At 55.1% G+C, this 139,207-nt stretch overlaps 3 protein-coding genes across 5 annotated transcripts; 2 read left to right on the forward strand and 1 right to left on the reverse strand.

Annotated features, from left to right (window-relative positions):
* Window positions 1-1,065: 1,065 nt before the first annotated feature.
* PDXK (pyridoxal kinase) lies at window positions 1,066-27,302 on the forward strand. 3 transcript variants are annotated; one of them, XM_032629578.1, is made up of 11 exons: window positions 1,066-1,340; window positions 15,565-15,619; window positions 18,704-18,808; window positions 19,357-19,440; window positions 19,858-19,904; window positions 20,533-20,618; window positions 21,787-21,832; window positions 24,604-24,715; window positions 25,636-25,772; window positions 26,718-26,784; window positions 27,034-27,302. In XM_032629578.1, the coding sequence occupies exons 1-11, from the start codon at window positions 1,254-1,256 to the stop codon at window positions 27,144-27,146; spliced, it is 939 nt and encodes a 312-aa protein (XP_032485469.1). In that variant the 5' UTR covers window positions 1,066-1,253; the 3' UTR covers window positions 27,147-27,302. The 3 variants fall into 3 exon arrangements, with proteins under 3 accessions (XP_032485469.1, XP_032485470.1, XP_032485468.1); XM_032629579.1 differs by lacking the exon at window positions 1,066-1,340 and adding an exon at window positions 11,992-12,048 and having other exon boundaries at window positions 27,034-27,243; XM_032629577.1 differs by lacking the exon at window positions 1,066-1,340 and adding an exon at window positions 12,666-12,920 and having other exon boundaries at window positions 27,034-27,243.
* A 7,858-nt stretch (window positions 27,303-35,160) lies between these two features.
* On the reverse strand, window positions 35,161-39,294 carry CSTB (cystatin B). The gene is made up of 3 exons (XM_032631461.1): window positions 38,920-39,294; window positions 35,906-36,004; window positions 35,161-35,477 (listed from the first exon to the last, which is right to left on the reverse strand). Exons 1-3 carry the CDS (start codon window positions 38,983-38,985, stop codon window positions 35,361-35,363), a joined length of 282 nt encoding a protein of 93 aa, XP_032487352.1. The 5' UTR covers window positions 38,986-39,294; the 3' UTR covers window positions 35,161-35,360.
* Window positions 39,295-50,747: 11,453 nt separating this feature from the next.
* On the forward strand, window positions 50,748-66,463 carry RRP1 (ribosomal RNA processing 1). Its single transcript, XM_032631498.1, has 13 exons — window positions 50,748-50,962; window positions 52,167-52,249; window positions 53,445-53,502; window positions 55,205-55,290; window positions 56,760-56,821; window positions 59,206-59,335; window positions 59,424-59,488; window positions 59,697-59,833; window positions 62,610-62,695; window positions 63,335-63,432; window positions 63,598-63,617; window positions 64,515-64,625; window positions 65,926-66,463. The coding sequence occupies exons 1-13, from the start codon at window positions 50,830-50,832 to the stop codon at window positions 66,150-66,152; spliced, it is 1,296 nt and encodes a 431-aa protein (XP_032487389.1). The 5' UTR covers window positions 50,748-50,829; the 3' UTR covers window positions 66,153-66,463.
* The last annotated feature ends 72,744 nt before the right edge of the window (window positions 66,464-139,207 follow it).

The raw sequence follows: 139,207 nt of genomic DNA on the forward strand, positions 1-139,207 counted from the left end.
TTTGCCTGTAAAACTTCTCCTTGAAAACCAGGGGGGAGTTCTGAGTTTGAGCACCAGCCACTGTTCTCCTTGTCGGGCTCTGCAGTAAACCTTTCTCTGCGCCAAACTCCAACTTTGCCGTTTGTTTGGCCTCACTGTGCATAGGGCACAGGAACTTGCCTTCAGTAACGGGCTGGGCTCCCACCACGTGGGTTTGCCCTTGCCTGCAGGCTCTGAAAGGACATTGCACAGGGCTGGTGCAGCGCACACTGGCCAGGTGGCCAGGCCCGGAACACCCTGAGGTAGCAGGCCAGGCACGTGTCAGGGGTTGGGGAACTGGGCTCCTGGGGGTCCCCAAGGGTCTCATGGCACCGTGGAGGTGTCCGCCCCCCAGGCCTCTGCGGGGTCGTTTGGGTCCCCGCTAGCTGGGTAACTCCGCGTGGATCAGGTCTGCGTGCCCTAGGCGGGGGCGCACCCGTGGACAAGGTGGGCCTGGATCCTTGGTCCTGCGGGGCGGTCGCGGGGCTCGTGCGTCCTAGCGCTGGTCTGCGCGGTGGCCGCAGGGGCCATGGACCGCGCGGGGGTTCCAGGACCCGCAGGCCCTGGAGTGGGGACCCGGCACTGCGCGCCAAGGGGCCCTAGGGAGGGCTCTCCCGGTAACTCCCAGCCCGGCCGCCCCTCTGCTGGCACCCCTGCCCGTGCCCACTCTCTGGGAGCCGCACCAGTGCGTTTCCTCCGTGGGAGTCCTTGTCTGACCGCCTCGTACTTCAGCGGCGCCGGGAAGTGTGGGTTAGAGGCGTGGCGCAGGGCCAGGGGGCGGACCTCAGTGGAGTGAATGAATGGCCCGAGGAACCGAAGGATGAAGGCCGGACGGCGCTGCAGTGCCCTACGGGGTAAAACTGAAAGTGCACGCCGGGTTTTGGAGGGTGGCCGCCCACGTGCCAGGGGCGCTGAGTGACGTGGCTGGGTCGCCCGCGCCGGGGGTGCGGTCTGCATTTTCCCTGTCCCCCGGCAGGGGCGGGGGGGGCGGGCCCCGCACGGATGCCCCACCTCGGCCCCGCCCCCTTCCCGCCCCGGCGCAGCGCCGGACCCGCGGGTTCCCAGGCGCGCTGAGGTCAGAGGGAGGCGGCCTGTAGCCCAAGCGGAGCGCCTGCGCCGAGCGGGACGGTAGCGGAGCAGAGCCGGAGCGTGGTCCGAGCCGAGCGGAGCGCAACGCCAGCGCGCGGCGGAGACGCTGACCTCGCCCGGCCCCGCGCCGCCGCGGCAGGCCCGGCATGGAGGAGGAGTGCCGGGTGCTCTCCATTCAGAGCCACGTCGTCCGCGGCTACGTGGGCAACCGGGCGGCCACGTTCCCGCTGCAGGTACGCTTACGTAACCCGGCGGTGTCCCCGCGCCCGGCCGTGCGGGCCCGCGAAGGGGTGGCCGCAGCCGGGCCGCGTGACCTTGGCCGGGCAGCCCCAAGGGTCTGGAGCGCGGGGTGCCCAACGCGGGCTGGGGAGGCAGGCGCTTTGCGGGGGCGGGGCTTGGGGCAGGCACTTGGACCCTTGCGGGTGGGATAGGGCAGGGATGCGGGCCTTTGGTTAGATTGAAGCCCCCGGCGCGAGCGGTGCTCACCCACCGGCCCGACCCTGGGGACGAGAAAATGCGGCGTCGCGGCCGGAGACCCTGCGAAGGAGGGCGCTGGGTAGGCAGGTGTAGGCACTGCTCACCTGGTGGGCTCCCCATGCCGTCCCCGCCCCCTGTGGGTCAGGATGCTGGCCGAGAGGAGGAGGAGGAACCCCGCAGTGAGGCCCCGGGCGGCAAGGGTGGGCTCCATCCTGCGAGTGGCCGTGCCGGGGACGTGGTCCCGGGCAGGGGACGGGGCAGAGAAGGCCTACCTGCCGGTGTTGGCTCTGGAAAAGAAGAGCCCAGCGGCCAGTTCGGGCCCGTGCAGGGTCTGGCTTTAGAAGCCGCTTGTTACATGTGTCGGCCTTTCCTTACTGGGGTGCCCGCGGGCTTCCTCCTGCCTCCCCTTCCTGTCCTCGGTCAGGGGCTCACCGTCTCTCTGGCTCGTCAGCCGGCACCTGCTGCTTCCTGTCGCAGCCCTGAGGGTACGGTTGGGCGTCCCTTGGAGCGGCAGGGAGAGGCCTGGGTGCAGTGGGGTGTCATGCTGGGGTGTCAGCATTGGGGTCCCTGGCACTCCCTTGCCCTGTGGGCTCAGGAGGACGCTGGGCGTCCGGGCAAGGTGGTGGCTCTCTTGGACCACTCACCTTTGGTCCATTGTCCCTGGGCCCCATCCCAGAGTAAGGAGCCGGTGTCGGGCCCCTGCTGTGTGTGCCAGGTCCCTGTTCTGGGCCCTCAAGGATGTGAAGGGCCACCCATTCACAATGGCCTGTGGGCTGTCGGCTGGCTGGGGGGACCCTGGGGAGGGTTGGAACCACCTCAGTAGAGATTGAGGGCCGACCCGAGGCAAGCAGGAGGAAGCAGTGGAATGAAGACTGAAGGTGGAAAGGTGCAGGGGTTCAAGTCCAAGGGACCTGCCCAGCTGCCACTGATCTGTGAGCACCTGTGGAGATCATGTGAGGTCCTTGGCCCTCCCGTTCTGACCAGTGGGGCTGCAGACCGCGGGGGCAATCAAGGTGCGCGCTTGCACCTGTCCGGAGGCCCCATCTCTTCTTGGTCACTGATTGCTTGGGCAGGGCCAGTGCGGTGGGACGATGCTGGGGGGAAAGCGCAGGGCCCCTGAAGCAGGGGCAGACGGGAAGGTGGAACCAGGCAGTTCCCCGGCAGATACCGGTGGCAACCGCCCCCCACTGGGAGGGAGCCTGGGGAGCCGCCCTTCCCAGAGGTGTGCAGAGGTGCGCAGGCCTCTGCTGGCTTCCCTGAGCCTCTGCCTCTCCCTCCTCTCCACCCGCCTGCGGCCACTCCCTTCTTTCTCTTTCCCTGGGGGAAACTCTTTCTCTGCTCTCCTTGTTCCTGAATTTCCCAGCACTTAGCCTCAACTTCCACACCAAAATGCCCTTTTCCAGTTACTTGACGGGGTGCTCCCCCGGACCACCCACTTGGGGAAGCGTCTCTTAAGGACTGAACCTCGGTTCTTACCTGGGGTCTCCCCAGTGCCCAGCCTCCAGCATCTTTACCTGTGGGCTTGAGGGACATAGGTCGGAGGTTGTCATCTCCCTCCTGTCATCCCTGGGGTGGGGGTGACACCTCTGCCTCTGATTTAATCCATCCCTGCACTTCCTTCTGTCTACTTAAAGAAAAACACACAACATGAGGCTTGTGAGTTTAAGGTTGTTTTCCCCCGCGGACTTACTGAGGATCTAGCCCGGGAGATGCCGCTCTGAAGAGGTTGGGGAGAAGCCAGTTTATATGTGATGTCTCTTTAGCTGGGAAATACGTGCAGTCAAGCATACATCTTGGTAGAAGGTTACTGCTAATCAGGAAGAACAGATATCTTAAGTTAATGATTTTAGTGCTTTTCTAAGTATAGGAAGATGCGGGAATTTGGCGTCATTGAAATTCTTTCTGAGATACGCATCTAAGTCTCTTAGGGCCTGTTTACCCAAAGCACAGAGTGCCTCCCAGGTTTTTTTTTTTTTTTGCGGTACGCGGGCCTCTCACTGCTGTGGCCTCTCCCGTTGCGGAGCACAGGCTCCGGACGCGCAGGCTCAGCGGCCATGGCTCACGGGCCCAGCCGCTCCGCGGCATGCGTGACCCTCCCGGACCAGGGCACGAACCCGTGTCCCCTGCATCGGCAGGCGGACTCTCAACCACTGCGCCACCAGGGAAGCCCTCCCAGGTTTTTTTTTTATTTTGAATTCTTCAGGTGGGCGACTGAAGTGGGTTAGACTTAGGCTTGTATCAGTTGAACCGGAAGTGAGCCCGGCTTTGTTCACACTCCCCTGGAGGCTTATGAGGCCCAGGAAGAGGGGCAGTTTTTAGCCCGTGACCTTGAAGAAGCTCCCTTCCGCCTTGAGTCCTGGTGCTTAGTTGCCTCATCTGTAGAACGGACACGACGCCCGCCTCACGTCATTTTGGGGCCAGGGAACATGGGGAGGGTGAACGTCTCTGGCAGATGCCTGGGAGGTGCTGGCTGCTGGATGAGGTGGCCCCAGTGCCCGAGGGTGCTTTTCGTACCCCTCACTGTGCAGAAAGACCAGACAGGAAGGTGGTAGGGCTGGTGGCAGCAAGCCTGCCTGGGGCATCTCGGGGAGGCCAGGACCCCCTCAGGACTGGATGTGGGCTAGGGTTCCTTACGCATGTCCTTTGCCCTCATTACCTCCTCCTCCTAATTACAGAAATAAAACGTAGCCTTGGAGGATGGAAAGAGCTGAGGAGAGGGAGAAAGTCGGAGAGGGTGGCCCTCAAAACATGTTCCGGTGGACTTCCAGCCTCTAGATTTGTGAGACAGTAAACTTTACTTTGCGGCTTGAGCGCTAACACGGTCCCAGTGTGAGGTCCAGCTTGGGGCACACAGTTCAGCCCATAACAAGCACAATTTCCAGAGATTCCTTAGCTTGCTAACCACTTCGTGCCCCCTTACCTGGAGTCCAGATTTCTCATGGGTCTCCCTCTTGCTTGGGCCCAGGCTGCGGAGCCCTTGTAAGTACTGCAGGACACTCCGTGGGGTCCCACGTAGGCATTTTCCTCCCCTCCCCATGTGTGAGCTGGATCAGGGAGAGGCAGGGAGATGGGTGGCGCTGGCCCGCAGACCCGGCTTGCACCCAGCAGCCTTAGCCCAGGATGGGCTGGGGGTCAGTGGAGCCTGGAAGTGGCCTCTCCCTGCACAATTCCAGCCAGCCGTCCCTTAACTCCCAGAGCTGTGTGACCGGGGAATATATCCTGAATACAGCTGGAGACTCCAAAGGCGTGGTTATCCGCAGAGCTGAGTATGGGACGAGAACTTGGAAATGGCAGGAGAAGGAGGGGTCTGGCTGGGCCCCGCAGACGTGGGGAGATGGGAAGATGCACTTAGGGGGGCTGGAGAGGCTGCCTGGGGGGCTACCCTCTGCCCCTGGTGTTGGAGATCTGACTCGGGGACCGTCAGTGCCTCCTGAGACTTTCTAAGCCTCGTATGCACAGCGAGAACAGTCCTCTTGGCAATTAGATGGTGCCAGGCTCCCAGGACACTGCCCGGGTGTAGATGGTGAAAATCCAGCAGGTACACGAAGTAAGGCTTATGTATGCGTTTCCGGGGCAGCCTCAACAAAGTGCCACAAACTGGGGGCTTAAAACCACAGATTTCTTCTCCCGCAGCTCTAGGGGCCAGAAGCCTGAAATCAAGATGTTGGCGGGCCTGCATCCCCTCCAGAGGCTGGAGCGGAGGGTCCTTCCTGCCTCCTCCAGCTTCTGGGGGCTCCGGGCACTCCTTGGCTCGTGGCAGCATCACTCCAATCCCTGCCTCCTGTCACATGTCCCCCTCCTGTGTGTCTCTTATAAGGACCTCTGTCATTGGGTGTATCTGGGTCCACCCAGATAATCCAGGATGGTCTTATCTCGAGATGTTTAACTTAATTATGTCTTAAAGGACCGTATTTCCAATTTGGTATGTGCGTGAGTCCCCAGCCAACATGTATTTTAAGGGCCACAGTTCAATCCACTGTAGGTTAGAAGGAGCCTGTTCGGAGAACTTTAGAAGTGGCACAAATTGGAGGTTTAATTAAAGGCCCAGAAGTTGACACAACATCTAAAAACTGTCCTTTTTGGGAAGGATGGCACCGGCGGCATCAGGCTGCCTCTTCAGCTGTGGCTCCTGTGTCTCCCTCCCAGCCCTGTGGCCAGGTGCTTTTCCTGCCAGCAGCCGCTCTGCTGGGCGGACAAGCCCGTCTGAAGGTGTGCAGCCGGCTAGGTAGCTGGCTTCGGGCCGGCTCTGTGGTGCACCCCTCCTTCTGAGGCTGTGTCTGGAGTTTGGCACTGCTGCTTTAGGCACGTGTGACCTCTGTGGTAGGGGTCACCAGAGGCTCACGGTGCCTCCTTGAAGGGCCATGCTGGGGGCAGGGACATTAAATTACGGAATTCTGTGGCCTTGAGATTCTGACTTGGGACCTTAGCTCAGAACCCATTTAAACACCACGTCGCCAGGATGGGAAGGCAAGACCACAGGCGGCCCCGGAAGATGGTTTAGGGGGACATCTCAGTTTGGGGCCTGCAGAAATCCACTTCATCCTCTGAGTTTCCTGGCCCCTCGGTACAGAAGCGGAACTGAGACGTCTAAGAGGGCTGGGTGGAGACTCTGTTTCTTTGTACAGGGACCCCAAAGCCAGGCCTGATGGCCAGAGGGCTGGCTCAGACACCCCGCAGGAAGAGGCAGGCTGGTGGCAGTGGGTGTGCTGAGAGGCCCCTGGCCTGGAACCCTGGATACAGGCCCCTCCCTTGCCTAGTGACATGGCCACAGGAGCTGAGCAGAGGTGGCCGGTCCTGGGGTGTTAGAAGCACATGTGCACGTGTGGATGACTCACCCAGCGTCTCCTAGAGGCTCGTGACTGGGTCCCAAGGAGACGCTTCAGACCATAAGGAGTTTATTTCAAGCCTCTCGCATTGAAGAACCCTCTGAACCACAAGGTGGTCTTCTCCGGAGGTGTCTTGATTTGTGGTCAAAATATCTGGTCCTTTGGAAAGTCTTTACATTTTTTCCTTGGAATTCCTGGGATAAAAATGACCTTTGCAGCAGAACTGCATTTGGAAGACACTGGAAGAATGTCACCTGCCCTTTAAAAGACACAGTTTTTGCCTTCGCATTTTTCACGGTGACGCTTGCCTTGGCAAACAGTGCAAGGGAGCCGACGCCCCAAAGCGCACCTCCCTCTGGCCCCACTCCGGCCACCCAGCACTTCCCGGGGCGGGACGCACTGGGGCTGGAACCCTGTTCTGTGCTCTGCAGGCCACATGGATCTGCTTGCTCCCCTCTGGCCTGTGGAAGCCCCCATCTCATCCACAGTGTGTCCCAATCCTGGAACTTGGGTGTTGCTTCATTATTTCTCCAGCCTTTATTTTCCCAAGAAGGTCCCAGATTGCTTAATATCTTGATTTTCTGACTCGTAGTTTGGGACTGAGATTTCTGTAATTCTTCTCTGCCTCTCATGCAGAAAAGCACGAACTTGATTGTCTGTGGTGTGTGTGGGTGTAGCATGTACGTGTGCGTGCTCAGGTGTGGGTGTTTACGTGTGTGGACACCTGTGCAGTCGTGTTGTGTGGCATTGCTGTACGCTTGGTGGCACCCTGTGTTGTGCTGCAGTGACCGCCCCTCACAGGGACCTCTCTGGAAGCGTCTGCCAGCAGGTGGCTTCCGGGACTGCACACAGCAGGGACTGTTGGCTGTGGGGCTCAGGGGCTTGGATGTCCCCTGGTGCTCAGCCACTCGGAGCTTTTGAAATAAGATCACAGAGTGATCCGGAAGAGTGATGCCGAGGAGTAGAACAAATGGAGTTTCTCAAGAAGAAGGGAAGGAGGTGTCCGGCCACGGGCCTTGGGCTAGAATCGGACGGTCAGCCGCGGAGGGGCAGCTTCTCCCTCCCCTGCTGACCCAGAGCTGCTTTCCTGTCCCCCGTCTGATGCCAGTGCCACTGGGAACTTGGGGCGAAACCACTTCTTTTATTTAGGGCTTTGTAGTGCAGCCCAGCTGAACATGACCGGCTGGTGTGCAGGGCCTGGGAGCCGGGGCGGGTGCGCTGTGCTGGGAGCGGGGCTGGGGCTGGGGTGATGGGGTCCGGGGCTGTGATGCTGAGGTGACAGTGCCCGTGGGGCACAGGTGGCCTTGGGACTTAAGGCTGCTTCGGGGGACACAGGGCTGTTTCCAGTAGGAGTTCCCATTGGAGACGAGAGGTTGGGGCTTGAGCTGAGTGGTAGGGCTGACCAGGGATGGGTGGAGTGAGGGACGCCAGGCACCCAGCCCTGAGGCTAATCAGGCCGATCACAGGCATGGGGCTTTCTTGTGTCCCCTCTTTCCTAAAGCTGATTTCCTAGGAAAGTGACTAAAGGTCTTGCAAAACAAGCCACAGTGAGGGTTTCTGAAGATGGTGAAGTGACCCCTCTCGCTGCCCAGCACTGACCCTGGAGGAACCAGGGTGGTCTGAGCTTCCCCGCTCCTGCCGTCTGCGTGCTCTGCTGAGTTAACGACCGGGTCTCACTGTGTCCGCCTGGCTGTCAGCAGTGAGTTGATGACGCAGCAGCCGGGCGGGCAGCCGGGAGCACATAACCCCCCCACCCCAGGCCGCGGGATCAGAGCATGGCTCCCAGCCCCCCAGCACGTGTAGCTGCCCTCGGGGAGGGATGCTCTGCCCGCAGAGGTGGGCAGGGGTCTGCGTGGGGCGAGAGGCGGGGGCCTCGGTGGACGGCGTCTTTGGCGTCCCTGCTCTTTGTGGCCGGACGCCTCTGGCGCATCTCGCCGCCCTCCCCCGCTGTCCCCAGGTGCGCCTGCGCATCAGTCGTTGGGGTCTCCCCTGCCCCGGGAGAGGGGTGGGAAGCTGGAACGTGGGGTTGCGGAGCAGCGCCTGACGCCGGGACCTCGCCCAAGTGCCTCGGTTTTGCCTGTGCATCTCGGTGGGCCTCCCGGCTCTGAGACCGCGTCCCCGGTGTTAGCTGTGCTCACGTGGTCACGTGCGGACCTGCACGAGCCCAGTGGGCAGCAGGCTGGCTGGGTGTGGTGCTTTTCGGCTGAGGCTCTAGTTCTTTCTGCTCTCGGAGCCTGAGGCCTGGCTTTGGCCCCCGGCCTGCATCCCGAGGCCCACGGGCCACAGATGGCGGGGAGTTCAAACTCCTAAAATCCCCGCAAGTCCAGGTGCTCCAGCAGAGGCAGAGAAGGCAAGGTTTCCAGCAGGGGCTTGGGGCCAAGAGACCTTTTTCTACACTGAGGAGAGGAGCTCACAGAGGCCAGAGGCGACAGAGCTTTTGGGGCTTCAGAAAGCGGCGTGGAATTCACAGGCAGTGGGACGTGCAGCCTGCGGTCTAGGCTTCATCCCATGGCAGCCCCAGAAGGTTGGGGGTCAGTGAGGTGCATCTGGGGCCCCGGGGCCAGGGGAATATGGCGGCACAGAGGCTCCCACGATGGGAGTGAGGACTTGAAACAGGCCCTCTTGGGCCATCTCCACAGAGAATTCCAGGAGCATCTGCCCCTGGCTGGCGCGGGGCTGGGGACGGTGGAGGAGGGGGATACACCGGAGGGGGGAAGGGGGGAGGGGAGAGGCCAGAGGGGGTGTTTCTCCTTATCTCCTGAGGCCTCACTTCCCCTCCCCTCTTTCTCTTTTTTCTTAAAATGAGCCTTGTTGCTGGTAAATGGTGAAAATAGCAGGGGTGGGGCAGGGCCAGTTTCCCCGGCGTGAGTAATTCCACCGGCCCGGCCGACCACCAGCTGCCAAGCTGCGTGGGAAGACAGGCTTGTTGGTTCCCGAGCCTAGGATGCGGCCACAGCAGTGAGTGAGCCTTGCCGTGAAATGCAGTAACTAGTGGAGGAGTGTGTGCTGGGGTCGTCACAGACCTGCTGATGTAAATGTAACTGACATCAGCGTGGGCATTATGGCTGCACAGCTGCCTCGCTCCTCGAGGGGCCTCCGAGTTCAGGGCCGGCAGCGCACGATGTCTTCTCCTTCAGAGCACGCTGACTGCCTCGTCCACCCCAGCCAGAGAACTCTGCTTTGCTTTTTGATAATTGAAGCGTAGTTGATTTACGAAGTTGTGATAACTGAAGCATAGTTGATCTACGATAGTGTGTTAGTTTCAGGTGTACAGCACAGGGACTCGGTTATACATATATATTTCAGATTATTTTCCATTATAGTCTATTATAAGATATAGGATATAATTACCTGTGTTATGCAGTAAATCCTTGTGGTTTCTCTGTTTTATATGTAGTGACGTGCTCCCATATTCCTAATTTATCCCTTCCCTGCCTTCCTTTCCCCTTCTCTAACCACACACGTGTTTCCTGTGTCCGTGAGTCTATTTCTGGTTTCGTATTATTTTTTAGTATCCACATATATGTGATATTGTCTAATATTTGTCTTTCTCTGTCTGATTTCACTTAGTATGATAATCTCTGGAGCCATCCCCATTGCTGCAAATGGCCACATTCATTCTTTTTTATGTCTGAGTAATATTCCAGTGTGTGTGTGTGTGTGTGTGTGTGTGTGTGTGTGTGCACACGCATAAATAAGCTCTAAGAGAACAAAAAACTTAACTTTGTTCAACTCTATTTCCCAAGACCTAGGAAAGTGCCCAGCACTGGGTAGGCTCCTAATAAATCTGAGTTAAGTAGAAGAATGAATGAATGTATATACACACGCCACATCTTCTTAAACCAGTCGTCTCTTGATGGACACTTAGGTTGCTTCTGTTGACGAAAAATTAATCCGTCAATCTAAGAAAGAAATGGAAAATTTTATTCAAGCCAAATTTGAGGATTATAACCCAGGAAGAGCATCTCAGGAAGCTCTGAGAACTGTTAGGCCTGTTAGAAGTCAAGACACAGTTACATAAATTTTTGGAGACAGCTGGGCATCAAATGTCATGTTATTGACAGTTTACATAATCCATGTGACCCCTTACAAGATCAAGAAGGAATGTTATCTTTAAGGAATTGTCTTGTAGATGCTGGGAGAATGTTACTCTTTATGGCTGAGCAGGTATTTCTGCCGACGGGGAGGTTTGTAGATGCAGATATATGATACAAAGTTGGGGGAGAGAGGAGGCCAAAGGGCAGAGAACATTTTTTTATGTTTAAATTTTTCTTGTCTTGCCATAAAATAGGAATTTTATTTCATACTTCCATATCTTGGCTATTGTAAATAGTGCTGCTGTAAACATTGGGGTGCATGTATCTTTTCGGATTAGAGTTTTCGTCTATTCTGGCTTTATACCCAGGACTGGAATTGCTGGATCATATGGCAACTCTAGTTTTAGTTCTTTAAGGACCCTTCATACTGTTCTCCATAGTTACTGCACCAATATACATTCCCACCAACAGTGTAGGAGGGTTCCCTTTTCTCCACACCCTCTCCAGCATTTGTTATTTGTAGACTTTTTTTTTTTTTTTTTTTTCCGTGCCGTACGAGGGCCTCTCACTGCTGCGGCCTCTCCCGTTGCGGAGCACAGGCTCTGGACACGCAGGCTCAGCGGCCATGGCTCACGGGCCCAGCCGCTCCGCGGCATGTGGGATCTTCCCGGACCGGGGCACGAACCCGTGTCCCCTGCATCGGCAGGCAGACTCTCAACCACTGCGCCACCAGGGAAGCCCATTTGTAGACTTTTTGATGATGGCCATTCTGACCCATGTGAGGTGGTACCTCATTGTACTTTTGATTTGCGTTTCTCTAATAATTTGTGATGTTGAGCATCTTTTCATGTGCTTGTTGGCCATTTGTACGTTTTCTTTGGAGAAATGGCTATTTAGGTCTCCTGCTCATTTTTTGTTTGGTTTGTTTGGTTGTTTTTTTTTTCTATTGAGCTGTGTGTGCTGTTTGTGTATTTTGGAAGTTAAGCCCTTGTTGGTCACATCGTTTGCAAATGTTTTTTCCCATTCTGTAGCTTGTCTTCTTGGTTTGTTGATGCTTTCCGTTGCTGTGCAAAAGCATTTAAGTTTGATTATGGCCCGTTCGTTTATTTTTGCTTTTATTTTTTTTTGTCTCGGGAGAAGAGAACTCTGCTCCTAGGGGGTGCGTGTGAGTAGGCTGGACTCTCCTGGGGCTTCCACCCACACTCGATGGGGTTGTGCAAGGGTGAGCCAGGGGTAAGCTAAGAGGAAACGGAACGGGGAGTCTTCACAGTTGGTTGATTTCCTTTGCTGTTGTCACCGCTCTTGCTTAATAACTGTTTGCTCCTGCATTCTTTGGTTCCCTTAAGATCGTTAATCGCTGAGAGCTGTTCAGGGGCAAGCACTGTAACCAGGCTTAGGTCACACATGGCTTAGACCACAAGTGGCTTCTCTTGTGTCAAGAAAGCCATGCCTGGTCCTCTTCCTCCGGGGACCCCCCCCGACCCTGTCTGTCTACGGTTGGGACTTAAAGCTGAGGGGTGAGGGATGTGTAGGGCTGTGTAGTGCGGGTGCTGGGAGCAATGGAAAGACCACAGCTGCTTCTGGGGGCCCCCCTTCTGCAGGTGAAGAGCGGTGCTGGGGTAGAGTGACCAGCAGGGGCAGGACCCTCCCCATCTCCCAGTCTCTTCCCCTCAGTGCTCAGTCGGGAGCCCCTGCCTGAGCAGGGATGTGATGTCCGGGGTCGCAGTCCCAGATCCCAGAGCTGAGTACGAAAGGTGTGGGGGGGGTGTTGAGCTGAAGACTAGGTTTTAACAGCAGGCACCTCTTTCTTCTGGGGTCCAGGGGCTCCCATGTTGGAGCCTGGCCCTGTGCCCTGTCTTCCTGCTGCGTCCCCCGGCCCTGCCCTCACACTAGCCTCTGATGCCAATTCATAAACTGCTGGTAGGTGAAATGGATGCCAGCCCAGGGGCTTAGCGCTATCGTTTAGAAGCAGAGAACAGTGGCTTCCAATGTGGCGGCTCTAAAGGATTAATTATCTGTGCATGCAGAAGCAGTGGAGCAGGCTATTTTGAAAGGATTTCCAGGATGTGTGTCATCGTTGCTTCAGATCTTGTTTCTTTGAAGTCGATTAGAATTTAGGGACCTGGAATACCGCGAGCTCTGTCTAGGAGGCCGTGAAATCTGGCAAGTAAAGTTGCAAAGTGCCAATTTTAAGTTTCTAGTTTAAGAAGACTTGATTTTTGCTTTATTACTTTAAGTCCTCATAATCATGGCTTGAAATTTTTAGAAAGACGTTGAAATACACGTCATAAGCGTGTAGCTCCATATGTGTTCACAAAGGGAGCGCGCCTGGGTAACCACCGCCCCCGTGGAGAGCTGGGGTGTGGTCCTCGTCTGCACCCAGGCCCCCCCCAACACCCCGAGTCACTACCCTCACCGCCCGGAGAGACCCTATCCTGGTGGCCAGGGAGCTTTGCCTGTTTGTGATATTGAGGTGAGACCTGAAGGTTGGTTGGTGTTGTTCAGGTGAAGAGGGAGGGAGGGTTTGGGAAGTTACTGGTGCACAGGAAGGCACGCACAGCCAGGGCACAGTGGCCGACGATGGGGCCCCTGGGGCAGGCACGGCCCGGGGTTTCCATGCTCTCTCCCCGACCTCCGTCTCTCCGAGAGGTTCTGCGGGTGGGGGCCCCGCTCTCACCTGCGTCCCCCCTCCGCAGGTGCTGAGATTCTCAGTTACCTGGGCTGTGCAGTGTCTGTTTCCAGAGTTGGTGGAATTGCTCACCTGCTGCGTCTCCTCCCTTTCTCTGTCCTTGAGGATCAGTTATAAAAGGGTCACTCGTTCTCATTTTTGTGGTTTCCAGGAGAGAGAGGGCCCGAAGGTCACGGTCCATGTCTCGCTGGGAGTCCCCGGTGGGCGGCATCTCCTCCTGCACCAGTGAGCTTAGCAGCTGAGCTCAGGGGCCGGCCCCACTTCCCACCCCGCAGGGCACTGTCTCCTGATTCCCCCGGTGGCTGCCGGCTTCCCCAGCTTGTGTGGCTCCTTTGGTGGGGTCTCTGGTGGCTCGTGTGGAAGTGAACTTCCCAGCTGAGACCCGGCTGGGGGTGGGGAGAGGACGGAGGGGACTGGGCACCGGGGCCAGGGTGTAGAGCGGGGCGCGCGTGAGACCGATGTGTGTGTCAAATGAGCGAATACTCATCAGGCCCTGCTCTGTGCCTCGTCCCAAAGAACAGGGTCGCAGCTTCCCTGGGGGGTAGGGCAGGAGCGCCGTAGAGGGGGGAGGGGCGCGTCCAGGAGAGGAGGAGGGACCCTTCCGGGCAGGTGCCAGGGTGGCTCAGCGCCAGCCCCTGGGGCACCGTGTGCGAGGCGGGGAGGGGCCGGCGGGGGTGGGAAATGGTGGGTCTCGTGGGAGGTTCCGAGAGGCCGCGCTGGTGGCCTGGGGTGGGGGGTAGGGGCGGGAGCAGACGCACCAGGAGGCAGAGGTGCCGGCCCACCGCCTGGTGGATGACGTGGCCTTCAGCTCAGCCCCCTCCCTAGAACCCGTGGGTGGGAAGACCCTCCCCCAGCGGTGGCGCCCACGAAGGCTCAGCTCCCGGCAGGCAGCGAATCCGGTGTCGGTCGGGGGTGGTGGCTCCAGAGGCGGGCTGGCCCTGAGCTTGTTTGGACTGAGTGTGGGAAGGCGGCCGTGGTCAGAGTCCACGCATGAGCCCCTTGCCTCCCCAGGGGTGGGGGGACACGAAAGAAGGCCTGAGTTGGTCACCTGTGCTCTGCCTCTCGGGGGTGGCCACCTGGTGCCGCAGGACACGGCCGGGCCCTGGGTGCCGCTCACGCTGGGTGGACTCCTGGGTGTCCGGCCTCGCCCGGGTGGGTGGTGCCTCCCGGCTGTACCCTGAGCACAGGGCCCTGCACGGGGGTCTTGGTGCCGTGCTGGCCGCGTTCCTTGGGCAGCTGGGGTGGCTGGCCGTGTGGAGCGATGCAGTGGGTGCTCTGAGAGGCCGGGAGGGGACCACACTGCGGGGCCCTTGTCCCGGGTCTGCGCACGGCGATGGCGGTGAGGCCAGCCTGGAAGAGGCCGGTGGGGCCTGGCGGGGATCCTGGGCCCTGATGCCCACCACCTCTGAGGGCCGAGGGGGCCCACCGGGAATGTGACTTCTCCCACCGAGGGATCTGCCGTGTCCTGTACCTCAGTTCACCCGAAGGAACCAAGACCGAGTCAATGCAGAAAACTAGGAAAGTAGAGATACGCACGAGGAAAAACCGCTGTGGGACTTTGCGTCACGAGTGCACGCTGTCAGACGTGTGGAGACGTCCGGCCGTTTTAGGCACAACCTCTTGTCCCCGTCATTAAGCAGGGGGGCTTCCACTTCATAAACCTGACTTTAGCTCCGCGCTGGCTTTACCTTTTCTCCAGTCACCTGCTCTGACTGCTGGAAGTGAACTTTCTAGACCTTGTGTTCGGGCTCTCTCGGCACCAGAGCGCCACCCCTCCCCTCCCTTAACCGCCCTGCCCCCCGGCGCCTCTGGAGAGGCTGGTGGCCCAGGTGAGGGGGCCGAGCCCCGGCGGCCAGGTGACCTGAGCCGGGACCGCGTGAGGCTGGCCTTGTGGGGTGGGGTCCCTCTCTCGTCTGGGAGCGGGTCTGTGGCTGCGATCGCTTAGGAACTTTGGCTCCGGGCTGGGTACCTTCTTTCTCCCCGGCTGGCACGTGACGATGCAGGGGCTACAAGCCAGGCTCCCAGGGAGGGATTGGGAGCCCTTGGCCTTGCCCCCGCGTTGGGCTGGGGGCCGGAACACAGACGACCTCACTGCCCTGTGTCCTGACAGATGGATGCCTTGCTGGTCTCTGTGAGCACTTCCATTTGGTGGCATTTCCGGAAGTGATGTGCTGAGTTCCAGCGGGCAGGCAGTGGCCTCTGAGCCCTGGCCCTTCAGGGGTGCCTGCTCCCCGACATGTTTCCCGTCACCTCCACGCACGTCACCGGAAGTGCGGGTGCTGAGGCTGACCTGGGGAGACCTCCCCCGCTTCCTGTCCTCCACGTCTGGGACCCTCCAGCCAGCCCCAGGCTGGGTCAGGCACCTGCCGTGGGTCCCTGGAAGCCCACCAGCTCTCTTACACCCGCTCCTTCTCTGTCCGTCTTGCAGGTTTTGGGGTTTGAGGTCGACGCAGTGAACTCTGTCCAGTTTTCAAACCACACAGGTAAGGCGTCAGCCTCAGCGGTCCTCGCAGAGCTGAGTGTGGGCGTAGGACGCGGTCGCTCACCTTCCAGACGGGAAATGGAGCCGGGGGTGTGGTCCTGGACGAGGCTGCGCAGCACGTGCACACGGGGCTCAGGGGGCCTGGGTTTGCCGGCTGCGTGTTTAAATCAGTGTGGCTGCTTTGGAACTGGATGGCCTGGCGGGTGACGTGACCTCTCGGCCCCCCGCTTTCCTCCGTGAACCAAGGACGGTGATCCTCGTACCTGCTCTGGGCCCCCCAACCTGGGTGGCACCGTGGACTGGGTGGGGAGCAGATCCCAACTTTCTCGTGAAAGCCAGAGCTTCGGGGAGCTCGTGTGTGCATCTCTTCATGCACGGGGACCCCAAGGATTTCTGTGCACAGAAAGCTGTGCGATCGCTGCCGCCTCCCGTTCGTGAGGGTCACAGCCCTTGGAAAGCCCCCAAGGTGTCAGGCGAGGGCCCCGGGCTCCCCATCCCCATGGCCTCAGAGACGCCCTGACCTGGGATCCCTGAGCTGGTGCTGGCAGGGGAACAAAGCCTCTCAGTTCTTGGAAACATTCCCACATCGCTTCTTTGAAATTACTCTGAACCCTGACGGAATCTCAGAGCACAGAAGGTCCCAGAAACTGCTGGCCGAGTGCCGACCAGATACGCGGAAGGGTGCTTCCCCTTGGCCCGATTCTTCCGGGTGGGGTTCTTGGAAGGGAGGGGGTGTCACAAGTCACCAGTTGAGGAGGAACAGCACACTGGGTTCAGATGAAAAGGCTACAGTTCCCACTAAGAGTCCTTTCCTGCCTTTGCTTTCAGAGTGCTGGGCACAGTGACATTTGGACACGTCCCCAAAAGTTGTCAACCCAGTGAACCCCTTCAGAGCTTACGGGTTTTACTTTTTTTTTTTTTAAGTGAAAGAGCCAAGTTGGCTTAGACATTAGATGATGATGCCCGCCCCACCCCGCCGCCCCCCACCGTCCCCACCCCCCCGCCGCCCCGCTCCAGGGCAGCGCTGGGCTCTGAAGCAGCAGCCGGTGTTCTGTGGTTGTTCCTTTAGCAAGAGTTTCCTGTTACCCAAGAGCCGAGCCCTTGGACGAGCGGCTGGAAGAAACTGGACAGGGCTGGGGGTTGGCGGGTGGGGCAGGGCCAGCCTTCCAGGCACGTAGGGTTTGGGGCGTGACCTGCTGCCAGGCCTGATGGTGACCCCCTGGGGGCGCAGGACCAGGTGCCTGCAGCAGACGTGCAGGGAGGAGCTGGGTCCCTCGGGGTCACCGGCTCGGCCTCTGCGGAGTTTGTTTTTTCATCTGTAAACTGTAAATTGGGTGGGTTGGACAGAGGACCGGAGTGCCCCTGTGTTTCAGAAGGGTCTCCTGAGTTTGGAGAGGAGAGGCTGGGTTGGTGGGGGGGCAGTAAAAGGAGTGGGCCCGAACCTTCTCATCATGTTAGGAAGCTGGCTCGCCGGGCGGGGGGCGACCCATGCTTGAGACCTGGCGGGGGCTGACTGCACATCACGGGCTGCACTGTGTCCCTTTAATTCACGTGTCAGAGTCCTAACTCCCAGGACCTCAGATGTGATAAGGTCTTTAAAGAGGCAGTTAAAAGGTACATGGGGTCATTGGGGTGCCCCTGCTCCAACCTGATTGGTGCCCACGGAGGAGATTAGGACACAGACACATGCCCAGAGGGGCAACCACGTGGGGACGCAGGAGAAGCCCGCCGTGGGGCTCTCAGAGCAACCAGCCCTGCAACACCGTGATCCCGGACTCTGGCCTCCAGAACTGTGGGAGCCCCTGTGGTTCTTGGTCACAGCAGCCCTAGGACAAGAGAAGTACATGTGCTACGGAGTCAAACCGCACGGTGTTGGGAATTCGGGAATTGAGATCCTAAACCACGCAGCGCAGCCAAAAAAAAAAGAAAAGAAGAAACCACCGTGTCTGGAATGATGTTCGGAAAACCAAGGGGCAGGAAGGGCTGTTGCTCCTCCCGCCTGGGCCGGTGGGATTTTGTGGCAGCAACACCTGCGGGGACACAGCCAGAGGCTGCGAGCTCTTAGCAGACACCTGAGCCTTGGGGGACAGCCCTGCAAGAGATGGGTCACCTCGCCTTGGTGGACCCTCCTTGCCTCTGGCCCTCCCGACTGGTTAATGGGCGTCCACCAGAGGCCACGCCGTCCTGGAGAACTGCTGACAGGTGTTGTCGGGTGTTGGCCCCTCCGCGGCAGGAGAGCCCTCGCCCCACGGGCACAGAGGGCGCCGCAGCCCCTTCTCCAGGCCCACAGCCCAGCCGGTGCGGGACCTGCAGGACAACACCCGAGACGGCAGGGAGGGTCTGGGGCTGTGGCCGGGATCTGCTTCCCGTGGTCTGTACTCGACTTTGCTGTCATAGAAATCAGCCCTCCCCGAGGCTTTTACTCATGTGCTTAGGAACCCATCCGTTTGAGTGGTCCCTCTTGGCGTAAGGGCTGCCAGGATGGACTTGCCGTGGGCAGACTGCGGGGTGTCCCTGGTGGGGTGCGCCCGCCCCGAGGGACCTCGAGAGGGCCTCCTGCCTGCCCTGTGGGCGCTTCACCCGGGTGTCTGTCGGGTCAGGAACCCGGGCCACAGCCTCTTTCTGGTTCACATTCGGCTCTTGGTCAGGATTTGAACCGAGACTTGGATCAGTTGCAGCTTATCTTGGATGGAGGTGGGGGTGCAAGGAGCCCCTACCTGCCAGGGTGCGCAGGTAACAGTCTTCAAGCAACTCAGCCTGGATGGGGGACGTGCACAGGAGAGGCTGGCAAAGCCAGGGACCGTGACACGATGGGGACGCTCCCGGGTGCCCCGCCAAGGACAGGGAGAAGTTTCGCAGCCCTGCGTCCTGTCTGTTGGTGCAGTGCAGGCTGCACGGGCGTCCTCAGGCGGCCTGCAGAGCTGGGCCGTCGCTGCACCGGGTGGGAGGGTGGACCCCGGACTCAGTAATAACAACCCCAGGACGTGTCGGAGCCAGATGCGCTTTCGGGGGGGACCCGCCGAGGGCCGTGTCGCCCGCGTGCCCCACGCGTCAGGGCCTGCGTGTTCTGCTCTCCCCCCACCAGGCTACTCACACTGGAAGGGCCAAGTGCTGAACTCAGATGAGCTCCACGAGCTGTACGACGGGCTGAAGCTGAACGACGTGAACAAGTATGACTACGTGCTCACGGGTGAGGCCCAGGGGACGGGGTGCCGGGAGCGGGGGCGCCCCTGCCTCCCTTGAGGAGGGATGGTCCTGCCATCAGGAACTCAGTGGGGCCCTAGTGACCGCATGACCTTGGGGGTCCTGGCTGTGCCACGTCTGCATACTGGGGTTTCCACGCTCATGGCGGGGGACAGGTGGGGTGTTGGGAAGGGGTCTGAGACAAAACCACCCAGATAAGCAACACGCTGACACCTGGTGTGTTGGTCTCATTTACAAGCCCACATGGTTGCATTTGTTTATATACGTGGTTATATAAACACATATATGCTGATTCTGGAAAACGGAAAAGAGGAAGGAGAACGATCCTCGTACACCCGCGGCTTCTTCCTTTCCTGTAAAAGTTAACGTTTCTTTTGGGAAATGCCCGGTGTCCCCTGGTGCCTACGGTTGTGGGGGGCACCTGTCTTGGCCCCGGCTGCAGGGTCTGGGCACTGCCTGCCCTTCTCTGGGCAGATGGGCTTGATGGCGCCATTGCCGTGGTTGGGTGACGAGAGTTCTCTGTCCCTCCCGAAGGTTACACGCGAGACAAGTCCTTCCTGGCCATGGTGGTGGACATCGTGCGGGAGCTGAAGCAGCAGAACCCCAGGCTCGTGTACGGTAGGTGCTGGGAGCCCCAGGAGCGGGCGGCTCAGCCTCCTTCCTTCTGGGCTCCCCGTCTTCACGTTCTGCCCCTCCCAGCACACGGGCTCTGTCTGGGGACGAGAGCCTCACAGGCGACCTCACGGTGAACCTGGCGTCTGTCTGGGGCGGGTGAGAGAAACCGGTGGCCACACAGGGCTGTGATCAGTGTCAGGGTGGGGTGTGTGACCACCCGGTCCCTGGGTGGGGTGAGGGACTCCCCAGGTGGGGCCCGGACAGCAAAATGCAAAATGCCAGGTAAGGAGGTAAATGAGGACGGGAGGCCGTGCTTTTCCCATTTTAGTTGCGCGTGTGAAGCTTAACAACAAGTCAGATGTGGGGCGCGCCTCTCAGCGCCGCCGCTTTAGCTGACAAGATGCCCTTTGTCTCCCGCAGTGTGCGACCCTGTGATGGGAGACAAGTGGAACGGAGAAGGCTCCATGGTTAGTGCTTCCCCGCGTTGGGGTGCGCGCCGTGGGGCTGTTGGCGGCACTCTGAAAGCGTCTGCCTGGGCGAGACACTGCTCTCGGGCCAGAGACACGTCCTTGTCCCTTGTCGGGGAGGAGGGGCCGGGGCTGGCAGAAGAGGTTTCCACGAAGGGCCCCAGAGGAGGTATTTCAGGGCCGTGCATCCCTGTTGTGGCTCGAGCAGCCGCAGATGATTTGCAGAAGAACAAACATGCCTGTTTTCTAATCGAATTTCAGGTGTGGACACTGAGCTTTGAATTTCCTCTAATTGCCACGTGTCACAGAATATACTGTTTTTCTTTGGACTTCCCCCCAACCATTTAAAAACATAAAAGGCACCCTCAGCCCACCAGCCGCACACCAACAGACTGTGGGCCTGGGTTCCCGGCGCTGACGCGGGTTGAGCGGGCGGTGTCGTCACACGGATACGGTGGAAAGTCACTAGTGGGGACCTGACCCGGATCGTCAGGGTGGATCGTCAGGGCTGGCTGCCCCAGCCCTGCCTCGGGACCCCTTGGAGCCTTGGGGTCCCCACAGCACGAGCCGCCCTGGCCTCCCTCCCTCACCCCTCACACGTCAGCCTGTTCCTGTCTTTTTCCCGCAGTACGTCCCTGAGGACCTCCTTCCAGTTTACAGAGAGAAGGTCGTGCCGGTTGCAGACATCATCACCCCCAACCAGTTTGAGGCTGAGTAAGTCATTTGAGTCGGCTGGAGCCGTCAGACCCACCCCCCATCCCCGTGGGGAGAGTGACAGGGACCCTGCTGGAGAGTCCCAGTCTGCGGGGCAGGGAGCTGCCAGCCCACCTGAGCGCCAGGGCGGGCACTGGTCGTCAGCAGCAGTGGGCAGTCGTTTCCCCCCGACTCCCTGTGGTCATGCTGGTCCCCGAGCAGCGAGAGCCTCTGGGGACAGAAGTGGGCAGAGGCGCTGTGGCAAAGCCGGGGGTGCACGTGGCTGACACGGGCGATGGGACGGGGAGCCCACGCCAGCTGACGCGGGCCACCGCCCCGGAGCTCTGAAACCCACATCCCAAATCTCTGCACGAGGTTTAAAGGACCATGCCGGCCCCGCTGCCCAGCGCCATGTTTCCAGGGGCCTTTCTTGGATGCCCGGCCCCCCCGATGGACAGGAGAGCTGGGCACTCAGGGGGTCGAGGAGTGGCTCCTGGGGCCTTGGGGCGTGAGCACTGCAGTGGGTGTGTCCCCATCGCGTTCGGCTCTGTTAGGCCAGCAGCGATATCCCCTCTGGCCCCGAGGCCGCCCTATAAAGTAGGGATGGGAGCCTGGGGTTCCCTCACCTGGGCCTGTCAGTGCTGGGGGATGGCGGCTCACCCCGAGGTCCCTGATGGTTGGCATCTCAGGAACGTAGTGCACTGAGATTTGCAGCTGTTTGCGAGGACGCTGGCTGCCCTCAGTGGCACCGTGTGCTGTGACCGTGCACGGCCGTCCTTCCCTGTTGTTATGTGTAAACGTTAACCACGGTCTGGAACTTCAACCCGCTCCCATGATGTGTGAGTCCCTTTTTACTTTTTAAATTTATTTTTATTTATTTTATTATTTATTTGGTTACGCCGGGTGTTGGTTGCGGCACCCATGTGGGATCTGGTTCCCTGATCAGGGATCGAACCCGGGCCCCCTGCGTTGGGAGTGCGGAGTCTTACCCACTGTGCCACCAGGGAAGTCCCGTGAGTCCCCTTTCAAACTGACTCTTGACTGGTCCCCAAACACGGTGGCCGCCTGGTCCGCGACGGCGGGCAGGTGCCAGCCAGTTCCCTGTGGGGCAGGAGGGGTCACCAGTGCACCGTAGGTAGCCCTGGGGCTCTTCCAGGCGATGGCTCAGCTGTGCTTGTCTGCCTCCCAGGTTGCTGAGCGGGAGAAAGATCCACAGCGAGGAAGAAGCCTTAGCGGTAAGGAGGCCTTCCTGTACCTGGCGTGGGACAGGCAGCCCGGCTCACGGTGGGAAGGGACAGCCGCACGGCCTCCGGCAGAGGAGACGGGCACCTGTGTGGCCAGCGTTGGCTTCCCATCAGCCAGCCACCCGAGGCCCTGGGAACCTTTGCAAGTTCCGTTTCGGCCCCTTGGTTGGTCACCTGCAGCCTAGTGCCTGCTGGGTCTGGGTTCGCCCGCTGCCCGTCCCAGCTGTCTCTGGATGAGCGTCCGGGGCCGTCGCAAAGCGCCGCAGACGGGGTGGCTGAGCGGCAGGGCTTTGCTCTCATAGTTTCGGAGGCCAGGAGCCCAGGCTGGCCGGCTGGCCCGTGCTGTCAGCAGCCTGTAGGGAGAGTCCTTTCCTGCCCCAGCCTCTGGAGGCGGCTGGCAGTCCTCGGTGTTCCCGGGCTTGTGGGCACATCACCCCGGGCTCTGTGTGTGTATGCGGGGTGTGTCTGCACGCACGTGTGAGAGCACATGTGGGGTGTGTGCGTGTACGTGCATGTGTGTGAATGGGAGGATTCCTTGCACGTAGTGGACCCCTATCTTTGGGGGCTGGCTGGGCATTTCTGGAGTCCACAAGGCAGGATTCCGAAAGGGAAGGGCGGGCTGGGCCTCTCAGGCAGGAGCTGACACCGCAGCCCTGGGCGAGATTTCTTCAAAGCTCTTTTCAACCTTCCCTCGGTACTTGCCGAGGGTCCATAGGTCTATTGCTGGGATTTATCCTCAGGTGGGGTCTGCCACCCCTGCGCTGCATGCCCAGAGCGCCAGGGGCTGCCAGGGCCTCACACCTTCCGCGTCTGGGCCTCTTCAGAGGCCGAGCTCACTTCACGGTCCAGGAAACGCACACTTGGAGGAGCCAGGTCCCTGGGTCAGAGCTGGCGGCGGCCAGTCGTGGTCACCCCTGGGCCCGTGGGGCTGTGTGTCTGTTTCCCCGATAGGCGGAGGGCTCACTGGGGCAGGAGAGCAGGCTGGGAGGACCCCCCTTCCCTGCTCTGAGGGCCTTGCTCTGAGCTGGCACAGCGGTTGGGGGGTCTCAGAGCCAGGTGACCCTGGGGCAGGAAAGAAGCAGGGCCGTGGGCACAGTGACCCCATCTCTAACGCACCTGGCCAGCTTGGGAACCAGAGGAAACTCACGGTACCCAGTGCAGGGTGGGTGCTGGGCTGGTGTCACACCTCGTGTGTGCGTGTGGTGGAGGGGGTGTGTGTGCTTGCACTTGGGGCATGTGGCGTGTGGGAGTACACATACGTGCATCTGTGTGCTGGGGGAATATGCGTGCATGCAGTGTGTGCGCGTGTGTGTGCACACGTGTGTGTGCGTGTGGCCGGGGACAGCCTGTGCTCGCAGGGCGTGTGTGTGCACACGTGTGTGCGTGTGGCCGGGGACAGCCTGTGCTCGCAGGGCGTGTGTGTGCACACGTGTGTGCGTGTGGCCGGGGACAGCCTGTGCTCGCAGGGCGTGTGTGTGCACACGTGTGTGCGTGTGGCCGGGGACAGCCTGTGCTCGCAGGGCGTGTGTGTGCACACGTGTGTGTGCGTGTGGCCGGGGACAGCCTGTGCTCGCAGGGCGTGTGTGTGCACACGTGTGTGCGTGTGGCCGGGGACAGCCTGTGCTCGCAGGGCGTGTGTGTGCACACGTGTGTGCGTGTGGCCGGGGACAGCCTGTGCTCGCAGGGCGTGTGTGTGCACACGTGTGTGCGTGTGGCCGGGGACAGCCTGTGCTCGCAGGGCGTGTGTGTGCACACGTGTGTGTGCGTGTGGCCGGGGACAGCCTGTGCTCGCAGGGCGTGTGTGTGCACACGTGTGTGCGTGTGGCCGGGGACAGCCTGTGCTCGCAGGGCGTGTGTGTGCACACGTGTGTGCGTGTGGCCGGGGACAGCCTGTGCTCGCAGGGCGTGTGTGTGCACACGTGTGTGCGTGTGGCCGGGGACAGCCTGTGCTCGCAGGGCGTGTGTGTGCACACGTGTGTGCGTGTGGCCGGGGACAGCCTGTGCTCGCAGGGCGTGTGTGTGCACACGTGTGTGCGTGTGGCCGGGGACAGCCTGTGCTCGCAGGGCGTGTTCACAGGCACTTCTCTGAGGCTTTTGCACAAGGAAAACGGGACCACCTACAGCTGTTTAAAAAAAAGCCACCCAAAGTGACGTCTGTTCCTCATTACCCGGTGACCCTCTGGCCGGTTACCTCCCCAGCCCGCAGGCCCCGGGCCAGTGAGGGGAGGGTTAGTGGTGGCATAGCCTCCTGCCTGATACGAGGCCTCCCACCTCCCACCCCTCCTGAGCCCCAGTTCACTCCAGTGAGCATTTTGCCCCGGCGTGCTGCTGGGGAGGGGGCGGTAGACGTTTGTTGAATGGATAAAGGAGTGCATAGTTTCCCAGGATGGACAGCGTGGAAGCGCTCATCGCTTGATGGTTGCCGGGCACGGCTCTTGCCACCCCGGAGCCCAGGCAAGAGAAGATGGTGGCCTGGCTGGTTGGTTCCTTCCTCCAGGGTTCGGGCACAGACGGGGTGCAGGTTGGGACCGATAGACATGCACCCTTGGACTTGAGGCTGGAGGGAACTGGGACGGCTGGGACCTGGCAGAGCTGTCACTGCTGGGCAGGGGCGGGGCCCACGGCGTGGCCCCTGTTAGCTGTCTCTGTCCCATCCAGGCAGATTGTAAGAAGCTGAGGGGCCGTGGGAGACGGGGTGAGGGCCGCCAGGGCCCCGACTCGGGTGGCCACGGAGCGGCTGATGCACTCCCCGTGTCCGGCAGGTGATGGATGTGCTGCACTCGATGGGCCCCGACACAGTGGTCATCACCAGCTCGGACCTGCTGTCCGCGAGGGGCAGCAGCTACTTGATCGCGCTGGGCAGCCAGAGGACTCGTAAGTCCCCGCCCGGCACTGGGCTCCCTCCCGCCTTCCTGCCGCGTCCCTCGAGGCTTCCGAGGTTTGGGTTCAGTGGAAAGAAAATCGAGCCTGACTCGGCAGGTGGCCAATCTCCCCAACTCCCGACAGCTCCAAGAAAGATCAGACTGAAAACAGAGCCAGGAGAGGTTTCCGTGAATCGGGGTGCGGGGAGCGTGGGGTGCTGACTGCCCCCCCCCCCACGGTTACCACGCAGGTGTCTGTGACCGTGCTGGCGGCACACAGATGACATCCCCTCTTACGGGCTTGGGGGTCACGTGGACCAGCCCAGCTGGAGCCCGGCTCCCGGGGAACCAGGTGTCCCCAGGCCTGCCTCCCCCCATGCCCCCCACCTCAGAGCTGATGCCGAGATCGCTGGGAGGACCGTTCGCGCTCTGCTGTGTCAGTCGCTCACTTACGCTGATGCCGCAGTGTAAAATGGCACAGGAGGCTGGGGTCCCACCAGCTGCCCCGAGCCGTGCCCGGTGTAGCTGTCACCACCCCCTCTGTGTCTGTGCAAAAGGGCACTTACACACCCAGATACACTCACAGATGCCCAGTGTGCATCCACACACACGCCCACGCACGCACCCCGACCTCAGTGAGTGAGCACGGTCCCTCCAGCTCTACCCCCACCCCCATGGCTCACACATCATCGCATGTTCCGGCCCCTCGTCTTCAGGCTGCATGGTGTCCCCCAGGCCGCCCTGACCCTGTGGCCCTCCGGGGCTCCAGTCTCTCACTTTCTCACTTGGGACGGGCAGCCACTGGGAGGCATGGGGGATCCCTGCAGGCTGGGCCCCCTGACGCTGTGCAGGGGAGGGCAAGCCAGTTCCCGGGCCGCGAGGCCTCTGCCGGCTGAGGGTCTGGGGGCCCAGCTGCCGGACGCTTCCCCCCAGGGACCCCCGACGGCTCCGTGGTGACACAGCGCATCCGCATGGAGATGCGCAAGGTGGACGCAGTCTTCGTGGGCACCGGGGACCTCTTTGCCGCCATGCTGTTGGCGTGGACGCACAGGCACCCGAACAACCTCAAGGTCAGTGGGGCGCAGACGGGAGGATGTGTCAAGAGCTGGAGTCCGCCGGGCCCGGGCCTGGAGGGTCCTGAGCCAGAGGAAAAGGGAGGGCTTCACTGAGGATGCCAGGGGAGCGGTAGCCTCAGCAGCTCGGGGTCTAGACGCGTCACGCAGGAGGGAAACCCAGTGACAGCTCGTCCTAAGATACAGCCGCTGCAGTCAGACTTGCTGGAGCACCCCTCTCTTCCTGGGGATTGTCCCCCATGCCCCCGCTTTGTGTGTGAATGTCCACGGTGCCCTCGCGTGCTCAGGCGCACCCATGCCCTTTGACCTCCTTCTGGGCAGCCGTCCTTCCCCCGGGGGGCAGGCTCACAGCCTCCCCAGCAGTCAGTTCCATGTTGTGAAATGCATGGCTGGGATGGGGCCCTTCCCCTCACCTACGGGCTCAGGGGCGAGCGCTGAAATGCTGTGGTTTCCCCACCCCCCTTCCCTCGAGGGCGGAGGGTGAGCACGGACCTGCTTCACGGCCAGCTGGTGCCCAGAGGAGGCCTCGCTGGTCGCCCTCAGCCAACCCCAGGTTCAGTTCTGCCCTGGGTCCCAGCGTTGGGGAGGGAGTCCACTTGCCTCCCCAGCACCTGAGAAGCCCTGAGTTTTTAACTTTGAGAGGCCAGCAAGCAATGACTTTGGCCAGCTCTGGGGCAGGAGCTCTTTCCCGTGTAGATCCTTTATAACTGATTCCTTCCAGAAATGCTTATTAAGCACCTACTACATGCCAGGCAGTATTGACAGAGCTGCCTGTGGTCCGTCTAGTACACAGGCCTCTCTGCTCAGCTCTCCTGGGATCTTTGCAGCGACTGCTCCGTGACGGGGGGAGCGTGTGATTGTGGATCCCCAGTGCCTTGTCAGTGGACAGTCCCATCCAGGCGGCCTGGGGGCGGGGGGCTCAGTGTACTCTCCTCCCTGCAGGTGGCCTGTGAGAAGACCGTGTCGGCCATGCACCATGTCCTGCAGCGGACCATCAAGTGTGCACGAGGTACCGCCTCACGGGCTGGCAGGGGTGCAGTGCTGCATTGTGAACAGGGCTGTGGCTCCCGCCATCTCCCTGGCGCTGGCCTTTAGGGCTGGGGCAGGGGGCAGCGTTGTGGAGCTCCCTGCTGAGACGGGAACTCAGGGGTGATCCAGAGCATCGGGGGCTCTCACAAGGGCGAGGGAAGGACGAGACAGATCCGGGGTAACTTCCGCTGGCTCTGTTCCCATCATTAATGCTCTGCCTGTTCTGCAGCCAGGGCTGGGGAAGGACTGAAGCCCAGCCCGGCCCAGCTGGAGCTGAGGATGGTCCAGAGCAAGAAGGACATCGAGAACCCGGAGATCGTCGTCCAAGCCACGGTGCTGTGAGGGCCGCGCGAACCCGCCTCCTTAACGCCCAGCGTTAGGTGTCTCTGTTTCCGTCCTTGTGAAAAATGTAATGTCTGCCTTAGAGCTGTGACCGAAACTTGATGTTTTTTTCTTCGTTCATGAGTGTCCAGCATCCACTGATCTTCGTTGTGAAAATGTGCTGGTCGTGGTTTTTTAAAATAACAGAGCGATCACAGAAATTTATAATTCGGGACCCCAGCTCCCCTCCCACAAGGCTCCTGGAAAGCCAGCTCCGTGTTCACGTCTCGAGGGCGTCCTCCCCAGGCTGGCTTGGGGTACATGGTGTACCCCCATCCTTCGTGCAAGACCCAGGGAGGCCCCTGTGTCTGCATCTCTGAGAGCGAGTCGGGGCTTAGTGTCCATGTCCAGAAAAATGATGCCAAATGTCTTTATTCTGGGTCCGACCGCACCTTCTGTGTTCCTGCTTCAGGACTTTTTGCCTCTTACTTTGCTGCAGGGTAGGCCCCTGGGGGTTTCAGATTCTCCCCTTCTGTTCACGGTGTGGACGGGCTCCCGCAGCTCACATGCACAGACGCTGCACAGTCACTTTGGCGGGGACCTTCCCAGGACCCCGAAAACCTGCCCGTCTCGCGCGTGTCGGGGGACTGCCTTGTAACTCGGAGCGTCTCTAGGGACCGCCTGGGCGACAGGACAGAAGCTGGTACGCGGCCGAGCGCGCCTGTGGGGAGATCCCTGTGTCGGGCTCCTTTTGGAGAAGTCACCCAGTTTAGGGCAGAACGGGTCAGGTGCTGTGTGTCTGCCACCTACAGCTGGTGACAACCGTGTCGTGTCACCGTGTCAGTGTGCAGGTACAGAGGGCAGGAGTGGGCTCCTGCCCCACCCCCCGTTGGTGTGCTTAACCGCACCGGCCAGTTATCTGACCCCCCTCCCCCATTCCCCCCGCAGCCCCGCAGTCCCGCGTCCTGTGCCAGCCAGGTGCCCGGAAGCGAGAGGCTTCCCGGGGCCCCCGCAGCTCCGCCCCTCCCCACAGCGGGCAGGGGCAGAGCTTCACAGCAGCGGCTGTCAGACACCTCGGGCTGGGGCAGCGCCGGCTGTGGCGCAGGCCCTGTCACCAGTCCAGCCGGCCGCTGCGGGGGTGACCTCCCTGGCCCCACTTTACCCAGAATTTTGAGGACCTCCAGGCATGGATGCAGGCGGGGTTGCCCATCCTCAGCATCCGCCCCGACTCTGGGGGCTGCAGAGGTTTGCATCTCTCAGGAGCCCACAGTCTGGAGGGGAGCAGGGAGGCTGCAGGATGTTGGGGCCTGGGGAAGCAGGCTCTCCTAGGGCAGCCCTTGTCCCTGACCCCCAGCCTCGCCCCACAGGCAGGCCCTCTCCTGGAGCCTGCACCCTCGTCCGGCTGTGCCCACGTCTCTAGGACTCTCGCCGCCTCGGTACCGCTTTCTGCCCTTTGTTGGAAATGCCCCCGGACGAAGGCTGGCCAGTCTCCACTGGACTCTCTGTACCCCCTTCTTTTCTTTCTTCCCCACTCTGCTCACATTCCAAATGTCGTCACTCTCAGGCGTTAGTGCCTGCGCGCAGGGTGGGGGGGCCTCAGCTCCCCTCAGCGGCCGGTGGGTCAGGGCATCTGTGTCCCTGTCATGTTTCCTGGTCCCTGCAGGGCCCGCTGGCCCAGGAGGAAGGGGAAGCCTGTGGCCTGGTGGGGGACAGCCCCCCAGCAGGGCAGCCCAGGGACCAGCCATAGTCCCCCAGGGTCCTGGGCCTCTGCAGAGCTTTTAATTAATGGAAAATACTGTCACTGCCAAATAGAGCTGGGGAGACGGCCACACGCCAGCCAGCGGGAAATCTCCATTTTCTTCTCTTTCCTTGTTCTTGTTTTTAAACCTTGCAGAACAAGTGTAAGACCAGGGAAGGAGCCAGAGTATCTCCTCTCTTCAATGAGACGGTGAAGACGCGCCCTGCAGACATGGTGCTGGGGGTCGTGGCTTGTTGTGTGTGCACCATGGACTTGAGGGAAATGCACTCTGGTTCTTTAAGTTCTATGTCAGAGTCCTGCCCGCAGTGGGTTTTACCCTCAATTCTTGATATCATACATAGAACGATGAGAATCGTTCCTCCCGTAAAATCATGAACTCTCCTACCTCCTCCAGCCATCTGGAGAGCTGTGGCCTGAACCCCCCTGTCCTGAGAGAAGGAGATCGAGGCTCCGGAACCTTAGATTCTGTGGGAAAGCGCATTCGACCTCCCCACCCGAGCGGAGCGTACTTTTTGTCGTGATGTTGCTGAACCTGTGTATCTCAGGCTCGTTTCTGCTGGGACCTAGTCCATCCGTCACGATGACAGCAGAGGCCCCCGGTTGTCTCTGTTCAGAATTTCCCATCTAGAAGTTATCCATGGCAGTCGCAGTGGGTTTTGATACAGTTTGGGTCCAAGTTAGAATTAACCTTTTTTTTAATATTCACTTTCCACAGTTTAGTAACATGGAAAATAATCATTTATTTTAAGATGAGAGATACATTGGCCCTGAACTGCTTGCTTATTACCAGAGTGTAGATTTCAGACCTTCTCCTGGAGACCTTAAAGATGGATTCCAAAATACGGTCCTTGTTTTTTTTTTTTTTTTTTTTTTTGCGATACGCGGAACTCTCACTGTTGTGGCCTCTCCCGTTGCGGAGCACAGGCTCCGGATGCGCAGGCTCAGCGGCCATGGCTCACGGGCCCAGCCGCTCCGCGGCATGTGGGATCTTCCCAGACCGGGGCACGAACCCATGTCCCCTGTATCGGCAGGCGGACTCTCAACCACTGCGCCACCAGCGAAGCCCCGGTCCTTGTTTTTTAACCAGTCTTGAATCATTGCCAAGTCCCGCAAAGGTAACCAGGTTAGTCTGCTCTGCTTTTGCCGTGCAGGCCAGTGGGGGTAGAGCAACGATGCTTTGCTTCTTGTCCTGTCCTCAAACTGTTAGGACCAGTCTTCAGAGTATGTTTCATTTTGCAGTGGCCGAGCCTGGCTTGGCGCTTCTGACCTCATCGCTTGAACCTCACGTTCACTCATCAGTTGAAAGGCAGAGAAGAGGGGGGACAGTGTTCCGTCTGGAGGCCGCTGGACCCCCAGTGTGCACACGCCCTCTCGGGACCACCTGCCCGCGGCGGCGGGGCCCGTGTCTGTGAATCAATACCCGTGACCACGGGGCTGGGCTGCGCTCCACTCTGGCGCCAGAATCACCTGGAATCCCTGCCTTGGCCACCTGCCTGGTCTCAGGCCTCATTCACACACGTCTCCCCATGGGGCAGGGGTTGGCTCAGCCCCCAGCACCTGCCTGGGCCGGAAGGAGGGCAATTGTAAGTGAGCGGAGTGGGTCATGTGCCAGCAGGGATGCGGTGAATGTGGTCCGTCCTGGCTTTCTGAGTGGGTGGGAGCCACGTGGCCCCCAGACTCACTTCTCAGATCCTCAGTTTCCATTCCATGCCAGGCTGCAGGGGGCTTTCCTTCGCATCACCTTGTGTGGTTCTTTGCGTCGGGACCCCCTGGAGAGCTGCTCCCGTGTCTACAGAGGGAGCACGTCAGTTGGTGGGCACTCGGGGGGAGGCGGCTCTGGGAGCCCAGGTCCACGGGGCCCTGGGCCGGGAAGCCTTGAACTTGGGCCTGTTGGTCAGGATGCACATCCACCCAGGAGACCCTTCCATGTTCTCCAGGTCGGCCCATGGGCGTCGGTCAGGCTGGGCCCCCGCAGAGCAGGGATCGGGCACCGCCCGCACAAGGGTGGCCTTGGAGCTGTGTGCGGAGCTGGTGTACCCTCGCGTGTGTTTGCTTCTGCAGCCGACAGTGTCATGAACTCCTGCCTGTTTTTACAGACAGCGCTGTGGTTTCAGAATCTAGTCACGCGCTTCCGGCCTCTGCCAGAAGGGGGCGACGAGGGCAGAGGTCCCTGCCCCCTCCCTGGTAGGTGACACACAGCAGCTGCCCTTCTAGGGGCTTTTTCTTTGGGGCATTAGTCTTTCCTGTCCGGTGACTGGAACCAGGCTTTGTAGTCTGTGCTGCACGGCACGGGGAGGAGGCCCGTGAACGTGTCCCGCTGCCATGTGGCCTGGGGCCCTAGTTCCTAAAACTGAGCTCTCCCGTAGCTGTCTTCCCGCGGACTCCCGCAGTTCATTCTTGGTTCAGACGTTTTCTGTTCTTAATGTGCAAAGACACCGATTAAGCAACGATGTCTTACAAACGACATTCCTGCCTTTAGTTAGAGGTTTGCGCTCCCGACGCGGTGTGTTCGGTCATTTGATGAGTAATCTTAGGTCTGACTTAGAGACTGTTTTACAACTTTGGAAAGTTCTTCCTAGAATTTTCTTTTTAACTTCTGGCAGAGTAAACAGGTGTGTTTAAAGCTTTCCACTGTCGGAGCTGAGCAGAGCCCTGTGCTCAGAGCGGGAGACCCTGTGTCCATCTCTGACCTTCAGGGAGGGGCCCCAAGCTCCAGGATTGCAGTGAAGGAAGCTCCCAGCCCCACATCAGCATGGGGCAGGTGCCCGGTCTTCTGCAGCAGGAAACCCGTTCTAGGAGGACATACCTTTGTGAGGCCACGGGCCACTCACCCTGGCCTGGGGCATCACTGCCCTGCAAGGGCCAGGACTGGGCAGACAGAGGGGAGGGCACGCCGCCCTAGGCCCCTGTGCTCGGGAAGCCCCCAGGCAGGCCTTACTCCTTGTGCGTCCGAGGACGCAGAGCTGGGCACCCTCCCTCGTGCTCTTCTGAGTCGGAGCCGGGTCAGTGGGTTTTGGACCACTAGTTGCTTTCTCACCGAGGACCCAGGTTCTGGCACAAGGAGGGTGGGTGTAGGGCATGGTGGGGGGTCGGGACAGAAAGGGGGAATCAGTAAGCCTGGCAGCAACCCCCCCAGTGTGCCCCAAAACTCCAGCCTTAGTGCATTCCTGCAAAATATCTGGGACTGTCATCTTGATGATGGGAGGTGTAGATGTTGATATATGGGGAAACGGAAGTGAAGTCTTAATTTACCCCATGCAGCCCCTGAAGGGTAAGAAGTATGTGGGTGGCGTTTTGAATGTTTTGAGATTTAGCTGCATACTTTCTGATTTAGAATTTTCGTTGGGATTTCCCCCAACAGTTGCAAAACTGGACCCCCTGGAGGACTGAGGCACTGACTCAGGCCAGTCGACGCCAACCCAGTCCCTCCCTGAGCTCAGATTCTGAGGGCTTCTCGGGGGAAGCGATGCAGCCTTGGGACACAGCTCGATCCCGGCTGCAAGTTGGCGGGGGGGCGGGGGTTCTCTGTTTCTGGCAGTGGTTTCACTAGCCCCGTGCTCTACCAGCCCCACCTGTGCGCGTGTCATGTGTTTTAAACGTAAAACTCGTTCCAGTGCTATAGAGGCCGTGTCTGTCTGTACTGGTCTTACTGACTTATAATTATCACAAATAAATATTTTCATGGTGATTGTGTTGAAGTGTGATTTCTTTTCTCCAGAGGAGCTCCCTTCTGTGAACTAGGACCTAAAGCTGTGTTAAACAGCCAACTAAGCAGTGGTTACTGCTGGGGACGGAGGGCAGCCGATTCCTTCGGGGAAGGACCTAACATCCGTCTTTCGGGAAAGGACCTGCACTGTCCTGCCCGCCATGGCCAGATGCCCTCACCTGCTCTGTTCTCTGCCCTGGGAGGGCTGGTTTGGATGCTCTGGGCAGGGGGCTCCAGGTGGGCTTCCCGCAGGATTGGGCTCCCTTTCCCGGCCCCTCCCTGCCCGGTTCTGAGGACCAGCTTCAGTCACTGACCAGCTGCTTCCGGCTTCCTTCACACCTGGGTGGTGACAGCGCTGGTCCTGTGAGCCCGGCAGGTACCTGCTCTCCCCAGGATCAGCCCACATCTCTGTAAATAAGTCCTCAGGTCGCCTCCGGGCAGCACCTGGCCCTGCTGGACAGGCAGGGAGGGGTGGGGGAGGATGCGGGATCCTGTCCCAAGTGCCTCTGACTCGACCTCTCAGATCCGCTTCTGCCAACCCCGTGCTGTTCTGCTCGCCAGCAAGGCCCTCCTGGCCCGGACTCCGCCTCCTGGTGACAGTCTCCTGTGGCTGCTGTGACACGTTCCCACTAGTCGAGGAGCTTCAAGCAACACAGATGTATTCTTTCACCGTCTGGAGGTCAGATGTCTGAAAATGGTGGGCAGAGCTGGCTCCTGCCGCAGGCTCCGGAGAGACTCTTCCCTGCCTGCCTTTTCCAGCTCTGGAGGCACCCGTGTTCCTTGGCTCGTGGCCCCTCCTCCACCTTCAGTCTCTCTGACACTGACCCTCCTGCCTCCCTCTCACGGGGACCCTGTGATGACGCTGGGCCCACCCGGCTATGCCAAGACCATCTCCCCATCTTAAGACCCTTAGCTTAACCACATCTGCCAAGTCCCTTTTGCTGTACAAGGTAACATCCACAGGTTTCGGGCACTGGGACACGTGTTGTGTGGAACTTTCCAGGGGCCTCTGGGATCTCAGCCACACAGCGTCGTCCTATCTGTAACTCTGCCTAAGTTAGGACACTGAAGAGATTCCCCATGAGGTGCAGAGTTGGGCCGGCCCCCCGCGGCGGTCTGAACCTGCACAAGGCTGTCCCAGGCCCCTTTCCTCCCTCTTCCATCCATCCCTTCCCCCACTGCTAAAGATTTATTCAGATATAATTCACATTCCACGCAGTTTGCCCACTTTGAGTGTAGAATTCAGGGTCTCGTTATAAAGGTAGCATCCTTGAAAAGGATGGTGTCCCAAAAATCAATGGTGTCCCCCAATAAGTCAGGGCCACCAGAACCTCAGAATGTGACCTTATTTGGAAATAGGATCTTTGCAGATGTACTAGTTGAGGTCACACTGCATTAGGGTGGACCTAAGTCTGGTAACTGATGTCCTGATGGGATGAGGAGGGATACAGACACCCAGAGGCAGACGCGCGATGCAGCCACAAGCCCAGGGACGCCTGGGGCCTGGCAAACCAAGAAAATAGGTTGCGTTGAAAGTAGGGTCCTTAAAGGGGAGGAGTGGGCCCTGAGGCCTGGGATAGGGACGTTTGGAAGGACACGTCTGAGGATCTTGAAACCCTAATTCCTCCAGATGCCCAGCAGCTCACCACACTCGCCTTGGCTGAAAATCAGCTCCCGCACCTGGAGACCAAGCAACAGCCACACACCTGAGGCAGGTGCCTCACAGACCGACACTCTTCCCTTCCAGATGCACCTCTACCACCTCTGGAGCTCCAGGCCAGTCACCAGCCAGGTCTCAGCCAAGCGGAGAGGGAAGCATAGGCCTGAGCGGCCAGGAATGCCCTACATGCCCAGGAAGTGCAGGACTGGCTCCTGGGTGCCGGCGGCCATGGGGAGCGTCAGGTGGGCAGCGGTCTCGGGTGGGAGATGGTGCAGGCCACGTGCAGCCCAGAGGCTGAGCTCTCAACAGCCTTGCAGGCTGATGGCGCTCGGCAGTACCTGCAGGGTTACCACCTCTCCTGCCCACACCTGACCATTCTCTATACCAGAGCCAGAAATGTGCCAGTGTGTCTGAGGACATCTCGAGCTAATGCTCTAGAATCGGATTTGCTGAAAAAAATGTATTCGTGTATTTATGTATTTATTCATTTTTGGCCGCACCATGCAGCTTGTGAAATCTTAATTCCCCAACGGGGATTGACCCTCGCGCTCGGCAGCGAAGGCCCGGAGTCCTAACCACTGGACCGCCAGGGAATTCCCTCAAATCTTGTATTTTAGAGACAGGATAGAGTCACAGCAACGGAGGTGTGTGGAGCTGCGGTTAGAACACAGGCTCCTGGAATCCTGGGTCTACAGCCCGCCTGCTGTGACCTGGGCATCCCCCACCCCTGCTCGGCCGCTCAGGGGGAGGGGTCTCAGGCCGCACGAGGCCCAGCGGGGGCTCCACCCTGGACAGCTCTCACCTCATGACACCTCTCTACTGTGATTACAGCTTCAGATGAAGAAAAAACCCCAAAACAGAAAATTTGTGAACACTGAAAAAATACATACATTTAAAGATAACACAAGCCCTCCTTGAAAGTAATTTACTTAAGATCGTTGACTGGGAGAAAAAAATGAACACAATGAAAATGAGGAATAGAGACACCGGAGAGGTGCATCCCCCCCCCACCAAGTGGCACCGCGTGAGGTCCCAGACACAGGTTGGCAGTGGAGAGACCCACACCCACATGGGCGACGGGCTCTGTGCAAAATCGGGACTAGAAGTAGGTCAGCTCGTCGTGTCTGCCTTTGTGGTCTGGTAGCTGGCCAAGGCCAAGGGCTTGTTCTCATGTGGGAGGCTTTCAAATACTCGAATGTGCACAAAGTTGTCATCATCCACTTGAACCTGGAAAGAGAGTCCAGTGAGGGGCGGGTGTGGCCTCTGACCCCCTGCTCCACTGGCCTCGGCTGGACTGGGAGAAAGGCCCTGGGTGCCAGGAGGCCATGTCCCTTCAGGTGACCAGCGACTGGGCTGAGGACATTCCCACCTTCCTCCATCGAGTGCAGGGGACGCCCTCGTTGCCCCAGCCAGCACCCGGCACCCACACTCACTCCATCAGAGCCCCGAGCCCCCGAAAGGCTCGGTCCTCCCCTCCAGGAGGCTGTGTGCACACACACACACACACACACACACACACACACGCGCGTGCCCATCTTAGATGGCCAGCGACCCCTGAAGCTGGGGGCTGCCACTCGACCCTCTTAAGCACCCCTGCCCAGGCACCTAGGCGCCCCCAATTCAGGCCAGACCCTCCAAAGAGGCTGACATCCCACCTTGATGAAGAAGACCCTCCCGGCGACCACCTGGCTCTTGAACTCCACAGCCTTGAACATCGGGAACTTCTTCTCCTTCTCTTCCAGCTGGGCCCTCACCTGGGGGAGGAGAGAACGGAGAGACACGTGCACTTACTTGAATTAAGTGTCACGGCTGAATTCTGATGCCGGCCCTCTACAGACTTTCTATGACACGACTGTTCTTCACAACTGAGCAGACACATTAAATTGTCAGCTCTGATGATAAAGTATAGAAAACAGCTCTCTAATTCTGCCGAGTTTCAACAGTACTATTTCTCTGTATCATTTTCCCTTTCTTTTCCAGGCATGGAATAGTTTGATATTTTCATTGTCACAACAACGTATGTAAGTTCATACCCTGTTTTTCTCTTTTACTTAACACACAGTTCATTGCAAAGAGTATATATAGTTTTTTGATTACTCTTTTAAATTCTTTTTTTTAATTTTAAGTTTTGCTGCATCGGGTCTCAGTTGCCGAACGTGGGCTCTCCCTTGTGGCGTGCGGGCTCAGTAGTTGTGGCGCACAAGCTCAGTAGTTGTGGCATGTGGGCTTAGTTGCTCTGTGGCATGTGGGATCTTAGTTCCCTGACCAGGGCTCAAACCTGCGTCCCCTGCATTGGAAGCAGGATTCCTGACCACTGGACCACCAGGGAAGTTCCTAATTACACTTTTATTTGTTTATTTTTAAATAAATTATATTTATTTATTTATTAATTTATTTTTGGCTGCATTGGGTCTTCGTTGCTGCTTGCGGGCTTTCTCTAGTTGCAGCGAGTGGGGGCTAGTCTTCATTGCGGAGCACGGCCTCTAGGCACACGGGCTCAGTAGTTGTGGCGCACGGGCTCAGTAGCTGTGGCACACGGGCTCAGCAGTTGTGGCGCACGGGCTTAGTTGCTCTGCAGCATGTCGACCTTCCCAGACCAGGGATTGAACCTGTGTCCCCTGCATTGGCAGGAGGATTTTTAACCACTGCACCACCATGGAAGTCCCTAATTACTCTTTTAAAATCGAAAGCTAAAACAGTTAAAAACGTTAAACTAAATTTAATATTAAATTTAATCTTCCATCTTCTAGATGTGCCTTAATTCTCTTAAGAATTCCCAATTTCTTGTGTGACAGATAATGCAGGAGATAACACACTTTTGCAGGAAAAACGCTTTGCCGCATTTTTACATGAATTCTCTAGGATGCAGTGCCTTTGGGCGGAGGCTGTCCCTGATCCTTCGTGTCAGACAGTAATCACACTTTCCGATGAGTCCTGTTTTCCAGGGTCTTGGCCTTTTGGTAACCGAGCATTCTGATGGAGGAAGTGGGGAGCAGGTTGTTCTGTCTTGACTTTAAAACCTAATCTAGTTTCAAAGTGCTCCGGCTGCTCTCTGGATCACCGGCAGGCACGAGAGTGCGCTGACTCTGCACTGCCGTCACAGGACCAGTCCTAGAGGGTCGGAGGATTTCACTGAAGCCCGGAAGCATGCTGCTTTGGGAGCTGAGGGGGTCACCACCACGCATGCCAGCGAGTCCCTGTGGCAAAGGCCTTCAGGGAGGGGGGCTCCCTGTGGATAAGGTGGGCAGAAAGGACAGGAGGGAGGGTCAGGAAGTGAGAAGGCGGGCCGCCTTCTCTCCACGCAGCTGCCACGGCTCCCACGGCGGTGCGCGTGTCCCCAGGGGCTGGTGCCCACCTGCGTCTGAACGCTCCCCCGTGGGGCCCTTCTTCCTGCCAGGTGCCTGCCAGGTCTGCAGGGAACTGACCCTGCAGACAGTTTACAAGACCAGGGGGGTGAGTGACACCCACAGACCCTCCTGGGAGTCTGAGATGGAATCGTCTCTCTCCCCGCTTCAGGGGGGCTTGCACAGAGCCCCCGCCCTGTGCAAGGACTGATTGGCCTGAGAAAACCCTAAAGGAGGTGGCGGAACAGAGCACGTGCAGGCGGTGAACGCCAGGCCAGGCCATGGCCGGAGGGACGTCAGGTCACTGACACCACTGCCCGCCGGCCAGGAGAAAGATGAGCTGGGCTGTAGCCAGGGGGTGTGCAGAAGGCCCCGGGTCACTTAGGAAGCTGCCAGCTCCCGGCCCTGAGGGGACCAGGTGGGGCAGAGGGCCAGGGAGGGCCCCAGGACAGGGCTGGAGGAGACGGGGACGGAATGCAGCACCGCGACGTCCTTCTGACCCGGGCCGGTCTCTGGCCTCTGATCTTCTCACGGGCGGCCCAGACTGTCCCAAAAGCGTCAGTTCAAAGGGCCACCAGATGGTGCCCATGCCCCTCACAGAGACCACCCAGCACAAAGGCAGCCTCCTTGTCCCCAGGAGCAGTGAGAACGGTCCACTGACATATCACTCTCAAGGAGCTGACCCCAAATGAAGGGGCCCTTTGAGACAGTAACTCTTCCCTACCAAGTGAGCTGACACACATTTAAAGTTCACATGACGAGCGGGGAATTCTCAGGCCCGGAAAACCACGAAGAGGCGGGAAGGGGTCTTGCTCGTCGAGAGGCGACTTTGCTGACACGCGAGGATAGGCAGGGCAGGCCCGGCTCCTCCCACCCTCACCTGATTCCCTGGCTGCAGATGCCTTCCTCGGAACCCGGCCGACAGCTGCCCAGGGTCCGAACCAGGCTCTGCCTCCGCGACCCAGGCTGGACTGCGTTTCGAAGCTGTTCATTTGGAGAGAACCTCAAACTGTGCACGGAAGTGCTAGAATAACAGCCTAAGTCTAGGACGCCTGTGGACCCTGTCCCCGGACTCACTCAGGGTTACTTCACCCCTCCTACTGTACCGTTCGCTCTCTAAGTGCTTTTCCCCAACGGGCACGTCGCGGCCCTACCCCTGTGGACACCTCCGCTCGCGGGCGCGCTTCCCAGGCGGGGAGGGGCATCGGCCTGCGCCCAGCCCGGCCCACGGCGGGATGCGCTCGGGCGCACCGCCTCTGTCCCGGCGGCGATGCCTACGGACTGCCCGGGCACCCAGGACCGCATCCGCCCACCGGGGCCCTGACCTGGTCGGCGATGGCCTGGGTGTCTGCCGTGGCCGGCTGCGTGGGGGTGGGCGCGCCGCACATCATCTCGGCGGCGGGCGGGGCGGGCGGGCGTGGACACCAGGCGGCGGTCACTCGGGAGCAGCGGACGCGCACGAGCACCGAACTCTGTCGGGAGCAGCGGACCGAAATCAAGCCGCCGGACCTGGCGCGGCGGTCACGTGACGCGCGGGCGGAACCACGGCGCGCGGCTGGGGGGAATCCGGGACCGGAAATGGGGTGCCGGGCGCCCGGGACGGGAATGGGGCGCGGGGCGTCCTGGTAGGGATGCGCCGTGGGCGGGAGCAGGCCGCAGCCTGGGACCCCCGGCAGGCACCTTCTCGGGACCAAGCGTCGTGTGCTGTAGGGCTGGCCCCTCTCCCTGGGTTTGGTGTCAGCCACCCCGTCGGCTGAGTCAGAGGGCGGGATAGGGGCGCGGCCGCAGGACTCGGGGAGAGAGGGTGGGCGGGGCCTTGCAGGATGTGGGTGGGAGGGCGGGAGCGGTCCGCAGGTTCCCGGGAAGGGTGGTGCTCCGGGTCTCGCGGTGGCTGGGCGGGCGCCTGCCCCGGGCACTGCCCTGCGGGGGACCTCGGGGGTACGGCCCGGTGCGGGGCAGGGCGCGGGGCGGAGTGGCCCATCCTGACTCCTCCCTGGCCTCTCGGACCACACAGTGCCCCCAGACCCCACTGTCCTGTCTTGGTCTCCGGGTCCCCACAGTTTGACCCACTGCGTGAGATGACAGTAGTGGGTCCTGAAACGACAGGGGCGTTTGGGGTCCGGAGAGCGGCGGGCAGCTGGACCGAGGGCGGAGGGGAGAGAAGCCCCCGGCCAGCGCGGGAGCTGGGGGTGCTGGGGGAGAGGGGCAGGGGCGGGCTGGCAGGCCCTCCCTCCCGCGGGCATCTGCCTGCCTGGCGCCCCTCATCCCACGGCCCGGCCCAGCGCCCCACCTGGGCTGGCCTGTCATGTGGGCTGCTCTGTGAACGTCATGGGCCTGTGACCCGGGGGACGCAGTGAAGGGCTGACGTGGGTGGACGGAAGAGGCACAAAGGAGTCCAGTGATGGGAGGTGATGACTCCCGGGGTCTCAGGCTGGGGTGGGGTCAGGTGGATGGAGTTAGTTAAGGCTTGGTTTCTGACGGGGTTTGGTTTGGGATTGAGACATCCTGGGATGAGAAGGTTCAACATCCTGGGAAGGAAGGGTCCCCGTCATATTGGGGCAGGGTGGGGCTGTGCTGGGAGCTGTCTGGACAGGACTGGCCTTTCAGAAAGATCCAGCTGCCCCCCACCCGACAGGACTGACACCTCGGTGGTCACTGGGCCTCTCCATCACTGGGTGCTGACTCTGCAGGCAGAGGCCCAGCCTCGCCTCCTGGCGGGCCCAGTGGAGTGGCCCATGAGCGAATGTGTGGGGAGGTGAGCCTTTCTGGTACTTTCTAGGGCAGAGCCTGGTCTGTAAGTCAGGAAGCATGGAGGTCGTGTGTGGTTGAGCCCTGGGGGGAGGGGGAGGAGAGACTGACACCCATCAAAGGCCCAAGCACAGAAAGCCAAACCCTGATAGCGGGGTTTGCTGCAAAGTAAGGCTTCCAAGCGAGGGAGGAGGGAAGCCTCAGATCCACTCCTCATTGGTCTGAGTTGGCAGTTTTTATTTTTCTTAATTGATCATTTGCATTTAATGAGAAGAAAGAACTATCCGTTGAAAGACACATTTACGAGAATGAAAAAACAAACCACCCACTGGGATATTCTCATTACACATATCTGACAATATATAAATAACCCCTACCAATGAATAAATCAAAGATCATTAAAAATAGGCAGCGTACTTGAACTGGCACTTCCAATTCACATTTAGAAAAATTGAGTTCGCAGTTTTTAAAGGGGAAGGACAGAGGAGCTGTGCCGTCTGAGTCTTCTGCCGTCTATGTGTCTGGTCTGGTGGTCTGTGACGCCGGAGTCTGTGTCAACATACTCTGTAAAGGTCATCTTGCCCTGGAAGATGACTCAGAACAGCACATAACCAGTGATGCTTCTTGGAACGCTGTGGCTCCAAGCCTCTGACCTTCACTCCTCCTTATTGATTAGGCAAAAATGTGATCAAACAGGTATGGGCTAGGACAAGAGGGAAAAACAAGAACAGACACCCGGGCATGAGTGTTAATTATAACCAGTCACAGGACTGGGTTTCAGGACTCCCACAATTCATAATTGAACAAATGAATGAATGAGAGACAGATTTGACCCCATAAAAATGGAAAACTCCTCTGTGTCAAAAACAAAGCATCAGAAAATAACGACCCAGAAGGGCAAGGCAGGCGGTTCTGTGGCTTTTGTCATCCTGCAGCTCGGGGCAGTGGTGGGGGGCACCTTTGAGGTGCCTCGTTACGCCTGACCCTCTGTCCCCGCTGGACCTGGGTCTGCAGGTGCTCACATTTTAGAACTAGGAGGGTAACACCTGTGGAAAGGCTTGTTTTTTCAGAGCGGGCGGTAGCAGGGGATCCACCACCATCACTTGGGTTTTGACAGAGACTCACAGGCAGGCAGAGGAGGGGGCGGCTACACTAGAAAAAGGAAAGCTTAGGTGTGCCCTGATGGAGTCTCTGGGCCCGAGGAGGCTATGGGCAGGCTCACTGCAAGCTGGGCGTCCCGTTTGATTGCTTTCAGGGGCATATTTGGCCCTTCTCTGGTTGTCCTGAGTTAGAAGGGGGATGGGGCAAAAATTAGGGAAGGTGACTGTCACGGCCACCTCCTGACATTCTGGGCCAATGGCTGCAGAGGCTGTGGTTTGGCTTCTGGACGGTTGTTGCACAGATGGTGGGTCTCTTGTCACGTGGACACGGTCTGGCCATGTCTGTCTGTATAGTCATTGTCTCATGCTGCTTTATGGAGTCAACGTGCTTATTGCTGCAGGTTTGGGTCCAGACATGTTTCCAGCTGCCATGGAAGGCAAGCTCTGAAGGTCAAACTCTTGAATGCTGGTCCACACTTTCCTGCACCTGCTGTGTGGGCATAGGAGTAACTGCTGAACCCTCTCTGTGCTTAAATGAAGCACTAAGTGAATTAATGAGCATAAATGCTGGGGACGGTTGTCTGAGCCCTAGGGTGAGGTGATGATGTTACACTGTCATTGACTATAATTACTATACTAAGTCTAACCCATTAATTAGCATTACTTTTCTGCCCAAAGCCCTGAAAAATGTTGACCTTCATCTCATTCCTTGACGACACAGCTTTTTATCCTACTAGAGCCAGGGAAGAGACCTAGTATCCCGTCTCCCCATCTCGAGTCCTGAGGCCATTCAGTTTAATTTGAAATCCCTATTCAGAAGGAATCAAACTTTTAAATCCAAGCAATTTTGGAGTTTCACTTGTGATCTCTGATTTTCCCAGAGTCAGAAGAAACCAAGGTGTTTTTGTGGGTTTTTTTTCTCAATTTAATTTCTTACGTGTAGGAGCCCAAAGATATGAGACCAAGGGTGAGCCTGGCAATCGAGGCTTATATGCCTCAAGGAATGGGATGGGGGCCTGGGGCTCCCAAGGGGAGGAGGGCCCTTCATGGGGCGATACAGAAAGCTGAGTTTGGTAATTAACGTTTGCCCTGCTGTGCAGGGAAGTGTTTCAGATAAAAAAGTTCTCCCTGGTAATAACTCTTCTTCGGGTACAGGCCCCTATCTCAATTCTTTCAGGTATTTAAGGAAGAGGTCATAGTTGTACTGAGCCTGCTGGCTCCGGATTGCCTACAGCTCAAAATTGTCTACATGCCAAAGGGGCGTATCTGTTCTCCTCACAACTGGCTTGGTGTGTTTCCATGGTTGGCTCGCTCAGGCAGGTGACTCACACACCTGTGCCCCATTCTATTCAGCTGCTTGTGTTTCATGTTGCAAAATGTCACCACCAGAATTTGTCGCTAATTAAATTCTAGCCCAAGAGACCCTTCGGGTGGGGGAGGAAAAAAAGAGACAGATGAAACATTTAAACAAGTAAGCATTATTACATTTACCTATCATCTTCAATCACAAAGGAAATATCAGTGGAGGTAAACCTAAACATAGGTGCCCCACCTGGGCAACATACGCTGCCCAGCCTCCTGCATCAGGAACCCATTACAGGCCTGGCTGCCTGGCCGAGCTGGAAGCAAAGCGGACGGTGGCTTTACCTCCGAGCCAGGACCTTGAAGCAGCCATCTCGAGCAGAGACAGCCCTGAGCCCCTCTGAACGGTGAAAGGAGGTGCAGAAATTGGGACGACTCAAGGGAGGGAACAGATGTAATCTTGAAGAGCCGTTGCTATAAACTAACCGTAGGCAAAGGATTTTTCTAAAGCTTAGAAGCATCGAAGAATCAGAAGGGAAAAGGCCGGGACCCAGATGGGGGCAGGTGACTCTCGGGTGCACCTGTTGACCTGTCCCTCGGCCATCCAGCTGTTCTCTCTGTATCGCCTAATGACCTATGGACCCTTGTCCAGGTCCCCAGCAGACAGACGGGCAGCACTGGGACTGTTCCCTGCCTCCGTACCCGTCACTTAGGAGGCGTTAAGTGAATATTTGACTCCTTACGTTACGGAACTCACGCTGGGCAGCTCATCGCTCAGGAATACAATACTAAGGGCCAAGTGTTGGGTAAGAGGAGAGGCAGCTTTATTGAGGAAGCTGGCAATCCTGGGGAGAAGGTGGGCTCACGTCCCAAAGAATCAACTCCCCCTTGCTGATCAGGGGACAAGAGATTTTAAAGGGGCGCTTCAGGGGTGCACAGGCCCGGGCTGGGGGCAGCTGCGTGAAGAAGAGCGCAGTCAGCTCTGACAGTCAACTTGCAGTTAGTCATGCGGTGATGTGATCACTGTCTCGATTGTTTTAAGTGCAGTTAGTCTTCAGTTCCAGAAGGGGTTTGTTCGCATCCCCTTGAGGCCAGTTCTTGGAATTGTGTAAGACGGACCAGCAGTTCATGTCACGGCTGTAGTCTTGTCATCATGTAATTAACTTCTTCCATCTGGTGGGGATTTCAGTGTCTGCAAAATAGCTCAAAGGACGTGGCTCAGAGTATTATCTACAGACTTTGAGGAGGAATTAAAGGTCCTTGACCTTTTGTTTTTGTCATACCACGAGGCTCGCGAGCTCTTGGTTCCCTGACCAGGGATTGCACCCAGGCCCCGGCAGTGAAAGCGCAGAGTCCTAACCACTGGACTGCCAGGGAAGTCCCAAAAGGTCCTTGTCTTTTTCTTTCTTAAAGTACTTTTTTTAAAATTATACTTCTATAACTTAAAATTTTACTTATTTATTTTATTTTGGCTGCGTTGGGTCTTTGTTGCTGTGTGCGGGCTTTCTCTAGTTGTGGCGAGCGGGGGCTACTCTTCGTTGCGGTGCGCGGGCTTCTCATTGCGGTGGCTTCTCTTGTTGTGGAGCATGGGCTCTAGGCGCGCAGGCTCAGTAGTTGTGGCACACAGTCTTAGTTGCTCTGTGGCATGTGGGATCTTCCTGGACCAGGGATCGAACCTGTGTCCCCTGCATTGGCAGGTGGATTCTTAACCACTGTGCCACCAGGGAAGTCCCAGGTCCTTGTCTTTAATGCCTAAACTATATTATTTTGTCTTGTTTGACAGCTTTCCTTTGCTTCTGCATGTTGTCTCCTCTCTGATTAAGTTTATTCTTTGGCTAAAGTTTTTCTACAGACAAGAGGCAGGCAGAGGACGCTGGGGGGACAGTCTGTCCTGGGAAGGCCCCATAGCGTCCTGCTCAGTTACACTTACACACTTCTGTAAATCAAAAACAAAACTGCAAATTAAAGCAATTGAGGGACTTCCCTGGCGGTCCAGTGGTTAAGACTTCACCTTCCAATGCAGGGGGTGTGGGTTCGATCCCTGGTCGGGGAGCTAAGATCCCACATGCCTCAAGGCCAAAAAACCAAAACATAAAACAGAAGCAATATTGTAACAATTCAATAAAGACTTTAAAAATGGTCCACATCAAAACAAAAAAAAATCTAAACGGGACTTCCCTGGTGGCCAGTGGTTAAGACCCCTCACTTCCAATGCAGGGGGTGCAGGGTCGATCTCTGGTCGGGGAGCTAAGATCCCACATGCCATGTGGTGTGGCCAAAAAGAACAAAATAGTCAATGCCAGGAATTTATTTGAAGGAAAAGTAATATAATGGATGGACAGAAGATTTATCTATAAAAATGTCCATCCCAGAATTTAGAAGCCACCTCCATGCCCAGCCTCCGTCCATAGCAAGGAGCCCTGTGTACTTGGGAGGAAGTGTTTACAAAAACGTGTCTGCCAGGGCCCTGATGTTGGCAGCACTGGGTGCTTGTTGAAATGCTGAGTTCCCAGCCCTTTTCCCTGGAGATTCCGAGTCCCTGGGGTTCGGTGGGGTCCAGGCACCTGTGGGATTGACGGATGTTCACCGATGTGAACAGTAGCCGTCACTAGCGGGTAGGGAATGGGTATTTAACAACTTTCTGTGAACTTCAGTATTTTCCCAAAGTTTTATTTAAAGGCCTTTTTGCTTTTAGAAGAAAGGTTTATTTTGGAATATTCTTGAGAAATTAATATCATGGGAAAATGCTAGATATGTTATTGAAAAGCAGTTTCAAAACTGTCAATATAGTGTGATTACTATATCAACATATAATTAATACAAATCTTATGCACAGAAAATAAAGAACAGATCTGTCAGAAATTTTTCTTTTAGGCCATGAGACCATGATTGGTTTCCTCCCCTAACTTTTTTTATTGCCCTGATTTTCTATAATAACCGTTGAGGGATACATATCGGGGGAGAAGCACACAATATGGAGAGAATGGGTTTGGGTCTGGAGAGCAGCTCTGAGCAGCGGGGTGCACAGAGGACGTGGTGGGGGTCCCGGAGGGGCAGTGGCTGGGCCACGACAGTGGACAGGCTGCCTAATGTATGTGCAAAATGAATCTTTGGGCCCTTGTTCAAAATGTATTAAGAATTTCAAGAAAGCAGCACCGGGGCTATACCAGGCGCAGCCCTTCTACTTGGGGCCGCGCTGCTCACGGCACACGTGGACCACGTGCCACCCGTGAAGTGGTGCTGGTCTGGACGTAGGGCGCTCGCGGCTGTGCTGGCAGACGGGCTGGCCTGGGTGTCACCTTTGCCTTGTATTTTTCAGACTCTGGGCGAGAGCATAGCCTGTAAGCCTCTTTGCTCACCTACAAAAGGGCGAAAGCCACCCCTCCCTTGCAGGATTGTTTGAAGATGTATAAAGTCCTCGCACATAGTAGGCCCTCATTAGGTGGTAGTGACTGTTACTTATTTTATCTTCTTTACACTTTCTGTAGTGTGTTCAATAGTGTCCTCCCACATCACATCTACCCAGAACCTCAGAATGTGACCTTAATTTGGAAATAAGTTCTTTGCAGATGTAACTAGTTAAGATGAGGTTAATAGTGGATTAGGGCGGGCCCTAAGTCCAATGACTGGTGTCCTTATAAGAAAACAAGAGGACACAGAGAGACAGACAAGAAGAACAGCATGTAAAGACAGAGCTACAGGGGAGGAGGCCACGTGAGGACAGAGGCAGACATGGCGTGATGCAGCCGCAGGCCCAGAATCACCAGGAGCCCCAGAAGCAGGAAGAGGCAGACAGGACCCGCCCCTGGAGCCTCCGGAGGGAGCGTGTCCCTGTGGACACATGCATGTCAGACTTCTGGCCTCTAGAACTGGGAGACGATAACTTTCTATTGCTCTAAGCCACTGGTTTGGGGCACTTTGTTACAGCAGCTCCGGGAAACTGAGTCACCTCCCTTGCACATCACATACACGCTTCCTAGCACAGATGCAAAATTACGCTTCAAAGATGGGCCCACCCTTCTTCGCCAAGTTGAGCCTGGAGTTGAAAGACCATGACCTAGGAAAACACACAGGATCCACGAACAGGGGTTTTTCTACAGAAAACAAACACAGGCAGGACAACGTCAGGATGAGAAGTGGATTCCCATGATGCTGCGGGAAATGAGAGAGGCTGGTCCTTGTTATTTGTGGAAGACATGAGCACTCGTCTATTGCTAATTTGTACCTAGTGAGCCAGTCACAGCTGTTCTACACACCATCACCTCCTAGGCACCGTCCTGGGTGCAGATGAGTAGGACTGAGAAAAACCCTGCCCTCAGGGTGGGATGGGGTGGAGGGTGTGTAATGTGTGTAGAAGTGGGAAAATACATTCTTCCCCAAGTCCTGTCAGACTTTCTGTTTTTGCTTTTCTAATTTTTAAAACTTTTTACATTGGAATCATTTTAGGTTGCAAAAACAGTATAAAGGTTTTGTAAACTCTTCATCCAGTTTCCCTGAATGTTAATGTCTCACACAGGCCTAAGCACAGCACAGTTACCAAAGGCAGGAAATGAGCCTTGAGATGCCCTGTGATGAGCTCGTGTCCGGAATCCACGCACGTTTTACTGCTGTCCCACCACAGTGCTCTGTCTGACCCAGGCTCCTCCCACGTGGTCCTTCCCGGTAACGTCTCCTGAGCCGGCTTCGACCTGGGACAGGTTCCCAGTCTTTGTCTCTCATGACCTTGACACATTTAAAGAGTATGGATTGTTTATTTTGAGGAAGATCCTAGTTTGGGCTTCTCTGATGTTTCTCCTGAACAGGTGGAGGTCGTGTGTTTGGGGCAGGAACACCACCAAAGTGATGCTGTCCTTTCAGTGCATCATCTCAAGGGCGTGTGATGTCCATACGCCTTGCACTGGTGATGTAGACCTCCATCTTGAGTGAAGGCATGTCTACCAGTTTTCTCCATTGTAAAGTTACTATTTTCCCCATTGTAACCAATAAGTACTTTTGAGGCTATGCAAATAGCATGTCTGTCATCCTCCTTTTTTTTTTTTTTTAAATAAATTTATTTATTCATTTATTTATTTTTGGCTGTGTTGGGTCTTCGTTTCTGTGCGAGGGCTTTCTCTAGTTGTGGCAAGCGGGGGCCACTCTTCATCGCGGTGCGCGGGCCTCTCACTGTCGCGGCCTCTCTTGCTGCGGAGCACAGGCTCCAGACGCGCAGAGCTCAGTATTTGTAGCTCACAGGCCCAGCTGCTCTGTGGCACGTGGGATCTTCCCAGACCAGGGCTTGAACCCGTGTCCCCTGCATTGGCAGGCAGACTCCCAACCACTGCGCCACCAGGGAAGCCCTGTCATCCTCCTTTTGCCACTAATTTTAGTATCCATGGATGGTTCTTGCCTGCGATGCACAGCGGACTTTGAAAAGTCTCCTAAAGAAGGATAATTTTGCATTTAGAATTGTCGATTAAAATTCAATTGACAAGAAGAAAAAAGAATTTTACTTGAGCCAAATTGAGGATTATAACCCAGGAGGAAGTCTTTCAGGAAAGGCTGTTCTGCCTGTTAAAAGTCGAAGGCGTGGTCATATACTGACGTACTGACATTTTCAATAAAGTTCACCAAGGATACATAGTCCAGGTAGCACGTATAAAGCCAGCAGCCGGTCACCGTGACCCCCTACGAAGTTGGGAAAGTACAGTATTCTTCTAAGAAGTTACATTGCCATCGTCAGAAGAAAGGAAAAAAATTGATCTTTATGGTGGAGCAGGCATTCCCACCTTTGAGGAGGTCCGGTTATTGTGTAATGCGGACGCACACTGCCATCAAAGGGGGAGTGAGAAGGCCCTAACGGACAGAGAGACTTTTATGCTTCATTTCCTCATCCTGCCTTAAAATATAAATTTTACTTCGTCTGAACAAAAGCATGTATTTTTTAGTTACACTGAACATGCAACAAATCTTTCATGAGCTGTCAGTGTCTAATAGCTGTATAGGCTGTCAAGTATTGGTATATTTTTAAAGTATATGTTGGTGCATTTCATTGCATTCTTTTGGTGAAATTCCCTGTCAGAAATTCACTGAATGTCTATTAACATTGCTCTTTTCTTTAGGCTTTGTTGTCTTCTTTTTCCTGCTTTAGGAAAAAGCACGTAGCACCCTCCTCTCTGGAGTACGTGGATTTGTTATTTCACTGCCCCGCACCTCCGCTGAGACGTGGCTGTTGAGGCAGGGATCTTATCCTGTTCAACAGCGCCACTGCTGGTGAAAGAACTTAAATAACTTTTTCAAACAGAAAAAGTTGGACGAATGGGGCAATGAACGCTTGTATTCCTGCCACTGGAGTCAACCATTGTTAACATTTTGCCGTATTTGTTTGTGTGCCCTGTGTGTGATTGTTTCTCTATCTATTGACATGACACTTCACCCCCACCAGACACTTTGCAGTTATTTCCTAAAAGTAGAGACATTCTTCTCCGTCACTTGTTGGCAAACTATGATCACTGGGCCTAATCTGGCCCATCACCTGTTTTTGTAAATAAAGTTTTATTAGAACACAGCCACACACATTCATTTGCATGTTGCCTGTAGCTGCTTTTGCACTAAAGGAGCAGTTGTTTTGGCTCACAAAGCTGAAAATATTTACTACCTCACCTGTGCAGAAAAGCATTAACCTAAGGCCTTCAGTCTGTCCTTACGAAGTCCTGCTTATGAGTTTGGCTCTTAGCTGGAACCTGGGAATGTGGATTTGGGGAGGGTTCCCATCACCGTAACTGTGATAAGAGTGCCTCACTGGGTCTGAACCGTTTGTACAAACAACACAGCCTGTGCTGAACACCTGTTCTCTCTCTGTAAGTCCGGAGTTTCCGTGTGTGTCTGTGCCTAGCTCATAATAAAAACTGGGCGCTTTTTTTTTTTTTTAAATTAACATTTTGGCTGTGCTGCTCAGCATTTGGGAGCTTAGACCACCTCCTACAGTGGAATCGCAGAGTCTTAACCACTGGACCACCAGGGAAGTCCCAAAAAAACCCTGGGCTCTGGTCTCTAACAAGCTCCTTCTGACATTTAATGCGTTTTCACAGCTCTTTGCTGGGAAGGTAGCTCGCTCTACAAGCCTTTTCCCTGTGCCTTGAATCCTTTTGCCATAATAAATCATAGCCATGGGTCTTCCTAGCGAATCAATGAATCTGAGCGTCTTGGGTCCCTGACACATGGCCCTTTACAGAAAAAGTCTGCTGAGGACCATTCTACATAAACACCATTGTTATACCTAAGAAAACAAACAATAATTCTGCAATATAACCTAACCTCTAGTTTCTATGCAAGCTTTCCAGTTGTCCCCCAAATTATTTTTTGGCTTATTTTAAAAAATCAGAGTCCAGTCAAGATTTGCATATTGCATGCCCTCCTTTACACATGCTTCACCCATGCCTTCGTTCATGACACTAACTGTGAAGCGTTGCGGACTGTCCCAGATGGGGTCCGCGATTCCCTCCTCGTGCCCCGTGCGCGGCCTTCCTGTGTCCAGAGGCCGGGCGCGGACCTACAGGCTGGACGAGGCCAGTGCAGCTTGCCCCATGGGTGATGCTGCCGCAAGGTGGGGCACCGGCCGGCGGCGTCAGGCCACTGCGGGCTGGGGCGATACTCGCGCGCCCCCACTCCCCGACCACCTTCCCCCCGCGTCGTGGCATTTTGTGATGACCTTGGCTGACCCAACATTCACTGGATTCACTGGGGGCTTTCTTCTGCCTGTGCTCGCTGGCGTTCTTTAATAAAGAAGTGCCTTCCCTCAGCAGCCTGGGGGGAAAACTACGGCACCCCCCAACTCTCCAAAGGCTGGCAAACACTAATGACCTCCTACCCGCCGAGGTAGTCAGATGGATTTGTCATTCCGGGCCCGGCCACTAGAGGGCGGTGGCGTGCGGCCCGGGCGAGGCCGGCGCGGGCGCGTGACGTCACGCTGAGTCCAAGACAGGCCGGCGCGGGCGTGTGATGTCACGCGGCGCCTGGAAGAAGCCGGCGCGGTCATGTGACGTCACGTCGTGCGCCCAGGCGAAGTGGTGCGGTACCTGATAACCTGGGGGTCTCGGCGCGGTCGCCATGGGTCCGCGGGTGCAGCTTCCGCCAGAAATCCAGCTGGCGCAGCGCCTGGCAGGGAACGAGCAGGTGACCCGAGACCGGGCGGTGAGGAAACTCCGGAAATACATTGTCGCCAGGACTCAGCGGGCCGAAGGTGGGCGCGGGGTTGGCGGCATGTGGGAGGGGGCGCCTCGGCGGACGGGCCGGGTGGGGGTCGCGGGGCGGCCACCCGGACTGGGGGACCTTCCAACCTCGTGGAGTCTCCACGTGGTCGGGCCGAGTGGGCGGGGCCTGCGGCGATGCTTACACCAGTCACCCGCTTCCCGCTCGTGCTCCCGCCTGAGCGCTTGGCCCTCTGCCCCGTCCTCACCTTGGCTGCCCTGAAGGTGCGCGGCGCTCACCTCCTGCTGCGGTGGGCACGTGTCCCTATGAGGAGGCTCCGCCTCCCCAGCCCCTTATTTCCTCTTCGCAGTTAAGACCTGCTTTCCTCTGGGAACCGGTCCCCTTATCAGCCCATATATTCCGCTATCCCTGCTACCCACTGTTTGGGCACCCTGTGTTTTTTTCTCAGAGCGGCATTTATCACTGTTGGTAGTCTTTTTCTTGTGTAATTATTGGGTTGTCGTCTGAGTTTCACGTAGTGTATAGTCCTCAGAGAACATGCTTCCTAAGTGATTCTCAAAATGTGGGTCTCAAAACGTGGCCCCATCAGCAGCTTCGGCATCACCTGGACATTTGTTAGAAATGCAAATTCTTGGGTCCCATCCCCGTACTGCTGAATCAGAAACTCTGACAAGTGGGCCAGAAATCCGTTTTAAGAAGCCCTCTGGGTGATGTGATCCTGTTGCTAAGTCTGAGAACCACTGCTCTGGAGCAGGGTGCCAGACACGTAGTTAGGACCTCAGTACATACTTGTTGGGTGATTTTATATGTTCAGTATCTGCCTTCATAACGACCCTGAATGAGGTAACTTGTAATTTTAAAATTTGAAAAGTGCACAAAGCCCAGGTGTAACGCCGGGTGAGTTGTTGCCAACAGACTCACCTGAGTAGACACCATCCAGACCAGGAAATGGTGATTCACTCAATTTTGAATCGACAGAAATGGAGTACAGCGCCTGTTACTTGTAGACTCTCGGGAAATGTTTATTGAATGAATGAAATGACAGTTATCTGGGGGAGTCCTTCCAGCCATAGGCCCAGCAGGTTCTGAGTTGGGAGGATGGCTTGAGAGGGAGGGCCGGGTACCTTTACAGTAAGATGACTTCGGTCTAGTTCAGGCGTTCACATTTCTCTGGCTGTGTTCTGGCACTAAAAAGCTGGGTTCATCTGTTCTGAGCGTTGCTGTTTTTGGTGCAGGTGGTTTCACTCATGACGAGCTGCTGAAGGTGTGGAAAGGACTGTTCTATTGTATGTGGATGCAGGACAAGCCACTCCTCCAGGTGAGTGCCTGGGAGGGTACAGAAGGAGCTGGGGCAGCAGGAACAGTGGGAGGACAGGCGAGCACGTTGTCGACCCTCATTTTACTACTGCAGACATGCTGGGCAGGGTTTTACAGCTTCCATCCTTTTTGTGCTTTAATGGCCGGAGGGGCCGGGGCCTTGGGTTACAGTGAGTCTTGGCTTGCTGAGTGGAGCCCCGCAGCAACACTGTTGAATGCCAGTGTGCGTCATGGCTGAAAACCGGGTTGTCTGTTCTGTGTTTGTCAGAGATGGCAATGAAGTGCCGAAATGCTGGAAACCAGGGGACGGAATTCACGTCTTCTGAGACGAGGATTTTTTCTGCTAGCCTTTTTTAGCAAAACAGACTTTAGAGCAGTTTTGGGTTCCCAGCAAAATGAGAGGAGGAGCTACTGAGGTTCCCCCCCCGCACAAGCACAGCCTCCCCCGTTATCAGCCGTACCAGAGTGGGACCTTTGTCACCGTCCGTGGACCTACATGGCACGCGATCATCACCCAGAGTCCATAGCTTCCCTTAAGGTTCACTCTTGGTGACGTACAGTCCGTGGGTTTGGATAAATGTACAATGACGTGCATCGTCATTGTGGTATTTTACGGAGTAGTTTCACTGCCCTAAGATGCTAGTCTTTTTAGAAGTGTTTCCCAGCGGGAATTGTTTACTGTTCAGAATCACCTGGGCGGTGACGGTACTTATTTAAAATGCAGATTCCCGCGCTGTATTCCACGCCTGATAAACGAGAAGCTCTCGGGGGAGGCTCTGGAATCGTCTGTTTCGCCAGTGCACTAGGTGATACCTGGCACAGTGACACAGGCAGGCAGCTGGTAACTTACGGGGTCTCATCGGCCCCCTTCTGCTGGTCAGGTGGCTGTGTGCTCCCAGGCTCCTGCTCTCCCGCCCCTTCCTTTGTCAGCCTCCGTTGCTCAGGGTTCAGCGTCGGTCATGCGGGCAGTCCCTGCCCTTGCTTGTTGTGAGGTCCTATGGGCCCTGGCCTTCAGGGGAGGCCTCTCGCGGCCAGTGTGAGACTTGCAAACCCCAGGCTCGCTGGGCTGCGAGGCCCCGTGGAGCCGGACCCCGCGACGAGTGAGGACAGTTGAACGTCTATCTTACTGCCGTTGCTCGTTGCTGTACAATCACGTTTGCTCAGGACTGAGGGCGTTTGTTTTGTTTCCTGTGCAGGAGGAACTTGGCAGGACCATTTCCCAGCTCATCCACGCTTTTCAGACCCCAGAGGCCCGTGAGTATCCCCGCCATGGTCGCGCCCAGCCCCTGGACACGAGGCCTGTGTCTGAGAGCGGGAGTGAGGGCCCCGTCCCAGCTGGCGTCTGCCGGCGCTCACGTGGGAGATGCTGTTCTGTTTGTCCTGCACGTGTTTGCTCACTTGCCCAGAGGAGGCTCAGTTCAGGAGTCTAGAGGGCTAACCCTTATATTTCAGACTTACAGAGGAGAGCGGTGTAGTGTCCGCAGCTGTCCGACTGAATCTCCCCTGATGGCGGTGAGGTTCCTGTAGAGCATCTTTCTAACTCTTGGCGTTCTTGTTCTGACCAACTTCAGCCGTTCTCAACCCTGCGGCCTGCCCGTTGTGTCTTTAGAAATCCTGATGTCTAGACCCTGGTCCCATTAGGTCAAGCTCGGGGGGTGGGGCCTGGGCGCCAGCATCTGCGACACCCCCTGCCCTGCTCCGAGGGCAGCTAGGGCTGGGCAGCGTCACTGCATGGACCCCGGGACCGTTGCTGGCGGTGCCCCGGCCGTGTGGGTGGGTTTAGTTCAGTTATGCTTAAGCTGGCAAAGTAGTCAGAAGTAGGGGGTGTGTGGTTACAGGAACTGCGTTTGAGTAATCGCTGGAGGAGATCCGTTCTCTATAACTTTTACCTTCTAAGAACCTCCAGAAGCGTTTCTGTGCTCAGGAGAGGGCCAGGTACAGAGCGTTCACTTGGTGACACTTGAATGAGGTAGTGAACGCAGGCCTGTCCTGTGGGAGATAAGAGGTGCCCTTTGGGGACTTCCCTGGTGGTCCAGTGGGTAAGACTCGGCGCTCCCAAGGCAGGGGGCTCGGGTTCCATCCCTGGTCAGATCCCATGCGCTGCAATAAGAAGTTCGCATGCCACAGTGAGCAACCTGAGCGCTGCAACTAAGAGCCGGTGCAAGCCAGATGATAAATAAATAAATATGAAAAGAAAAGGTGGGGGGCCCTTTGTGTCCCTCCCGAGGGCTCTCTCCTGGGCGTGCAGACGGCCGTCTCCTCCTGTGTCCTCACGTGGTCGCCCCTCTGTGTGTGTCTGTGTCCTCATCTCCTCTGAACGACACCAGTCAGATGGGATTAGGACCACCCCAGTGACCTTCTACCTTAACCACCTCTGTAAAGACTTGTCTCCGAATAAAGTCATATTCCGAGGGATTGGGGGTTAGGGATTCAAGGTATGGGCTGGGGACCTGGTTGAGCCCGTAGCACTCCGGTTCTGACACACTGTTATTGGCAGGGTTTTGTGGTTGATCAGGTGAGTGGATTCAGTGGGGCGAGTGCTGGGGCAGGGCGTGGGTGCCGGGCAGGGTCCTTAGCCCCAGCCGAGGTGGGGCAGCGGCAGTGGTTGCGTGGGGAGAGGCGGCCCGAGCGCTGCTTCTCGTGCTGTGGGGGCTTCCAGTGCTCTCTGCCTGATCTTCAGAGGCTGTGGCTTCAGTTTGCGGTTGTAGCTGGGATTTGCTTTTCTTTCCAAGGTTCTTAAAAGCCCCGTTTTTAAGCCAAATCCGTAGCACTGCTGTCAGCTCAGCACACTCGGGCTCAGCACCCCCGAGGCCGGTGCCATGCGACGTCCTGATAGGGCTTCTTCACGGCCCCTCCCCTCCCCTCCCCTCCCCTCCCCTCCCCTCCCCTCCCGAGGCAGCTGCCGCTTTCCCCTGCCCCCACCCCTGACTCTCTTCTGGCCTTTTCTTTCCACCAGAGCACCTGTTCCTTCAGACGTTCTGGCAAACCATGAACCGCGAGTGGATGGGCATCGATAGGCTGCGCCTGGACAAGTTCTACATGGTGAGGAAGCTGCCTGCCCCCCGCCAGGGTCCCTGCGGTGCTGGGGCACGGCGTCCAGCATCCCGACCCCTGAGCCCCCCACTGCCCCAGCAGTGCCAAGGACCAAGGCTGCTGGGTGGCGAGCGCCCTGCGGTCTGTTCCCTGTGAGCCTAGTTGGGCCGTGAGGGGAGCCTCAGCCTCATGTCGGGTGCGCCTGCCGGGGTTCTGCACAGACTGTCGGTTCAGGGGAGGAGGGTCACAGTTGCCCCTGGGGGAGACTCGGCGGCGAAGCCCTTGCTGCTGTGAAAGCAGAGCTTAGAGCTCGGGCCCTGGACAGAGACCCCTGGGTCTGCTCGAGGGGGGCCGGCTTTGGAAGGTGTTTTTCTCTGGGCAGGGACAGTTTATGCAATAGCGTGCAGAATCTTCCTTGTCTTTCTCCTTTCCTGCGTGGCATTCTGGTGAATTTAGGTTATTGATCTGCGCTCAGAAGTGCAGGGAAAACTGGACTGTGTCTTGCTGCCGGCCCTGTTGAGCTGCACCTTTGTTACTGTGCTGCTGTCCCCTGGGACTGGGGACAGTCCCCAGATGAGTGCTGCTGTCCGAGAGCAGGTGGCCCGATGCGGACACTGGATGGGGCAGCAGCCAGGCCTCGCTGAGCACAGGTCCCCGTCATCTGCCCCTCAGGCCGGCCACCCGCTCCATCTCAGTCCAGGGTTACGCGGTCACCATGTGTGTGATGTCAGGTGTTAAAGTGAGGACAGCTGGTGGGCGAGCGCGGGGCTCAGGAGAGGAGGAGGACGGCGCTGATGCGTGTGGGCAGGCGGGGGGCCGGGCGCCGGGCTTTGCACGGTTATAGAACGCCCGCTCATAATTCAGAGGGGCTGTGTCCCAGGATGCAGTGCTGGGCCTTAGGTCGGGCGTTCTGCTGCTGTCCGTGGCCTGTTCTCCACGACCCACCGTGGCCATGTCTGGTAGCGCAGCCCTGCTCTAGAGGCTGGTCTTCCTGGCGGCACCACAGGTGTCCTCTGTCGCCTTTCACCACTACGGGTCCCCCCTGCAGGCTTTTTGGGTTCATGCCGGCAGGTAGGGAAACCGGGCAGTCAGCCACTGTGCCGGGGATTGTGGGCAGAGAAGGAAACTGGTTTCTCCCTCGGGTGGGGAGAAGCTCAGGGGGCGCTCAGAGGAAACAGTCTCTGGCGCAGACCTGGTGGTTCCGAGGCTCCGCTCTCCTGGCGGAGCTCCACGTCGTCCCGTTTTCACCCTGGAAACAAGCCCGTCCCTCGCAACCGCCGATTGTGGTGTGTGGTCACTCCCCGTGTCCCTGCTGTGAGCCCAACGTCCTGCTACTCTTGGGAGGCTGGGCGCCTCCCGCAGGTCCAGGTCCCCAGCAGCTCTCCAGGGCCTGCCATGTGCAGTGGGGTGCCCAGACGACCTGGGGCAGAGGGGAGGTCTGGGTGGTGCCACTAACGGGGTCTCCTCCTGTGCCACAGCTCATGCGGATGGTCCTGCACGAGTCACTGAAGGCCCTGAAGACGCGCGGATGGGACGAGAGGTCAGTGCCCCAGAGCGGCCTGCGGCGGCCTGTGCCACTCGGCCGGTCTGCGTCTCTCCTCTGCTCATTTGTCAGCTTTATGTTGAAGGGTGACTTGGTGCTGGAAACAGAGGCATTTTTAAAATTAAGTTTGTGCACGTGTTCGTGGGAATGTCTGTTTCAGCCTTGACGGTGAGTTCTTACTGGATCAGAACTAAGTCCTCACCAAAGGAGGCGCAGCTGAGCAGCTGTTCTTGGAAAACCTGGCACCTTCAGCTCTGTCATCGGCAGTCATTGCTCTCAGCTCTACAAATACTTGAGCCGTCCAGACTTCACATTTTTGACGGTGGTGCTTGTGTGTGTCCCTCCAGACTGTAAGGGCCTGTGTTTTCTGGCTCACCTCAGGCCTCCCCTGGCACCTGGCAGCCGGGTGGGATCCTCAGGTTGGGCTGGCCTAGGCTCTGCTGCGTCTTAGCTCCTCCCACAACCCCTCCTGGAGACCAAGCAGGGGCGGGGCTCCTACAGCCTGGACCTGCCCCTTCGCCTGAGGCTCTGCATCCAGGTTACTGCAGCAGGTTTCCGAACCTCCCCGGGGGCAGTCTGAGATCACAACAGAAAGTGGGTTTCTGAGCATTTACATTTTAAAGTTTTTGGAATTAATTAAAATTTAAAAAAATCCTTTTTTCTACTTATAAGTGTGATGGATGTTCATTGTAAAGAACTCAGGAAACTTTTTATAAACATTGAAAAGCAATTTTAACTCCAGCAGACAATTACTTTTTTTTTAAATATATACACATATTTTTTATGGCTGTGCTCTGCGGCTTGTGGGATCTCAGTTCCTCGACCAGTGATTGAACCTGGGCCACGGCAGTGAAAGCGCGGAATCCTAACCACTAGGCTACCAGGGGACTCCCCGACAATTATTGGTACTTTTAAAGTGTTGCCTAATTGCATGGTCCAAAAGAGATGTAGCCGGCTGCTTATTTATTTTACTGAGACTGTGTCAAAACATCTCATATCAGCGTCCGGGTGCTGCGTGGACGGGGAGGGCGGGCACTGGGGGAGAGGGCTTAGAAACAGTGTATTTTGAATTTGTTTGTGATTAAAAAGTGATGGTAAAGGAGTTTATTTTTAAGCCCAAGGATGATAAATCTAGGACCCAGATGTCAGAATACCTGCCAGACTGGAGAATGCAGCTTACGGCCGTGTTATTCTAAGGCTGTCTCATTTTCTGAATAGCAGAGTTTAACTGTCCCTGGCCTGGCAGCCCCCCTGCCCCCATAAAAGGTCAGCAGGATTTGGCCTGCAGTTACTGGAATTACTCTTATAGGTTGAGAACGACTGTGGGTGACTCTACATTTTGGGCAAGGGTGCCTCTTTTAGTGATTTTCATCCTTAAAGTTCTGTGAAGACCTGGGAGTCTCACTCATTTCTGGATTTAGGATTGTGTTATCCGGGGGGTGGCTAGTGACTGAAGCAGGGTTCAGTGTTAAAGGGGCGATTTTATTTCTGTTAATCTTGGGCTTGGGGGTGTGGTTGTTACCATGGAAGTAGTTCCATCCTCATTGTCACTGGTAATTCAGCGCAGAGATCCTTTTGCAGAAACTGGTAGCCTCCCATTGCCCTGGGATAACCAGTCCTGCTTGCTGTATCTGCTCTTTTGGCCTTCTCCGTTCTTAAGAGTAGCGGGCTGTAAGTGTAACATTCCTGTCTGTGTGAAGGTGACTGTTGCCAGCAGCCTGGCAGAGGAGGTCTCTGGCCCCCGGCCTGCCTCCCTTCCGCTGAGCCATAGAAGGCACCCCGGTGTTGTCAGCAGCGGCATTGTCCGGGGAGCTTTTTGGAGGATACGTGCTTTACGGTTCAGGTGCAGGGATCTGTATATTAACAAGCACCCAGGAGTTTCAGGTGCATCTGGGCCACTAAAGACCGGTCTCTGGAGCTCTCTGATCTGGGATTCCCCAGGCCTCTGAGACCGTTGAGACCCACGTGCCTGGGTGAGGTCTGATGTGGCGTGTGGCCATCCACGGGTCCGGTCCAGCAGGACCCGGGAGGCACACTCGTCCCCTTCTCTGGCCTCCGTCTCCCTTTGCGTTTGCTTTGTCCTGGAGAGCCTTCCCGCGCAGTTCCCAGCGGGGACAGTAGGGACACCAGACACGGTGGGCTCTTGCTTTGTAGCCGAGGTTCAGTCCTGCCGTGTGTCGTGGTCCTGGCCGTCGCCCGTGGATCCGTACTCGCAGGAGTCCTCTGTGCCGGCACAGACCCAGGTCATCGGGTCTTCCTGTGTTGGTGGACGGGGCGTCTGCCTGTGGCTGTGTCCCGTCAGAGCCCCCTGCTCAGGCAGAGTGAACCCATCGCCTCGCTGCCCCTCGTGCTGCTGCCGGACTTGCCTTTTCTTGCCCCAGACAGACTGAGCAGCTGCTGGAGCTGCTGATGACAGAGATCCTGCACCCCGACAGCCAGGCCCCCAACGGAGTGAAGAGCCACTTCATCGAGATCTTCCTGGAGGAGCTGACCAAAGTGGGCGCCCACGAGGTGGGTGATAGGCGGCAGGGTGAGGGCAGCGGCCAGGCTGCTTGGGTGCCTGAGGCCCAGGAACTGAGCCCCCGCTCTGTCCCCGCAGCTGACGGCGGACCAGAACCTCAGGCTCATTGGGCCCTTCTGCACGGTCGCCGCCAGGACTCAGGAGTGAGTGCGGTTCCCTCCTGCTCACCTCTTCTGTTCTGCTGAGTCCCCAAGGGGGCTGCCCTTAGGAAATGCTGTGTGCTCACGACGGGCCAGCAGGGGGGCCAGCGGGGCTGAGGGGCTGGGGTCAGGAGAGACGGGCACGGGGAGGAGGTGTTTCTTCCCTGGAGGGTCCAGCCTGACGGGTGGCTGCGGTGCGGCTGCCCCTTAGCTCCCTGGTTTTGCACAATATCACTCGAGGCATCTTTGAGGCGATTGTGGAACAGGCCCCGCTGGCCATCGAGGATCTCATGAAGGAACTGGCGGAGGAGCGGGATGGAGACACGCCGTCCAGGGAGCCCCCTGAAGGTGAGGACTGCGCCCATCTCGTCGGGATGACGGGCCTGCCCTGCTCTGAGCCCGCGGTGGCTCTGCGGGAGCCCTGCCTTCACCTCTTGCCCCGTCCCCTCGATTCTGCCCGCCCCACCGAAGTCCGTGCTCAGCTCTGCAGCCAGGGTGACCTTGGGAACAAGCACACACGTTGTTCACTCTCCTAACCCTTGCCCCGTGGCCGTCCGCATCCTCGTGGCTTTCTGGGCTCTGCTCCTGCCCCGGGGCGTCTGCCCTGCTCTCCCGTCCCTGGCAGGGTCTCTGCCCTCTGTCCCTCCAGGCCCTACCCTGACCAGCCTGTTTAAAGTGCAGCCTCCCAGTGCCTACCCTGCCTCGCTCACTGGGCGTTTCCATGGTGATTCTCACTTTCTGGCATAAGTCACTTGAAGTTACATAAATCACTTGTTCATCTTTCTGGCCTGGCTTCCGCCACCGGATGTCAACTCTGCCAGGACAGGGACTCTTGGCCATGCTGTGTACCTGGTGTTCGGAGCAGCGGCTGGCACGGAGGGGGCGCCGCTAGATCGCGATGGATGAGTGAGTGAGTGAGTGGATGAATGAACGAGTAGAAGGTAGCGCTTGTGAACGTCCCTCTGGGGGCAGGGCCTGTGGGCTCCGCATCAGTGGTGTCCAGGCTGGCCTGTCCACCTTGATGCTAAAGTGGGTCTTCGTGGTTCGCCATCTGGTCTCGTGACTGTCCTCTGGGTGACCTGTGCACCGTATCCTGTGGCTTCAGGGGTGTGTGTTGTCCACCAGCTTCAGGACTTTTCTGCTCTTGCCTTTTGTTGTGGTAAAATACACGTAATGTAAGGTGTACCACCTTGACCATGCGTAAGTGCACTTGTGCAGCCATCACCGCTGTCCATCCACAGAACTTTTCATCTTCCCAAAGTGAATCTGTCCCCGTCGAACACTCCCCGTTCCTCCCTCTGCCCCGCTCAGCTCCTGGCACCCACCGTTCTGCCTCCTGTCTCTGTGAGTCTGACCGTTGATGACTCTGTGGTTCCTGTCAGTAGGATGAGACAGAATTTGTGTTTGTGTCTGTGTCATTTCACTCAGCATCACATCTTCAGGGTTCATCCATGCCGTATCACGTGTCAGAACGTTCCTCCTTTTTGAGGCCTAATAATATTCCATTGTATGTATTTCACATTTTGTTCTCCATTCATTGGTAGATGGAGTCTTGGGTTGCTTCCATGTTTTAGCCGTTGTGGTTAACGCCGCTGTGAACATGGGTGTACAGATATCTGTTTTGAGACCCTGCTTTCAATTCTGTTTGGTCTGTACCCAGAAGTGGAATTGCTGGATCGTATGGTACTTCTGTGTTTAACTTCTTAGGAACTGCCATACTGTTCTCCACAGCGGCTGCATTGTTTTACATGCCCCCCAACAGTGCACAGGGGTTCCAGCTTCTCCACACCCTCGCCAGTGTTTGTTGTCGTCTTTTTTGGTAGTGGCCATCCTCATGGGTGCTAAGTAGTATCATTGTGGTTTTGATTTGCATTTCCCTAATGATTATTGGGAACACCTTTTCATGTGTTTATTGGCCGTCCATATATCTTTGGAGAAATGTCTGTTCAAGTCCTTTGCCCATTTTTGAGTCAGATTTTTTTGTTGTTGAGCTTTACGAGTTCTTTCTGTATTCTGGATAATAACCCCTCCCCAGATACCTGATTTTCCAGTATCTTCTCCCGCTCTGTGGGTGGCCTTTTTACTCTGTTGCTAGTCCCTTTTGATGCACAAAACTTAAAGTTCTTATCAAGTCTGGTTTGTCTAATTTTTCTTGTTACCTGTGCCTTCAGCGTCATATCCAAGACATCGTGGCCAAATCCAATCTCCTGAAGTTTTTGCCCTACGTTTTCCTCTGAGTTTTATTGTTTCTTTAGGTCTTTGGTCCATTTTGAGTTAATTTTTAGTATATGATGGTAGGTAAGGGTCCACCTTCATTCCTCTGCACGGGGATGTCCAGTGTCCCCCCCCCCCCCGCACCATTTGTTGAAGGGACAGTCCTTTCCACACTGGCTGGTCCTGTGCCCTCGTGGAAGGTAGTCTGATGGTAGAAGCGAGGGCTGACTTCTGTGGCCTCTGACTCCCGTGCCCTTGCTGGCGCACCCCTGGGCTTTCTCGTCGGTCAGCACCCCGACCACACTGTCCGGCTCTCTTGGACGTCCTTCCTGGCTCCCCCTTCCCCTCCTCCTCTTCCTCAGTAGCCCGAGTCGCCGGCACAGGCTGACCCAGGGGCCCATGGCGGCCGAGGGCCTGCCTGCAGCCCTGCTGTCGTCATTCTGTGCCATACGTGCCTGTCCCTCTCGGTCACCTGTTGACCGAACCTGTCTTCTGTAGGTAGTGACATCAGGGCCCCAGGTGTCTGGCCAGCGCAAGCTTCCTCACCCGAAGCCTCATCTCGCGTCACCCCTCCATCCAGGCTGCCCCGTGGCTGGACCAGCCGCCCTTCTTCCCCATCCTGGGACTTCCCGCGACTGCTGCCTAAGATGCACATTCATGATCCCCTCCTGGTTTCACTTTTTGGACTGGTCGGGCCCCACCTTCTCTGGGACGGCTCCCTCGTTTTTAGGCCAGTGTGGGCACTGCTGCCCTCGGGGGGAGGCCGTCAGTGCCCCTGCTATCCTGTGCTGTGGGCTCCTGTGCCCAGGTGTGGGCCCTGGCAGGCAGGGCTTCTGGTTCCCAGGTGCTGGGGCCCCGTGACACCTGCGGCACTAGGCGTGTCTGAGTCCCTGGGACCCTTTCGTTCTAGGCTCCGTCAGTGGGGCTGAGCGTGACCTGGGCAAGGAGCAGGGGAGCGACGACGATGAGGAGGACAGCGCCGGCACCGTCCTGCAGGTGGGTGGCTGGGCCCCGCGTGGGCTGAGCTCCCGGTCTCTGGAAGGCAGAGCAGGGTGGCATCCGTCCAGCCGGGGCTTGGAGGAACACAGGTGCCCTGGAGCCTCGTCTGCAGAAAGAAGCGCAGATTTGTTGAAAGTGGAGTTGGGGGCTGGGCGCCGGGAGGCTGGGCTCCGGCTTCACCGTCCGACTGCTGCCCCAGGTCTGCCTGCGGCTCCCCTCGAGGGCGAGGGCGCTGGGGCCGCCAGGGTGACGCGTGCTGAGTGGGGGGTTTTTGAGTCCTCTGACTGTCGGAGTCAGAGCTCAGTGGACAGGATCTGTGACTTGATGAATTAGTAGCACTTTGGGTAGCCTGGGTTAAATTTGTCGGGTTAGTTTTACTTGTTTCCCCTGGAGGGTTGACAGTTGTGCAGAGGCTCACCTCGCGGCCCCTCGTGATCCACTGGGCGGCGCTGCCCTGGAGCGTCTGCTGTCGCATGTGCTGGGGACAGCGTTTGCGGGGGGAGGGGCGGAGCAGCGGGGGACCTTGGGGCACAGCCTTGGCGTGTGGTCCTCGTGCTCTTTCTCTGTGTTGGTTCGCATCCTGGGAGCACCTGTGGGGGCTGACTTTGGCCTCCACGGTGTCTGTCCGTGAAACAGTTCGACTACGAGGCCGTTGCCAACAGACTGTTCGAGATGGCCAGTCGCCGGGACACCCCTCCGCAGAACCGGAAGCGCCTCTACAAAGTCATCCGGAAGTGAGTAGCCCCAGGCCCTCCGCTGTGTCCGCGCCCCTCCGCTCTCTGGTGGCCTCACCCAGGTGGGAGGGCAGCCGTCTTCAGAGCTCGGGCACGAAGGGGCTTCCCGGGGGCGGCTCCCCCCCTCCAGAGGCCGTGGCGGGTGACCGTCTGTCATTCTTTCAGGTTGCAGGCCCTCTCGGAAGGTGAGCATTGGGCCGCCAGGCCTAGACGGCATCTCGTCCTCTTGGGAGTGGATCGGGTGGCGTGTTCTCCCACAGCACGGATGGGTGCAGAGAGGCCGGAGGTGGTGTTTCTCCGGGGGAGGCAGGCTGCGGGCCTCTGCGGCCCTTGTCCTAGTGAAGTGCGGGGGATCTCAGGGCTGAGTGCACGGGAGGGGCCGACCTGGCACCCGAGGACCTGCATTTCCAGCAAGTGCCCGGGCCTGCCGCCCTGCTGCTCGGCGCCGCAGTGCCCAGCTCCACTTCTCGGTGTGTGGCTGGCGGAGCCGGCCTGGCTTGTTCTGAAAGGCAGTTTCCTGGAAGGTTTAGGAGAGAAGGTGTAAGCGTTTCCCAGCGTTTCATTATGAGAAATTTCAGACGCGCGGCCAAGTCGGAAAGGGTTTTACAGTGTGCACCTGTGTGCCTGCCGCCTCGGCTCTGCCGTCAGTTGAGTGTCCTTGTTTTACCGTTTCTTCCTCCCCCGCCCACCCCTCAGCCAGGCTGCGCTCCCAAATACTTCACGCTGGGGTTGTGTTTTTTAGGTGAAATTTACATTCAGTGGAATGCGTGAATACTGGGTGCATCTGGTGGGCTTAGACTGAAGCACACACCTGTGTGACTCAAACCCACCGGGACCCAGAGAGGTCACCTGCCCCTTCCCAACATAAGCGTCTGTAGGATGGAGCAAGACGTGTCCCAGCGCTCCAGGAACCGGCTCTTCCGGGCGCCGTCTGTTGGTGCCCGGTGAGCTGCCCGCAGCTGCGGCGGAGTCCAGCTGGGGCCTCCTTGCCCGGAGCTCGTGGCCGTGGTGCTGGTGGCAGTGGACGCGTAGACCGTAGCCTCCCAGCCCGCGGCCTCCTGATGGCCCGCCTTGGTCTTCAGGCCTCTTCCCCGAGGACGACATCCCAGAAAAAGCCTACAGGAATCCGCGGGGTGGGAGACGGGTGAGGATGAAGAAGCGCTTGTCCGAATCCCAGCTGCAGAACAAGACAGGTAGGCCTGGTGGGTGGGCTGTTGGCCTGGGGCTTCGTTACCTGCGTTCTGTGCTGCCCGCTCATGTCACCTGTGACTGAGGCCTGTTTCCAGGCGTGATTCGCCCTCCCCAGCCTGCTGCCCCCAGCGCCCACTGCCCCTGTGTCCTGGAGATGTGGCACCCTGGCCCCAACGCCCCGCTGCTCAGGGGCTGTTTCTGCTGTCTGGTCCGTGGGCCACTCCCTGCGTTCCCCGCTCTCCTTCCCTGTGGCTCCGGTCTGGTGCCTCTTCCTGACCCTTTTCCATCTTTGATCTGACCTGGTCCGTGCCTCCTCTTGGCGTCTCCCGTGGCGTCCTCCAGGGAGCCCCTAACCTCGCTGCGCTCTCCTTGATTTTAGAGGCTTCCCCGTCTCCCGTCTTCCCTCCCCTCCCCCTTCCTCCCCCTCCCCACTTCCTGCCTCTCCCCCTTCTCTCCCCTCCCTCCCCCAGCTTGTCCACAGGCCTGTGGTTAGAACATGACTGACCTTGCTAAGGGCTGTCGTGTGCTCCTGGCACACCCCAAGCCCTGTACCCACTGTAGACCACTGGGGCTGCCCTCTGCAGTGCGATGGGCTGTGCCCACAGCACCGAGCGGGACAGGAGCCAGAGGCACCCCTGGCTGGAAGGGGACACAGAAGAGGGAGAGGCGGTGGCTCCACCCCCCCCACCGAGATCCCTCCTGTGTCATCCGTGTGTGGTCAACTGGCCCCAAGTCCTGGGACCCAAGTGCCCTTTGAAGGGTCTCTCCGTTCACCCCTGCTCCGGCCCGGGCCAACCCTGTCCAGCTCGTTTCACACCAGGGCCGCTTAGCAGGCGTGAACTGGCTCACATCCTCGTGCCAGGCTGGGCCCTGGACGCTGACTGTCGGCTGTCACGTTGACTGAGAGGCCCGGCCCTGCTTTCCCAGCTGCCCCTTCCGACCAGCGTACCCTCTGGCCCCACGTGCGCTGAGCCTGGGCCCGCCCGCCCCAGATGTCCTGCCTTTGCCCAGTTCCCTTTCTTCTTGTTCTGTCCTCGTGCCGGTCGTCCTAAAGGCCCACCTCCTGGTCAGCCTCCCTGGCGTCAGGAGCCCGAGTAGGTTTCCCTGCCTGATGGCCGTGGAACTCACAGCGCTGCTGGCACAGGCCTCTGTGGGGTCGACGCGGGTCCGCTCCCGAGGCCGTCGGTGCCTCTGCTGAGCACTGTGTGTCCTCTGCCACCCTGGGGCTGGCACCTCAGTCAGCATCACAGCAGTTGGAGCTGGCCTTCTCGACGCCTCATTTACTAGGCCTTGCCATTTCAGGGAGAGCTGCAGAGGAGGCCTCGTGTCCAGACCCGAGCCCGGTATCCGCAAGGCGGCGCCGGAGCGCAGGGGCTGACCCCGCCGTGCCCCGGGAGCAGCCCGGGGGCCGTGGCAGGAGAGGGGCCCCCAAGAGGCGGCGGCGGCCTTGGGCGGGCGCCAGGGCGAAGGCGGCCGATGGCCAGGCGCCAAAGGCGAAAAGGAAGCGGGCCCTGGAGGGCCAGAAGTGATGTCTGCCAGGCGCTCCGGGGAGGATGAGGGGACAGGACAGTCAGGCTGGGTTCCCGAGACTCTGGACACCGACCGCTCCCCGACTTACTGTGTCGGGAAGTGGCAGAGGTCAGGACTCAAGGGGGTTGGACCCTCACTTAGCGCCTGCGTCCCAGAACGTGCTGCGGCTGTGCTGACCTTGGTCAGGCCGGCGGACCCCCGGGACTGGAGCCTCCCTGCAGGCACCCTCCCCAGGCAGGGGACCGGCTGCCCGCCGGGCGTCTGTAAATAAAGTGCCACACGGTGCCTACAAACCAGTCCTGCCCTGGTGCGTTTATGCGGGTTCTCTGGGGGCGTTTGTGTTTTGCACCCGAAGTCTGTTGACGTGGTCCTCAGACACGCTCGGCAAGATGAGGCCGAGGGTTACCAGCGTCGTCTGGACGTGCACTTTATCAGCTCGGGCTGGGAGCTGACAGTGAACCTGTGCTTTGGGCAGGAGGGTCGGTTCCCTGCCCGCCCCTTGTCCGTGACTGAGGCAGAGCTGGATCTGAGGTCCCTGTGGGCGCCTGCACGCCTCCCCTCGCCTCCTTTGGATTCCGTTTCAGCCCTTGGCCCGAGTCCCAGTTAGATGGAAAATAGAAACGGGCCGTAGTGCCGTGTGGGCTCCGGTGGCTCCCAGGCAGGGCTGTGGCCGTGGCCATGGCGAGGGCTGCCCGGGTGACAGGTGCATGCCGCCTCAGTCAGCCAGGCCGGCCTCTGCTGGGCCGAGGTGCGTGCAGCCCGGCGACAGGCCCAGCCTGGGGGGGACCCGTAGAGACCGGAGCCGAACCTCAGCTTCCAAAGCCCAGCCGTGTGTGAGCACGGCCCCGCTGGAGTAGACGCCCGGGGACCCCGTTTTGGTCCAGCTGTGAGGTGTGTGGGGCTGGTGGGGTGCAGGAGTAGGGAGGGTAGTGACAAGTCCCAGAGTCTACGTCCCTTAAAGTTTAAGTGCCTTTCCCCGTTGCCGAAAATAATCAGTAAACAATCTACGATAGGAATAGAAAAGAGTTTTTTGGACGCGCAGGCTCAGCCGCTCCGCGGTATGTGGGATCTTCCCAGACCGGGGCACGAACCCGTGTCCCCAGCATCGGCAGGCAGACTCTCAACCACTGTGCCACCAGGGAAGCCCAGAAAAGAGTTTTATTTGAGCCAGACTGAGGACCATAGCCCAGAAGACAGCCTGTCGTAGCTCTGAGAACTGCTCCAGAGAGGCAGGGTTTGCAGCACAGTTTTCTGTCCTGTCAGAACAAAGAATGTTAGGTCAGGGGTACATTCCTTCAAGGTTTCAAAAAAAACCAGACCAGCAGGTACACAGCGAGTCAGCGTGGCCTTGGCACCTGGGAGGGAGGCTTATCGTCAAAGGAGGACCAGCGTTGGCCTCCCAGGAAGGGAGGCATTTCACCTTTCTGTTTAACGTGGACATTCTTCTGGTCAGTGCGCGCTCTGCTTTAATAATTACAGCGGATGGACAGTGTATGTTTGAAAGGCCACAAACAGGCTGTTGTAGTCAGCACCAGATGCACGTCAGCTCATGCGTAAGCCGGAACGACTTCCCCAGGCCTCAGTACGTGAGCATTCCTTTCACCACCCCAAAGCGGCTTCGGGAGACGTCCACCACAGACTGCCGGCGGGCAGGGCTGGCTAACGGGCAAGGTGACCTGGCTGATAACCGTCGAGCTGTCACTTCCTCCCCAGCTGGGACCCTGGGAGGGAGGGCGCTGCTGCTATTAGCGCTGTTTTGTGGGTGCGGGCAGGTGTTTTTTTTGTCTTTTATTGGAATTCCTTTGATCAAAAAGTATGGAAGCAGCCATACTATAGAAGTTTCTGGGGGGAAAGAAGCAGCAGTCGTTCCTGATTGCGTTCTTAAACCAGTGCCATTCTCCTGTCGCTGTTCTCAGGCCACATTGTATGAACATCTCCCATGCCTTCAGGATCCTTCAACTGTAACCGTGTTATGTAGCTGTGGGCACTGGTGGGCTGTGGGTTGCAGTTGCTCTGATGGGCAGTGTTTCTCCGGTGTGAGGAAACGTTCCCATCGGGCAAAATGAGGAAATTAAATACGACCGCCAGCCGTTGTGCCCCAGGAAAGCTTGTGTTCCAAAGGGGGCATCGTTTTCTTAAGCGCCTTGTTGAGATATGATTCACGCTCCAGAAAACGTTTTCACCCATGAGGATGCCTGGGCCCCTCCCAGCCCCCGCCCCCAGCCCCTGGCAACCGCTAACGACTCTCTGTGCTGCTTTCTCGGTTTTCAGATAGTGAAAGTCAGTGTGTGGCTTCCTGCAGCGAGTGCTCAGCGTTCATGCACCTTGGGACATGTGTCAATTGCATTCCCTTCATGGCTGAGTAGTAAATACCCCGCTGTGCGGATGGGCCCTCTTGGGCGGGAGCATCGCAGAAGCGACGTTGGCTCTCCCTCCGTCCCGCCCAGGCCACCGGGTTTCCACCTGCCCTGCAGTTGGGAGGGGGGGGTCTTGAGAAAGTGACCTTCCCCCTGGGGGCTAACACAGTGTTACAGGAGGGGGCTCTGGAATTCTGGTGCCCAGTTTCTCATCAAACTTCCACTTATTCATTGATCCGTGTCAGCAGCCCAGGTTTCCTGTCTGATCCAGTGGTTATACGTAATCCCTTACTGTCACTTACGTTACTGCTCGGTGCAGCCTCCCGTGGGAGCCCTCAGGCCGGCTCCTGAGACCCTTCCCCAGGCGCTCGCTCCCTTGCCCTCGTTATGGCAGGAAGCCCCAGCCCTGGGCCAGCCATGTCTCCAGAGAGCGCTGGCTCCTTTGAGGGCCCGGCCCTGCACGGCCCCGGAGGAGCTGGTGTGGATGAGGGTCTTCCGGGTCCCTCGTCTTTCTTATTGAGATTTACTTTACAGACCGTATGATCCAGTGGTTCTTAGTATATTCATAGGGTTGTGTGTCTGTCACCTCAGTCCATCTTAGGACATTTTCATTTACCCCCAAAGAAACCCTGTGCTCAGGGCCTCCTATACACTGGGGAGAAAGCCTGAGGGAGGCTTTTGGACCACCAGGGGCCCCCACCATGAGATTATCGACCACCAGGCTAAGACGTTCATTTATAGTTTCCTGGAGCAGTTGGGGTCTAGGACAGATATCACTGTGTCTGAGTGACCTAAGAGCTTCCAGTAGCAAGTGTGTTTTTATAGCTTTGCGGTTATGACTGGCTCCGCTAGAGGTTCTCTTTACGGGAGACTGGATGGTCATTCTGGAGCTAGGTCGGGGACCACCACCGCCACCCCGCCATGTGCCAGTCCACGTGGACTGACCCGGAGCTTCGTCCTGATAACGAGATGGCGGTCGTGTCGTGGGGCTCTCGGCTCTCCGCCCTGGCTTGCTGAGAGAGGTCCAGAACAACAGCCCGAAGTTCTTCAAGTGCTTACATCAGCTGTTGCCCATCACACGCTCCAGTGGCCCAAAACTCCGCTGTAGCCGGGACCAGTCGGAGCCAGGCTGACTACTTTGACTTCTTAACGCCAGTGGGGGTAGCTCTGGCCCAGGCGGAGTCTAAGGGCTGCATGGGAAGGTCTTGCTCCGGGAGGGGTGGGCGTGAGGGGGGGCCTGTGTGCCGCAGACGGTTCACGCGGGGGAGGGACCTGCCAGGGCCGTTTGGGACCCCCCTCGGGTAGTGGGGTGGGGTGGATCTGGGGACAGTCCCACCAGCAGCCGAGACCGGGTCCTGGTCCCTCCCTAGGAGAGTCCCTGCCCGCTCTGGGCCTATTTCCTCATCTGTACATGGGGTGTGGCCAGTGGTATCAGGTGACGCCACGGGGCATCCCTGACAAGTGGGTGGTGGCCTGCCGCTGGTGCCAGCAGGACGGAGCGTGGGGTGCTGGGGGAGGGACGATGGAAACCAGCCTCACCTGTGTCCTTTCCTGGGAGGCGCTCACCTGAGTTAGGATTTGGGCAGCGTCTCACAACAGCTGCCCCAGCGCCCTTAGAGGACAGGAGGTGGGCGGTCTGCGCCCGGCCCCTCCTGGTGGTTCCAGGGCAGCACCCGCCCCCAACCCCTGGGGTCCGGCCACACGTGGGCGCCTGCACACCTCCCGGCGCCCCCGATCGCCCTTTCCTTTTCTCCATCTGGCTTGGGGGTCCGAGCTGCATGATTTCCAGTTTTGACGTTTGGTGTTTTGGGGACTGTGCTCCCTGGCTGGACCTGAGACCTTGGGGTGTCCCGTGCCCCTGGCAGCCCACCTCCCTGCCCCTCTCCGCAGTCACCCCCTCTCCCTTATTTCCTCCCCCCTCCCCTCCCCCCTTTCCTGCTTAAGTGTTTATTCAGTCTCGCAGGGGATAGCTGCAGGACTATGCTGTATGAGATAGCTGCTGCGGCATGAACTACTGCAAACTGGGCGGTGGACATGGCAGCTCTGTAGGTTAGGAGTCAGGGCGTGGGTAGTGGGGCTCCTACTCGGGGTCTCACAGGCTGAGATCAGGTGTCGCGGGGCTGCCACCACACTCGAGGCTCGGGTCCCCTTCCCGGCTCACTGCTTGTTGGCAGGATGAGGCCAAGGTCCCCGTTTTCTTGCTGGCTGTCAGCCGCAGTGGCTCTGAGCTCCTAGGCACTGCCCACGGTTCCTGGCCGCGTGCCCAAGGCCGGCAGGAGAAATGCTCACACTTTGGACCTCTGACTTTGTCCCCAGCTCCAGCTCACCTGACGAGGTCAGGCCCACCCACACTGGGGGAGGGGAACCGTGGGGTGTGCATGCCTAGGGGTGGGCACCCAGGGGCCGGCTGAGGATCCGCCCGTGCGGTCCCCATGTCCTGTCCCTCTTTCTTTTCTGAGTCTTAACCCTCAGAGCTTGACCCAGGAGCAGAAGACTGAGGGGCCCTTTCCCTCTCCTGCCCCTGGAAAGTTCCTTGCCCTGGGAGGTTTGTCAGAGAGTGAAAGGATAGAAGACGCCGCACTGTTGGGGAGCAGCTCAGGGTCGACTGAGCCAGAAAGGGGGCCCAGAACCCCCGATGTCCGGGTCTGGGCTGGTCTGCCTTGCCCTGCGGTGCTGCTAATTCCCTGGGGGGGGGGGGGTGTTCAGGGTGATGAAGGGGGAGGGAGAGATTTCAGCTCTTCCTGCCACCAGCTGCCCCCGCCGTGACCCTTGGCCCGGCTGCCCCTGCCTCACAGCCAGCGCTTCCCTGTTGATCCTCACCCTGCACTACCCCCACCCTGGGCTCTGCCCTGCCTGCTGCCCCCAGAGCACCTGGGGCCTGGCAGGAGCTGGTGATGCCTGCAGGACCAGTCGTGGCTGCAGCGCCGTCTGCTGGGCGTGGGCCCACATCACCCTGAGGGCCGGCGGCTGGCCCTGGCCTCCCCTGTAGTGTGGAGCCGCCTGGACTGGCTCCTTTCCCACCCGCCCCAGACTGGAGGGCAGGCTGCTGCCGGGGCTGGGGGGCACCCCTGATGCGGTTCTGAGCCTGAGCTCCAAGGAGGGACGGCGCTGCTCTCTGACCACCCCTCGGTCCTCTCCTGACTGATGGGAGAGGATGATGGCCCCAAGGCCCTGGCGTGGTGTGCGGGGTGTCCCTCGGGCACCCCCTGGCACCCCATTTGCTTTGTGGCACTTGAGCAGCCTGGGCCTTGCCCTGGAGGTGTCCCTCCGGGGAGGTGGGGGGGACTGTCTGGTTGGTGCCCGTCTTGGCAGCCCTCCCACTGTGAGGACAGAAGGTCCTGCTCTCACCTAAGGACTCCATGTCACCTGCACACGGAGAAGCCCTCCACCGTCCCCCAGGAGGCCTGAGGTCTGCACACCCCGCGGCTCCCCGTCCAGGGGCCGCCCCCCAGAGCAGTCTCCCCACCCTCCCGGCCAGACCCCGTCTTCTGGAACCAAGACCCCTAAAACTGAGTTTCTTTACCGAGTTTACGATTCATCTCTCATCCAAAACTTCATCCCGTTTCTGTCCGCTCTGGCCTCAAGCCTGTGCTAACAACACATTACCAGAGTCGGATGCTTAAGGTTGCTGTCGTCCATCGTTAACGTACTAAACTTGCTATTACAGATTCATCACTAACGTACCAACTCGGGTCGTTTCTCCAGGGCAAGGTGAGCTCACAGACCCCTGAGCCGGGGACCACCTGGGACACCCTGACTCCTGAAACCAGGATTCAGAAATGTCACAAGACAAAGATTCACCCCAGCTACTTTGTTCTTCCCCTTAAACACATCCCCCAACCCAAAGACCAGGTGGGAGTGGCTCTGAGGCTTGTCTCCCCTTCCCTCGCTCGGTGCCTGCAGTAAACCCTTATTTTGCTGCAAAAACCCCACTGTCGGAGTGCGGCTCTGCGCCTGGGCACGCGGCTTGCTACACGTCTCTCGGCAACGTGGTTTCCAAGGAAACGGGCCTTCCCGGTCAGTCCGACCGGCTCTGACTTTCTCACAGCCCCCTTCGCTTGGCACCAAGCAGAGGCATCCGGATCCCGTGCAAGCCTGGGCCTCTGGCTCCAGCCCCACCCCCTGCCCCTGGAGGCGTGGCCTCAGCTGCTCTCAGGCCCAGGGGTTTGTGCCTTGGGCTTTTGGCATTGCAGTTTGTCTCTGTCCTTTTATTTTTTAAATTGAAAAAAATTGTGGCCACGCCTCGTGGCATGTGGGATCTTAGCCCCCCACCGGGGGTCGAACCCTTGCCCCCTGCAGTGGAAGCACGGCGTCCTAACCACTGAACCGCCAGGGAGGTCCCTGTCCTTGTAATAACTAAGTAGATTGTGCCTTGATGTGAATTGAAGATGTGGTCGAATTTCAAAAGTGGGGGCATTTGGATTCGGAATGCTTCAGCTCCCAGAACCCAGACTCACACTGGCTTATGCAGGGGAGGGGGGTCACGGGCCTTGTCCTGGAGAATTCTGGGAGTGGGCTGGCCTCAGGTGAGGTCACCAACCGTCAAGTCCCTTTTCCTCCCTGCATGTCTGGTGACCCCTGACCGAGCGGCCGCTCCTGGGGCTTCCGCGCCCTCAATCGCCCCACTGGGGAGGGTCTCGTGTTCACAGCCTGAGTCCTGAGGCTCACGCTGGCCTGACCCACCGCTGGTCAGAGGAGGGTGCCACAGCCTGACCCCCACAGGCCACAGAACCTCTGGGACCACAACGTAGTGCTGGGGGCGTCGGGCAGGTGGGGTGCAGAACACCTCCGCCCCCGCCCCCCAGGGTTTCCTGTCTTCACCTTTTCTTAGGGTAAAAACTCCCAACAAGGTAGAGAAGTGCCGGCAAGTCAGGGGCAGTTGGCTCTGAAGCTGAGTGTCATTGATAACACGTGGTGGCCTGGTGGCCCTCCTTCTCCCAGAGCCCCTCAGCGCAGGACTCACGTGGGTTTCCTGTCCGCCCAGCCTCCCCCCTCCCCACGTGGGCAGCGTGGGAACTGCGGCCGGGGCCTGGTCCTTCACAGCCCTGCCTGTGCCTGTTTGAAAGTGACGTGACGAGCATTTTACTTTCCTGGCTGGAGGCAGCTGAGAGGCCTGGTGAGATTTTATTATTTTGTTGTTGTTTTTCCTTTGAAAGAATTTCTTTTTAGAAAGTTCCGGTGAAAGGCACGCATTTCTCTCTAGATGAGAGCAAAAGTCCCCTCGGAGTAACGACCCTGTGGGAGTCCGAGCGCATTCCAGAAGGTCCTGGGAAGGAGGAAGTGAGCTGACACAGGAGGAAAGGCTCTCGCCCAGGAGCTGGGCTCAGGCCAGGACGGGGCCCCTGTGAGTGCAGGGGCAGCTGCGTCCAGGTCTGTAGGTGCTGTCGAAGGGCCCCATTTTCTGCATGAACTTCGCTAGAGCACGTGCAGCCCAGCGTGGATGTGGGCCCCAGGTTTGCCTGCAGGGGGCGCAGGGGGTCATTGACAGCTGGCTCTCGGAAGCAGAGCCTGAGACGGGGATTCTCATCCAGGTGACTGATGGCGCAGCTCACCGGAGGAGGGGGCAGGCAGGACGGGCTGGGAAGGAGCGGCCGGCTTGTGGGCTCGGCTGGGGACCTTCCACCTGGTCCCACGGGAGCCCCGGAGCGGGGCCGCCATAGAGTCGGGCATCTTAAGGCCAGGCTGGCCTGTTGGGGGAGGCCCCCAAATCAGTCATTGGCTGTGGGATTAGGGTAAAACGATGGCGAGAGTGTTCAAGGTGTACGGTGTCCAGGAGTCTGCGTCCACGTGTCTAGAACTGGGTGAGGGCCCCGAGGCCCACAGTTTGCTGGACCCTGTCTGAAATAATGAGCCGGTGGGGCGGGGCCCATCTTTAAAATCTCGTGGAATTCCGAGCAGGACGTGAACCCGAGCTGCGCAGGGTCTCTGAGTGCAGGACCCTGAGCAACTGCACAGGCCGAAGCCATGGAGCCGGGCCCCCGCCCCTGACGGGATCTCCTGGCATCCCTGCTGTGGGCTCCGCGGGTTTGGGCTCCTCTCTGAGCCTCAACTGAGGGCCTGCCACGTGCCAGGCTCTGTCCTCATGGAACCCACATTCTAGAGGCAGAGACCACAGGCTTGTAGAAAGTAGAGCAAGGTGAAGGGTTGGGTGTGGAGGGCGAGGGGTGGTCCAGTGAGGTCACCTTTGGGCAAAGCCGTGAGTTGAGGGATATCAGGGGCAGAGGGGGCGCCAGTGCAGACGCCCTGAGTGGTGAGCATGCTGGCTTGGGGAGCGGCCAGGAGGCCAGTGGGCTGGAGAGGCTAGGTGGGTGGTAACAGGTGGCCCGGTCACGGGGCCACCTTAACCATTACTGCAGACTGGGGACGCAGACAACAGAAATTTATCTTCTCAGGGTCTGGAGGCTGGACGTCCGAGATCAGGACTTCAACATATGGGTTTTGGGGGTCACAGGTCAGCCCGTGGCAGCCGCCAGCACCTAATGAGCTCAGAGGTGTGTGGTAACCGAGTGTTATTTGAGGAGTCTGAATAAGAGACAGAGGGTCCCTCCTGCCTTGGCAAGGATGTTGAAAATAATAATCTTAAGGTATTTCTCAGCATTCTTCTGAGGATTGTTTTTTCCTTCATAACAGCGACCAGGTAGACACTTGTAGATTCTTTTTTTTTTTAAGATTTTAAATTAATTAATTAATTAATTAATTTATTTTTGGCTGCATTGGGTCTTCGTTGCTGCGCGCAGGCTTTCTCTAGTTGCGGCGAGCGGGAGCTACTCTTTGTTGCGGTCCATGGCCTTCTCACTGCGGTGGCTTCTCATTGGTGGAGCACGAGCTCTAGGCACGCGGGTTTCAGGAGTTGTGGCACACGAGCTCTGTAGTTGTGGCTCGCGGGCTCTAGAGCGCAGGCTCAGTATTTGTGGTGCACGGGCTTAGTTGCTCTGCGGCATGTGGGATCTTCCCGGATCAGGCTAGAACTCGTGTCCCCTGCATTGGCAGGTGGATTCTTAACCACTGCGCCACTAGGGAAGTCCACTTGTAGATTCTAACCGAAAACAGAAGCCAGTTTATTTTGTGAAATTCATGTGTCCCCAGACAGCGCGCCTTGCGTAATTCGTGCCGTGTTTTAATCTCTGCAAAGCTCAGCATTTATTTCCAAACAGTGGCTGGTGTTTGTGTGTATGGGGCAGAAGGAGGGGAGGGTCCCCCCACGTTCCAAAGACCCCCAGCAGCCGTGTCCCAGAGCAGAGAGAGCATGAGGTGGAAACTAGTTCGTGTCCAAGTCAGGACAGGAAAGAAGAGGCAGGGACAGGAGGTCCCCTCCGCTCAGCCTGCGCCACCCTGCCGCCCGCTCTCCACCCCACCGTTTCGTCACAGTGAGCCTGTGGCGATGCTAATTTCCACGACCAACGTGGAAATTCTGCCCCCCAGTGTAGCATCAGCGTCCTTCTGCTCTTGGGGTGCCAAGTCGTCACCTGCCTGGCTCTCAGTGGCACTTGGTGGGAGGTAATGGAGAAGGAGCCACCAGGATGGAAGTTGCCGCGGGGTTAACAGGTCAGACGTGTGTTCTCAGGATGGGGCTGTGCACACGCATCTGTGGGTTTGCAGGATGCTGGGCCCCCGGCTGAGAGTCACGTGCCGACCGTGCCCTTCCCGTCCAGACCTCCCACACCCTTCCCTGCCCGAGGGCAGCCGAGAGATGGTGAAGGAGAAAAAGTAGGCGAAGCTGGGAGGGTAGAACCCAGGCACCACTGCGCAGCTGCTGAGGAATTAAGTGGTGCAGGCGATGGAAACCGGTGGGTGTGACGTCACAAAAAAGGAGAGACAGGCAGCCTTATGTGCCTCTCAGCGGAGACCCCACCGCTGCCTGCGAGGAGGTCTTGCAAGAAAAAAGGAAAAGAACCCAGGATGGGATTAAGCCTGCAGAGCTGATGCCAGTTTACAGAAATTGCGTCCTTTAGTCCAGGGGAAACTCCACAGGACAAACAGCCTGGTTCAACAGAAACTCTGTAAAGGGAATTCCCTGGCGGTCCAGTGGCGCTTTCACTTCTGTGGGCCTGGGTTCAATCCCTGGTTGAGGAACTGAGATCCTGCAAGCCACGTGGCATGGCCCAAAAAAAAAGAAAAAAAAGAAACTAAACAATAAAAAAAACTCTGTAGAAAAAGAAGAGGTGGGGGCAGGGACCTACAGAAACAGAACCGAGACACCAGCTAGTCTCCATCTGTAGATGGAATTTGTTATCCCAGGAGACAAACTAGGAGAACGCAGACGTTGCCAGGACAGTGCGGGAAGTGTGATGATCTCATGTATCCGACGGTTTAGGAGATGTGATTTGGGGTGTGAGAAGGATGTTTATAAGGGTGTCCAGTGACCCAATTCTGAGCCGGGCAGTTTGCTCCCAAGGATGTCACAGGACCCGGAGAACTAGAGTGGGAATGAGGGCTGGACACCACGTGAGCCGTGTCCCCTGACCTCCAGGCCGTGCGGGGGAGGTGGGAGAGCATCCTTGTGGGAAGGACACACTCGTGGGTTCAAGGGTGGGAACCATTGAGGCTGTCAGGGGTTTAATCCTGTGATTCTTCTTTCATCTGTTTGAGATGTCACCTACTTCTCTGTGAGAAGTAAAAGAAAAGTAAAAGAAATCTTTGGAAAACATATTTTCATGATTTCTGTTTTATTGCCACCTTTAGGGCTTTAGAAATGGGATGTGTTTAAAAAGCCAGGCATTTATATGAGAACAAAGTAATCAGCTGGTTATATTATGTTGTAAAATTGAAATCATTTTGCTTTAAATTACCCTGTTCTGATTTACACGCAGAGTCTAAATCTAGATACAGCATTTGTGTGCTGTGTGGGTCCGGCCCCTCGCTTACTCCCGAACCTACCGTTCACACACGTGGGGCCCTCCTGGGGGTACAGGCTGAGGGGTCCCCTGGGGACGGGGACCTACCCTGGCAGGCAGCCTCCTCCTTGCAAACCTGCCCTGGAGGTAAATGTGTGCGTTCTCATGTTTAACCATTGTAGCTCCCCGCTCCCCCTCGTCCCTTCTTGCCTCACCGCGGTCACCCCAACGCTCAGTATCAGCGCCACAGTCACGGCCTCGACGGCCGCCGCTCACCCTGACCCTTTCACTGGACGCCCTGCCACCGCGACACCCACGTGGGAGCCAGGGGGCCGGGGTGCTGAGGGACTGGCCAGGCTCTGGGCATAGCCCAGTGTTCCCCACCCTCCCCTGCCTGTCTGTCCCCCACTCCCGGCCCCCACCCTGTGTCCTCAGCTCCATACCCACAGGAGGGCAGGGGCCTCTGAAGGTCTCCCAGTCCTTCCTCACCAGCCACTTCCTGCTGCCTCTGCCCACAGGAACCCACAGACACGGGAGGCTGGGAGCAGGGGCTGGGCCGCCTCCTCCCGTTTCCAGTAGCGTCGGGGGGCTCAGGCGCCAGCTGGCCATGCCCCTGGGGGTCACACAGCCACTTAGCGGCACCCATGGATGGGCAAGTCCTCGGGGGAGCCGGGGGAGGGAGCAGGTGAGGGACAAGCAGCCGCCCTGTGCAGTGTTCAGGGCCATCAGGGCAAGTCCGAAAGTCTTTTGTCCTGGAAACCAGATGACGCCGAGACCACGCAAAAGCTGGTGGTGAAGAGGGAAGCCCACCCAGGTCAGGCAGGAGCACCAAGCAGCCCCCCAGAGGCCCCTCCACGTGCCCCTCCCAGTCACACAGGTAACCACCATCCTGGCTTCTTGAGGTCCGTGAAAATTCAGTTAACAATCAAGTTAAGAATCAAAAAGGGAATTTTATTCCAAACTGAGGATTCTAACCCGGGAAGCAGATTCTCAGAAGCTCTGAGCACCGCTCTGCATGCTAGAAGTCCAAGGCACAGCCATACACATTTTCGAGACAAAGGCTCGTATGTCAAAAGGACATGCTGGTATCCTGCATAAAGTGACCACCGCCTGTGTGTTTAAATAGGGTCACCACCCAAGCGTGCTTCCCTAGAGCCTATGGTTTACTCTGATCTGTTTCTTGTTTTTCTACGTGGTTTTTATTGTGGTAAAATACACATAACAGGAACTTTACCATTAGTGGCATTTAGTCCACCCCCAGTGCGGTGCAGCCATCATGTCTACATAGTTCCAGAATATTCTCACCACCCCAAAAGGAGCCCTGCACCATTACCCGTCACTCCCACCCCCAGCCTCAGCCCCTGACACCCATGAAGCTGCTTCTGTCTCTGTGGGTTTGTTTTTCTGGGTATTTCCTCTAAATGGGAGCGTACAGTATGTGGCCTTCTGTGTCTGGCTTCTTTCACTGTGCAGAATGTTTTCAAGGCCCATCCCTGTTGTCCCATGTGTCCGTACTTCCTTCCTTTTTGTGGTGGAACGCCGTTCCACTGAGCCGAGGCGGGGGCCACGTTGTGTTTATCCATCATCTGCGGATGGACGCTTGGGTTGTTCCCACATTTTCCTGTTGTGCCCTGTGCTGCTGTGAACACTGGAGTGTGTTCTTTTCTTCCAGTTTTATTGAGATGCAGTTGACATACGACACCATACAAGTTTAAGGTGGACGGCGTGATGATTTGACGTACATCCGTCATGAAACGATGACCGCGATGAGTTTCGTGAACATCCTTCGTCTCATGTAGATACAGCATTAAAGAAGTAGAAAAAAAATATTTTTCCTTATGATGCGAACTCTGAGGATTTATCCTCTGAACAAGTTTCACGTATAGCGTACGGCAGCGTAAGTTATATTTGTCACGTTGTACATTATATGCCTGGTACTTATAATGGGAGTTTGTACCTTTTGACCACTTTTATCCAATTCCCCTGCCCCTTCCCACCCCTGGTCACCACAAATCTGCCCTCTTTTTCTATGAGTTTGTTTGTTTCTGAAGTATAATTGAGCGACAACACTGTGTTAGTTCCTGTTACACACCGTAGTGATTCGATATTTCTGTACATTCCAAAAGGATCACCACACTGAGTCTAGTTCCGCTCTGTCACCACACAAAGATGGTCCACAGGAATTGACTGTTCCCCACGCTGCGCGTCTCACACCTGTGACTCCTTTATTTTGCGACTGGAAGTTTGTACCTCCTAACCTCCCTCACGATCTCTCTCCTCCTCTCTACCGGCCCCCCTCCCTTGGCAAGCGGTTTGTTCTCTGTATCTACAGCTCTGTATCTCATAAGTTTGTTATGTTTGTTCATCTGTTTTTTAGGTCCCACGTGTAAGTGAAACCACACGGTGTTTGTCCTTCTCTGTCTGACTTACTTCACCCAGCATAATATCCTCTTGGTTCATCCATGTTCTCGCAAATGGCAAGGTTTCATTCTTTTTTACGGCTGCGTGGTAGTCTGCTGTATATCTACGGGCAGCATATATGCGGGTCTTGTTTTGGGATCCATTTAGCCACTCACTTTAACGTCACGCCGCTCCCTTCAGGCCTGCGGAGTTTCTCCTGAAAAGTCAGCTGATAGCCTTGTGGGAGTTTGCCTTGTATGTTATTTGTTGCTTTTCCCCGATGCCTTTTTTTTTTAAATTAATTTATTTTATTATGTATTTATTTTTGGCTGTGTTGGGTCTTCGCTGCTGCGCGCGGGCTTTCTCTAGTTGCGGCAAGCGGGGGCTACTCTTCGTTGTGGTGCGTGGGCTTCTCATTGCGGTGGCTTCTCTTGTTGCGGAGCACGGGCTCTAGGTGCACGGGCTTCGGTAGCTGTGGTGCGTGGGCCAGCTGCTTGGCCTGAGGTGCCCCAGTGCTGTTGTCCACAGGCTGCTGGGTGGGGCCGGGTCCCTGCACTGGTAACTAGAGGGAGGGCTCCACAGGGGTGCTTGCCAAGCACCAGTGCCCACGTGGCAGAACCACCTCCCCTGCTTACTGCCAGCACTGTCTGTGTCCCCAGGGTGAGGTCCAGTTACCTCCTGCTTCCCCAAGACCAGCAGGCGGTCTGACCCAGGCTTTTTTCAAATTCCTGCTTCTGCTCTGCATTCCTGAGTGTGTGAGGTTCTGTGGGCCCTTTAAGAGCGGGGTCTCTATTTCTCCCCGCCCTCTGGGTCCCCTGAAATTAAGCGCTGCTGGCCTTCAAAGCCCAGTGTTCTGGGGGCTTGTCTTCTCAGTACAGGACCCCCGGGCTGGGGAGTCTGATATGGGGCTCAGACCCCTTGCTCTCTGGGGAGAACCTCTGCCACTGTAAAGATCCTCCCGGTTGCGGGTCACCCCCCGTCCTCCGTCGGGGGATATGGGACTTGACTAAACCACAGCTCTGCCCGCCTCCCGTCTCGTTGTGGTTCCTTCTATGTCTTTAGTTTTAGGAGATCTTTTCTGCTCGTCTCCCGGTCTTTCCCACCGATAGTCGCCCTGTGACCAGCTGTGATCTGGGGGGCGCCCGTGGGGGCGGTGACTTCAGGGCCGTCCTGCTCTGCCATCCTTGCCCCTCTCCTGGGAGGACAGGTGTTTGCTTGAACACCTATTTTCAATTCTGTTTAACTATTTCAGGACTGCCAAACTTCTCCGTTTGTTTTTAGATTGAAATATTTAAGTCCCTCTTCACCCAGAGCCTCCCCCTTCCATCCCTTTCTTTTCCCTACGACTTGTCTCTGGGGGAATCTGGGCTCTGACCCTCAGACTCCCACAGTCAGACTTTGCTGGCTGGTCCTTAGGTGCGGGACCGTCTGTTGGGTCCGTGGACACATCGTTGTGCTGGGGCTTCATCCCTCCTCCACTGTTTGCCCCTGCGCTGTCTGTGAGGCTTCCCATGTGTGTCGGGGACATCTCTTCCTCCGTGGCTCATGGACACATGGAGCCCCGCCCCTGGGGGAGCCCCTTGGCCGTCCTGGGCTGCCCATACCCCCGACCACAGTACCAGGAACATGCTGGGACACGTCTTCACTGGACCAGCACCGTGTGTGTGTGTGTGTGTGTGTGTGTGTGTGCACGTGTGTGTGGCATCAGGGCCTCAACCTGGGCCCTGATGGCCTGGTAAACACCCTGGCTGTTGCCTTGGGGCCCTCACAGTGTGGCCCTGCCGGGGTGGGGCCGTGACTCGTGTCGCCACGTGTTCTCGTGCTCATACTTTGCATGGGTCACAGGGCCATAGCACAGTTCAGGTTCAGGGAAACGCGTGTGCCTGCGAGTGTGTGTCTGTGGTGTGTGTGCTATGAGTGCATGCATGTGAGTGTGAATGTGTGTGTGTTTATAGGAAAGCTGGCCTGTCTGTCCTGGAGGTAGGAGGTGGGCGCGCGGGCCCTGCTCCCCCGCCCTCATCTCATGTGCCCTCTCTCGGGATTTTGACACTTGCCATCCGCTGGCCTGGGTGTCTGCCAGCCCCTTCCTGGAGCGGGCCAGGCCTGCAGGGAAGCCGCCCGCCGACCCCCGGTTCGGGAGAGGTGCCCCATCTCCCCAGCTCCTCGGGCGCTGGGCCCTGGCTGGCTGGCGCGCAGCCTCAGGAGGTCCGCTTGGCGCCTCTGGTGTCTGCACGGGCGGGAGAGCTGCTGGCGGCCCGACGCTTCCTCACGCCATCTGCCTGGCTTCTCAGCAGCCTGATCGCAGCCCGATACCGCCTGGATCACACATGCCGGCGACAGCATCCGGCAGCCGCTGTGACCCGGAGGGAGGGGGAGACCCGCTGATGGGGGGCTCCCCTTGGACCCGGCGTGAAGGCCCCGGCCGAGAGGCCAGGTGGGCGGCCACCAGCTCTGCCTGGGGTTCCTCCGGGGGCGGCGACTCCTCTTGGGTGGGTGCGGTGGGGTGACGCAGAGCCCCCCTTCTCCAGGCCCTGCCCCGGCGCCCAGCTGTCCCTTCCAGCTGTCTCCCCACAGGCTTCCCGGGGCTGGGTTACTTGACCTCGTGCTGCCCCCGCGCGGCTCTGGCTGGGAGGGGTCTCATCTTGCTGCCCTCCAGCTCTCGGGGCCTGGGGCCCCCGGGCCCATGTTTCCTCTGCTGTGTTAGAAACGGCAGGAGAGGGGGGGACGCACACCCCGCAAGGGCGGAGGAGGGGGCGCCGGGGTGAGTCACCGCCAGGCCCAGCGTCCCACGCAGCGGCTCCCCCGGGGCTGGAATGGAGTCCATGGGCCACGTCCTGAACGGGCTCTGACCCTTCCATGGGCTTGGCGGGTTTGGGTTTGAGTGGCCGAGGGCTGTCTGCAGGTGGGGCGAACCCCAAGGGCTCTCAGAACTCATCTCCCCAAGTCCGAAGGCGGCGCCGGGTAACTGCTCAGCCCGACCTGGGTCCCAGCACCAGCGCCCTCTCCTCTGTGGGCCGGAGTGGGGCTTTTCCCAGCTACACCTCCTTCTGCCTCACGGACCAGAGAGGCAACCGTCGGCCCTAAATCCTGTGGGCGTTCAGCATGACTCGGCTGTAGGCTCGTGACCTTCCCCGGCCAGCGGCCCCCAGAAGGCGGGAGTCTTGTCTCCCAGCGCTGCTGCCCCATCCCTCCCCACGCTTTACGCATGCTCCTGTCCGGTAACCCCAGGCCCCAGGGCTTCCTAACTAGCAGCTCGGGGCAGGCAGGGCTCGGGCCCAGGAGCCCCCGCAGGACCGTCGGGGCCCAGAGCAGGATCGTGATGCCGGCGCAGCGACAGCCAGACCTGTCTCCCCGTCTCTCGCCTGGGATTGGCAACGGCGCCGGCCTCCGAGGCCGTCTGAGGATTCAGTGAACTAATACGTGTAAAGCACTTAGAAGCACACGGGGTCCAGAGCAGCTGTGGGCAGGTGTCAGCGATTTGATTTTTTATCATTTTTTTCACTCTGCTTGTGCTGAATGGAGGCCGACCTCCGAGCTTGGGGAGGACGCGGGAGGGGCCGTGGAATTGGGAACTGGGGCCACGTGGGAACGTCTGGGACCTTCCTAAACCCCAGTGTGGAAGACGGCCTTTCTCCCGGGGACGGCGGGTTAGGAGAGTGGGGTGATCGGGCAGTTTATTTAAAGGAAGGTGTGTTTCTGGAGAAGCCTCTTGCAACGTGAAAGGACACTCGTCGCTGAAGAGAAGAGAGTCAGTTTTACTGCTCCCCCGCCAGAGACGCGAAGTCCGTTGGCAAACGTTTCAGCCCACTGTCTTCGACGAAATTTAAAGGCCATGTCCCAGTAGTCTTCTGTGTCTCTGAAATAGTCAGCTATAAATAGTGGGACTGACAGAGCTGGAAGCAGCAAAGAGGGGATGAAGGTGCTCGGAATAGCAATTAACGTGCACGGTGGGTCAGGGCAGAAGGGTCACTGCTGGGAGGGAAGAAAGGACAGAACCTCGTCTCTACTGGCCGCAGGACTCAGGCTCCTAGCCTGCCCAGTGTAGATGGGACTCTGTACTGTGCCCTCCCTGGGGCCGGTGGGGGCCGCACCTCTGCCCCCGAGCCCACCTGCCCTCCCCACGGCCCTGAAGAGCTATGTGGCTGACACGTGGCCTGTCGAGCCTGCACCAGACCACGGTCCACCCTACAGCATGGGGGCTTCGCAGGATGGGCTGCACAGCAAAAGGACAGCCCCTGCTGAGCTAAGCCCAGTGCTTCCCCGCCCACGTCATTCGTTCGTTCACTCACTCATTCGCTCTAGCAGAGCGAGTCAAGGGGCGGATGGTGTGGCAGGGCTGTGCCCTGTGGAGGTGACGTCCAGCCGGGGAAGTAGGCGCTGAGCGCACACGCACATGCGCGGAGGTGCCACGGCTGCCCGGCTGGGGCCCGGGTCAGGGAGCATCATCGACTCGGCCCCGTGGGGCGCCTGGGCCTCCGCCAGCTCTTGCCCAGGTGGCCTTTGACCCGGATTCAGTTGCTGGTGAGGGCTCTGCAGCCACTGCTCCGGCCCGTGGGCAGCGGGGAGGGGCTCCCTGGAGGCTGGCTGCTGTGCACACACACGTGCGTGTATGGATGTGAGTGTGTGCGTGTGTGTGTGCACACGTGTGTGTGTGTGTCGGGGGCGCCCAGAGGCAAGAGCTGTGGGACTCCAGGGAAAGACCCCATCTCACTTCTCAAAGCCCCCCTGCCACATGCACAGAGAGCTCTGAGCCACAGAGGGACCCCTGACCCCTACTTCCCTGCTCTGGGGCCTGAGTTGCCCACGGGTAGGGCCGGGGTCGGGGGAGGTGAGTGAAAAGAGCCGGCGAGTCCAGGGCCAGATTCTGCCTTTATTTAAAATTTTCGTATTTTGTTTATTGTTGATTTGGGGGCATCCATTTGGATTTATTAAAATATTGAAATAAACTTATTTATCTCACTGCTGAGTTTTTGGCACCTCCTTAAGTACTTCACCCAAGTAGGCACAGCTCTCCTGCCCGGCCCCGCCCTGCCTGTGGGATCCCTGGGGGACCCTGGCCAGCCTCCCCTGCCCGCCCTCACCCCCCGCCAGCATCTGGGGGCTTTGTCCTTTATACTCCCAGCCTGGGGTGACCTGGTAACGCCCTTGGGCCTAGTGGGATGTGAGGACAAGAGGAGGGGACGCTGCGGTGGGGCCTGGACCGCCAGGGCGGGCGGGGCGCGAGGCCTGAAGTCACCCCCACCCCTGACCCCGGCTGGAGGAGGGTGAGGGCCGGGCCTCCTGCCCTCAGATGCCTGCCCGGCTCCATCGGTTCATTTCCTGAGAAGCAGAAACGAAACGAAACGAGTGCCTCGCCGGGGTAGCAGAAGACAGGGCGCTGAAGCAGCTCAGCAGCCGGCGGACTGCGGGTTGTTTTCTCTTTTTCTCCTGCTTCAAGCTCATCTTTGAGTTTAAAGACCGGGGCACACAAAGGCCCCAGCAAGTGAACTCAGACCTTAAATGGGAACGCGAGCGTGAGCGTGTGTGGGCGCACGAGTGTCGGATGTAAGCGTGCAAACGTGTGTGCACGTGGTTGTGAGCATGCGTGTGCAACGGTGCGTGCAGGCGTGAGCGTGTGTGAGAGCGTGCGTGGGCGGGGGAGGGCAGAGAAAGGAGCCCAGGAGGAGACTCCGTCGGCCCGACCTGCTGTGAAATGAGGTCTCCTCGGGAAACCGCTCCTCCTCCGTTCCAGTGACGGCCTCGCAGCCAGACCTGGGGCTCTCGTCCACTAAACAGAGATGTTGACCGTGACAGGCGTTGTGTGATATGAGTTGGCTTCCAGCCGAGGAGACCGAGACCCAGGAGCCGGGGGTGTGACCGTTGCACGTCTGGGCTGGACTCCTTACCCCGGGTGGGCTCGTGCGGGCGTGTGGGGCTCCGTCCCCAGCCATGCGTTCAGGGCTGGCAGGGCCTCGTGCCCCATCTCACCTCCGGAGAAGAGGGTTCCTCAGTTGGGGTCCTTGGTTGACAGCTCACCTGCACCTGGAAACACACATGTCAAGTGCTGACACCGCCCCCCCCCCCCCCCCCCATCAATCTGAAGCCTCAACTGGTGCATCCGGGCTGGGTTGGGCTGCTGGGGGTGGAGAGGGAGCTCTGGCTCCTACACCAGGGCGCCAATGACCTGGCGCTTCCCCAAATACAGATGGGCCCTTCAAAAGACACCGGTGACCAAAAGGAAGAGCCTTGACAAAGAGCCAGCTGGAGGAATCGCCGGAAAATTAAGCTGAGCAGAAAAGCCCAATTCCAAAAGGTTACGTGCCTACGATTCCTTTTAGAGATCGTCCTTAAAATGATCAAATTACGGAAACGGGAAAGGTTGGCGGTTGGTGGGGTTCGGGGGGGCGAGAGTGAAGAGGTGAGGCTACAGAAGGGCAGCAGGAGGGACCTCGCGGGGACGGGAGGTTCTGTGTCTGCGTCAGCGTCACCGTCCTGCTGTGACACTCTTCTACAGTTTGCAACATGTTACCGTGGGGGAAACGGAATAAAGGATCTCTCTGTATTGTTTCTTGCAACTGCATGTGAATCTACTATTATCTTAAAATTAAAAGTTTTATAATAATATAAAAACAGCAAGCAGCCAGGACCACTGCATGTGGGTACCTAGACCCTTCCTGGAGCCCGTGCCCAAGGCTTTCACGGGGCAGGCTCTCTGTCCTGCTCAGAAACTCGCAGACCAAAAAAAAAAAGAAGAAAACAGTCCTCATTCTTCCATGAAAAAAAAAGAAAGAAAAGAAACTCTCAGGCCTGAGATGCAGGCTGGGCTGCTTGAGACTTGCCCCCAGCAGACGTCTCTTTGGGCAGTGATTGCGGGGGCATCGCAGGGAAGATGAGCTTTTCCTGGCTCTCACCATGTCGCCTGACGTATTTCAATGTCGCCTTCTGTGTGGCGGAGAATGCAATCAAAAAAAGATCACAGCTGTGCCTCTTCTGCACATCAGAAGAATTCCACAGCTCTGGAGACAAAGCACTGGATCTTTTCTTTTTAATTTTGTCTCCCCTTCGGTTTGTTTCGTGTCGACGTCCTGTGCACTTTAAGTGCGTTTGCAAAGACGAGCGAGCATCTGATCCCTGGTTAAGAGCGAGTCAGAAATGGTGCTGGAGGAGAAAACGCATCCCTTCGCTGACTTGGCCATGAACTTGGTGTTCCGCCACCCCGCTTAGCTTGGGGTCTGCCTGGGGCTGCTCCCTGTGGGACCCTCACCTGCAGGAATGTGGCGCCACTAAACACAGACCATCGAGGTGACCACATGTCTCCTGATTTGTCTCACTCTATGGACTCAGCATCCCAAGCAGACTGGAAAGTGCAGATGAGGTTCCAGAGCGCGCTGTTCTGCATTGTCACCTCGGATTCAGCTGACGTGAGAAGGGGATGGAGCCAGAGACTCACGGGGGACCATACACAGTAGATGCAGAGCACAGAGAATTCCAGCCACGGTGCTGGCAGGACGCAAGAAAAAGCAACCAAGCAAATTCCACCCTCTAATTTCTCCCGGTGGCTTACAGCTTAATCTGCTGGTTTCTCCCCATTTATTTTCTTCTATTTATAAGTTGCTGGCACTGTGTAATTCTATCTGGTGTAGTCACAGAGGAGAATTGGGAATTTGATTTTAGAGCTCTCAGTAGAACAAGAATTGCTGTCATCTGGTCTGTCTGCTTCCTCTGCCTGAGGCCGAACTCACATGGGCAAGAACTTTCCTTGCAGTCATAAGAGGCTTCCATCCCACAAGAAGGTCTCCTTAACATGGAAAGGCTCCCCCTGTTTTCCATCTTAGGGGTGTGTGTGTGTGTGTGTGTGTGTGTGTGTGTGTGTGTGTGTGTATATGTGTGTGTGTTAGAGGGAAGGGGTTGGAGAGGGTGAGGAATATAGGTTTTAGAATCAAAAGTCCAATGCTGGGCTTCCCTGGTGGCACAGTGGTTGAGAGTCCGCCTGCCAATGCTAGGGGACACGGGTTCGTGCCCCGATCCGGGAAGATCCCACATGCCGCGGAGCGGCTGGACCCGTGAGCCATGGCTGCTGAGCCTGCGCGTCCGGAGCCTGTGCTCCGCGACGGGAGAGGCCACAACAGTGAGAGGCCCGCGTACCGCCAAAAAAAAAAAAAATAAAGTCCAATGCTTGGCTCTAGAACTTACCTGCTGTTTAAACTTTGGATTCCCAAACACTGTTTGAGAAGATCACTTCATGTCACAAAATGGCCGCTGGGGCTCCAACCATCACAACCATATTTCAGGCAGTGAAGAAGAATGGAGCAAGGAAGAGAGCATTTCTTAGTGGAGGCCTCCCTCTATAAGGAACTTTTCTGGAAGTCTCAGCCTGTCATTTATATCTCACTGGCAAACCCCATTGCCGGGGGAAATGAGGAACATTTTCGGAGCTGTGCTCATGGCTGCACCACCAATACTGGAGTTGTGTTAAAAGGGAGGAGAAGAGAATGGATATTGGACAGGCTGCGAGGGGCAAGTTTCCTCACTTGCACATTGAAGGAGGTGCCCCAAGCTTCATCTGTTTTTCTCGGCCCCTATTTGCTTTGTTCACAGCACTAACCACAGTCTGTAACTATGTCTCCCCATAAAAGTGCAAACTCCCTGAGGGTGGGGGCTGGGCTGATCTGTCCCCCGAATTCCGGCCCCGGTCCTGCTTGGCCCACGGAGGAGTGCAGTGTGAGTGTTTGCTGGAGGATGGGTCTGAGCCCTGCCGGCATCCTACCTGATTCAGACCTGCACACGCCCGCCCTCCCCAGTCTGGGTCTTGTTTCCAGCTGGGCTCAGTCTCTGTGGCCACAGAAGTTGAGGTGAAGGAGAGCAGAGCTCTCCGAAACCCACTGACCATCACAAACTCATACTTCGGCAAAAATTTGTATTTAGCCCAAGTGACCACAGCTCTCGAGGAGGAGGGGGCTGGAATAAAGTGGGATCCATCACTGTAGACTAGTTTAGGCTGAGATCCTCCTGGGGAGTGGGCCCCCCTGCACGAGATAAGCAGACTTGGAGATAAGCATTGTCTTTGGTCGCAGAATTTAATTTCACGTTTCAAATAATGTCAGTGGAAGGCATGAGGGTTTTTAAGGTTTTTTGAAAGTCAGTTAACACACAGTTATTTTAAAAAACTACCCACTCTTCACTCCCGACACCCCACACCTCTTCTCAATTTCTTTCTCTTTGGCCGTGCCACACGGCATGTGGGGTCTCAGTTCCCCGACCAGGGATGGAATCCAGGCCCCCGGCAGTGGAATCGCAGAGTCCTAACCCCTGGACCGCCAGGGAAGTCCCACCTCTTCTCAGTTTCCAAGAGTAACCACTGTTTTTTTTTAAATGGACACTTTCATTTTGCTTTAATCGCCTGTTTGTCCACTGTAGTCTGAGTGTAGCCCCGGCTCCGTGCTGGGTGCCGGGATACAGGGGACTGGGATGTAAGCCCCCTCCTCAGGGGCATGGCTGGTGGGGGCGTCCCACACCCTGGAGCAAGAGGAGAAGGGGGAGGCTATCGGGACCACCCAGCAGGGCAGGGGGCGGGGGAAGGTTCTTTGAGGGGGCAATGCCTACAGGCTGGCGGGAGAGAGCTGAAGTGGGAAGGGAGGAAGCCTTGTTGGAAGCTGTTGGAGAGAGAGGCTGTTGGGAGTGGCAGGGGTAAGCAGGGGAGTGTGGGGTGTGACCCGGCAGAGCTCTGTCACCGGGCAGAGCTGCAGATGGGCACAGAGCAAGCAGGCGCAGCTGTTCACATAGCAGCCAGGCCAGGGAGTCGGGGGAGCTGAGAACAGAGGGACACAGGACTGTCCCAGTTTCCCAGCACAGGCTCTGGTGACAGCAGGGGCCCCAGTGGGGGGACCCCGTTCCCGCCTGGTGCTGAGTCCCTGCGGCCCCGAGCTTCTGGCCGTGAGACAACCCCTAACCCACACAGCGGGGCATCCTCACCGTGGGTCCGGGTGCGATAACGCCACAGTCAGGAATGGGGAAGATGCACTGCTGATGGCAGTTTCTACCATGAGAAAACAGGCTTCTAGAACCCACTACACACCCGGGTGGATCCGGGACGCAAGGGTCCATCCTCCCTTGAGGCCCCAGGCCCGCCGGCTCCAGCTTGGGGCCAGCAGGAGGTGTTTCCCGCACACAGTCCGTTGAGAGCTGTTGTGTTTGGGCCTAAGAATGTCTCCAGAAGCAGTTGCTCCCCACTTTCAGACATGCCCAGCACCCCTGTCCCTGGCGGATCTGTTTTTAGGTTGTTTGGGGCGGAATCAGCTCTTTTGTTCCGAGGACGGGCGTCTGGAAAGCAGGCACCAGGAGGTGACCTGCTCACTGTAATGGGGTCTGAGCACTTAGGACGCAGATGGAAGCTGGGGGGCCGGCCTCAGTCCCGAGGTTTCAGGTTCCACTGCCCCTGTCCAGACCTCCATCGCAGAGGGTCCTGTGGTGAATCTTCTAGAATCCTCCCAAGTTCCTCTTGCTGCTTCCTTTTATGCAAACGAAGAAAGGCCCAGAGAGAGGCGCTGACCCATCTCCTTTCCCTCAGGCCCCCTCCAGGCTGGGTCTGCCGCCCACACTGGAGGCGGGGATCCTCTGCTCTGAGGCCTCCTGACTGTGTGTCTGTCCCCCGGTGACCTCGGCCCGCTTCATCTTGTAGAACACGCCGCGATCTGCAGAGAGGGCTGCGGAGATCCCCACGGAGACCCCGGTGGGGAGAGCATCCTGGTCAGAGCCACGCAGAACCCTTAGAAGTGCACCCCCCAACAGATCCCCGTCTCCCTTGGGGTCCTTTCGCGATCGCGTCGTGAGCCCAAACACAGACAGAGGCCTGAAGTGGTTGTGTGAGGAACCCTAGTCCCCGGGCCCCCAGGATGGAAGGAGGGCTCAGCCCCCTCCCCGGCCCCCCCGAGCTCGGCTCTGAGGGCTGCTTCTCTCCGTCCTTGGTACACGACGGCCCAGTCAAACTCCTCTTTAGAAACCGCTCTCCAAAGGAGCCCAGAATATCTGTTTCTGGAAGTGTGGGCATCAGGAACTGCCGATGACTCACGGCCCGGCCAGCGTCTCCCTCCTCGGGCTGGCTATTCCTGGCCAGCTTGGTGGTGTGCAGTGTGCAGAAAACCTGGTCAGCCGGGTCCCCTTCTCAACAGGGCCGGCCGTCGGTCAGGTTGTCCTGAGTTCAAGGCGGGCCTCTCGCAGCCATGCCCCTGGCGGCCAGTGTGTTTCGTGTGATCAAACACACGTTCCCTTTATGGCCAGCATCCTTTGCCCTTATATTTTATGTGTGTTTAGTTGTGTCCCGGAGATTTTTTGAAACAGGGAATTGGAGTACGGAGGTCGTAATAGTAATAGCAGCCTGCTGGTTTGCACTGTCTTCGGGGGCTGTGAGCGCGCTGGGTTCAGCACTTTCGCAGGGCTACAGTCGTTGTGGTCATTTCTGTCTCAGAGATGAGGAAACTGAGGGTCAGAGTAGTCACCTGGCTCTAGGGAGTAGGGGTCTTCAGCCCCTTCGTTCAATCCATTCCAATGTTCTCACCAATGCAATACAGATAATGATACCGTAACATACTAACGCTTATCTTTGGGATTGTTCTGAAGGGACTGTTTGAAGGTGACTCACTGAGGGCACACAGAGGCGCTCAGGTGTGCAGGCCCCCAACACACCCGGGCATTTGAGTGCCGCCCAGGTGTCTGCCCGGTGCTGACTCTGCTGGGATAGCGGCTCCACTCTTCTCTCTGGGGCCCGGGAAGGTCCCTCTGAGCTCAGCTCTTCACCGGATATGGGGATGGAACGGCGCTGATGGCCGACGGCTGGGAGCATCGGCTCACCCACCGCCGGCCCCCGAGTCACGGGCCTGCAAGGCGGGCGGGACACGTGCAGGTAGGCGGCTGTACCTGAACATTTGGGTCATAAGCGAGCCACGAAGAGCGGGACCGGGTCGGACCTGGGAATCGGACTGCTCTGAGGGGCTCTGGAAGGTGGTGCTGGGGGCACCGGCCTGCTCCCCCTGCCCCCCTGCCCCCTGCCCTTCCGGCCTGGCTCCCTGCCCCTCCTGCCCCCTGCCCTTCCAGCCTGGGTCCCTGCTCCCCCTGCCCCCCTGCCCTTCCCAGCCTGGCTCCCTGCTCCCCCTGCCCCCCTGCCCTTCCGGCCTGGCTCCCTGCCCCTCCTGCCCCCTGCCCTTCCGGCCTGGGTCCCTGCTCCCCCTGCCCCCCTGCCCTTCCCAGCCTGGCTCCCTGCTCCCCCTGCCCCCCTGCCCCCTGCCCTTCCGGCCTGGCTCCCTGCCCCTCCTGCCCCCCTGCCCTTCCGGCCTGGGTCCCTGCTCCCCCTGCCCCCCTGCCCCCTGCCCTTCCGGCCTGGGTCCCTGCTCCCCCTGCCCCCCTGCCCTTCCCAGCCTGGGTCCCTGCTCCCCCTGCCCCCCTGCCCCCTGCCCTTCCGGCCTGGCTCCCTGCCCCCCTGCCCCCTGCCCTTCCGGCCTGGCTCCCTGCCCCTCCTGCCCCCCTGCCCTTCCGGCCTGGGTCCCTGCTCCCCCTGCCCCCCTGCCCTTTCTAGCCTGGGTCCCTGTTCCCCCTGCCCCCCTGCCCTTCTGGCCTGGGTCCCTGCTCCCCCTGCCCCCCTGCCCTTCCCAGCCTGGGTCCCTGCTCCACCCACCCCCACAGCAAGCAGCCCCTCGGGCCTGGGGTGGTTCTCCCCTGCAGGATGCAGACCCCGGAGCTGGCCCCTGGGCAAGAAATCCGGGTCCCGGTGACTGGACCGGGGTCAGGAAGGCCGGGAGGGGCTCTGGTCATCTCTTCAGCCTGCGAACGCCTCGCCCTCTGGGGCAGGGCTCAGCCTCTAACGGGAGGGGCCCCCTTCCCCGTCTGGGGGTCCTGACCTCCCCTGTGCCCTCTCAGAGCCTCTCAGTCTCTGGCCCTTTGGCCACTTGTCCCCGCAGTGGCCACGCGGAGACCAGCGCTGCAAAAGCAGCCCCTCACTCCTGTCCCTCCTCTCTGGAGGCCGGGGGGAGGGTCACCCCAGGACGGGGGCCGGGGGTCGGGGCTGAACTTTGTCCTTCGGGCAGAGGGCGTCAGAGGTTGTAGTCCCCCCTCCCGGGGCCCACTCAGCCTCTCGGAGGTCTTCTCACGTGGAGGTGTCCCCCTCCCCACCTGCTTGCTCACCTGGGCGGCCCCTCCAGGTGAGGTGTGAGCACACGGCAGCCACCCCAGCTCTGATGGCTAAGAACCGGCCACGGCAGACAGTGAACACACTAGCGGGGAGAGAGGAACTTCAAATGGTCCTGACTCACAGGAAGCCTCCATCAAGTTAGTTTCTGCTCTGATGTTACGGCCCCAGGCCACGTATGCTGAACATTCGCGCTCCATCCCCTCCACAGAGGCGGGTTCCACGATGGAAGGAAAGGCTGAGAAAGCAGAAGACGCACCAGGATGGATGACTTTGTTCCTTTAGGACTGAGCGGGCGCCCCCCCTCCCCGTGCCCCTACAGCACCAAGTTCAGGGGAGACCCAGGCCCCTGGCAGGGCTGCAGTGGGGGCCCTGGAGGCGCTGAGGGCTGCGAGGGGAGAAGGGAGAGCTGCAGGGAAGGAGATGTGGCCGCGGCGGCTACAGGGATGACGGAGCCATGCAGCGGCATCCGCCCAGCGCCAGGGGTGCAGAGCCGGGGGCCCGGATCCTGTGCTGGGCCGACCTGACCCACAGGACGGGGTGACGCTGGGCCGACGCTGGGGTGTGGGGGCGTGGGGAGGGGCCTCGGCATGGGCAGCAAGGCCAGGGAGGGCCCCGGCCAGCTCTGCTGGCACCTCGCGCCCCATCAGAACAGAGTAAAATCATTGAGACCTGATCCCCGCGAGGCGGAGACAGGACTGGGTGTGCGGTTTGGGGCCCAGTGTGACGTGACGTCGCCTGCACGGTGGCATCTCGAGGCCTGCACGTAGTGGAGGGATTATCCTAGTCCTCCAGGCCTCTGGAAGTGGGGGAGCTTCAGTCCAGCAGCGCTGGCCACTTGCCACCGGGCCCGAAGGGGGGCGAGGCCCCGTGGCGGCTTCTGAGACTGTGGTGTGCTGAGGTTTTGCAGTGGCAGCAGGTACAGCCAAGTTGACAACCATGGGCTCGTCGGCTCCAAATTCAAACTCTCACCTGTGGCTGAGGAGGAAACCCGAGCTCACCACGCAGGTGAGCACCGAGAGGACACGCAGGTCCCCAGGCCGGGGCACCTTCCGCTGGCCCTGCGTCATCCTGACTGGCCTGTCCAGGCCGCCTTGTGAGTGTGCTCCACGACTTCCCAAAGAGGCGACGGTTAATCCACCTGCGGACCGTATACGGAGATGCTGAGCGGAGGTGAATTGCCCAGACTTTCCCTTGGAGTGCTAACAGGTGCCATCATACGTGAGTTTCATTCATTAACCAGTCTTTCTAAAATAGTAATCTTATCGTACATAGTAACTGTTTAAATTGCTGGAACATTAAAAAAGCTAAAACACAGAAGACGATCTTCATCTCGCAATTTCAATCGTGTAGTCAATTTCAATCATTTGCTGAGTGAATTCTCCCTGTGATTTCATTCACCTTTTGGTTGACGAGGTACCACACTGAGGCAGGTTGGCACCAGAAAGAAAGGACAATAAAACAGATCAACACCACCAATCCCATCCTGGCTCTTGAAAAGCCACTCAAGAGAAAATGAAAATCCTTCAGCAAAGAACAACCAAGGAAAAAAAATACCCCAAAAGTTTCAAATAGATGATATAAATAAAAAACATTTAGAGAACAAGAACAAGAGAACTCTACGAACAACTTTATACCAACATATTAAAACATTTGAATGAAAAGGCCAATTCCTAAATAAAACAAAACTCAGATTTACCAGAATTGTTACAAGAGGAAGAGAAAGTCTGGAAACTCTGATTGCCGTCAGACATGGGCTCAGCAGTTTCCAAGAAAACAGCAACATTAAAACTGGCCAGGGCTTGCCTGGTGACACAGCGGTTAAGAATCCACCTGCCAAGGCCGGGGACACGGGTTTGAGCCCTGGTCCGGGAAGATCCCACATGCCGCAGAGCAACTAAGCCCGTGCGCCACAACTACTGAGCCTGCGCTCTAGAGCCCGCGAGCCACATCTACTGAGCCTGTGTGCCACAACTACTGAAGCCTGTGCGCCTAGAGTCCATGCTCTGCAACAAGAGAAGCCACTGCAATGAGAAGCCCGTGCACCACAACGAAGAGTAGCCCCCATTCACCGAAACTAGAGAAAGCCCGTGCGCAGCAGTGAAGACCCAATACAGCCAAAAATTAAATAAATGAATAAAATTAAATAAATTTTTAAAAAGTAAAAAAAAATAAAACTGGCCAGCCAACGACAGAACAGCCCCAGACAGGCTCAGCTGGCTTTGCAGGTGGCTTCTGTCCCACCGGAGGGCTGGGGGACACATGTGCAGACGCACCAGGGCAGCGAGGGGAGCCCAAGGGACAGTGCGTCTAGCACAATTTAAAGCTTATATTTTTAAAGAAAAGAACAGAACTTAAGTCAAGGTATCGGCAGTGTGACGCATGTTTCAGCCTCCCCTAAATGGCCCTGAGCTGGCAGGAATAGTGACCACCACGCTTTGCACACAGTAGGTGCTTAATGTTGCTTTATTGACCAGCTAAAGGAATCAAATTGGAACTGTGGGCAGCGGTCCCCCGGGAACACGACCACGTGGACATGAGACAGCGCTGAGACCCACGGAAGGACTCACAGCAAAAGCACAACCTGGGCTCCCCTCCTCCCCCCACGGGAGAGGACAGATGCATCCCTGAGGATGGACTTGGGAGAGGAGCATCTACACAGTACCCTCCAACGAGTGGTGCGACCATGTACACCTGAAGCCCAGTAACGGAGCCAATGGGCAATGTCTTGGAGTAAAGGTGTCCATTTTATCTTTTGTAAAAAAATATTTATTTATTAATTTGGCTGCGCCGGGTCTTAGTTGCGGCATGCAGGCTCTTAGTTGCGGCATGCGGGATCTAGTTCCCTGACCAGGAATCAAACCCAGGCCCCCTGCCCTGGGAGCAGGGAGTCTTAACCGCTGGACCACCAGGGAAGTCCCTCCATTTTAGAATTAACTTTTCTCCTAAATTTACTGCTAGTTTTTACTATCTGACCCCATTTCCCCCCACTCTGTTTGCACAGAGAGGGGTTGCTGGGGGCTTCTGTCTCGGGTTGGCGGTCTCTGGGCAGGTTCTGCAGAGTTGCTGTGTCTGGGAAGCTGGTTGAGTTTTTTTTTTTTTAATTGAAGTATAGTTAATTTACAATGTTGTGTTAGTTTCAAGTGTAGAGAAAAGTGATTCAGTTATACATACATACATTCTTTTCCAGATTCTTTTCCATTAGAGTTCATTACAGGATACTGAGTATCGTTCTCTGTGCCATACAGTAGGTCCTTGTTGTTCATCTGTTTTGTACATAGTCGTGTGTATCTGTTGATCCCAATCTCCTAATTTACCTCTCCTCACCCCTGCTTTCCCCTTTGGTAACCATAAGTTTGTTTTCTATGTCTGTGAGTCTATTTCTGTTTCGTAAATAAGTTCATTTGTATCATTTTTTTCGATTCCACATATTGATATCATATATTTGTCTTTCTGTTTCTGAATTACTTCACGTAGTATGATCATCTCTAGGTCTATCCATGTTGGAGTTTTTAAAAAAGTAATTATTACTCTGCTGGACATTTTAAGAAAGTGGTATTTCTAGGAGAGGTTTTCCCATCGAGACGTGTTTGTGAGGGTCTTCGATAATCTGGAGAGCAGAAAGTAGCGGCAGTAGTTTTCTGTGGCTGCAGAACAAATAAATGACCACAAACGTAGTGGCTTAAAACAACGCAGATTTATTATCTTATGGTTCTGGAGGTCCTAAAGGCAAGATTTGGGCAAGGCTGTCTTCCTCCTAGAGGTTCCGGGGGAGGAGCCCCTTCTTGCCTTTCCTGGCTTCTACAGGCGCCAACCTCCTGGGCTCGTGGCCCCTCCACGGCCAGCAGCCTAGCTTGACCCGCTCGCACCACGTCTCTCCTCTTACACCGACCCTCTGCCTCCCTCTCAGAACCCTTGTGATTACATGGAGTCCCCCCTGCCCCCTCCAGCATCTCCCCATCTTTAACTTAACCCCATCTGCAAAGTCCCTTTTGCCCTGCAAGGTGACATTCTCACGTTCTGAGGTCAGGATGTGGACCTCTTTGGGGGGCGTTATTCTGTTCACCATGGAAACCAATTAAACGTGAAGTCAAGCCTCGCTCATCCAGGATGAGGTCGATGCCAAGAGACTGACTCTCTGGGAATTCTTTGGAGACCAAATGAAGAGCCAGTTTTTAATAATCTGTTCTTCCTAAACCACATTTCTCAGCTACACACGTTTTCTCACATTACGTTTCTTCAGCCAAATGAAAAAATACCTGAAAAACGAAAAAGCAATTTGTGCTCAAATCCTGGCGCTCGGTGAGGCGTCCTTGGGTTGCTCCGAATGTAGGACAGACCCGACTCACGGCCCAGAAGCTGTTACCTTTGTGGGTGCTGCTGCCCCCCCTTCCGGGGGTGTTCTGACCAGCACCTCCTGATAAAAATAATAGCTATTTTTTGCACAAGAGAAACATAGGAGGAGGCTGTAGAAATCAGTGGTGTGTCTGTTTTCTTCCTGAATCACCTGAAATGGAAAAATATCACTTAGATTTAACAATTTTTCCATTACACAAACTAGGAGGAGATGCTAATTCCTCTTAGAAGATACGGGCCACTTAGCATATGATGAAACAGACACTTTCATATCCTACTGGGAAGACTCTAAATTGGTTTAATTTTTCAGAAGAGCATCTTGGCAGAACGAATTCAGAGCCTTAAAAAGAAAAAAATTCCTGTTCCAAGAAACGATCCCAAGGAAATTACTCTAGATACCAAAAAAGCATCATGTACAACTTTTGAGAGTGAAAAGCTCACCGAAAAGAAGGAAGGGTTGAGAAAACAATGGTCAATATATTGGATGGAATATTAGGCAGTGACTGAAACTGATGTTTCCAGAGAATTAAGACTAACCCTAACCCAGGGAAATGCATCTTAGTGTGGGTTCCCACCAAAGCTGGCCCAAGGCTCAGGGTGGTCCCCTTGAGGCGGGACGGGAGAGATGGCGGGGAACACTCCACCGAGGTCCGTGCAGCATCCCGTCTCTGTGTTGGAGGGCCGCTCCTGTGACATCAACTCCCCAGTGCTTCTGGCAGCTCCATGCACCACCCCAGCAGCCTCCAGGGCTGGAGACACCTCGGGCAGAGATGTAAGAAACAGGTGTTGGAACCATCTTTGGGGAAGACCCAGGGCACGTGGGCAGGCACCAACAGGGTTTGCTACAGCATGCTTGAGTCATAAATGCAAGGCTCACAACTTTCTATACACTACTAACAAGCCATGTGAAACAAACAAAAGCTATGCATAGAAAGGGGACTGGGAAAAATCACACCAGACTGTTAGCAGTGGGGGTCTCTGAGCGACAGCACAGACTGTGGGGGTTTTTCTTTTCTGTTTGTTGTGTCTACTTTTCTGTACTTTCCATTTTTTTTACAATGAAATTTTATGAGTTTAATAATGAATAAGCTGCACACATGTACACATACATACACACACACAATGACATGGTGTGAGAAATTAAGGGAGACCTAAATATATACCAGGATATATCATGTTCAATGATTTGGAAGACCCAATATTGTTGAGAGGTCAGTTCTTCCCAAATTGATCTACTGCTTTAATGCAAAATCCCAACCCTAATCCCAGCAAGCTTTGGTTGGAGCAGTTGATGAACTGGTTTAAAATGTGTATGGAGGGACTTCCCTGGTGGTCCAGTGGTTAAGAATCCATCTTGCAATGCAGGGGACGCTGGTTTGATTCCTGGTTGGGCAACTAAGCCTGCGTGCTGCAACGAAAGATCCCGTGTGCTGCAGCTAAGACCTGACACAGCCAATAAATAAATAAATATTTTTTAAAAAATAAGGGCTTGCCAATGAATCTTCCAGTCCTGGAACGTGTTATTAAAACAATTAATAAATAAAATGTGGAAATGCAAAGGACATAGAATATCTAAAGCTCTCTTGAAAAAGAACAGTTGGAAGACTCACCGTTACTGGGTTTCAAGTTTTATGGTTTCACCATAAAACTCCAGCAATCAGACTGCATAGTATTGGTAAACAATAGACAAATACATCATTGGGGCAAAATGGAGAACCCAGAACTAGACCCCCATTTATACTACACTTGATTTTCAACAAAGGCACTAAAGTGATCTAATGCAGGTAAGAAAGTCTACAACAAACAGTTCTGCAGTTACTAGATACCCATGTGAAAAATAATGAACCTTGGTCCCTACCTCACACCTTACTCAAAATTAAATTGAGATGGAGCCTAGACATAAATGTAAAACTAAAACTATAAACCTTCTAGGAGTAAAAATAGAAAAATATCTTGTTGACTTGGGGGTAGGCAAAGATTTCTTAGAAAGTACACAGAGAGCAATAGCCATTAAAGAAAATTCAACTTCATTAAAATTAAGAAGTTCTGCTCATCAAAATGCTTCATTAAAAAAATAAATAAGGGGCTTCCGTGGTGGCGCAGTGGTTAAGAATCTGCCTGTCAATGCAGGGGTCATGGGTTAGAGCCCTGGTCCGGGAAGATCCCACATGCCGCGGAGCAACTAAGCCTGTGCGCCACAACTACTGAGCCTGCGAGCCACAACTGCTGAGCCCGTGAGCCACAACTACTGAAGCCCGTGTGCCTAGAGCCCGTGCTCCGCAACAAGAGAAACCACTGCAATGAGAAGCTCGCGTGCCACAACTAGAGAAAGCCTGCATGCAGCAACAAAGACCCAACGCAGCAAAACATAAATAAATAGATAAATTTATAAAAAAAGAAAAGGAGGAAGCCACAGATTGTGAGAACATATTCGTAAAATGCAAATCTGTCAAAAGACTGGGGTCCAGAATATGTAAAGAACTCCTAAAATTCAACAATATAAAAACAACTTAGTTAAGAAATGGGCAAATGAGGGACTTCCCTGGTGGTCCAGTGGTAAAGAATCTGCCTTCCAATGCAGGGGACACGGTTTGATCCCTGGTCAGGGAACTGAGATCCCACATGCTGAGGGGCAACTAAGCCCACGCACCACAAATATTGAGCTTGTGCACCTCAACAAGAGAGACTGCGTGCCACAAACTACAGAGTCCATGCAACCTGGAGCCTGTGTGCCACAACTAGAGAGAGAAAACCTACACGCCACAACTAGAGAGAAGCCCTCGCACTGCAACGAAGACCCGACACGGCCAAAAAAATAAAGAAAATAAATCAATTAAAAACAGAGAAGGAAATGGGCAAATGATTTGAACAGACACTTCACAAAAGAAGAATACAAATGGTCAACAAACATATGAAAAATTGTTCAGCGTCATTAGACATCAAGGAAATAAAAGTACAAACCACAATGAGCTACCATCACAACGCTTGTCAGAATGTCTAAAACTAATGAGATGGAGTTTAGGCAACATCATAGCAACTGCTGACGGGCATGTAAAATGCTACAACTCCTTGGTCAAAGAGCTGGGAGTTTCTTATAAAACTAAATATACAACTCCCCTATAAGCCAGCAATTGCTCTTTTAGGTTTTTTACCAAGAAAAACATGAAAAGATATGTTCACAAAAAGACTTGCAGGAATCTTCATAGCAGCTTGTCTGGTCAGTTCGGGTTGCTGTAACAAAGTACCAAAGACAGGGGGTGGAGGTGAGTGGCGCTTATCAACAACAGACCTTTATTTCTCTCGGTTCTGGAGGCAGGGTGTCTGAAGCCAGGTCAGGTTCTGTGAGAGCCCTCCTCTGGGCTGAATTCTCACATGGAAAGAGGCCTCTTCCTCTAAGGGCGCTGATCCCATCCGTGAGGGCTGCACCCTCATGACCTCATCACCTCCCAAAGATCCCACCTCCAAGTACCATCACACTGGAGATTAGATTTCAACATATGAACTTTGGGGGCTACAGAAACATTCAGTCCACAACACAGCTTTATTCATAATAACTTCAAATTAGAAAAAGCCCAGGTGTTCATCAACAGGAAAATGGATAAACTCTGCTATATGCATACCATGGAATTCAACTGAGCAAAAAAAAGGAGAGAAGTGTTAATGCACGCAGCAACACTGATGAATCTAAAACCTCTTATACCCAGAAGTACACCTGCGGTATCATTTCATTCATATGACGTTCTAAGAAGGCAAACAGGCAAAACTAAGCTGCAGTAGAGGAGAAGCAGAACAACGGTGGCCTCTGGTGGGGTGGGTGGACGCATGAAGGAACCTTTTGGAATAATGATCACATTCTGTACCTTAACTGGGATTTGGGTGGCACAGATGTGTGGATTTGCCAGGAATCAGCAAATTCCATGCATTTTGTTGTGTGTAAGTTTTACTTCAGAAGAACCATTAAACTCTAGTTAATGAAATGCATGCTGAAGTCTTTTGTGGGGAGAAATGTACTGGTATTTGTAACTTACTTTGAGATTCATAAAAATAAGATAGATTGACAGGTAGAAGTTGGGTAGGTAGCTGGCTGGCTATGTGCAATGATCGTTGTGGAATCAAGACAGTAGGTACCCAGTGTGTAATTCTTTCAACTTTTCTATTAAAGTTTAAACTTTTCATACAAAAATGTTAAAGAAAAAAAATGAGACGACAGACGCAGAATACATTACAAGAACCATTTTTAGAAGTTCTATTCCTTGACTGGGAATTAATCGCATGGGAGTGATTTAACTGAGATAAAACCCTTTGGCACAAGAAAATTCTTTGCAGTGTATCAACAATGGCAAAATCTAAAATAACCCAATGTCATTTAAAAAGCATTGTTTAGTACGTAAAAGTTCCTCAGCACAGTACAGACCGTGGCAAACACTGTTCTAAATCAGGATCACAAAGACTGTGTAGGAAAAGGAAAAAAATCTTTGTTGTCCTGCAGCCTCGAAAAATCAGGATACAAAATAATTTTCACACAGGTAATTCTATTCTCTTCTGACGTGATGACTAACTTTCGTGTTGTATTTCGATTCCTTTTTCTTTTTTGTGTGTGTACCTATTGTAGATTTTCGGTTTGCGGTTACCATGAAGTTTCAATATAGCAGTCTCTATATAAACAAGATTGTTTTAAGTTGGTGGTCTTTTAATTTCAAATGCGTTTCCGGTATCCTGCGTTTGTGTTCTCCCCTTCTCACAGTTGCTGGTTTTGATATCATATTTGTGTGTGGATGATTTCCTACCTTTACTGTGTGTTTGCCTTTACTGGTGAGCTTTTCCATGTGTTATTTTCTTGTTTCTAGTTGTAGCCTTTTCTTTTCAACTTAAATTAAGTTCCTGTAGCATTTGTTGCAAAGCTGGTCTAGTGGTGCTGAATTCTCTTAGCTTTTGCTTGTCTGTAAAGCTTTTGATTTCTCCATTGAATCTGAATGAGAGCCTTGCCAGATAGAGTATTCTTGGAACCCTTTCATCACTTTAAATATATTGTCACACAGGTAATTCTAAAATGTGTGTTGATATAAGCAGATTATACAAAAGTGAAAATAGTGTTATATTAGGATAGCATCATTTTTCTTTTTAATGCTGTGACATCACCTTTTCAATAAGAGTATTTTTAAAAAGTAAATATAAGGGGGGCTTCCCTGGTGGCGCAGTGGTTGAGCGTCCGCCTGCCGATGCAGGGGACACGGGTTCGTGCCCCGGTCTGGGAAGATCCCACGTGCCGCGGAGTGGCTGGGCCCGTGAGCCATGGCTGCTGGGCCTGCGCGTCCGGAGCCTGTGCTCCACAACGGGAGAGGCCACAACAGTGAGAGGCCCGCGTACCACAAAAAAACAAAAAAAGTAAATATAAGGACCAAACAGAAGGCTATAGCAGAAAATTATCATTAAATTACACACTAATAGGGAGTTCCCCGCCGGTCCAGTGGTTAGGACTCCGAGTTTTCACTGTCAGGGGCGCGGGTTAAATTCCTGGTTGGGGAACTAAGATCCCGCGAGCTGCACCGGGTGGCCTGAAAAAAGATACATTACACACTAATAGTATTTAAAGGGCGATACTGGACTTCCCTGGTGGGGCAGTGGTTAAGAATCCGCCTGCCAATGCAGGGGACATGAGTTCGAGCCCTAGTCCTGGAAGATCCCACTTGCCGCGGAGCAGTTAAGCCCGTGCTCCGCAACTACTGAGCCTGCGCTCTAGAGCCCGCGAGCCACAACTGCTGAGCCTGTGCGCCACAGCTACTGAAGCCCACGCACCTAGAGCCTGTGCTCCACAACAAGAGAAGCCACCGCAATGAGAAGCCCGCGCAGTGCAACGAAGAGTAGCCCCCACTCGCCACAACTAGAGAAAGCCTGCGTGCGGCAACAAAGACTCAGCACGGCCAAAAGGGGACTTGGTACAGGAGGCGCCTGGCTCTTCACCTGGGCGTGTGGCTGGCCAGGTGTTTATGCAGATGGCTGTCTGTGAAGCGGATGCCTCGGAAATCCAGGCTTAAATGGGGCACCCTCATCACACAAAAGAAAAGCCAACAGTCAGGGCTGCTCTGCAGTTCCTTCCTGTGAATCTGTGCACAGGCAGTCTCTCAGCAGCAAGGGTGGGTGGCCGTGGTGGTGAAGTGCTCAAACTCAAGGCTAGACAGCCTGGGTTTGGACCCATCTGCCAGCTGTGTGACCTTGGGAAAGTTGCTCAACCTCCCTGTGTCTGTCTTTCACCTGTAAGATGGGAATAACATTCATAATAACACCTACATTAAAGGCGGTCCTGACAGTTAAGCTGACGAACCCCTGCACATGCCTGGCAAATGCTGTGTGTACCCGTTCACTATTAAAGTATTGCATTTGTTTTTGGACTGGGGACGAGATGGAGATTGTTAACGTCCAGGGTCTGATGAAGCTGAACCTGATCTGCATTCTCTCCCCTCATGTACCTCAATGCTCTTTCTCCCAAATGTTTTTTTTATTTTTGGCCATGCCACGCGGCATGCGGGATCTTAGTTCCTCAACAAGTGATCAAGCCTGCGCCCCCTGCAGTGGAAACACAGAGCCCTAACCATTGGACCGCCAGGGAATTCCCTCCCAAACTTTTTTTTTTTGTAATAATTTTTAAAAAATTAATTAATTTATTTTTGGCTGTGTTGGGTCCTTGTTGCTGTGCGCGGGCTTTCTCTAGTTGCGGCGAGTGGGGGCTACTCTTCATTGCGGTGCTCGGCCTTCTTATTGCGGTGGCTTCTCTTGTTGCAGAGTACGGGCTCTAGGTGCGCAGGCTTCAGTAGTTGCAGCACGTGGGCTCAGTAGTCGTGGCGCATGGGCTTAGTTGCTCTGCGGTGTCATGTGGGATCTTCTTGGACCAGAGCTCGAACCCGTGTCCCCTGCGGTGGCAGGCAGATTCTTAACCACTGTGCCACCAGGGAAGCCCCCCACCCCAAACTTTTAAATTATAAAACATTTCAAAAACTGAAGAGTTAAAAGAATAGTACAGTAAACTGTTGAAACCAGTGGTTCTCAAACCTTTTGGTCTCAGGATCTTTTTAACTCGTAAACATCTTTGAGAACCCCAAAGAGCTTTTGTTTATGTGAGTTATATCTCTTGATGTTTACCGTATTCACAATTAAAACTGGGGAGACTTCAACGTATGTTTATTGGTTGTGTTAAAGTAACAACGAAAAACTCATCTCATGTTGATATAAGTAACACGTTTTCATGGAAAATAATTATATGCTCCCAATGAGAAAAACATTAAGTAAGTGTGGCATTGTTTTACATTTTGTAACTCTCCGCCTCTGCGTTCTGCCTGTTGTAGAATTGTTACTGAACTTGGGTTCGGCTGCTCGTCACTCAAGAATCCAATACTGAGAGACAAGTGTTGGCTAAAAGGAAAGACAGCTTTATCGAGGAAGCTGGCAGTCCTGGGGAGAAAACGAACTCATGTCCCAAAGAACCAAGTCCTCACTCTCCAGGTTTTGCTCAGAGATTCAACAGGGAAAAGAGGAAGGGGCTACGTGCTGGGGAGAGGCATGTGGGGGCATGGTCAGCTCATGGACCTTCTTCTGATTGGTCGGTGGTGAGGTCATCGGGAGTCAGCATCATCAACCTTCTGGTTCCAACTGGTCTGGGGTCTCCATGCTGGTGGGCAGCGTGCAGTTAACTTCTTCCACCTGGTGGGGTTTCAGTATCTGCAAAACAGCTCAAAGGACATGGCGCAGAGTATCATCTATATAGCCCTTGAGGAGGAACGAAAGGCCCTTGATTTTATCTAATGGCTAAACTTATTATTTTGTCTTGCTTGACTGTTTTCCTTTCTTTCAGCCTTTTTTCATTTCTCCAATTAAATTTATTCTTTGGAACTCAGGGAAGGCCTAGGAGGCTAAAGTTTTTCTACAGACAAAAGGCAGGTGGAGGACATGGTGGGAGGGTCTGTCCCAAGAAGGCCCCATAGGGTCCTCGGTTCCAGTATGTTTTGGTTGAAGTGTATGAAGGGAATCTTGCCTTCCATAGATATGTCATTGGAAAAGGGAGTATTTAAACGCCTTTTCAGATACCCATGGGTATTCTTCCTTGATGTTACACCAAAAGTCCACAAAGTTTCCTTGTAATGTGGAATCTGAAACCACACATGAATGATTCATTTTCATGTTCTGTTACGTTAAATCCGTTGGTCTGTCGTACATTCTGAGCGGGCCTTTTATCTGAGCATGATTGTACGAGGCCATTTGGAAAATAGGGCTTCCCTGAAGTATGCACACCTTCCCAGTGTTGCCACACTCATAATGTAATATCAAATGCCACACTCATTAACACCCACACCCACCTCATCAAGAACGTCCCTGAGTGTCAGAAGCTGTCAAGCTCCTAGCGGTAGATCCAGATTTTCTAAATTTTACATTTTTGCTTGAAAGTTTGAATCATATCATCAACAACAAAAACTCAGTTTTTTCCCTTGAAGTGACAGGTTCACAATTTATTTTTCAGAAAATGTCTCCCCAATACCTAAGTCTGAAAAACCAGCCGTTCTTTCAAGCAAAGCTGATTTCCCTGAGAGCAGAGCCTGGTTCAGCTCACAGTACACACACACACACACACACACACACACACACACACACACACACGGCTCTTTTGAGCCAACACATCCCTTCAGTCTGAAGCAGAAATGCTTTTTTTTAAAAATTGAAATATCGTTGATATACAATATCAGTATATGAGTTATGGGTGTACTATATAGTGATTCATACTTTTTGAAGGTTTTATTCCATTTAGAGTTATTGTAAAATATTTGCTATATTTCCCTGTGTTGTACAATCAGCAGTAGTGCTTTCTGTATTAAGTATTAAAGATGTGTGTTCAAGGGCTCCCCTGGTGGCGCGGTGGTTGAGAATCCGTCTGCCGATGCAGGGGACGTGGGTTCGTGCCCCGGTCCGGGAGGATCCCACATGCCGTGGAGCGGCTGGGCCCCGTGAGCCATGGCCACTGAGCCTGCGCGTCCGGAGCCTGTGCTCTGCAACGGGAGAGGCCACAACAGTGAGAGGCCCACGTACCGCAAAAAAAAAGAAAAGCAAACAAACAAAAGATGTGTGTTCAAGATTTAATGAACTAATCATTTATCTGCTTCATCAAGCCCTCAAGTGCATGGTGGTGAAGAGCCCAGTGTGTACTGGCAGAGTTTGGGGTCATGGCCTTGACTTGTGCTAAACCACCAGCAGTTTAAAAAAATTATGGTAAAATATACGTAACATAAAACTTACCCTTTTAACCATTTTCTTTTTCTTTATGCGGTACGCGGGCCTCTCATTGCTGTGGCCTCTCCCGTTGCGGAGCACAGGCTCCGGACGCGCAGGCTCAGCGGCTATGGCTCACGGGGCCCAGCCGCTCCGCGGCACGTGGGATCTTCCCGGACCAGGGCACAAACCCGCACCCCCTGCATCGGCAGGCGGACTCTCAACCACTGCGCCACCAGGGAAGCCCATTTTAACCATTTTGAAGTGTAGTTCAGTGGCATTACGTACATTCACAATGTTGTGTAAACATCACCACTATTTCCAGAACTTTTGCATCTTGCCAAGCAGGGACTCTGTCCCCATTAAACACTAACTCTGCGTTCCTCCCTCTCCCCAGCCCCTGGCCCCCACTCTCCCACTTTCTGCCTTCATGAATCTGTTTTGGTTATTGTAGCTTCGTAGCAAGTTGTGTGTGGGTTCCTTAGTATTTTCCAGACACAAGGTTATGTCATCTGTGAACGGGTGCCTTTTACTTCTTTTCTTGCCTAAACGCCCTGGCTGGAATCCCCAGTACAGCGCTGAATAGAAGGGCTGGGAGTGGGCGTCCTCGTCCTATTCCTAATCCCAGGAGAGAAAGCGTTCCGTTTTTCATCATTAAGTATGATTTTAGCTGTGGGTTTTCATAGATGTCCATTGCCATATTGAGGAAATTCCCTTCTATTCCTAGTTTGTTAGAGTTTTTTTTTTTTTAATAGATCTTTATTGGAGTATAATTGCTTCACAACACCGTGTTAGTTTCCGTTACACAGCAAAGCGAATCAGCCATATGCACACACATGTCTCCATATCCCCTCCCTCTTGCGTCTCCCTCCCACCCTCCCTATCCCACCCCTCCAGGTGGTCACAAAGCACGGAGCCCATCTCCCTGTGCTAGGTGGCTGCTTCCCACCAGCCAACTATTTTACATTCGGTAGTGTACATATGTCAATGTTACTGTCACTTTGTCCCAGCTTACCCTTCCCCCAACCCTGTATCCTCAAGTCCACTCTCTATGTCTATCTCTTTATTCCTGTCCTGCAACTAGGTTCGTCAGTACCATTTTTTTTTTTTTAGATTCCATATATATGCGTTAGCATACGGTATTTGTTTTTCTCTTTCTGACTTACTTCACTCTGTATGACATACCCTAGGTACTTCACTCTGTATGACATACCCTAGGTCCATCCACCTCACTACAAATAACTCAATTTCACTCCTTTTTATGACTAATATTCCACTGTATATATGTGCCACATCTTCTTTATCTATTCGTCTGTCGGTGGGCATTTAGGTTGGTTCCATCTCCGGGCTATTGTAAATAGAGCTGCAATGAACATTGTGGTACATGACTCTTTTTGAATTATGGTTTTCTCAGGATATATGCCCAGTAGTGGGATTGCTGGGCCATATGGTAGTTCTATTTTTAGTTTTTTAAGGAACCTCCATACTGTTCTCCATAGTGGCTGCACCAATTTACATTCCCACCAACAGTGCAAGAGGATTCCCTTTTCTTCATACCCTCTCCAGCATTTACTGTTTCTAGATTTTTTGATAATGGCTATTCTGACCGGTATGAGGTGACACCTCATTGTAGTTTTGATTTGCATTTCTCTAATAATTAGTGACGTTGAGTATCTTTTCATGTGCCTCTTGGCCACCTGTATGTCTTCCTTGGTGAAATGTCTATTTAGGTCTTCCACCCATTTTTTTTTTTTTTGCGGTACGCGGGCCTCTCACTGCTGTGGCCTCTCCCGTTGTGGAGCACAGGCTCCAGACGCGCAGGCTCAGCGGCCATGGCTCACGGGCTCAGCCGCTCTGCGGCATGTGGGATCTTCCCGGACCGGGGCACGAACCCGCGTCCCCTGCATCGGCAGGCGGACTCTCAACCACTGCGCCACCAGGGAAGCCCTTCCACCCATTTTTTAACTGGATTGGTTTTTTTGATATTGAGCTGCATGAGCTGTTTCTATATTTTAGAGATTAATCCTTTGTTGTTTCATTTGCAAATATTTTCTCCCATTCTGGGGATTGTCTTTTTGTCTTGTTTATGGCTTCCTTTGCTTAAGTCCCATTTGTCTATTTTTGTTTTTATTTCCATTACTCTAGGAGGTGGGTCAAAAAAGGTCTTGCTGTGGTTTATGGCATCGAGTGTTTTCCTCGAAGAGTTTTATAGTGTCTGGTCTTACATTTAAGTCTTTAATCTATTTGGAGTTTATTTTTGTGTATGGTGTTACATAGTGTTCTATTTTCATTCTTTTACATGTAGCTGTCCAGTTTTCCTAGCACCACTTATTGAAGAGCCTGTCTTTCCTCCATTGTATGTTCTTGCCTCCTTTGTCGTAAATTAGGTGCCCATATGTGCGTGGGTTTATCTCTGGGCTTTCTATCCTGTACCATAGATCTATATTTCTGTTTTTGTGCCAGTACCATACTGTCTTGATTACTGTAGCTTTGTGGTATAGTTTGAAGTTGAGGAGCCTGTTTCCTCCAACTCCATTTTTCTTTCTCAAGATTGCTTTTGCTATTCGGGGTCTTTTGTGTTTCCATACGAATTGTAAAATTTTTTGTTCTAATTCTGTGAAGAATGCCATTGGTAGCTTGATAAGGATTGCATTGAATCTGTGGATTGCTTTGGGTAGTATAGTCATTTTCACAAAATTGATTCTTCCAATCCAAGAACATGGTATATTTCTCCATCTGTTTATGTCGTCTTTGATTTCTTTCATCTGTGTTTTATAGTTTTCTGAGTACAAGTCTTTCACCTCCTTAGGCAGGTTTATTCCTAGGTATTTTATTCTTTTTGTTGCAATGGTAAATGGAAGTGTTTCCTTAATTTCTCTTTCTGATTTTTCATTGTTGGTGTATAGGAATGCTAGAGATTTCTGTGCATTAATTTTGTATCCTGCAACCTTACCAGATTCACTGATTAGTTCTAGTAGTTTTCTGGTGACATCTTTAGGATTTTCTATGTATACTATCATGTTTGGCAAACAGTGACAGTTTTACTTCTTCTTTTCCTATTTGTCTTCCTTTTATTTCTTTTTCTTTTCTGATTGCTGTGGCTAGGACTTCCAAAACTATGCTGAATAAGAGTGGTGAGAGTGGACATCCTTGTCTTGTTCCTGATCTCAGAGGAAATGCTTTCAGTTTTTCACCATTGAGAATGATGTTTGCTGTGGGTTTGTCATATATGGCCTTTATTATGTTGAGGTAGGTTCCCTCTAGACCCCTTTTCTGTAGAGCTTTTTTTATCATAAATAGGTTTTGAATTTTGTCAAAAGCTTTTTCTGCATCTACTGAGATGATCATATGGTTTTTATTCCTTAATTTGTTAATGTGGTGTATCACATTGATTGATTTGCATATATTGAAGAACCCTTGAATCCCTGGGATAAACCCCACTTGATCATGGTGTATGATCCTTCTAATGTGCTGTTGGATTCTGTTTGCTAGTATTTTATTCAGGATTTTTGCATCTATGTTCATCAGTGATATTGGTCTATAATTTTCTTTTTTTGTGATATCTTTTTCTGGTTTTGGTATCAGGGTGATGGTGGCTTCATAGAATGAATTTGGGAGTGTTTCTCCCTCTGCTATATTTTGGAAGAGTTTGAGAAGGATAGGTGTTAGCTCTTCTCTAAATGTTTGATAGATTCGCCTGTGAAGCCATCTGTTCCTGGACTTTTGTTTCTTGGAAGATTTTTAATTATGGTTTCAATTTCATTACTTGCGATAGATCTGTTTATATTTTCTAATTCTTCCTGGTTCACTCTTCGAAAATTGTACCTTTTCAAGAATTTGTCCATTTCCTTGTGGTTGTCCATCTTATTGGCATATAGTTGTTTGTAGTAATCTCTTATAATCCTTTGCATTTCTGCAGTGTCAGTTGTGATTTCTCCTTTTTCATTTCTAATTTTATTGATTTGCATCCTCTCCCTTTTTTTCCTGATGAGTCAGGCTAAGGGTTTATCAATTTTGTTTATCTTCTCAAACAACCAGCTTTTAGTTTTATTGATCTTTGCTATTGTTCACTTCATTTCTATTTCAGTTATTTCTGCTCTGGTCTTTATGATTTCTTTCCTTCCAGTGACTTTGGGTATTCTTTGTTCTTCTTTCTTTCGTTGTTTTAAGTGTAGGGTTAGAATGTTTATTTGAGATTTTTCTTGTTTCTTGAGGTGAGATTGATATGCTATAAAAATTCTTCTTAGAACTGCTTTTGCTGACTCCCATAGGTATGGGGTCGTCGTGTTTTCATTGTCATTTGTTTCTGTGTATTTTTAAATTTTCTTCTTTGATTTCTTCAGTGATCTGTTGCTTATTTAGTAGTGCATTGTTTAGCCTCCATGTATCTGTGTTTTTTACAGTTTTTTTTTCCTGTAATTGATTTCCAATCTCATAACGTTGTGGTCAGAAAAGATGCTTGATATGATTTCAATTTTCTTAAATTTTCCAAGGCTTGATATTTGACCCAAGATGTGATCTATCTTGGAGAATGTTCCTTGTGCACTTGAGAAGAAAGTGTATCCTGCCACTTTTGGGTGGAATGTTCTATAAATATCAATTAAATCTATCTGGTCTATTGTGTCATTTAAAGCTTGTGTTTCCTTATTTATTTTCTGTTTGGATGATCTGTCCATTGGTGTAAGTGGGGTGTTAAAGTCCCCTACTGTTATTGTGTTACTGTCAGTTTCTCCTTTCATGGTTGTTAGCGTTTGCCTTATGTATTGAGGTGCTCCTATGTTGGGTGCATAAACATTTATAATTGTTATATCTCTTCTTGGATTCATCCTTTGATCATTATGTAGTGTCCCTCCTTATCTCTTGTAACAGTCTTTATTTTAAAGTCTGTTTTATCTGATACGAGTATTGCTACTCCAGCTTTCTTTTGATTTCCATTTGAATGGAATATCTTTTTCCATCCCTTCACTTTCAGTCTATATGTGTCCCTAGGTCTGAAGTGGGTCTCTTGTAGACAGCATATATACGGGTCTTGTTTTTGTATCCATTCAGCCAGTCTGTGTCGTTTGGTTGGGGCATTTAATTCATTTACATTCAAGGTTATTATCCATATGTATGTCCCTATTACCACTTTCTTAATTGTTTTGGGTTTGTTATTGTAGGTCTTTTCCTTCTCTTGTGTTTCCTGCCTAGAGAAGTTTCTTTAGCATTTGTTGTAAAGGTGGTTTGGTGGTGCTGAATTCTCTTAGCTTTTGCTTGTCTGAAAATCTTTTGACTTCACCAAATCTGAATGAGATCCTTGCTGGGTAGAGTAATCTTTGTCATAGGTTTTTCTCTTTCATCACTTTAAGTATATCCTGCCACTCCCTTCTGGCCTGCAGAGTTTCCCTGGAAAAATCAGCTGATAACCTTATGGAGATTCCTTTGTATGTTATTTTTTGTTTCTTCCTTGCAGCTTTCAATATTTTTTCTTTGAATTTAATTTTTGTTAGTTTGATTAATATGTGTCTTGGTGTGCTTTTCCTAGGGTTTATCCTGTTTGGGACTCTCTGTGCTTCCTGGACTTGGGTGACTATTCCTTTCCCATGTTAGGGAAGCTTTCCACTATAATCTCTTCAAATATTTTCTCAGACCCTTTCTTTTTCTCTTCTTCTTTTGGGACCCCTATAATTCGAATGTTGTTGCGTTTAGTGTTGTTGCAGGGGTCTCTGAGACTGTCTTCAATTCTTTTCATTTTTTTTTTCTTTATTCTGATCCTCGGAAGTTATTTCCACCATTTTGTCTTCCAGCTCATTTATTCATTCTTCTGCCCCAGTTATTCTGTTATTGATTCCTTCTAGTGTATTTTTCATTTCAGTTATTGTGTTGTTCCTCTCTGTTTGTTTGTTCTTTAGTTCTTCTAGATCTTTGTTAAATATTTCTTGTATTTTCTCAATCCGTGCCTCCATTCTATTTCTGAGATTCTGGATCGTCTTTACTATCATTACTCTGAATTCTTTTTCACATAGATTGCCTATTTCCTCTTCATTTATTTGGTCTTGTAGGTTTTTACCTTGCTCCTTCATCTGTGACATATTTTTTTGCTGTCTCTCTTTTTTTTTTTTTTAATGAGTGGGATTGTGTTCCTGTCTTACTGGTTGTTTGGCCTGAGGCTTCCAACGCTGGAGTTTGTAGGCTGTTGGGTAGAGCTGGGTCTTGGTGCCGAGATGAGGATCTCAGGGAGACCTTACTCTGGTGAATATTCCCTGGGGTCTGAGGTTCTCTGTTACTCCAGTGGTTTGGACTGGGAGCTCCCACTGCAGGAGCTTCGCCTGACCCTCAGCTCATGAGCCAAGATCCCACAAGCCACGTGGGGTGGCCAAAAAAAAAAAAAAGAACAATAACAAAGTAAAATTAGACTAGGAAACTAACAGATATGTTAGAAAGAATATGAAAATAAAAATATAGACGAGTCAACAACTGGAAGGTACATCAGTAGCACAACAGTAAAAAAAAAAAAGAAGGGAAAAGAAAAAGAGGGGGGAAAGGCCTTGGCTCTGGGGGCATGGCCTAAGCGAGGGCGAGGTTTGGGTGGTGGGCAGGGCCAATGCTCAGGACCCACAGGGCTGGAAAAGGCGCTGGGGGCTGTCGGGGGTGGGGCTTAGGCTCAAGGAACAGATGGGGCGGAGGTGTGCCCCCCACCCCTGGTCTCAGAGGGCAGGGACCTCACCTGAGAGCCCAGCAGGCTTCCTGGGCTCGAGTGGGCAGGGCAAATGCCCTCCTCTCCTCTCCTGCTCCTCCGGTCCGGGAGGGCCCCTCCCTCCTGCCTCTCCTGATCTCCCCGGCCTCCCTCCTATGTCGCCAGGACGCACGCGGCCTGGAGGGGGCTTTGGAGGGCAGGGGACTGGCTTGGGAACTCAGCAGTCTCCCTGGCCCAGTGGGCCAAATGATGGCCCATTCCCGCTCCTCTCTCGCTCTTCCAGAGAGTCCCTCCCGCCTGCCTCTCCTGATCCCCCTGGCCTCAGGGGTGCCGGCCCCATCTGGCCTTCACCTCTCCTCCCCCCCTCTGTCCCCCAACATCCTACCGGTTCACTTGGGGGTTCCTCCCGTCTCATTGGGCGTCACAGTTCCCCACCAGCGGCTGGCAGTCGCCCTAGTTGTGGGGAGACGCCAACTCTGCTTCTTCCCACACCGCCTTCTTGACTCCACCTTGTTAGAGTTTTTAATCATGAAAGTTGTTAGATTTAGCCAAATGGTTTTTCTGAATCTATTGAGATTATCACATGGTTTTTATCATTTATTCTATTAATATGGTGTCTTACATTGGTTGACATGTGTGCTTTGAGCTAACCATGCATTCCTGGGATAGCTGCCATTTGGTCATGGTATAGAATCCTTTTTCTATGTTGCTGGATTGATATGATAGTATTTTGTCAAGGAATTTTGTATGTATATTCATAAGGGATATTAGTCTATAGTTTTCTTGTGATACCTTTGTCTGGTTTGGTTTCAGGGTAGGAATGGCTTCGTAAAATGAGTTGGGAAGTGTTCACTACTCTTTTGTTTTTTTTGGAAGAGTTTGTGAAGGATTAGCGTTCATTATTCCTTAAATGTTTGGTAGAATTTACCAGTGTAGCCATCTTGGCTTGTCTTTTCTTTGGGGTTAGTTTAAAAAAATTACTGATTCAATATCTTTAACTTGTTATAGTTCTGTTGACATCTTCTGTTTCTTCTGGAGTCAGTTTTGGTAGTTTGTGTCTTTTTAGGAGTTGTCTGTTTCATCTAACTTATCTAATTTGTTGGCATACAATTGTCCATGTATTTCATAATGCTTTTTGAATTATTTCTACAAGGTCAGTAACAACATCTCCTCTTTCATTCCTTATTCTAGTAATTTTTTAAAAATTTTCATTAGAGTATAGTTGCTTTATAATGTTGTGTTAGCTTCTACTGCACAGCAAAATGAATCAGCCATACACGTACATAGATCCCCTCACTTTGGGATTTCCCTCCCATTTAGGACACCACAGTGCATTAGGTAGAGTTCCCTGTGCTATACAGTGTGTTCCCCCCAGTTCTCTATTTTATACATAGTATCAATAGTGTATATGTGTCAACCCCAGTCTCCCAATTCCTCCCATCCCACCACTTTTATCCTAGTAATTTGGATCTTCGCTCTCTCTTTCTCTTTTTTTGTTCACTCTAGCTAAAAGCTTATCAAAGGGTTGATCTTTTCAAAGAGCCAACTTTTGGTTTTGTTAATTTTCTCTATTATTTTTCTATTTTATATGCTTTCATTTATTTCTTCTCTAATCTTCATTGTTTCCTTCTTCTTGCTATGGCTTGCTTTTGTCTTTCTTGTTTCTTAAGGTAGAAAGTTAAGTTATTGACTTGAGATATTCTTTCTAATGTGGGTATTTACAGGTATAAACTTCCTCTTAGCACTATTTCATTGCATCTCATAAATTTTAGAATGTTGTATTTTCATTCATTTGAAGGTATTTTCTAACTTATCTTGTGATTTCTCCTTTGACCCACTGGTGATTTAGGAGTGGGTTATTTAATTTCCACCTATTTGTGAATCTCCTAAATGTCCTTCTATTAGTGATGTTCAATTTCTACATTCCCAGGACTCTGCCAGGGCATTTCAAAGCCCCCTGTGGGCATCTCATTCCCCAGCTTTTCCTTTTATGTTTCTGTCAACTTCTTGTTTGTCTCAACTGGAAACACTGTCTCAGGCAGCTGTGATGTTAAACAGTTGCCACTGATTCTTTCCAACTTGTTGAAAATGAGTAAGGTCTGATTCAGGTCAAATAAAGACAAGCCCTGCAAGTGGGGGTTTCCAGGGGGCTACCACACAGGTCAAATGATGATACGTCAGGAGTTGGGGTTTTGGTGAGCCCCAAACCGAGTCTGACCCCTCCAGTGGGTGCTAGGCTGCTGGCTTTCATGGCTACTGTGATTTTGAAGGTGTTGGTTTTCAAGCTACTGCAGAGATGAATGGGGGAATGGGACTAGGGCAAGCTGACATAGTACAAAGCTCACTGTTCTCTCTGAGATTCAGCTGTTTTCTTGAATAAATGTTTCTCAGATTGTTGCAAGCATTTGGTTAATTTCCACAGTTCTGAAAAAGTTCATTTTCATAATTTTTTTTGGCCAGTGTTCTCATTGCCTTTATGGAGGCACAGTGTTTTGAAAGTCCTTACTCAGCCATTCTGAAAGCAGCTATTCCTGCTAAAATCTTCTCTTTCTCTAATTTTGATGCAAGGCCAGCTCTCCCTGTCAATAGCCCAGCTCTGGTGGAGTGGTGCTAGCTCAGCTCTATTTGTATGACCAATAGCGGTTGGCCTTGTGGAGTTGGGGGAGGGGACCTGGGGAAGGAAATGGTCCATGGCTGTATGTCTAGAGGTTGTAGGTCTTTCTGGCACCTCCTGACCGTGCCATCTTCTCAGCTGGTGGATGGTGGCCCATGAGAGTGTGGTTGGGCCATGGTCCTGACGATTTTGTGTCTGTCTGTAAGGTGCCCCTTTCTGATTCCCTTAATGAAATCAAACCCTGGTGCTCAAGGCTGGCCTGGGAAGGAGCATATGTCCAGGAGGTCCATCTCTCGTGCACCTTGCCCTTTTGGGAGCAGGGTGTCTCGAATTTAGCCCACAACAAGCAAAGGAAAGGCATCTGCTAGTGTCATCATTTATTGATGACAGTGAAGGAAACCCATCGCCAACCTTGGAACGAGGGACCATCATTTCGTTAAGGAAGCCAGAAGATTCCCTGTCTTATTCAGAATGGGCTGAGAGCTGGAGCAGAGCAGTGGTGTTTTCAGTACTTTCTTCTTATACGGAATGTGTCCCAAAGGACCTGCCATTCGTTTTATCATCAGATCAATTAACCCGAGATGAATTTCTCATGCGGTGTCTTTTCCTCCCTACGCGCATATGTAAGGCTTGAGTCTGACCTGAAACCAGTCTGCTACCCCCTCCTGTGTTTCAGGGAGATAGAGAAGATACAAACACAGCACTTTCTTTCCTCCTCTGGCTGGAAGTCACGCTGCTTTGGAGCATCTTGTGTGTGTCCCTCAGCGGACAGGTGCCACCCAGCACCTGGAGTTAGAAATCAGGCCCAGGACCCTCTGTGGTGCTGCTGGTGGAGCAGCTCTCTGCCATCATGTTGAATGTCACCCACGGGAAAATGCTTAGTGACAGGCCATACCTCTCGGTCCAGGTGTGGAGTGTGGTCTTCCTATGTTTTGCGGACCAGTTCCCCTAGCACTGCTCCTGAGATGGTGTGGAAGTCCCACAGAACCCCATGGAGATGAAACATACCCTTACGGCCAGATGTTTATTTGACAAACACGTTTTTCGAAAGTTCAATCCAGTGAAAGGTTAATTTAACCCCCTTCCCCACAGGGTTAGGTTAATAGGAACAGAGGGCTACAGGAGTAGTCAGAGAGCTGTTACTTCTATCTTTGATGGTCAACCTCTACAAAACAACTTGACCTATGGGCTCACCTATGGAAGAGCGTGTCCTATGGCCCTTCACCACCATGTAAGGGGAAAGGCCAGAGCCTTCCTCCCGGTCCGGGGCGCGAGTGTGCTCCCCGCCCAATAATGATCTCACTTCTGATGCCTGCTTCCCTCACCAACTCCTTCCCCTGAGAGTGGGCAGCTCACAGCAGGAGTGAAGGGAGGGCTCTGAACAAGGCTGTGGCCCCAGCAGGCAACGGATTCGAGCTTATTCACTCACACTCAAGAATTCAATTGTGTTTTTCCGAAATGATCATGAACCAAAGCCGCTTGTTAGGAGACCTCTGCCTCCGTCAGGGCCTGTGGGGTGGAGCCGGGGGAGGGGGAAGCCCACAGAGGTGTGTCGTGTCAGGCCACACTGTGGGGTGCCCTCTCCCTCCCCTGTTTCACCCTTCCCGGTCCCCCACCCCTGTGCTCTCCCAAGCTGCCATGTGTATACAGTGTACATCTTTACTTCACACATTCTACCTTCAAATGATTTGGTTCTACTTCACACACATCGTAAGAACCCTACGACTGTCCCTTCCCCCTTCCTGTTTACAGGAGGCCAGAAGAACAGCCCTACCTCGTGTTCCCTCCCAGAGGGAGAATGGGGATGATTGGCAGGTAGCACCAAAGACTCCCACAAAAAAGAAGGAATATTTGGGAAAGGTCCTAAGGATTAGAGCTAATGCCAAGCCCAGGAGACACAAATGTAGAGCAAACCTCTGCTTAGACTTCCTGACAATAAAATACACATCTATAGAGACTGTATCACCACATCTTTTTATCTTCTGTGTCTGATGCTTTGACATACTGGGGCCTTGTTGACAGTGGAGGGATGGCCCCTCCCAGGTTAGCGAATTCCTAGAGATAGTAAACAACTCACCTTCAAATTCTTTCATATATAGACCAACCAATCCAGAGCCCACATCCCAATCCCATCCTCTATGGAGCCCTCACTCTGGGCCGCTGTCCACCTGCCCTAATCACCCAGGGCAGGTGCCAGATACCTGGGGACAGCCTCTGTGCCCAGCATCTGCTGGAATGATTCAGACCAGCCAATCCCAAGCCTGCTGACCCTGCCTCACCCATCCTTCCTGTGGAAACCACCATCTAACACTTGCCCACATTTTCCTCTCACTCCCTCTGCCTCCAGATCGACCCTGGTGCTTCTTCATGTGGCCCTGCGTGGTGAGATGTGTCTCCTGATTCTAGGGATCTGTGTGAACAAACAGGCAGACATCATGTCCATGTCTGTGTGTCTTAACATACCTCATTAAAACAAATCCTGAGTGTGCTTAAAACAGAGGCAATGAGTGACCACAAATATCCAAGCACAGTGCCCGGTATGTGTTGTGCTGGGCACTGGATATGGGGTGAGCTGGAAGGACATGGTCCCCACTGCCACGGGGTTCACGTACCATGGGCACAGCTGATAAGCGAGAGGATGGTGAACACTGGGATTTCAGGTCCGAGGTGGCCGGAGAGTTCCCTGAAACCAGGGCTTCTTCCCCTGCAGAACTCTGTCCTCACTGAAGGATGCTGAAGGACCCACCTCAGGTCTTTAAAGGGGGATGTTCACAAGCTCCAGGGGACGTTTGAACAGACTTGCTCTATGCCTTCACTTCTCACCCATGGCAGAGCTGCAGTCCCCAGTATTAGGGGAGAATCTGATCCAGTTAAATATAAACTGCAGTCTCCTCATTCTGTTTAGGATTTAGGAAGTGTACACCAGGCTCTGCTCCAGCGTGCGAGCTCCCAGCCTTCGAACCGGGCTTTAATTTCCTCCCGGGTACCTTCCCATCTACCTTCTGGTTGATTTTCACCTACATGACTGCGAGGTGGATGGAAGGTTAATCACTGAGGCTATAATTAATAACTGTCATTTCCTGTTTCATGGTACATAATTATCATCCTTTCATTGTTGACCCCAAACCATTTGTGCACATCACTGGAATTGTGGGTGGGAGCTAATTTCATTATGTGTTAGGAGCCACATCTCAGAAATGGGGTAACTGGCGTGGAAGCATATTTCTAAATTAAAGTATGAAATTTTAATTAAATGAAATTGGAGAAATTCAGAAAACTAAAAAAAGAAAGTAGGTCCGTCTGACCACATGAAGACAATAATTGTGAATATTTTGGCTGATACTCCTTCAGTCTTTCCTCCAGATCCTAGAATTTTTTGTATTGTTGTAAGCAATTATGTTTACAGATTTTAGCCTGCCTTTAGCATTTGAGATTTTCTGGTAAGCACAGTAATATTAATAATTCTAATGACTGCACGTATTTTATCAAATTGATCAAACCATTCCCTTTTGATACGTACTGTTTTCAATTTAAATTCTGTGACAGACATCTTTGTGTATAGTTTTTTTGGGGAAGCAGATAATTGCCTTTAGGCAGAATCACAGAGATTTGCTTAAATAGAGCATTTTATTGCTTTTGACACATATCAAACAATTTTTCCAAAAAAATATGCCACATATAGGAACGTTTGAAAATACTTTGTACCAAGTAAAAGGGGTGCAGGTGCTGTTACCAAACTCAGTTTCGGCTGCTTATTGCTCAAGAATCCAATACTGAGAGACAAGTGTTGGGTAAAAGGCAAGACAGCTTTACTGAGGAAGCTGGCAGTCCTGGGTAGAAGGTGGACTCATGTCCTAAAGAACCAACCCCCCACTCCCCGAGTTTTGCTCTGAGATTCTATAGGGAAAAGAGGAAGGGGCTATGTGCTTAGGTGAGGGATGTGGGGGGCATCATCAGCTGTGGAGGTTCTTCTGATTGGCTGGTGGTGAGGTAATTGGGAGTCAACATCATCAACCTTCTGGTTCCAACCGGTCTGGGGTCTACATGCTTGTGGGCAGCATGCAGTTAACTTCTTCCACCTGGTGGGGTTTCAGTATCTGCAAAACAGCTCAAATGACATGACTCAGAATAGTATCTATAGCTCTTGAGGAGGGACTAAAGGTCCTTGACTTTATTTAATGGCTAAACTAATATTATTTCATCTTGCTTGACTAGTTTCCTTTGTTTCTGCATTTCCTTACTTCTCTGATTAATTTATTCTTTGGCTAAAGTTTTTCTACAAAAAAAGAGGCAGGCGGAGGACATGGGGGAGAGGGGTCTGCTCCATAGTGTCCTGCTGGGTTACAGTGCCCCAAGAGGATGGCTGACAGGAAAGGGGAGATGACTCTCCCTGATTCAGAAGAAATGAGACAGTCTGCCTCAGGATGAAGAAACACAATGGACAATATTAAATGTTGCCTGTTTTTTATTTTATTATTTATTTATTTATTTTTGGCCACACCACACGACATGTGGGATCTTAGTTCTCCGACCAGGGATCAAACCCATACCCCCTGCAGTGGAAGCACAGGGTCTTAACCACTGGCCCACCAGGGAAGTCCCATGATGGACAATGTTAGAAGGAGAAGCAAAAACACAAAAGAAAGAACAAGCAGTGAGGCAGAGGTGGGAAAACTTTCTCTGGAGCCTGCCCTGCACCCCAGTCTTGGGGACGAGTTCAGACTACGCTAGAAGTGACGCAGTCAGGATGCTGCAAAATCCAGCCATGCTGGAAGTCTCTCTGAAGGTTGGCTGCGGGCACAGGCAGTGTAGGGAGCTCTGGGAACAGACAGACCCCAGGGTTCCACCTCCCATCTCTCCCGTGTGTCCTGAAACCTTCCAGAAGAAGAAAGCAGCCTCAGGCCAGCCCCGTGGGGCCTGCATAGTCCCAGGCACCAGTTGGGAGCCTGCCTGCAAGTGTGGGAAGGCCAACTCCAAACGGCCAAGGGGACCTGCTGATGGGCGGACCCAGGGCTGGCAGGCTCTCTCTTCCCGTCTTGGCCTCTGTCTTTCCATCGTTCTTCTCTCCCCTCGCTCTCTCTGTTTCTGTTTTGCTTTCCTCCATGTGGGCTTCACGGTCCTGCCATGTGAACATGTGACAGCCCCAGGAGCACCCAGCTTCCACTCCTTGCAGCTGGGAACCCAGCAAAAAGAGAGCTCCGACTTGCTGAGACGTCCAACGAAAGTCCCGGAATTGTGTCCCACAGGGCTGGCTTGAGTCCCTGCCCCTTGGCTGCCTTCCCGGTCTGAGCATCGGTGGGAGTGAGTTGACACCAAGTGCACCACGTGGCCTGGGAGTGGGGAGGGTGGCTCCCCCAAATCAGGGACTTTTTCCCCAAGGGATGGGGACAGGACAGCCGTCACCTGGTGTAGCTGCCAAGAGAATGAGCATAGAGATTTTCATCTCTAGGTGCTGAAGACCTAGCCCACGTGTGGGGCTATTACAGTGGGAAGGAGAGCCACACTTGTTGACCCCTTTTGGCCCTTCTCTGTCTCTTGCCCTCCTCCGGTCGGGGTCCCTATGTCTGGGGTCCGGAACCCTCTCTTAGGCCCTGCCTGGTTCCCAGCCTCTAGACCTCGTCTCACAACAGCTTGACCTGTAGCTCCAGGCTCTGCCCCTCTGCATCCAGCAGTCAGTATCTCCTGGGGCCCTGGCCTCAGACAGGCCTGCTTCCGTTGCCCGGCCTGCTCTTTTTTCTTTTAGACTTTATTTTATTTTTAAAAATATCTATTTATTTTCTTTATTTTTGGCTCCATCTGGTCTTAGTTGCAGGTCTTAGTTACAGCACGTGGGGTCTTCCTTGCGGCATGTGGGATCTTCATTGCGGCACGTGGGATCTTGTTGTGGCAGGTGGGCTTCTCTCTCTCTAGTTGAGGCATGTGGGCTTAGCTGCCCCGCAGCCTGTGGGATCTTAGTTCCCCTCCCAGGGATTGAACCTGCATCCCCTGCGTTGGAAGGTGGATTCTTTACCACTGGACCACCAGGGAAGTCCCTGGCCTGCTCTTGACGTCCCATCCACGAGCCTGTCTGCTGACCCTGGACCCTGAGCCTGGTGCTGGGGCTCTGTGACCTGCTGCTGCCAGCCTGCCTGCTGCATCCCGGCTGTTTGACCTTGAGTCCCCTTGCTGCTGTGGTACGTGAATGATGACCTCCATCCTGGGCAGGTTCTGCTGCCTTTCTGTCCCTGACAAGCATTTGGTCACAGCTGTGGGGACCCAAGGCCCAGGACTCTCCCGTTGGTGCCAGCCTCACCCCCAGACTCCTTTCCCCAGAGCATCTACTGGGACTGTCTTGTTCATTCCCTGGTGCCCATACCTGGCCACGGTGAGCACAGAGCTAGCTCAGCAAACACGCAGCGTGAATAAATGTCGCAGGATCCGGGGGAGGGACAGCAAGCGTGGGGTGAGTTATCTGGAGAGAGAGGGCAGGTCAGAGTGACGTCCAGGCTGACGCTACACGAGCTCTTTGAGGACCAGGCAGCGGAGGGACGGCTGAGGCGCTGGGACTGATCTAGCCCTGTATCTGCCCAACTAAACGAACCTGGTCCCCAAAGCCCCTCACATTGCAGGGTATTTGACCTCCTGTCTAACGATGTGAGTTGGATGTGAGTTGGGAAGACGTGGGAACAGAACAAAAGATCTGGGCTGAGCGGGGCAGGAAGCTTCTCCCCAAAGGGGAGAGTCCGGAGCTGGCCGTGGTGCTGAAGCCAGGGCTCCCACGCCACCAAGGGGGAGCGTGGAGTGGAGTCCGCAGTAGAAATGCCCTGGCGTCAGGCCAGGCCAGGGCAAAGGGGAGTCACATCTGAGGTCCCAGCCCCGAGGAAGCGTCGCTAATCGGGGTCTTCTTCCTCCCGCTGACGTCCTGGTGGGCTTACAAGTTTACTTATATCACAGTTGCTGGCACCAAATCTCACTACAGGAAAACTCACAAGCTAAGAGACGATCAAATTTAACAGCAGCCCGCTGGAGCAGGTACCATTCACAGCTGCTTTTTTCAGAGAAGGATAAAAATTAGACCTTGGATTTAAGTAGCCCCTTCCCAGCTTGCCCTGATGGAGCATCACATGGAATTAACTAAACTAGTTAAACTTTTCTGAGCCGCACAGTAATTTGGGAGAACAGCTCAGAGGCACCCTTGTGTTCCTGACATCTGATTTTCCGAGCCTGCCCTATTATAAGGGAAGGAATAAAAAGGGAAGATCCAGCTTAAAAGAAACCACAAAATCTCTTCTTTTTTTATTTTTTTTAGATATAATAATGGCATCATGTCCATTTTTTTTTTAACAGAAACTGTTTAGTTTTTTAGTCATTATTTATTTATTTTTGGCTGTGTTGGGTCTTTGCTGCTGCGCGTGGGCTTTCTCTAGTTGTGGTGAGCGGGGGCTGCTCTTCGTTGCGGTGCGCGGGCTTCTCATTGCGGTGGCTTCTCTTGTTGTGGCTCGCGGGCTCTAGGTGCGCAGGCTTCAGTAGTTGTGGCACGTGGGCTCAGTAGTTGTGGCTCGCGGGCTCTAGAGCGCAGGCTCAGTAGTTGTGGCGCACAGGCTTAGTTGCTCCGTGGCATGTGGGATCTTCCTGGACCAGGGCTTGAACCCGTGTCCCCTGCATTGGCAGGTGGATTCTTAACCACTGCGCCACCAGGGAGGCCCCACACAAAATCTCTGCTATCCAGCAGAATCATTCCAGTGACTTGAACCTCAGGAGGACTCTACAGACCCCTCAGCCACCGCAGGAGTGAGGCTCCCCTGTGGGATCCCCCAGGGTAGAGAGCAGTGCTTTATGGTTAGTCCTGACCCAGGCCCACTGGGAGGGGGCCAGGCTGGGACTTTGGCCCTCGGTCAGGACCGAAGTCGAGGGAGAGATGCGATGTCACAGTGTGTCTGAGGAGCGTGGATTTCTGATCGGCCCCTGGTGGGGTCGTGGTAGACCCCCCAGCTGACCTCCTGCCCGTCCACTGGTGCCGAGCGCTGCCAGGTGCTGTGGGCTCAGGGCTGGGATGGGGACATAATGGCAGCTCTGACCTGTCCCCCTCCTTGTCACTCCTTATGGGCCGGAGTTAGGACACACGATGCGGGAAGCCACCTCGGGTGAAAAAGAAGCAGGTGGAGGTTTTGCGACCTACAGTTCAGACCACCCCGCGCAGCCTGTGCGGCCCGAGCTCACAGCGTCCTGTGGACACGGTCACCCACGTGCTCAGGTGCCAAAGCCCTGGCCCAGCAGGCCTGCTGCGAAAGCCCTGGGGCAGTCACCCCTCGTAGGCCGGATGAAGCCCCATCCCAAATTCAGTTCTGAGGCGGAGGCCAATGATGCCACAGGTGCACCCGCGGTGGGGGAGGGGTCACTAGTGCCCAGGCTTTCGGAGGAGAGCAGGGCAGGCTCCTTAGCGGGTCGGATCGCAGCTCAGAGCTGGGAGGGCGCCAGCTGGGTTTTTACTGCTCGTGGGACTGGGGTTGGGGGAGGGTCCCGCTTGTGGGCAGGGGCTTGCACTCTTTCAGCCTCCAGTGCCCAGGGAAGGAGCCTCCAAGGGGCAGTGGGTGGGGACCGTGGGCGGGCGCGGGGGCCGCCACAGCTGGAGCCCGGGGACAGCCCCTCGGCCCGCAGGATCCGAGGAACCCGCTCCCCTTCTGGGTTTCAGACCAAACGATTCACTTCCTGCTGTCTGCTCCTAGTTTCCTTTTTAAAGATCTTTTGGAAAATGTTAGCAGAAATGAATCACAGCCCCTGTGGAAAACAGTATGGCAGTGGCAGTTCCTTAAAAAAATTAAACATAGAGATACCATATGATCCAGCAATTCCACTTCTGGGCATGAACCCAAAAGAAGTGAAAGTGGAGTCTCAAACAGATATTTGTACGCCCATATGCTCACAGCAGCACTACTGACCATAGCCAAGGGGCGGAAACAACCCAGTGTCCATCAAGGGATAGATGGACAGAGAAAAAGTGGTCCATCCACACAATGGAATATGACTGCAGCCTGAAAAAGGAAGGACATTCTGATACCTGCCACGACATGGATGAACCTCGAGGACATTATGCTAATGGCACAAGCCAGACACAGAAAGACAAATGCTCTCTGATCCACTTACATGAGGTCCTGGGAGGAGTCAGATTCGAAGGGACAGACAGCAGGACGGGGTGGGGGGGGGCAGGGGCTGGGGGAGGGAATGGGAGGGAGTGTTTCATGGGGGCGGAGTTTCAGTTTGGGAAGATGGAAAGTTCTGGAGACGGACAGTGGTGATCGTTACACAGCAATGTGAATGTACTGAATGCCACTGAGCTGGACAGACCTTGAAGTGGGTAGAAAGGTAAATGTCGTGTTAGGTTGTTTTTACCACAGTAATACCGTATGCTAACACATATATATGGAATTTAAGAAAAAAAATGTCATGAAGAGCCTAGGGGTAAGACAGGAATAAAGACACAGACCTACTGGAGAACGGACTTGAGGATATGGGGAGGGGGAAGGGTAAGCTGTGACAAAGCGAGAGAGAGGCGTGGACATATGTACGCTACCACACGTAAACTAGATAGCTAGTGGGAAGCAGCCGCATAGCACAGGGAGATCAGCTCGGTGCTTTGTGACCACCTAGAGGGGTGGGATAGGCAGGGTGGGAGGGAGGGAGACTCAAGAGGGAAGAGATATGGGAACATATGTATATGTATAACTGATTCACTTTGTTATAAAGCAGAAACTAACACACCATTGTAAAGCAATTATACCCCAATAAAGATGTTAAAAAAAATAAAAAATAAAAAAACCAATCAACAGGTGTGTGGGAGGGTTTTCCCGTTTCCAGGGCTGCAGGGTTTCTTGCTGTCCCCAACCACCATGTACAGGGAGGCCTGGGGGCCCCAACTCCTGCCCACGGTCACACCAGCCGAGGGGACACCAGCAGGCTTCGGACGAAGGCTGTCTGAGGAAGAGGCCAAAGTCCGGACCCTTGCCCCGGCCCCACCAGCAGGATCGTGGTATCCTTTGGATGGAATCGACCCTGGACCTCCTGGAACTAGCTTTCTGGGGATCAGCCCTGGGACCTTGTTAGGTGGCACCAGGCTGAGGCCATTTGCATTATAGCCGAGGCACGAGGACTGACTCTGGCCTAAACAGTGGGAGAGAAAGTAACGCTTCTGATTTCTGACATTCGCGCCTCCATTCTGTCGTTTAATTCAAGGTTCGCAGGGCGCTTTCCTGCCCGGCCTCACACCCCTTCCCTGACCCAGGCCCTGAGGTCACTCCGCCCTGTGCTAGGACCTTCCTAGCCGTGAGGGCCACGCAGCCCTGAAGTTCTGGGCAAGAGGGAGGGAGGCCTGGCCTGGAATAAGTTCTAACCTCACACAGGCCACATTGTCAGAAACTGTGATGGTGACAGGGAAACAAACAGCACGTAGACGTATCTCCTCTGTGCACGCCGGGGACTGCGGGCCCCCCCTCCAGGTAAAGAGTGATTCACGCAGCCGCGCGGCCAGCACCCCAGAAGCCACGGTCTCAGACGGGGCACAGCCCTGGAAATGGGCACAGCGAACGTTGGCGGCTGAGGGGCGCACAGACGGCAGAGAGGCTTCACCGTGGCCTTGGGTCAGAGGATCAGAAGGGTCTGGCCAGGGGCAAACCTGGTCACTGTAGGGGGGCCGCTGGGAGGACCAGAGGACGTGGTCGAGCAGCTTCAGCACCTTTCACGCAACCAGTGTTGCCCTCACTGACTCGTTTTCAGCGGTGGGAAGGAGGGTCTGGGAGGTCCTGACAACCAGAGGGAAGCGCCTCTAATTCCCCAGGGTGTCTGAGTCGGAGCTGCCAGCTCAGGCCTCACCTCAGAGAAGGAAGCAGCTCGATGCCACTGAGGCCACCGCTAGTCAGTTGGTCACAAGCTCCCGTCAGGCACCTGCTCTGACTGCCTCCCTTCCCCAACGCGCACAGCCAGGCGTCTGTCCCGCCCACCTGATCTTGGCAGCGCCCGTGTCCCCTCCTGGCTACACCTGGCCCAGTCCGTCAGCCTCCCCGTTCCTCACCTGTGCCTGTGTTGGCTAGCTGGGCTGGGTGACAAATGACATGAGCGTGGTCACCGCACAGTGTCTGCGGTCAGGGGCCCGGGGTCTCCTGAGCTGAGGTCTAGGTGCGGGCTGGCTGCCTTCTCATCCAGACCCCGGTCTCCTTCCCAGCTCACACGGCTGTTGGCAGAATCCAGCTCCTCGTGGGCCGTTGGCCGAGTTCCCTGCCGCGTGGCCCCTCCCTCTTCAACCGCAGAGCACCGGTCCCTCCTCGAATCCCTCTTACCCTTCCATCTCTCTGACCCTCTGCTGTGGCCTCTGGATCCAGATTTAAAGTCCCCTGTGCTCAGGTCAGGCCCGTGTCCCCATCTTGAGGCCAATAGTTCGGGACCTTGGTTTCATCGGGAGAGACCCCTCCTAGCAGCCCCCAGGCGAGGCTTTGATGGAGTAGCTGGGAGAAGGGACGTGCAGCCCAGGGTGGGAATCTTGGGGTCCAGATTCAAAGATATGGATTTGAGCTGGCCGATGGGGGCACGCCCACCCTGTCTGCATCGGAAGGAAGCCTGGACCTCCTCATGTGGTCGCCAAGCCTGCACTCGACACGCCCAAGAGCCCCGGGGCTTCATCAGCCCAGAGGTCAGTCCTGTCCCCAACACGACACCCATCACAGCACGTGTGGTCAGACCGGGTCCCATATGCTCTGCCAGGTGTTTGCCCCACAGCTGTGCCTTGGCAGCTCTGGTTTCAGCACCAGCCTTGGGTCAGAACCAGGTCTCTGCAAACATCCGGACCACAGTCCGGGCACCACCTGCCCTGGGTCTTCCCAGCCAGCAGCCTTGCCAGGACCACGCCTGCATCCGACCAGCTCAGCGGCCCTGACCTCAGAGGGAAATGAACGGGAACAGAGTACGGCCCCGACCCTGTCCTGCCAGCAGCCTCTCTGGCCCGGGAGCAATGGTCCTACCCTGCTCGGTCCCCAGACGGGCTCTGCCTACCCCTGGGCCCAGGCTCGCCTGTGTCCTACGCTGGCCTTTCCAGGGGCTCTTGCAGACTGAGAAGTCCTTCTCCGCGAGGGGTGGGGACACCTGGCTCCACCTTCCAGAGAAAGGCCGACTCCTCTTTGTAAAATGCTCAGTTTTGTCAAACAAGAGTGTCATGGTATATGCAGCGGCCAAAGCGACAGAACCACAGCAAACTAACGAATCTCCATTCACAGGACTTGGTCTGTGTTGTGGGCTATTCACGCAGGAATATTCCTCACCAGCCACAGGCATTGCCACGGAAAACCTACAGCATATTGTCAACCCTGCAAACAAAACCCAGAGGTTCCAGGACATGGATGGTATAGATGATAAAGATGTGAAATTACATCTAAAAGGTCTGAGGGCTTGATATCAAAATTATATTTTCTATTGGTTATGTTTGGGGGCCGAGTTTGGGAAGACTCGTGTTCTTTCACACACTTCTACCTTCCTGGGATTGGGATCGAGAACGGCGAGAACTCTTGACAGGAGCCATCCACTCAGACCCTGGCACTAAGGGACTCAGGCAGCCCTCGCTCGCCCCCAGCAAACTGACAGCCTCTCTCTGCGGGTGTGGGTTTGCTCCTTGTGGATTCTCCCCGCAGCCATTGTTGGGGCTGCCTGGAGCGTGGAAGACCTTCGTCTTCCTTCACCCGCATGATGGTGGTCGCTGGTGTGGATTTGAGTCCACGAATGTTGCTTGAGACCCTCTCGTGGGCTGGCCCTGGTCTAGACACGGCCGTGAAGACCCGCCTTCCCGAATCTCCAGTCCAACAGGGGAGCTGTGGGGAAATGAGAACTCACACAGCTACGATGTACCCTGGGGAGGGAGGACTCCCAGGGGGCTAACCCCCGACGGCTGCGTGGTTACAAGTGCCCCAAGCATGGATGGAAAGAGGCGTGTGTGTGTGTGTGTGTGTGTGTGTGTGTGTGTGTGTGTGTGTGTGTGTGTGTGTATTTGTGGAAAATGTATTCCTTGGAGAAGCATGGAGTCCTGGCATCAAAGGACTGGGTCCAAATGATCCCCGTTTTGGTGCTCACTGGTTGCAAAATTTTAGGCAAGTTATATGTACATGCTTTGGGCCTCCGTTTTCTCGGCTGGCAAACGGGAGTATGATAGTAATAAGTAATATCTACTCACAGAGCTTTTCTGAGAGGCCTGTGCTCAGGTCCATCACCCTCGGCCCACGAGTCTGGATCAACGGTCCTGTCCTCAAGTGGGGCAGGCCCTGGGGTGTGGGAAGCACCTCTGCGTCTCCTCCCCAAACTCCCACTGTCACACAGCGCAGGTGGGACCTGGGGAGGAGCTGGTCACAGTCACCGGTGGGGAGGGTCCTCGGCGTCTGCAGGAGCCCCTCATTTCACAGACAGGACCGAGACCCCCAGTGGAACTTCCGACTTTCCTCCAAGGACCCTCAAGGCGAATTCCTGCCGATTCAATTCCAGGAGAAAATTTTTTTCTCGTTAGATGTACGTGTTTCCTTTAAATAGTTAGAAAGCAAAATCCGTGCAGCTGTTGGTGTTTCTCTTCTACCTTAGCTGCCGGGAAAGGCACAGCCAAGGTAAATGCCCTATCGTTTCAACTCAGATCCCCTAGGCTGTCTTTACTAGAAATACTTACTTTCTATGCTTTTCTAGCACTTTTTCTTTTTACAGTTGAAGTGTGTCACTCTTGAAAATGCTGTAGCTTTTTAAAAAACTAATTTTTTGTTACCTAAGTGGTATAGAAATTTATTCTCCTTGTAAAAGTTTCAGAATGAACAATGACAGATCGGGGGCTTCCTGCTTGGTGAAGGCACCCACATGCCGGAGGGGGATGGCACCCCAACTCTTCAGGGACAGAAACTCCACACTCAGGGCGCTAGGACCTCGTCCTGTGTGCCTTCTTGTCTGGCTGTTCATTTGTACCCTCTGTAATAAAGTGATAAACGTGAAAATACCCCAGCAATTACACAGCAGGTTTCCAGTCCCTTTATCACCCCCAAACCCGGTCTCTTCCCTCCAACATTTGAGGGCTTGGGTGTATCTTTCCAGGTCCTTTTCTAAGGGTTGATGTAAGGATGGATACATACATATGTACAGTATCCTGCAGGATGAGTTTTTTTTCTTTTTCCATAAATGGCATCGTATAGCCCATATCATTCTGATATTCTATTTAACTCCATGCCCTGGAGATCGTTTGAGGTATGCCTTGGAGATCGTTTGAGATCGTTTGAACTGACGTCAACAGGTTCAACCCAGAGTCGAAGCCTCCCCCCTCCCCAGCTTCCCCACTGCTGCTCCCATCCCTGCTGCGTACACAGCTGGGTCTCTCAAGGGTAATGTAATCCAGCCAGCGTTTCTATTTTGTCTGTTGCCCTGTGTGCGTTCCTGTGCGCTCATACTCTCTGAGGGCCAGAACTGTCCCTAAATCCAGTCGCTCTCCTTGGACCTAAAAGAAACATTCGATCGAAACAAGCAGCAGGAGAAAGGCGACGCTCTCTGTTAAATTCCCAGCTGAACTCGAAGGGCCTTGTGGTTCCCCAGGAAAGAACGAGTGTCCCCATCCAGCCGCGTGGGTGTCCCTCCCAGGGCCCCGAGTCAGGCGCTGCAGGACCAGCCCCTGCTGGCCATCTCTGCTCGCATTACCTGTGTCTGAGGATGACCTGGGACGCCCGGACTCGGGGGGGGCTGTGAGCGAACCAGCGATGCCTGGGGGACTGACACTCAGCAGGGCCGGGACCTGGGGGTTGGGGCCAGAGACCCCAGGGGTGGGGAGCCCTCTGAGTGTCAGGCACAGGTAAGGGGCTGGACCAGGAGAGGGGGCGGGAAGACCTCTCACCCCCGTGGGGACGGTGCTGGGGGGAGGTCAGCAGGATGGAGAAAAGGAGCGTGGAAGCAGGTGTGAGAACCACGCTCCCGAGGGACTCCCAGTACAGAGGCCAAGTTCTGGGGGTCATCTGTCCTATGTGGGTTTCACCTGGCGCCCCTCTTTTGGCACAGGTGTGGGAGGGTCTGAGGAGCTGGGCCCCAGCCAGCCCTGGCCCCCACTGAGGACTGCTTCAGCTGCTTGGCCAGGAGATCTGGGACAGCGACCTTGCAGGCCTGTCACCCTGGGGTTCTGTGTCCTGCGCGTGTGCTTGTCAGCACCTACGAGCAGAGACAGGCCCCGGACAGCGAGGCCCAGGCCGGGGTGAGGCTCACGTGTCCCGCGTCTGTGATCTGTTAGGTGCTGTGGTTGAATGGTGTCCCCAAAACATGTGTTGAAGTCCTGCCCTCTGTACCTGTGACTGTGACCTTATTTGGAAACTGGGTTGTTGCAGATGTGATTAGTTAAGATGAGGTCACACTGGGGCAGGGTGGGCCCTAATCCAAGGACACGTGACGGGCCTCCTTGAAGGAGGCCGTGAGAAGACGCAGACGTAGGGAGAAGCTACGTGATGATGGGGGCAGAGCCTGGGGTGACGTGGCCACGAGCCAGGGGATGCCTGGAGCCCCCGGAGCTGAGAGAGGCAGGAAGGACCCTTCCCGGGAGCCTCTGACGGGAGTGCGGCCCTGGGACACCTTGATCCCAGTCTATAGCCCCAGACCTGGGGAGGATGGGTCTGGGTTCTAAGCCGCAGTTGGTGGTGCTTTGTTACAGCCCCGCTAGGAGACTCATACCTCAGGTGATTAGTCTCGTGGAAATGGCTTTTCTGCCATATCCTGACCCCGTTCCCACCCCCCAAACATTCCCGGGAATGTTGAAGCACCAGATGGACTTATCCTGTAAACCTGTCCTCAAGGCCACCAGAGTCTAAAACGGACTGAACTGGAGATAGCCGAGGAAACAGGCAGCCGGCGGTGTAGACGCAGACCCGTTCCCAGAAGAGCCCACCCTGCGGAGGCCTTCCTCCTGCTTTGCCAGCGGGACTCCGAGAGGCCCCCAGTCAGTGACCTTCTCTGGCCTCAGGGGGCCCGGCGGACCCAGCTCCCGCCTGCTTCTGCAGCCCCCTGCAGCCTGGCGTTCATATGGCTCAGCTCTAGTGGAGGGGACCGACCAAGCCCTTTGTCTACACTGGGGGCTGGGCCCTTGCTGGGTCACGTGTCTTGTCAGGAAACTCTCCTGGACCTCCAGGAGAGGGTGCTGCTGGGGCTACCTCACCCCAAGGTTGGCTGGGGGCTGCAGAGATGGGACAGACTCCTCTGAGGCCTCCCCGGTTGGTGCCAAGGCTCCAGGCCCTCGGGGTGGCCCTGGAAGGGGGTCTGGGTGCGAAAGTGGCCTGCCAGTGGCGGAGGGGAGGACAGAGTCAACTTGAAGCTCAGACAAGGGGGCTTTTGCCAGAAGCCACGTCCTAGCTGAGGGGCCACCCTGGGGAGGGGCTTTACTTATTTGTTTCCCGCTGTGAACCTGGAACCCTGGCCTCCTCCTTCCTGAAACAGACCCCACGAGCAACACACAACTCAACTCCCTACAGAGCTTAGGTGAGACCGGAGGACCGTGACCCCAACATGGCTGCAGGACATCTGAGCCGCTCTGACCTTGAACAGCCGTCAGGCCCAGCCGCCCTAGGACGTGAGCCCTCACTCACCTCCAGAAACCGGTCCTTCCAGCGTCTCATGTCCATAGATGCCGTGATGCACACACGGGTGAGAGCAAGGCTGGCTGTGGCACAGCCATAGAGAAAGGCATGCGTTACTAGTTTCTTCTGTACCTGAGTCCTTCTCTGATTTCACAAGCGGCGTTAATTACTTTAAAAAAATAATGATGTTCGTGAGAGCAAATATTTAGCAGATATCTGTCATTTTATTTAGCTGAAGCCTGTCTGTAAGTGTTTCGTGTTCTAAGTTCTGTAAAACAAACATCATGTTCACATTGGATTCTGTGATAAAATGACACGTGCAACACCCCCCGCAGGGGCACACAGTCATGTGAGGCTATGGGGCAAGAAGCCAGGGCAGATCAGCGCTGAGTCAGGGTGCAGCCCGCAGCGTACGTGGGTGTGCTGTTACCTGCCCCCGGCGAGCCAGGTGCAGATGGAGGTCAGGTCGCTCCCAGGCCGCGTGCCCGCCCGGGGCTGGGAGGGACGTCATGCCCGGCACGCGCCCAGGCCCAGGAGCGGAGGCCTTCTCAACAGGCAGCTCATCCCTCATAGTCAGCTCCAGGGTCAGAAAGTCTAAGCGACCGGCCTCCGATCCCTTCTACAAATCAGAAATCCTGGAAAGCTCACTCATAAATGAGTGAGGCCTGTGTACAGTCTCTGTCTAGACACCGGACAGAAGCGTGGGTTTTACTGGGTGTTTGGGGTTGAACTGTGTCCTCTCACAGCTCATATGCTGCAGTTCTAACCCCCAGTACCTCACAGTGTGACCTTATTTGGATATAGGGTCCTTGCAGATGTAATGAGTAAAGACGAGGTCATCCCGGGATAGGGTGACTCTAATCCAGTATGACTGGTGTCCTTATAAAAAGGGGAAATTTGGACACAGAGACAGGAGTACCCACACAGATAGCTCCATGGAGGAGGAGAAAGAGAGCTCCACGGAGATGGAGATGGAGGCAGAGATTGGGTTGATGCTTCTATAAGGCAAGGAACCCCCAGCAAGAATTACCAGCAACCCCCAGAAGCTAGGAGAGAGGCCTGGAACAGATCATTCCCCGGCACCTCCTGAGGGAACCAACCCTCACGACACCTTGACCACAGACTGCTAGCCTCCAGACTGTGAGAGAATCAAGTTCTGCTGTCTCTGCACCCCAGTCTATGGTACTTGGTTATGGCAGCCGCAGGACACACACCCTGGGCTTGGTTGGGGGCTCAGGGTCAGAGCGGGGCTGAGTGTGGCCTCCGTGATAATAAAGAAATCATCCTGTTTTGTGCAGGAAAAGAAAGAACAGACGCGTTTTTCTGTTTTCTTGTGCAACTCTGCAACCTAGGATACTGAATTTATTTTTATTTGTTTTTTAAGATAGAGCCTTTAGAGCAGCGGCTCTCAAAACTTGAGCTTGCATCGAATTCCCTGGTAGGCTTGTTGAAATGCAGGTGGCCAGACCCCATCCCAGGATCTCTGCTTCAGCGGGTCTGGGATGAGGTCAGAGAATTGCTTAGGGCCCAGCTGTTGCTGTCAAGGCTGGTCTGGAGTCCACCTTTTTAGAACGATCAATGCATACATAATTCAAATCATAAGAGTAATCCCTGACCTTCCCAATGAATGGAGGGAGAAAGGGCAGATAGAGACGGTCATCACCCCCCGCCCACATCCTCAGCGTTATCAACACAGCTGATTTTGTGTAGCACTTACCCCACGCCAGGTGCTGCGTAAGGCCCTATCGACCTTATCTTTTTTGATCTTCATAACTCCTATGAGGCAGGTACTTTCATTATTCCCATCGGAATTGAGAAAACTGAGGCACAGAGAGGTTAAGAAACCTGCCTAAGGTCACACAGCTGTAAGTTACAAAGTCAGAACTCAAACCCAGGAGACTGGTCCAGACAGGGTGGAAGCAGGTTGTTAATGCTCTCAGGAGCACATTTCAGAGGGGGTGCCAGAGCCAGGAGGGAGGAGAGGACAGAGGGTGGAGGCTGCTGGGAGGAGCCGGGAGGAGCCCTGCCTGAATTTGAGGCTGGCTCACCCTCTCCGCCGGGTGGCTGGGGAATGCAGTTTTCTTATTCCAGATGCCAACAGCTCAGACCAGTATAATAGTGTTGATTATCTTAGTAAATAGATCATAATTATTTATAATTAGCATTTCAATTTCTGTGAGAAGATTGCTTCTAAATTGCTCGAAAATACTCCTCGAGTATTTTAAACATTCCCTCAGCAATTTTATTTACTCTCTTAATTTGCAGTACGCTGCAACAAGTACAGAAAAGGGTGTATAAGGTAGAAGTAATCAGCCCCGTACCCCGGTGAATGATGACAAGACCTCCAGCCTCTAGCCCTGATTAGTGGTGCCGTAGCGTTGAACAGTGAGGGGCTGGGTTCAGCTGGGGAGAGCATTTGGGGTCCGTCCATAAACTTCAGGTCACAGAGCGGGCGTCACAGAGAGCGGGCCTGGTCCTGTCCCTCTGCCTATCCGTCGGTGGGGCCCCAGCTCCCCCTCACGGCCCCGGCTCAGGGTCCAGCCCCCAGTGGGTGCTCAGCAGAGAAGTGAGGGGACACCCTGGGGGGCGTTGCCCACTAGCCACAGTGAGGGGTAGCAGGCTGCCTGCCAAGCTGGGGGGCAGAGCCACCCAACGGGGCAGGGAGGGCAGGGGGGCTGCCAGACAAAGCACCCCAGGCTGGGGGCTCAGACAACAGACATGGATTCTCTCAGTCTGGAGGCTGGATGTCCAAGAACCAGGGGCCGCAGGGCTGGTCCCTCCCGAGGCCTCTCTCCTGGGCGTGTGGACGGCCACCCTCTCCCTATGTCCTTGCATGGTCGTCCCCCTGTGCGTGTCTGTGTCCTGATTCCCTGTTCTCCCCAGGCTGGGCTGGGCTGACCGAACTCACCCCGTCGCCCAGTCCCGGGAAACAGCAAGACCTCAGCAAGGGCCTCAGCCGCTGAGGTCAAACCCCAGGAGCTGACAGCCGGGGCGTCTGCTTTGGAGGACAGGAAGGGGCCCATGGGTCAATGCCCTCTTCTGCCTGCCTCTGGGGACGGCCTCCAGGCACAAGCTCTCCATCTATCCCGTCTGAGGCAACCTGACCTGGGAGCTGAGACACAGTGGACTGCACCCCACATTCCTCCTGTCCCCCCGGCCTCACTTCCTTTTCCCTCCATCCAGCTGCCTGGGGATGGAAGCTCCCGGACAAAGCATCACACCCAAGCCCGTCTCAGCTCTGTGATCCAACAGGACGAGAAAGAGCCAGCCTGGAGAGCCTGGACCACCAGAGCGAGGTGTTTCGCCTAACGCCGCAGGCCCAGGGCTCCTGAGGCTTTGGGGCTTGGAGGGACACAGCCGTCACCTTGGGAAGATGAGTCCAGCAGCCGCGGGTGGGCTGGACACGACTGGCTGAAATGGAAGGGGCAGGAGGCCCAAACGGCCGCAGTTACAGGAACAGGCGGCAGTGATGACAGTGGGAGGGATGGGGCGAAGGGTGGACGGCGCTCTGGAGGGAGGTGCCACGTGATGGAGCGTCTGAAGCAGAACTAATAGGTGCATTTAACTTGGACCCACTTCCAGCTGGGGCCCCGGGCCGTCCTCGTGGGCCACACCCTCATCTGCCTGCGTCCTCAGGGGCAGAAAATGACGACACGTTTGCTGTGTCTTGGGGACGAGCGATGAGTCCTGCGAGAGCTTATCTGCGGATAAAGCGCAAGGAGATCAAACCGCTCACAGCGCCCCTCCTTCTCAGCAGCAGCCTGAGGTCTGAACCTGGGTATCGCTGTGGTGCCTCTTTGGCACCCCAAGAGGCAAGGTGGCCCTGTGGTCTGTGGGCGGCCCCTGCAGCCGAGCTCAGCCTCGGGTCGCGCTCAGGAGAAGCGCCTGGCCTCCTCCACGCCAGGCTCCCAGGGTTGAGCTCCGAGCCGTCAGATGTGGACCCCCGCCTGCCAGGGAAGGCCTGCTGAGGCCGCGAGGACCGTGGCACTCACGCTGAGCTCTGGGAGCCTGAGAGGGCCTCGGGGGGCCGAGGGGGAAGCGGGCCGCAGCACCGGGAAGGACCCTGGCTCCCCTTTCCTTCCCCCTCCCCCGGGCTTAGCCTGGCAGGTGGGGCACGTCCTTTACCCGCAGATGCTCCCCCAGGGGCAATGAGAAGAGGGGAGGAAGGGAAGTGGCTCCTGCCTGCAGCTGAGCCTGAGATTCCAGATGCCAAATGTAGGCGGCAGTTTACACGAAGCGTTCAGAGTAGACAAACCTACGCAGACGGAGAGCAGATTAGAGGTTGCCCGGGGCGGTGGTGACCCAACAGGATCAATAATAAATGGCCAAGAAGGGTCCCATTGGAGTGATGGGGAGGTTTCACAGCTCGCCTGTGAAGGGTTCCCGCCTCGGGAAGTTCCTTAAAAACCACGGAGCTGTACGCTTGACACGGGGGAATTGTATGATATATAAATGTACGTCTTAATAAAATTATAAACAATAACTTTTTTAAAATGAGGCTACAGGTTTCAGTCCCAAACTCTCAGTCAACAAGGTTGGACTCAGAGGGACAATGTTTCCTCTGTGTCCTTTTCTATCTCAGTGTTGACCTCACATGAAGCTTCTTCAAACCCGGTCCTTAGCTGTGAGGACAGGAGCCTGCCTGTCAGCCTCTGCCGGCCTTACTTGCCTCATCTGTGAAATGGGACTAGCGTTACGGCCCTCACAGGATGGAAGCGAAGCAGGCCGGCGGGGCAGCGGGGGGAGGGTTGCTGGCCTGGATCCCAGGACCTGGAGCAGACTCAGCGGCTCAGTGAACAGCAGCTGTTGCTGGTGTCGTGACTGTCGGTGGGGGTAGGAGGACCCCACTTGGACGGCACCTGGGGGCTGGCTCCTTGGACCTTCCTGGTACCGTCTGCAAGAGCAGCGTGTGTGCGTGCTTTGTATGTGGGAGGTCAGATGGCCGGGGCTGGGGTGATGCAGAGGTGGGCACAGACCTCGAGTTTGCTGTCCCTTCCACCGGCCGTTCTGCACGTTCCCAGCCATCCTTCGCAGCCCTGGTACAGGCCACGTTTCCAGCAAGAGGAGACCTCCTCTGCCCTGTGCACTGTGTCCACCTCTCCGTGCCCCTTCCCCACACTTCTTGGATGGATGGATGGTGCACGCGCCCCGGACAGACTGGGCCTCTTGACCCAGTTCCTGGCTTGGTGCTGGGAAGCCAGCACGTGATCACTGAGAGCTCCATCCCTCACACCGAGCGGGGGCTCGGGGGAGGGGGGAGGCAGGATTCTGTCTGCAGCGGGTCGGGGCAGGAGCCGTGTGGGCTGGAAGGGCGTCTGGGGCCCAGCTGTGCTGTACAAGAGCTAGAAACCCCACCTGATTCCTGATCTTATTCTCACTGATGCATAACTGGAAAGGAGTTATGGTAATTTAGTTTAGCAAGTTCTGAAAATCTAGCCCAGTCAGATGTTCCCTATATTATATTCTATAAAATTGAAATTATTGGAGCAGTGATTCAAGCAGCTTCCTGGTAGAATTAGGATAAATGAACACCACTGGTTTTCATTTCTTTTTAGATCAACATTAAGGTAGCTCAAATGCTTACAGCACTTTGAAATACATCAGCTGATCACAGCTGTAAAGGAACAAGGAAACATAAGGCATTAATAATATCTTTCCATCAATTTTTGAAAGGAGAGTATGCTGAGACCTCTCTTGGTGTGAGCTGGCAGACGGAGGGTGATGAGCTGGTGTATTGGTTAGCTACAGCCTTGTAACAAACCACCACAAAACTTAGGGGCTTAAAATAACCACCTATTTAGCCCATGATTCTGTGGGTTGGCAGTTAGGCTGGGCTCAGCTGGGCGATTCTTCTGCTGGTTTTGGCTGAGTTCACCAGCATCTGAAGTCAACTGGCAGTCAGTGGCCTTGTGACCGGTGGTTGGCTGGCAGTCCCCTGGGGGCACAGTGGTGACTGGGCTGTGTGCCTCAGTACCCAGAGGCCAGCCATTCATATACGGTAGGATCACAGGGGTGCCAAAAGCAGCAGGACGAGGAGCCCCACATGCAGGTCCTTTTAAAGCCACTTCTTCAGGAAAAAATCATTTATTTTATTTTATTACTTATCTATTTTTAATATTTTATTTATTTATTTGGTTGCACCAGGTCTTAGCTGCGGCAGGCGGCCTCCTTAGTTGTGGCTCACCTGCTCCTCAGCTGTGACACGTGAACTCTTAGTTGTGGCATGCATGTGGGAATCTAGTTCCCTGACCAGGGATCGAACCCGGGCCTTCTGCATTGGGAGCTCGAAGTATAAACCCCTGTGCCACCAGAGAAGTCCCCATTTATTTTTAATTGTGGTATAGTATACATAACACAAATTTTATCATTTTAGCCCTTTTAAAATTTAGTTCGGTGTCATCATTTAGAGACATCGTGCACTGCCTTTGCTGGAGTCCCACAGCCAAAGCAACTCTCAAGAGCAGCCCAGGTTGAAGGTCATTGAGGAGCAGCCCAGGTTCACGGTCACGGAGGAGCTGAGCATGATGGCTGCTATTTGTGCCAAGGGCCACAGCTGGGCCATGGCGGTGCGAAGTGGGGCTGTGCAGCTAGCTCCCAAGGGGGTGGGTGGGCCAGATACCTGAAGGCCACCTTTGAGGAAACGTGGCACAGGGTGGCCCTTGTGTCTGATAGGGACAGGGCAACAGGGACCCTGGGGAGTGGCAGGTAGATGGCAGGTGCTTGGATATAGAGGTTTCAGCCAGGGGCTGGAAGCATGGACCTTGGTGCAGTGTCCTAGGGAACAGGCCCAGCAAGGCAGGTGGTCAGGGTGCCACCGGCTGGC

Source organism: Phocoena sinus, chromosome 4 (assembly GCF_008692025.1).
Source record: "Phocoena sinus isolate mPhoSin1 chromosome 4, mPhoSin1.pri, whole genome shotgun sequence".
In the NCBI taxonomy this organism is placed as follows: Eukaryota; Metazoa; Chordata; class Mammalia; order Artiodactyla; family Phocoenidae; genus Phocoena; species Phocoena sinus.

Bases quoted from the DNA above. Each gene is read 5' to 3' on its own strand.
- PDXK (XM_032629577.1), top strand. From the start codon at position 12,753: ATGTGTTCACAAAGGGAGCGCGCCTGGGTAACCACCGCCCCCGTGGAG. The intron at 19,905-20,532 runs GTTAGTGCTTCC...TTTTTCCCGCAG, and splicing joins GGAACGGAGAAGGCTCCATG to TACGTCCCTGAGGACCTCCT. The intron at 21,833-24,603 runs GTAAGGAGGCCT...CGTGTCCGGCAG, and splicing joins GCGAGGAAGAAGCCTTAGCG to GTGATGGATGTGCTGCACTC.
- RRP1 (XM_032631498.1), top strand. From the start codon at position 50,830: ATGGGTCCGCGGGTGCAGCTTCCGCCAGAAATCCAGCTGGCGCAGCGC. The intron at 52,250-53,444 runs GTGAGTGCCTGG...TTTCCTGTGCAG, and splicing joins AGGACAAGCCACTCCTCCAG to GAGGAACTTGGCAGGACCAT. The intron at 53,503-55,204 runs GTGAGTATCCCC...TCTTTCCACCAG, and splicing joins TTTTCAGACCCCAGAGGCCC to AGCACCTGTTCCTTCAGACG.
- CSTB (XM_032631461.1), bottom strand. From the start codon at position 38,985: ATGATGTGCGGCGCGCCCACCCCCACGCAGCCGGCCACGGCAGACACC. The intron at 36,005-38,919 runs GTCAGGGCCCCG...CTCCTCCCCCAG, and splicing joins CCCAGGCCATCGCCGACCAG to GTGAGGGCCCAGCTGGAAGA. The intron at 35,478-35,905 runs GTGGGATGTCAG...CTCTCTTTCCAG, and splicing joins GGAGGGTCTTCTTCATCAAG to GTTCAAGTGGATGATGACAA.